Source organism: Scomber scombrus, chromosome 1 (genome assembly GCF_963691925.1).
Source record: "Scomber scombrus chromosome 1, fScoSco1.1, whole genome shotgun sequence".
Classification (NCBI taxonomy): Eukaryota; Metazoa; Chordata; class Actinopteri; order Scombriformes; family Scombridae; genus Scomber; species Scomber scombrus.
The window spans coordinates 29,146,135-29,287,318 of record NC_084970.1 but is presented as its reverse complement, the minus strand read 5'-3'; the positions used below and the strand labels follow the sequence as shown (position 1 = coordinate 29,287,318).

At 38.9% G+C, this 141,184-nt stretch overlaps 2 protein-coding genes across 4 annotated transcripts in view; both read right to left on the bottom strand.

Annotated features, from left to right (window-relative positions):
• Positions 1-53,052, bottom strand: part of LOC133985448 (zinc finger protein 609-like) — a 73,835-nt gene extending 20,783 nt beyond the window's left edge. For all 3 annotated transcript variants that reach the window (XM_062425066.1, XM_062425085.1, XM_062425075.1), the window contains exons 1-2: positions 52,650-53,052; positions 26,880-27,766 (exon numbers count right to left, since the gene is read on the bottom strand). In XM_062425066.1, the coding sequence (XP_062281050.1) occupies positions 26,880-27,638 (759 nt within the window). In that variant the 5' untranslated portion in view covers positions 27,639-27,766; positions 52,650-53,052. The remainder of the gene's footprint in view (positions 1-26,879; positions 27,767-52,649) is intronic.
• A 10,053-nt stretch (positions 53,053-63,105) lies between these two features.
• trip4 (thyroid hormone receptor interactor 4) lies at positions 63,106-140,547 on the bottom strand. Its single transcript, XM_062416945.1, has 13 exons — positions 140,397-140,547; positions 137,644-137,825; positions 137,371-137,501; positions 133,547-133,765; positions 133,387-133,465; positions 133,206-133,311; positions 132,830-133,045; positions 132,602-132,731; positions 132,050-132,243; positions 131,781-131,905; positions 131,564-131,655; positions 108,153-108,255; positions 63,106-63,678 (listed from the first exon to the last, which is right to left on the bottom strand). The coding sequence occupies exons 1-13, from the start codon at positions 140,474-140,476 to the stop codon at positions 63,614-63,616; spliced, it is 1,722 nt and encodes a 573-aa protein (XP_062272929.1). The 5' UTR covers positions 140,477-140,547; the 3' UTR covers positions 63,106-63,613.
• Between the last annotated feature and the right edge of the window lie 637 nt (positions 140,548-141,184).

Here is a 141,184-nt window from a genome sequence, read left to right as displayed (position 1 = left end):
GAGAGAGAGAGAGAGAGAGAGAGAGAGAGAGAGAGAAACACATGAGACACTTCAGAACCACTGTGTAAACACATACAGAGCAGATGTTACGATAAGCCACACAGAGCGGAAGTGAACAAAAGTGCTGAGCGCATGGGAGACATTGTGGTATGTCCGTGGCCCTTAAAGGCAATCTACATCAGTGAAAGGGTGATGCCGGTGTACTACTGTGTCTATTTTTCTTTTTCCAACCCCTCAGAGGTGATTAGCAGGAAGGGGAAGGCAGGGAGGGGACATGTGAACTGCTTTGACTGCCAGTGTGGAAGGACAGAATTAGTTATGCAGGGCTGGTCAAACAATCCCTCCCCCGGCTATCCTCCCTCGCACACACAGTGAGATCCGTGACACCAAATCATCTCACGGACTGATCACTCATTAATTCCCTCAATTAAAAGAGCTAGTTGCGGTAAGGGAGCGGGGCTGCTGAGGGTCAGTAATTGATTCCACCTGTTCTGACACACTGTGACAGCGATGAAGAGGCGGCTGGGCCCTGCGTGGAAAACGAAAATGAAAAGGGCAGGAAGGCAGGAAGACGATGGGAGCAAGTGACGGGAGGTGTGAGAGAGAAAGAGAGAACTGGCAGTAGAAAAGTGTGTAGGCGGAAAAAAGAGAGTGAGAGAGACAGAGGAAGACTGATGGTGATTTAAGGGCCACAGTGACACCAGGCTTAGTGCTCTTTATTCAAGGCAGTCAACATTAAAGCGCTCCAAATCATTAGCACTGAACTGCAGGAGGAATGCCACACTGGAGCCAACGCCACACCATTTATTAATTGGGCATAAACCACTCAGAGCTCGGGAATATGCTGCCAATGCTGGATCCAATTAGACTTAGAAGAAACTCAGACGAAACAACAATTGACACATTGGATTATAAAGGCTGTACACCCTGTAAATAATTGTTCTAATCTACTTACTGCTCCAAACTGAGAATGATGTGGAGAACTAAAACTATTTATCACTGCAGATGTCTAGCGCTAGGGATGTCTGCCTGTCGGTTGGTCGGTCAGTTTGTCCACCACTGCAGTTCAGACTGAAATATCTCAACAACTATTTGACAGACTGCCATGAAATGTTGTACCTCCGCAGTGCCAAAAGGATGAATCCTAGTCACTTTGTTGCTCCCTTGCTCTTTCCTCTAGCACCACCAGCAGTTCAACATGCTCACTTATCCTGACTAAGTCCAGACATTTATGGCTCCCAGATGATGAATCCTAATTTTAATATTGCCAATACTTTGTTTTTGACCACATATCTGCAGAACTAAAGATATTCCCACCATCACCGCTCTACCTCCTGTTTAGTGCTTATTAGCAATTGTTAGCATGCTAAAAATGCTAAACTAAGAAGGTGAACATGGTAAACATTACATCTGCATGTTAGCATTGAGCGTGCTGACATGCTTGTGTTAGCATTTAGCTCGAAACAGAGCTGCGAGCATGGCTGCAGGCTCTTAAAATATTCTTTATTAGATATGAGACAGTTGAGCTGACATGAATTGAGGGGAGATGGAGGGGTTGGTTGGCTTGCAAAAGATCACCAGATGTTCTGTCACAGCTAAATTTAGACAGCATGTATTTTTTATTTTCTTTTTTGTGTCAATCAATTGCTTTTATTTGTTCACCCTTCTAGGCATCCATCCAGTCTTTTTAGGGGTTCATGATGATGGAAATCTTGCCAGACAAAGTCATACTTTACCAGTCTTACATGTGCTGCACATACTTAGTGCTGCAATGGTTTGCTATACTCACCTACCAACTAAAATTTCACCAGGGAGATTAAACTTTAAAATATTACTTTTCTTATTCTGTGTTCTCTTCATTTACAATGCACTTTATAATGTTTTATTGCATATTCTGAATATCATTTTCTTAAGATAAACAGTATGTTTTCAAACATTATCTGAGATTAATAAAAAAAAATGTCATGATTGATTATGATTTATAAAACTAATCACTGGACAGCATTGCCACCATGAATTATGGTATATGAGCCATTTCAGAGAAAATCACTGAATGAGAAATCTGAATCCGTGATGACTTAACGCTTTGAAAACCAAACATTAGTCCCTGATGAAATTTAATATTAGCTCAAGACCTGTCATCACAGAGGCTTCATATTTCATGGTTTAGTGAAATGAGCATGTATAGCCAATTTCTGCTGGTGCTCAGAGGAATGGTAAATTAATGTGTGCAAAGAGCGACAGAGAGTCAGGCCTAACGACATCCTAATCACTGTGTGTCAGTTTCTGATGCATGATGTGGCCAAAGCTGCAGGCCGGCTGAGTGAATGAGACAGGACAGGTAATCACCCGAGCTGTCACCACACACTGTTCCTGGGCAACGAAGCCTCCTTCAGAGTGACAGCACATGGTGAAAGGTGCAAACAGGGTCACGGAGAGCCTCTTCTAAATTGACTCAACTCCTCAAACTGTGTCGACATTTTGGGAATTGACATTTTTTGGGTATATTAGTTACCAGGGTTAGGGAACATAACAATGGCCTGGATAGAGCCTCCTGTTCTTGATTAAATTGCTTTGTTGACTAGTGGCTTCATATTAGATTGACATGATCAATTTCCTTCTTTCTTTTTGGCTAGCTGGCAGTGGCTGACATTTATCAATTAATTAATGGTGTTGAGAGTCGACTCTGGAGAACATTTTAGCGACAACTACCTTCAGGTTTTGTTTTTCAGGCCACCCACAAAATCCCGAACATGAACAACAACATCATTGACGAACACTGTGTGGGTACTCATGAGGCGTGTGCTTGAGGAAAGCCCCGAACAAACCACTGCACAGCCAGCTTTAATTTATTTCCATTCAGTCATTATTTTCTTTTTCTCACACACACACACACACACACTTGATGTTAGAGAGTGACTGTAGCACAGACACATTTCAAGGGCTAATTTACAGTCGTTTTCATAAGAAAATGCATTTGTAATAACCAGATGAGTTATAAACCCCAATTTAAAATGACAAGAGGTCAATAATGTTAGGATGAATTCAGGAAAAGTTCAAGGAATCCAGTCTTTAAATGTGGCCTTTTCATCCAAATTTGTCACCAAGTCTTCTTTTAAAAACACTAAATACTAGTGATTCTCAGCTCAGCTTTTTTGTGGATATTTAGGTTAATCATTTCTATGAATCCAATTATCTTAATGAATTTCACAGTCCTATCTTACATTCTCAAATTGTGTATAACCTTGCCTTGGGTGAGCTTTGACTTCACCCCCCCCCCCCCCCCCCTCCCCCATTTAAATCCTGTTACCAAGCAAGCTAAAAAAAAAAAAATACAGGAGAATTATTTAGTTTTTATTGTCACAAATAAAAGCAACAAGCTAAGTGCCTCTACACAACCAAAGAACCACTCACTATGTAATGGTACAAAATAATTAGAATAGAATCACGGCGGAAATGGGACCGGTTTACCATGTGCACGAACAATGGCGCTCTATTTCCAATTTCTGTCAATGGATGAGTGAACAAAAGGACTTTCACTGTGGGGTTGCAGAATGTAAACCCACACAGTGAAATGCCTGACGTCTTGTCCGAGGTTTTTCAGGACCAAAAAACTAAACAAAAAACCAACCCACAACTACACAACTTGTCAGATTACACAAGGCTCTACCCAATGCTCAGCCGATGCCAAATTCCATGATTTCTTTCCCTCAATGTGAGACTTTACAGACGGATTTTTAAATCTCCCCCTCCAAACCACAATGCTTGAATGTCACGCAAACCTTTTCTTAACTTAAACCCCATGGCAGCTCCTTGAGAAACCCACACTGACAAGAATATTGTTCAACTGACTCACAAAAATCCTATGAATCTTGGACTGGTGTTGAGCATACCTCATAGTGCTGACAGAGGGGGAACTCTGCCTGGATTTCGAGTGATCGCACAATAACTTGCCTGTCGCAGACAGATGCACTTTTTACTGGACATATTAACTTCAGCTTTAACTTGTTTATTAGAGTTGGGATTAAGAAACTGAGTGCTGAGCTTGGGCGAGGATTACGAAGGGATTACACTGCAGTGTCATAGTGAGACACCTGTTTTGGCTGTACTGGTGTGGGCGGCGTGGGGCCATAATACAGTTGACAAAATTAGGTTTCAAATCTTTCATTACACACCAGACTTACTTCAATGTGTCATAGACTCACTAAAGTGTTTTAACAGCTACTTCTCAAATTGCTTAAACTGAGATAAATAAAGAAATCATCATTAATGTCACAAACAGAACCCTGAGTGTTTTTCTATTTAATTTGGGACAGATTGGGACTTCATTTGCTCTATTTCCTGTGACATCTGAAAACAAGCTTTCAAATCACACCTCACAAATACAGAGCAGTGAAAAATAATGAACAAAAGAAAATCTCAGGGGGGTGTAAGGCTAATTGATGTTATTACAGGTCACAAAACTGTGTTAAATTCAGAGTAAACCATTAGAGTAGTTATGTTTAACCAGTTCAAAAGGTGCCCAAACAAATTAAAATATATTATGCACCTGATTCAAGGCTGTGATTACTTGAACATTTAAGGCTACATGTAACAAAAACATTTTAATATCCTAAAATCCTTCTGCATAGACAGCTAACATTCAATTTTTACTATTGACCTGCTATAATCTATGATCCCTTTCATCCACAAACCTCATGTCTGACACTGAGTGCATACGCTGGTAATGATTTGTCCCCTCATACAAAGGCCACTGTCACAGGTCACAGAGAATAACATCTGCAACAATAGTTTCATACAACTATGTGTTCTATTTATTATCATAGGTTTTTAGGTTATTTAATTATTTATATAAGGGTCTATTTTTAATGTTATTTATTTAGTAGGCTGCTGGACCTGAGTAACAAATTTCAGTCCTTCATGGTGTTAACATGTATGAATGACAATAAAACTGAACTGAAATAAACCAACAGCGTTTTACCCCATCGCTACTTTTTCTGCTTTTGTAGGTACCAGCAATAAAATAAGCAACATAAGCAGTTTCTCTTCATCAAAAATTCGCTCTAGTTCATGTGCTGCGGTTACCGAAGTAACAAAATCACATCGCACCAACCGCAGAGTGAAGGTGATCACCGCTTTACCACTGAGTGAGCGACTCGAGTGATGGAACATTAAGTTATTCTCTTGGGCTTCACATAAAGAACGATGTGCCTGCCGATATACATCTAAACTATAATAGAAGATATAAAGAACTTGACTACGAGAGGGACAATGCATTTAAAAAGTTTACTGTAATAGTCTGAAAATGGGGTTTCTTTTTTCTAGGAAATGTGTCTGGAAAAAGTGGGATTGTCTTATATTCTTTTTGAATTGATGAAGCACAGATGTTAAACCAACTACTAGGCGTAGTGTTGCATTATGGATCATTTGTAGCATGTTGTTGGGCTAGCGAGTGTTTTAAAGTCGAAACTATCTTTAAGTCAAGTCAGATAAACACTAGGTCATTATATCAGCAAATGTAGGTTTATATCCTGGGTTTTTGTTCTGAAATAGTGTGGGAAAGTATTTTTTCCCTTCTGAACAGCATGTATGATACATAAGAGTAAGTATGTTAAATGTCAAATACTAAGTATCAAATGTAGAGTATTAAATGTCAAGAGAAAAAATATGTTAGTCAATTAATTCAGTGAGAGGCTGATAAATATTAAACCAGCAGGACTGTTGAATGTAAATAATGCACAACAATAACAAGCACGCCATATGTAACATTAAGCTAACACAAGTAAGCTACCTCAAGTGCACTGGAGCATGTTGTTAGCTCAACCTGCCTGTTAGCACAGCTCTGTTGTGTTAATAAGTGATAATGGAAGTAAATCCATCATATTTTATGACACTTTTCATGAATGGAAATGAAGTGCTGTGCTATTGTGAATCTTATCAAACAGAAAGGAAAAAGTTCAGCAACTGAATCATTGCAGCCTGAATGAAAATCTAATCAAATGGCATATCTAGAGATTGCCCGCCCTTGTCTGAAAGAGCTATAATTGATCTAAATTGGCCCCAGTTTATTGTTTAACCATTGAACAGTATAGATTTTCCAGTCCAGATAAAGCACGGGAAGTTCAGCACCATTTTTCAACATCAAAAGAAAGAAAACATCTGTCTTGAAAAGAGAAAATGTAATTCTTCTTGACAAAAAGGGGCCATTATTAAGTAAAAAAGGAGCCTCAGCTAAAGTGCAATTAGTTGGCCGAGTTCAGTGTTCTTGCTTCAATTATGTAATTCTTTTTGACTCCAGGGGCAAACCCTGTGAACATCTTTGGTGAGTTACTGGGGTCGAAGGCCACTGGAGATTACACTTCTTGCTTGCTCTGCTCGGAGCCTCTTTCAGCACCACTGACACCCAGTTAAGAAATGTTTATAAAAAAAGAAAAAGGGATCCAACGGCCTTTATTTGTCTGTCATACTAACAATGCAGAGACTAGTAATGTGTACTGCGTTGTTGAATTCACATAATGAATTTAAGAACAGCAGCTTTTAAATTCTAACTAGTCCACACAATCGCAATGCAATGAGTCTAATTATCAGCATATCATCACATCGCTGGAAAGCTTCTTAAAAGTGTGCTCTATTATGGAGGACATTAAAAGTAACATGGTTATTAGTATTAAGCCACAACTGAAAACAAATACATGATCCTCATCTAATTTCATTACCAAAATGTTTGCATCAGCCGGGGGGACGGAAGAGATATAAAATAACTGGATTCCCTTTCAAGTTGTGAAAGCCTACCCCATTGTTTTCAACACTGCACAATGTCCTAATTCCTTCACGTTCTCTTTGAAGCTCAGAGAGTAATCACAGAAACTGAACGACAAAACTCAAACAGGAACACCTGACATCGATTGTAGACCACCAGCTGGCAAAGGGTCTCAGTTTCTAGGCAACTCTTCTCAGTTTTAGCTGCTAATTGTGTTTTCAGGAAAGCATAACCACAAATCAATAGTACAGAAAGGAAACTAAGCTGTGATGAAGGCGGTCACCCGTGACCTGCAATCTCTTTGGAGCCATAATGAATAAGCCAGGATCTCACTCTAAACAGTTATTGTCTGACAAAGAAGCCGTTTGCCATATGACTCCTTCACATTACAGGCCTCTGCCACACATATAAATAGCACCTTTTTCACATAACGGACTCTTGGAGCTTAAATAATGTTAGAACCTTAAAGCCTGACAACTCAACTTTTACCTAAAATGTAATTTCTAAGTGTCTACAGAAACATACAGATTACAGTTATCTCAGCCAGAAGGCCCACATTTTGACACCTAACATTACAGCTGATGCAACACACACAGCAGTTCAGAAATGAAGCAGTGAAAGACGAGACATTAAGTGGAAAAATGTCTGCAAATGCAACAGCTTCACATGCTGCAAGGAGTAAACTTTCATCTCGCAGCCCTGAGCAGCAGCTGTGAATTACAGCTTAACTGTTACAAAGCCAAGTAATGCTTTCACAATTGCTATGAATTCCAGTAGTAATCAAATGTAATATCTTTTTAGTCTGACATCCTGTATCTGTAATATTGCAATGCAAATCAGAGCTGCTGCTGCACCGAGGCCCTTTTATACTGAAGCACAAAGCTTTGTCAAAGAGAAACCTCTTCAGAGAGCATGAGAGAGGTTTTACCTGTGGAGACATCTGCACTCACTGATGAAAGGACAACATACATTAGTCAAGAGACAGCTCCTACAGCTACCAGCATCATGATGGGAAGTAAAAGTGATATAAAAAGACAGAAGGCACAAGGGACCGCAGGGTAGAGGACTGAGCCAAGATAAGTGGAGCTTACCAATTTGCTCACTTGTGAAGCAGTGGCCTAATTTGCCCAGTAAAACAAAGCCACACAGAAAGAGAGAGAGAGAAAGAAAGAAAGAAAGAGAGAGAGAGAGAGAGAGAGAGAGAGAGAGAGAGAGAGAGAGAAAGAGAGGAAAAATAAAACTGTTTTTTTTCTCCATCCTTTTTTATTATCACTACTGTCAAACTGCAGAAGAAAACTTGACCAATACAAGAAACGTGGGGTTTGTTTACAACTTCTCCAAATACTTGCCAAGATCACAGCAATTAACCTTGACTAAAATGTTCAAATAAGCGAGAGAAAAAATACAATTAATTGAGTGTTAACAAGCACTGTAGCACTGATTTTAGATAAAACATGCCTCCTTCACATATTTATAAAATGCATTCAAAGCCAAAAAGCAACAAACACTATAGAAGTAAGAGAATGAACTGATAGTGTTAATGACTCTAAATTCAATTTACTGACTCAAAAAACTGTATTTGGTTACTACAATATTCAGCACGCTCTTAGATCACCTATTGGTCATGAAACCAACTTACAATGTCAAATAAGAAGGTGTCCTCTGAGTATTGTGTAAACTTACTTAATCTTTTCTGCTCATTATTATAATATCAAGTGAAGCTCTAAATACATAACAGGCATATGAGAGGGACACAGGGAATAAGTATTGCCCCTGGTAGTCAGTTTTGTCTCCATGGCAGTAACTAACGATATCTTTCATTATCTCAGTTAGTCGTTTGGTCAATTTACTGTCAGAAAATGTATTAAAATGTTGGTTTACCGTTTCCAAAAAGCCTCAAAATGTTGTCTTTTGTCTTCACCAGCAGTCCACAACCCAAAGATATCCAGTTTACTGTCATAGATAACTACATGAACAAAAAATATTCACATTTAAGAGGCTAGAATCTGTGAATTTGGACAAAAAAAGGGGAAGAAATCCCTCTAAACGATTAATCTATTATTAAAATAGTTGGTGATTAATTCTCTGTCAATTGACTGACTAATTGTTGCAGCTCTAATTATCTTTTCGCTTGATGGCTTTTTTTTCTTTTTTTTTCCTGAAACAAATGCGAATGGGAAAGATAACCTACATTTCTGACATAATTTTCACTGCATCATAGATCTGGCAGTCAAGCTGTCTGCCTGGCTGGTGGACTAGCTAACACTAAGCAGGTGGTTTGGGACACTTTTCTCTTGTCTTGGTTCAGTTTGACCTTGTCAACCTAATTCCTTTCTTTTCCTCTCCCAGACTCAGCTGGCTGCTTTGAGCCTACGCCTGGTATTGTTTATTAAATGACAGGGTGGGGGGTTGGGTTAGAAGTGCAATGGGTTAAGGCTTGTTAGGTATCATGAAGACTAAAAAGCTGTCCACAGAGAAGCAGACATCTCTTTATATTTACTGTGGATAAAACATTGAACGCCCATTTGGCAAACTGTCCACTTACACTGTATCTGCACTCCGTTAGCAGGAACAAAACTATTCCCTTTGCATGGTTGGTTCATAAGATTGTCTGCGGTTTCACTATTTGTGGTTAGCGGCTGGATTTTCTTAGTAACATACAATAATACGAATAGAGTAGTATTCTAGTGCAACACTGAATAACAGCAAGATTTTTTCTATTATAACTGTAAATGTAATGTAATATGTCAGCTGTAGCAGATTTGAACTTAATCCCATCTAGATACTGATTCTACTGAGTCCTCTTGGTGATTCTCTCTCTTTTCCCTTTCTCCCATTCCTCATCCTCCTACTCTGACCATAGGTCAGTCGACAACAACAGTATCTATTACAACAATAAGCCACATTCTTGTCAAGGTCACCCACTTGCGTCCGACAGGGAGAGAGGCAGTACTGGGAGCAGAAATCCAGATAAGCTAAGCTGAGCCTACAAGGATTTCTCTCTCGCCAGCCCTCTCCATAGTCATAAATCTTATCTCACAGCAAAGGGAAACTTGACAACAAACCGAGAGGCTGTCATCAACAGCTCAGCCACCTAGATTCCCACCCAAATACAGATGATTCACTCTTTGACTTCGTACAAAGTGTGAGGCTTCGACCAAATATGGGCTTGTGAGATCAGGCTGAGAGGAATTTCTAGCACACTGAGGCGTGTACCGAGTGTATGTACGTTCCACCGTCGTGTTGATAGCTGTAACCAAAACTCCAGTTGCAGATACCTACCTTCCTTGCATTCAAAAAAACAAAACAAAGAAGCAGCTTGTACTGAGTCGAGCAAAAATGAAAGCTCCCCCTACACCATCCAGAAACCTTATCAGCTAAGTAACAAAAGACATAATACTAGTCCCACATATTATACAAGGGAAAACAAGTTATTATTCAGGCTGTGAGATTTCCCCAGAGCCCTTAACCTCAAACTATTTATAGATGTTCTCTCTGTTACTCTGTTTCCCTCGAGTTGACGCTCTTCTGTGGGTGGTGCCTTCTCCAAACATTAGACAGACATTCCTAACATCCTACATCCTAAAAAAAAAAAAAAGTCATACCAAATTACTTTCTATTGTTTTGTGTTATTTGCACTGACACAGCACACATAAACACAACAGATGATCTTTCTTAGTGTGACATACGGGTAGCATTGTCACTTCCAATGTAGATGCCACACTGAGGGAACTTGTGTGACAATCGAAATAACAGTGTAAGATGATATATTAACTTGAATTTGGCAATATGGTGGACTATATACTGTTAAAGCTAATATTTGCTTTTAGATATTTGCTCCTAAAATCCATTCTGTGATTGTGAACTAAGAGGGAAAAAAAGCAATATAGAGGTTTGAGCTGTTTAGATAGAAAAGCAAACGATAATGGTTTGGACTGGGAGTAGAAATATGTGAAGGAGAGTGCGGTGCTCCCCTCTGCAGATAGTATAGTGCTTGAGCTGCACTCACCATGCTGTCCCTCATGCTGCTACTTTAACTAGGGTTTGCTACTCTGATTGACCTCTACTGCTGGCTGTCTCACAGAGCTCCTATTGAACCATGTCTATCTTAATGGACGGTGATGTGCACTATTACCGGGTGCCAGTAGTTCCTGGACTACAGCCTCAAAGCCCTGTAAGACTTTTACACCTTAATACACCTTGGGGGCAATGAATGCTGTTGCTAGCGTCACATGACATTTCAACACCCATATTGGTGAGGGAGAAATAGCTGAAATGGCAGGTCACAGGAAGAGCGCGGTGCGGTAAGTTACACCACTGTTTATTTTCAGATTCACACAGCGATTCTATGACTTGTTTTGATAATTATAGACTTGAACTGACTTGAGTATAATCCAGGGAGTTATGTGAGAAGGAGTGAAAAGCATGCCACGACAGGCTGACCTGGGAATAAATCTACTTTAGCAGGTATCAAATCAATGTAAGAGCTGCTGGAAACGGTTTCAAACTACTCAGTGGATGCACTTTGGCATAACAACAAAAGCAGATTGAGCCCTCAAATGTCCCTAAGACACTTGCTTAATCAAAGGACATGTGGCGACGTGTCAGCACAATACAGAGAGCCATCCCACTGCAGCCGCTGGTGGTGAATCTCTAAACAAATTATATCTCTGTGCCCTTCACATCATTGAAAGCACTAATAAGTCAGACTGCGGTGATGTCGGGGGAGCGCGAGTAAAGTGAAACCCACTGTAACACACCAAATCTCCCCGTCGCTCTGCCAGCCGCTTAGCAGAGGTCTGCTGCTCTCAGCCATCAGAGTTTGATGACCTTGTTAGTTTGAGTGCCTAATCTGCTAATGCCCTGATAAAAATAAACAGTCAGTGCAGTCATTGTATTCCCCCCCCCATCTCTCCTCCTCCTCTCCTCCTCCTCCCTCTCTCCCTCCCTCCCCGTCAGCAGCTGCTATCCATAAACACAGATGATACCTCCATGTTTATTTATCCTGGGGACTTACTGTCAAACTGACAGTCTTAAGCATGGAAGGAGGAGGGGCGGGGGTCAACTTCCTGTTACTGTTAGTTAAGGATAAATGTCTTCCCTTGATTATGTGTCTGATCACCTTTCAAATATCTACATATTTAATAATTATTTTTGGTGATGTAATTAGTTGAAAAAAAGGAAATGTGATAAAGAAATCACATTTTTATAATGACTTGAATACAACAGAGCTTTGTTTTTACCTTTTATTCTAAGGATTTTTATTCCCAACACTTAGCCTCTTAGGAGCTTAATAATTCATACCAAGCACTTGAGTTGGGATGAGATCGGAATAAATAATCTTACAGTATACATTAGAAATTCTTCAAAACCCAGAGCTGACACATCACTTATGGTTGTTCCCACTCTTGATCTTTGCAGGGAACAATCAAGCCCCGCAGCTAACAACAGCACATCTATCTACAATGCGTGTATGAATATGGTCAACTAGAATCCAATAAATACAGAGAGATTACACATCTGACATTCACCTTGACTACATCAGGAAAAACATCCACATCATGATGAAAAGGAATTGTGGTTTGACTGAAGGTCATGTAGTCTGTGGATTCATACCATTCAAAATACACTTTTTAGGTGTATTAAATGTCCCATTTTCAAGCAATAACCAAATTGCTTGGACCTGTAGACTAATATAACAGTAATGTATTCGGCTATAATATCAACAATAAGAAAATACTGTAATAATTGTGACATATGCCTTGAGTGAATGAATTTAACAGCAAAATGTCTCTCTTCAAGGGATACATAAACCTAATGGATATGATTAAATATAATTTAGTTTTCCAGATGGACAGAGAGGCCCGCACTTACGAAACATAATTTAATGTGCAAGCTCAGCTCATCGCCAAGGACTAAACAACTCCCCAGCCTCCACTACAAAGAGGAGCTCATTTCCATATTAACTTCACCTTTATTGATCCACTCACACATCCTCTCCCCTCTCGCTGCTACACACCAACACCCTACAGTCCTTGTGGGATATTTGGAAACGGTTTGGTGGAGCCAAGGACTCGGGACTGCACTCAGGACTATTTAACTATCAGAGAAAACAACAGTGTGTACTAAAGTAATTGTTCATTCTCCGGGTGGAAGGTGGAAAGTCAACTCAGCACAACAACAACTACATGCGCCACTAAGTCAGGAGGCTTGCCCTGCATATCAAGTTAGAGGGGAATAATATCCATTCTTAACATGCCAGGTCATCCACCCTGCAGCCCATCTGTGCACCAGTGAAGTACTTGGAGACAAAAACAGTAACCCGGCAGAACGCAGGCCTGTCTACTTGATTTATTTACATTCCACAATGATTTCACTGCTACAACAAGGAGATCTAAAGGCGCAGATATAATCCAAAGATGGCCTGCATCCACACGTGCAGTTCTGCTACAGACCCTGTCTAGCTAATAATAATAATAAGTAGAATAAGAGGGAGAAGCGTACAATGTTTCTAGATAATAGTCAAAGTATGTAATTTGCAAAATACAACCAGTAGCCATATAAAGCAACTACAATTGGTTCTTATAATAATGTATCAAATGATAATGTGCTAAGTCAGAGGCTTCATTCGTAGCGATGAACCTACAAAGAATTATCAGCAACTCTGCAGCTTCCCTCCGCTTCTCAGTGCACTCACAGAAACATTTTCGGACGCAGCAGGAGGCTGTTTTCAGAGAAAAACTTTAAAACCGACCATATATGACCTGCTCAGCACCAAAGAACAAATGGACATAGTTAGCGACTAGTAAAAATAGAGGAGCATTTATCAGCTAAAGAGTCAGATATATACCTCAAGGAATTAATTAATAGAGGTTCAAAACCAGCTAAAGGAGAGTGAATATTGGACTTACGTTCACCAGGTGGACAGAAACATGACTCCAAATTAACAATAATGTTGCTCCGTAAATAAGCTATTTGCTGACAAATTCCCTTTATCAAACAAGCGATTATACGACAGTGTTGTGTTTGCAATTTGCTTCTGCTGTGCCCAAGTGGCCAAAAAAATCACTTAATGCAGGTTTCAGAAAAATGACTCTTGTCCGGTTTGTATTGAACACTGTAAAAACGTTAGATGCAGACTGATCACTTTGGAAACACCAACAGGGTGTTGCAGTAGCTCATTGGTTAAGTGGGTGTAATGCCATCTGGAAGGCCAGTTTGATTGATACATGCAGATGTTTTGAAGATTGATAACAATAATTACAGGAAGCTGAATTTTACTTTCATCCTCCATTGCAACGACTGCGAGGTAAACAGCAGGATTAAGCTGCTCACAAAGTAGGAATGTGCACATGTACATATTTAATGGCTGAATCATGTTGTATTGTGTTCGGGCAAAAGTTGAGCTAGGTTCAACTGCTTTTGCCAAAGAATCCTGAATGTTTTCGTCTACATGGACATCCCACTGCAACAACACACTGGTCCCATTGAAACGAGTGAGAAGGCAGTGTTTTCAGTCTTCACATAGTCAAATACCAACGTTTTCAGTGTGGAGTTTGCATGTTTCCTCTGTGTTTGCATGTGTTTCTGGTTTCCTCCCAGTCCAAAGACATTAATTTTGGGTGGATTGGGGAAAATAAAACGCCTGTCGGTATGAATGTGAGCGTTAACCAGGGAATAATAATAGTTGCTAAAGTATCGGCCAATGGGGATTCTGACAAATAACATCCACCTGGATTCTTAAATGTTTTTCTTTGCCTGATTATGTTAACTTAATTATTTCCAGCGCTACTACGCACTTTTACCCAACATCATAGCCTCACCGGGAACTGACATAAATAACAACCGACTGACAGGAGTGCTGACCAAATGGGTCTGGAACAGGGATGGGAGAAAAAAACACAGCGGGATAGGATGAACACTGTTTTGACAGGTGACTCTTTCTCTGCTTACAACAGATAATGCAATGCTTCTGTATTCAAGGACACTGATGCAGTCTCCGTTGAGCATCAGCATTCAGAGGAGGACGCTGCCGTGGCAGAGGTGACTTTGATGCATGTGGTACTCTTGTTTAAGGAAAAGAAACAGCATGAGAAAATCAAACCTTCATACACAGGAGACTATAAAAACCGTTGGCACACAACCAATTTTTGAGGAGAGGTGTAAGTGGAGAACAACCTACATTTATCACTTATGGCGTTATGGCATTTAAGGCTTTTAAAGCAGTAAATCATGCAAATGTAAGCAATTTATGGGACACAAAGATCAAATGCCTGGATTGAAAGTCTGCAATATTAAGAAGACTTGATTTGCTGCACAAAGACGAGGAATAAAAGGGTAGAATTGCAGAAAATGAATCAGGTACAAGGTGTCAATTCTGATATTTATGAACCTTTAGTCCATTAAGAGCTTAGAAAATTTCATACAGACTATAGTCAGCTAAGTTGTGTCTATTATGATTCTTTTTTGGCATTAAATATTTCCCAGAGTTAATGTTAATGTTCGGCTGACTCATCTGCAGTCTGCTGCTGCTTTATATGGTCGTTCTGCTGACAATAACTTCATCATAACTCTATATTGTTATTGTAATGCTTTCGCCCCATCGTGGGCCAAGTCTGGCCTTGGTCAAAGAGCCTCTGCCAGCGGCATAGTTTAAAACGTTATGTAAACAGTGACAGACTCCTTGATGCCAAAGTCAAACACTTCCATGTCATCGAGTTTGAAAGGAGTTGGCAGCACAGCCGAGCTTCAGTTAAGGGAAGGGTAAATCGAACAATCGAACAGTGTTTGTGCCCTTAATGCATATATAACTTATCTATTTATTTCGTTTTAAAATGCATTAAATTGGAGTGAGGATTTTAAGGGATTCGGTGGTGATGGGGCATTAAGTCGTTGGACCGAGGCCCAGGTCAGTGAGCCACAAGATGTTTCACCTCATTCTTAAAACACTAGCCTCCCCCCAACATGCTCAACATGAAGACCTTCAGTGTAATACTCTCATGAGACTCATGCTTTGCTGAATAAGTCAATCTAAGGCAAATATAGCTGAACAAAGGGAATAAGCCTTGTATAAAAGCACTCTGCCTACATCCCCCCCCAATTTAAATGAAATAATGGTAATGTCTTGCTTTTATACCCTAATGATATCCTAATTTATGGTCATTTCAAATTATTTTCAAATTGACTACAACGTAGTTTCTCTTCATAATTGTCAACTGTAATAATATTCTTAAAGCAAGTCGATTAAAAGTCAGTTTCTGAATTGTAACAATGTTTAAAAAATACAATTTTCCTAACTTGAATAAAAGAACATCTAGTAATTAAGAAAAAACTATTATAGAGGACACTTTTTCATCAATGTGTCTGTATGTCATGGATCAACAAACTCTATATATTCATAATCTTTTTTTACACAAACTAACCATCATGTGTTTTTACAGCACAACAGTACTGCTATATGCAAACCTGTTCCGAATGAAAGCCTATATATTGTGCAAATATCCATCGTCTCATGAATGTTTGACATTGGTCCCAAAGGACAGACGTGTTCTCCCTTTAATTTCTATCAGTGGTATAATCCCCTTTTGAAACCCCTTTTAGGGTGAATTAGAAAGGCCCTGCATTCAAAGAGATGAGTGGAGAGAAGGGGCGGGAATAATCACAAGGGCCTAGCTGTCTGTGTGGATTAGAATGGGAAAGAAAATCCTTTCATCTCAGATCTGTACTTCCAAGCTTGGAAGCATGCATGCACACTTGCATGCACAGACACAACGCACCAAACCTCAAATGCATACTTCTCACAAAAAAGACACCCAAAGACCTCTATGTTGTTAAATTTCTTTTTAATATACCAAAGGCGGTTATTTGTGCTTAAACTGATATTCAATTATGTCTCAAATGGGCACGATAGTCGCTGGATTAGAGGAAAGCTCGTATAAAAGCTTTGCTCTCGAGGCTGACCTCAAATTTGGCTCTTGGGCAAGACGGAGCGCAGTGCGGGGCATGCACATAATCTAACTCGCTTCTCCAATTTCTCATGCTGAAATGTGGACTGATGCTCTATTTTTGGCAGACAGTCTTTTGACATCCAGCAAAATGTAACAAGAGGGATAAGCCCTGAAAACCTCCTCAACCATAAAACAGCAGAACTAACACCCCCCCCCCCCCCCCCCCTTTCAAACAACACCATCTGACAGATAAGAAAATGGATTAGCCATTATGTCTGTTTGTTCAGTTTTCTACTTCTGTGAGGGTTTAACTGGGTGTAAAATGACAAGAAGCCCAGTTGTGTGCTACAGGAGGAGACACTAGAACTGACTGCAATGACACATCTTATACACGCAGAGGACGCTCATTTTTATAGCACGTGTTTTATATTACATTAAAGCTCTTTTTCAATTAAGTTGATACCTAAAAAAGTTAAAGATAGTAAAAGCCTTGTGTCAACAATGCATTATTGTTTCTGTGATAAAATATTGCTTGCTTAGCAATAAAAAGATGATAACTCATCTCAAAGAAATCTCAGTGGACTTCAGGGTGTAGGATAGATTCAAAGTGAGGAAACATTATCAGCGCAGGATGTCACGTTCTTTAATTAAATGGATATCCAGTCGAGATTTTTCAGGTTTCATAGAAAACAAAAGAAAGAAATGATCATCCTCTTCTTTATTCAGAATACACTGGGGGCTCTTTACTTCACTTCAGTCTGTCATGTCCAGTATCTAAAAAGAGACACTTCAGCGAAATTGCATCACAAGCACTTAAAACTGCAACAGTCAAACATACCACACACACAGATGTGTATACTTGTTTTCCCTGAAGGCTACACAACCAGTCAAGTGGTATTTTTAGGCCAATTACAGATAATCACACGGTAGGAGCTGGTTCACAGCATCAAGTCAAGCGTCTGACTTGTTTGCTGTTTGCAGTGTGTCTTTTGGTCAGTAAAAAAACAAAAATTACTTGGACTGAGTATAATGATCCGTCTGGACGACTGCAGAAGCAGACTTTTAGCTTAAACCAGTGGCCCAGCGGGGGGAAAAAAACTACATTTCCTAATCGAACTGTTTCTGGACATCTGTGTGTGTAGAAAGAACATTTCATACAGTATCATTTTACAAGATGTCCTTTGTTGAATATCAGATGTCCTCTCATTATTAACTTCTAAAAACAAAACTAAAGTATTTGTCGATTTGCTACCTCATTCACACTCCAACACAGATGGTTATTTTATTTAAAGCTAATCCTAAAAAATAGCGTGAAAGACTATAATACAAAATGAGTGTGGGCGAACAAGTAAGCAAAAATATCCAAAACATACCTTTATTTTTACCATTATTTCTAAATTTGAAACAGATAAAACTGAACAAATAGCTTGATAGAGGGGGATGTACTGGTGCCAATACACTTTTAAAAATTCACTGGCCGGAGAGATACAAGTGGCTAGATGCTGCAACTCAAACATCAAGCACAAAAGCTCAAAGTTGCACAAGGTATTAGTAAGAATACAAACATGTATTCAGAAAATTCTTCAGTAACTTGTCTGAAACCTTAAATGTCATCAAGTTCTGTATGAAAACACAAAAAATGTGTAGCATTGAACTCAAAACAAGCGATAGTGCAATGAGGTGGAATTTCAGAAACAGCAGAAACATTAGTGATTTACTAAACCTGTTCCATCTAACAACAAACTGGCTGCAAACAATCCCCTTAGAAACGTATTAGGGGGGAGGGCAAGAAACGTAATCCTCTCTATAATCACGCTTGCTCAAACACTGCCTTGCTGTTAACTTCCTCTTTGTTAGACTAAAAAAAAAAACCTCTCATAAGCAGTTAAGCTCTTGTTAAGTGTTTGATGGTTAAAACTATTTTGATATTATTTTAACATGTGCACCAACAATTTTAAAAATGATTGGCTTAGTGTGAGTGAAAAAAAAAGAAAAACGTGGGAGGAAAAATCTTTTCACATGGCCAAAACAATGGAGACGGTGTAGCAACAAAGCCTGGAGAAACAAGAGAGAGAACTCCCCAAACATAGCCTGCAAACTCTTTTATAACCGTAGCAAGTCAGTACAAACTTCGAGCCACCTCTTCCCTGACTGGTAGAAAATTCCAGTTGAAGGGGGGTGCGGGGGAAAGCCACGTCTGCTCCTCCCCACTGTGTGGGTTTTGTTCTGCTAATCAGACCACATGCCTCAAGGATTCAGGAATCCAAGAGCTCTCAGCCAGCTCCTCTCATTCCACATACAGCCGCAGCAGCCTGTGACAAACTATTCAGTGTGTTGGGGGGTTAAAGACTCTATCCATTCATAACACTGTTCAACCCTCCCTCCCTCCTCTGCTAATCTCAGGCAGTTCTTTAGCCGCCACCCTCCTCCCCTCTTCCTCCCACTCCACCACCTCCTCCTCTTACCCCTCATATGCCCTCTCACCACAGCAGAGCCCTTTTTTATCTGTCTGCATACTGCACTCTGGGTCTGAATAGACTCATGGTTTATTATTAGACCACGGTCCGACCGTACACCCACCACGGTTTTAAATAGAAGAAGTAGGCCTACACAGAGTTAGTGCAATGAAAGTGTTGATATTTGCTTTCTCGCTCTCTCTTTTCCCGCTTTTATTCTTTTCATCTTATTTTGGTTTGTTTCCTCTCTGTTCTCCCCTCCCCGGCTTTCTTGCTACTCACGCATTGAGAGGCGAAATGAGGCACGCTGGAAATCTGCAGGCTGACAATGGAAGACAGCTGCTCTTGCTGCATAAGTCTTTCATGAGCTGAATTAGTTGTACAAGCCTTTGCTCCCTTCCCCCCACCATAGCAAGCTGATCCAGACACAGCAACACACCTCGTGGAAAGCTTAGGAGAGAAAAGATAGGGAGGCAAAGACAAAGCATGACAGGGGCTTTGTTTGACAGATCTCTGATTGCTTTTTGCAAAAGTGGCCCAACATGTTTTGTGTCCCTGAAGAAAACCTTCACATCAATTCTTAATGAAGTTTTTAAGCTTGTGTTTCACTCACAGTGTTGTGTTACGTCGGTTTCGTTTAAAACAGAAGGTGCAATTGGAAGTTTATAAAATGATCCTGATGTTAAAATAAACGATTTCCAACAGAGTCAAATGGGTTGAACACCACATGTTTTCACAGACTGCGGATGTGACCCCTTATATTATTCTAAAGATCTCATATTCTTTTATAACTGAAAAGAAACAAGCTCTTAAATCTCTATTTGTGTAACAAATAATTACATTATATTATAAAACAAAGGCCTCCAATCTCTCAACTTCACAAGCTAAACTGCAAACAGAACCATCAAAAAATGACGTTTTAAGAGATCAAAATCTATAAGAAAACAACACACACTGACAAAATAACAATGATGAGAACTGATCCAACATTTTCTGTTGGAAAAAACAAAAAGCTGTTAGCTTTCACGTATTATTATGAAAACCTAATGAAAGCCCTTGAAAGCTGGAGCCACAGACTGCTATTACTCTCTGAATAATCAAACTATTGTGATAAAGCAGCAACAATATGGCATTCACACTCCCAGCGTGGAGTCCCGGGCATTAAAGGCACCGTGATTAGCTTTGGGAAAATTGTCAGGTGTGAAAATGTTAAAAACAGCATCCTGTTATGGAAATATTTGTTGTAAGTTTGACATGAACATTTCTTTAGAAAATACAAAGATGATACGATAGGGAACTAAAACATGTTCAAAGGTCAATATTACAACACAATATTAGTGTTGGAAACTTGGAAACAAAAATAGAAACTGCCTGTTAGTGAGTCTTTAGGGGTGATAAACTGAAACACATCAAAAGATTTGATGAAAAATTGCCAATAAAGCTCTCATTGAGGAATTCGACCCTTTCATTACACCAACCACAGCTCTCATTATTCCAGATTGCATTGGTGGTAAAAGCACGCTTATACTCAATATCAAAAGTGATAATAAATCCCAAAAGCCTTCAGGAAGTGGAGCGAGGACACAAATCAAGCTAAACATTTAGTAAGTTCAAGGTGACTACAGGCAGTGTTTATGACTGGAAAGACCTGCTTCCACTATTAAATAATTCCACACAAAAGCCTGTGGTGACTCTCAACAAGGATTTCCTGTCCAACAAGACCATAAACTTTGCAGGTCGCAACATTTTCCTTTTGATTTGATATCTGAGTCTCTGATCTGCAATGAGGCTGAGGAAGCTGGTGTAAGGGCTGTCTATGCGATAAGGATGCTGAAAAATTCATTATGTGCATTTTTTCAACTTCAATTTTGTAAAGTTTTAGTGCACAAATGGTGGACTAAGTGCAATGTAATCATCACCTACTGTATGTACAGGTTAATAAAAAATAAATATATTGTGACCTGATCCTAATACTGTGTAAAAAGGCTGCAGGCTAACAACAACTGTGGCATTTTCCTTTCATTAACTGCGCCTCAGATTAAAAAGGGAAGAAAAGCAAACAAGTTGGACACTAAAAACACTGAAACTCTTTAAATCTGCCAACATTTTGGGTATGTACCAAGAGCAAATCTTGGAAGCTGTGTCTAAGTAAGGATGGAAATATTTAAAAATGTGTTCACATTTCAGGGTCAACCCTCCTACACAGCTAAATAATTATCAACTAGCATATTTTGGAAAACTGTAACATATAAAAGTTATAGTTATAAATGGTTTGAGGGTTAAAATATTGTAGAACAAACAACCCTACAACAAATGTTTTTTTTCCCTCTGCTATTTGCAATCATTTGATTATTGCATAATTGCTAATAAAAGTGGCAATTGAAGGTCTCAGTGTTTAGCTGTAGTTGAGTACATAAGCTATTGTGATTAACACTGATTCTACAAGCTGTTTAGATTTGCACCGGCATGTCAATGAGGGATAGGATGCTATAAACCTTGAAAATGTGTGGTATGCCTGGTATGCATCTGAAAAAAAACGCAGGACATGGATGTTAACATGTTAACATGTAATGTAATAAATATATCTGGCCCAACCCATGTTGATATTAGGGCGTTTCCAAACCTACGCTTCATTTGCTCTGGTCTGACTCAGTTGATGAGTTGGTGAATGTTTTCTTGGTATATATTTATGCAGAAAAAAAATCTAAGCAAGCCAAAATGCAGTGTTACAGGCCAGTTGAGAAAGTTCACTTTACTCATTGGTCAGATGTGTCTGTGGCAGGAGCAAGAATGTAAACACAGGAAGAAGGTCCTGAAGGAGGTCCACTAACCAAATATAACATACTACATTGCACTAGTCCAGGTCTGACCTCAATTCTTTCTCTGGCTAGTTTCTAGAAACTGTTAAATTCACTCATCTCACTACACAAAGCACAGCTAGCTACGGGAGCCATTTCACTTAAACTTGCAGAGTACACCTAATAGGTCAGATCACTTTCCAACTACAAACAAACTGCTCCAGAGTTTGTTTGAGACTGGAACAAGACCACCTCCTATAAAAAGGTCTTAGTGAAGTTGTTTTGGTCTGCACCCGAGTGCAGTTGCTATGTTCACACCACCCCAAATGAATTGCACCAAGGAGCAAAATGAACTTTGATTTAATCAGACTAAAAAGGTGTGAAAACACCCTTACTATAATCACATTTTATATCCACTAACAGCTGCTCACTCATTAAAAAGCAATAAATAGTCAACATGTCTTTTTTCCCCACTTTTTCTAGTTGGGTGTTTTTGTTTTGCCTACAAGCTCAAAGCATTTCACATTATTGTGAAGACAGAGGCTAATGGCAGATGTGGAAAACAATTAGTGTCAAATGTTTTCTTCCTGTAGTAGTGAGGGACTCCCTGAGGGTGAATGCTTCAAACAGGCAGAGGCAACAACACACCAGAATCACAACAGCTATGAATAAAGTCAGAATGGAAGATAAGTCAATATTTTAATTTATCAACTTTCTGCAGAATCACACTGGGATGATTTGATTGTGGTATCGTTTGACCAAATTCTGCGGTCCAAATTAATTATTCAAAGCAGGCTGTAATTATAAACTATCAAACTGAGTCCATTGTATTTAATTGGAATTTGATTATTCTATTGATATACTGCATAACGAAAAATCCAACATACAACACCAGCTAAAATGTAGGTAAAGATCTAAATGATAAAGATACAGATGTGTTCGATGTTAAGGGGCTTTGCATATTTGGAATATCTACACAAGCACTTCATTACACTTTTAGTAAGTGGGAGTATTTTCAGTCCTGCTGTGTTTAATTGTTTTGTTAATACAACAACAACTCTGTCCATTACTACTAAATTAGCTTTATTAGAAGATGGACAGGTAAGCTAAAAAACTCACTTTGTAGTGAGCTTCTTGATGTGATTTTCTCCCCTTCTTAAAATTAAGTCAGCCTCTTTTCTATTCCCGAGCCTTTAAAAGCCCTGGCACTACTTAAAAGGAACTTGCTGTAACACAATAACAGTCAGTTGGGCACAGGCAAAGAGAAACAAGTCAAGCTAGAGATCCCTCCACTCCCCGAGCCGGACATCAGCAGCAATGCAGAGCGGCTGCTGTGCTCTTTCATTAAAGTGCAGCCTTTCCTTTCTCTCCTCTGTTCAAAGTAACATTGCCAATGTAATTTTCCATGAGAGCCGCTCCATTTATCAAGGCCAGTGCCACATCGAGGCAGCTGATGAATGCCTTACTCCTCTAGATTTGTATAATGAGAGGTGGGAGAATGAGACACACTCAGAGGTGGTTAGCACTTGTACGAAGGAAGTAGAGATGATTTATTCAGCATCTGAGAGCCAATTCTTTGGGGAGCTTTAACTTAGGACACAGACAATGTAGCCATGCTATTACACCTCGACCATGGAGAACAAGATTGCAAGTGAGACACATACTGATTAATGTCAGGATTACGCTGGACTCAGGACAGCTAGATATTCTTAAATTAACAGTCATGTTGTAATGAGACTGACAGATTTCCAAATGCACTTTCCAACAGTAATTGTTTTCCTGAACTTATTAATCACATGAAAACAATCTCTTCTAATCAAAAACTAAGAACTGATATAGGATAGCTGTAAACAAGATCTATACTACCTGACATCATTATTGTTCGTCTTATACTTGGACAAAAGAAATTATTTACTGAATTCACCCTTCTAGGTTTGGGGTTTTACTAGAATTTAAAAGAAAATAAGTATATATATTTTCCAAAGCACAAGGACTAAGGGTGTTTACAGAGAACCGCAAGCTGAGACTGAGATTTCCTCATCCTGCCACAGCGCATTGTACAGTGAAAAAAAAAAAGGAGTAAGTTAGGACAGTAGTCATTTTTCACAAGTCTTTTCTCATTCGATTCAGTATCAATTTCACAGTTTGTCCAGGCTGCAGTAAATCTAGCCTGTGGACAATAAGTGCTAGCTACTGTAAGTGTGTTTTTGTTTGCTGAGCAGACAGGAGTTTACTGCTAAATCTATGTCAGAAAACATTATCATTCTTGGCAGGAGGATGATGTTTTTTGACTGGCTCAGGAGGAGATGCCGCAGACAGGACTGTATAAGACTGATACAGTACATTTTTGTCAATTCACAAGGTTTAAAACCTTATTTTTTGGTGCCAGTGGGAATATCTGTCATAGAGTGAGTAGCTGTAGTGAACACAGGGCATGTAAAAACAGTATGTAAGTACATTTAAAGAGGTAGATAGTGTTAGCCAATGGTTGTTACACAAAGTAAATTAGGTTTTATGCTCTCAAGAACAAAACCTAGCTTTTGTGTGGAACTGTACATCATGTGACCTGCAATTCAACGCGCAATATCTAAAATGACACTTTGTTTTATCACAATTTGAAACAATGGAACCATTTACATTTTTTGCAATGAAAAGCCCTATTCTTTAACAGTCAGATGGCTCGGCCAGACAAGGACTATACTGCACATGCTCCATGGGCTCAAAAAATGAAGAGAAAGCCCGAAGAGCAGTTTTGGTGAGTGATTTTCATTGGAATTAATGGCCTTCATCTTTGAATATATCTAGTTTTCTTAATTTAGGTTGTCCTTTCATCTCAACTCAGTTTCTTACCTGTCTCAACCTTGCCTTTACACGTTTTTTTTGGACAATTATCAGGCTCAAAATTATAAGGCTGAGGTCAGTCAAATATGTATGAGTTTGTATAATTAACATCAACGCTGGGTTGGATCACTCTCTAGCATTGGTGTACTTGAACATGCTTGGCACTTCTTTATTATGTGTCAGCAATCTGATGTACAAAATTAAGTCTAAATGACACAGTAACTGAATATATAGCTTATTTTTGCTTGTTGATAAAATGCACCTTTTACACACATTTTACCACATCTATTCACTTGAGTTACCAATCTAAAATAGGCCTTTAAGAATGAAGAAAAAAAATATGTGTGCAGTGTTGTAATCACAACCATTTTTCATCATGTTTTCAAGGACACATTTCACCAGCAAGCTGTTTGAAAGCTGTGACCCTTCTCCTTTATTCAGTGTTGTCAACCGATTTCATCTGCCTCTCCCTCGGAATCCTTTTCACTCTAAATACAACATGATTACAAAGACTTTCACTGAAATTTCCTTTTTCATAGCAGTCAGTCCGAGGAGAGACTGCCGTTTGTGTTTCATGACTGGGTGTCCTGGATTTAAGGAATCAAACAGGCTTCCTCGCAGCCCATCCCCCCATGCCACTTTCAGAGCAGCAGGAAAAACGACCAAGGCGTGCTTTGCACCAGCTCCCTCCCCCACACACACACTGCTCCACCAGGCATTGCTGGGGCTTGTGGGATTAAGAATGGAACACGATGACAGACAAAAACAGTCCTCAGCACCTCCCTGCTCTGCTGTCTTTTATACTGCGAGAGCATGAAAAGGCTGCTATGAGGCATACAATAGACACAGTGATAGATCAACTCCATGAGTGAACAAGATAAGTGTGGGTGAACAGCTACATGGATCTTTATATTGTTCTTGGTACGACAATGTCAGCGTTGAAATTATGTGAAGGGGGAAAAAAAAGTGGAACATGATGTGACATTTATTTAACTTTGCAGCCGTGATGAGACACATATGGCTGACATTATCTATTACACTCTTGTTTGACATTAGTTTTCCTGGCTCATGTGCACTACATGAAGCTTTTGTGGTTATATATTTTTTTTTTATGTTGGCGAGTATACTTTTCTAACATGGTTAAATACATTTTTAAAACACAAAAAGGACACATACGGATACTCTGAATAGGAATCAAGCCTCTACAGTCAAGAAGGGGAAAAAAAACAACACCACTGTGTGGGCCATTTCCTGTAGCTGGTCTCGGCATCATATTCGTCAAGGGTGCCCTTATTCACCACGTGGTAATAAAAGAGAAAACAGCAGTAGGTCTTTTTATGCATTACATGTCAGACAGTGTCAGACAGCCTCAGAAAATGGAGTGCATCTCCCAGCCTGCTGTAAGCTACAGGCCATCACAGAGCACAATTTCAAGTACCCTACAGGGCTGTGTCCCATTGTGTCCTATTGTATTCATTCATGCCACGATAATTAAATTGATGAAAGCCAGTATTGTTTCAAAGATACTTGTCACAGACAAATGTAACTCCGCAGTCGCTAACTGCTGCTGGCTTCCAGAAATGGATGTAAATACTACTATTGCATTTCAACAACTGGGTTTGTTCAAAACAAACATTTAAATTAGAGATGTCATATTCAAGTTTGTTTTTGCCCCGGGCTGTGTGAGCTAGCAAAACTTAATTTAGAGTTCAGCTTTGGAAACAGAAAAAGAAATGTTTGTACAGTGGGGTCCAAAAGTCTACACCACTGTAGGTAGGTTTGTTATTAGAGACTGTTAACTTTTTTGATATAAATGTGTGTTTAAAACTGAAAATTACTTCAAAAAAACATTTTGTTAAGCATCGATTGTCAATAGTAACCTTACAAAAGTAAACTGTATTTTTGGGGGGGTTTTAGCACAAAAGAATAAAAACATGTTGCTACATAAGCCTGCCAATTATTAGTTGCACATATCCCCACAAAACCTGGAATCAATAAGACTAATAACTGAAATAATAACGTGACAACATCAAACAGATCCATACACCATCAAAAGAAAGAAAAGAGAAAAACGTACCTTTTCAATCTTCACTTTCTTTAACGCCTTGCATTCATTATTACCATTTTCTACCTCCTCTGGTTCAGTTTTTGTGGTCAATGCTGGTACTATCCCAACAGGTTCAAGTGCAATATTCCCCATTTGATTGGCTTCTGCCAAGTCTGTTGATTGTGTGTTCTCAAAGGACGTATTACGACTATTCCCCAAAGCAACTTGGGCTTGAGACACAACATCCTTCTCCACAGCAGCTATTGCCACGGCTGGGGCTCCATCTGTTTTGTCCTTCTTACTTTTCCCACTAGCCCCTTCTTTATCTTTTTTACCACTCAGAACACCTCTGGAGGCTTTGCCTCCTTTTTCCATGTTCTTCCCAGAAGTGGAATTGTTTCCAGCAGCTCCTGCACTCACTGCTGTGCCTGTTGGCTCCCCTTGAGTCCGTCCCGCAGTTTCTTTTTTACCCCCATCTCCCGTTGAAGCTTTGCTACTATTGTCTTTAGAGTTCTTACTGCGCTTGTATTTGGATTTGCTTTCCTTGCCTTGAGAGCCAGACACTGGACTAACAAACCTGATGTTGTCAGGCAATGCTGCCACTGCACTGGGTGGTGCCGCCATGCCGTCCTTGGTGCCAGACATCTCAAGTTTGTCCTTCTCTAAGTCAGCGTCAAGGTCAATAATCAGATTTCCAACACCGATATCCCATTCATCCCCGCTGTCGTAAGTGTCCACCGCATTAGAGTCCACACCTTTCCCGCCTGCAGTGCCACCACTTAGGGACATTTTAGTGCCAACGGCCCAGGATTGCCTCAGTGAGGTCCGACACCCTCTCAGACGGTTGGGACTCAGGGGCAAGGGTTAGAGAATCCTCACGGTCTACACGTTCCTGTCCCATTTAACCACATTACGCTCTAGAAAGAAAAGAGACAAGAGTTATAAGAATCCAATAATTCAGACATAAAAATAATAGTATTACAGCTCTGCCATCACACAGAACACAACATTTCATTGGGTATAAAACCAAAAAAAAGCGTTTGATCATGAGCCAGTAATTCTCCGATGATCACTGTGCAAACCACTATGGTAATACCCACTGGTGTGACAGCACTGCTCTGAAACCCTCTCTTCATAATCACTTCCCACAGTCGTCATGGCAACCATGGGAAATGTAGCCTAAATCCTGCTTTGACAGCCAAGGTGGCCCCACTGTTCTGAATGACTGGCTCTCTTTTCACAAGGCACTGCTGATAGTGTCACTGCTGATAAATAAGGAGTAGCTGGCCTCACACACCCCCGCATGCTTTATGGAGCCGTGCCTTTTCAACTCAAGAGCACAATGGTAATCTAGCATTAACAGAGGGGCTTAAAAACATGAATGAAGCAGTGTATGTGTCAGGAGAACACAAGTTTGTTGTATTTGCTTTCACAATATAGCCTAAAGGTCACCATGTTTCATATCTTTCAGAAAATAAATACACTCCAGTGCAGATTCCAATTACAGCTATTTTTTTTCTTTTGACATACTGCAAGTCAACATGGATACAGAAAAATATTGTGCTTGTTAGTTTGGGCCCTTGAAAAAAAATCAATTTTCACAATTAAGATCAAACATGTTTTCAGGTTAGCGAGGGTTCAGAGGTCTTGTTTATAGGTTTTGTCCAAATATTTGCAAATCTTTAAAGTGCAAACAAAAATGTTTTGCAGAGAGGAACAGGAAAAATGTGACCACATCAACTGGAGTATTGTTTTTGTGTTATCTTTAAAATGATTTTAAGCTCCACTTCACACTGAAAGTAAACTAAGATTTTTAAAATGTGAAGTAAAGTGGGTTTCCTGTGACTCAAATATGGTTTGCATTGTAAGATGTATGACGATCATTACTGCTCTTAAATAATTGCTTTGTGTAACTTGCTAATTAGGGTTTTTTTTTTTTTTTTACATAAAACAATCAAAAACGAGACTTTGGAAAGGTAAACATCTTCTGAGGGAAAATGTTGGTAAAAATGTGTTGATGAATGCATCACAGTTTGCACCATAGGCTGATACTATCCTATGTTTTATGTAGCTTCTTGTACAAATTAACCTCATTGACTCTCATATTTCTGCAACGGTTTCATTTTACAATAAACGAAATACTAAGATGGTTTACTAATCATCAGCCAATCCACTAGATTAAGTCCTACTTGTTCTGGGAAAATGTCATAATTACACTGCTGGTCCTCTTAGACCAGTGGCTCAATTTAGATCTTCAGAAAGTGTAAATAAACTGCTGTTAAACATAGAGCTACAACTTAAAAATTAACATGCACCATAAAGAGTGAATTTTCTGAATATCCTGTGCTTGCAGTCCCCCCTGTGAGCTCACTGCATCTAAGTAAATAATTAACACTCACATCTGTAGCTCCCCTCTCCCCTTTTGATAAAGATTTTTGAAGGGTAAGGAAGCCTGAGCACACTGGAGAGACTCTGCAGTCGCGGTAAAGGTAAAATGAGATCAATATTGCCTCCAACAGGCATGAATTCTGATGATTCTCTTTGTGCTGCAGACACCCGACCGACAAAATATAGCCAAACAGTCCCCAGCGGAGCCGTAGAAAGATCTATGAATATATGGTCTTATTTCAGATTAGACACCATGGTGTGTTTGTTTTATGTTTTGCAGCCCAAGTAATATGAATCTGAAATGTTTTCTTGCTAGGCCTTCACATTTTTGCAGATAAATCAATATTTAGGCTGTTATCTTCAAGACAACTAGATAATACATTGATATTCAAAATGCATCCACAAGCTTGATATTTCTACTATCTTGCACCACTGAATTAAAAAGAAATGAATTGTTTTAAAATTAAGATATCCCTTTTTTACAGTAATCATAAGAAAATTTGCCAAATACACAAGCACCATGAAGAATTTCATAATTATTATAATAGAGCTCCTCTACATAGCATTTAAAACAACAAACTCCAACATTATTACACTCTAATTCAATCTACATCCTTAGACTATTAGCCTGTGTAAATACGGCTCATCCTGATGGGCTTATCAAGTCAAACCCTGAAGCTCCTCCAATAACAATGACAGCATCCGAAGAGATCGTACGAGGATATGAGCAACATTTTCTGCTTCATTACTGCTGACGTTACAATTAAATCTCAGCAGAATGAGAAATATTCAACATATTGATTTGTTCACTTATGGCACCGCTCACCAGGGTGGGTTTTAATATCCTTAAATAAAATAATATATTTTCATCAGACTGTTCATGAAGAGACACTTTTCTTCTTCGTCTTGGAGGCTGGATTGTTCCCACACTGACTGACAGACAAGCAGTCATTTTGCACTGTATCTGCCATTACTCTCATTTAAAACAACAGCACAAAATGGCAGCTGCATCATATAATGAAGAGCTCATGGAGATTCAGTTAAGGGACCATTCATATCACCCACAGCAGTGACAGAGGTAATACTGTTGAACAATCATTTCATCACCGAGCTTGCTTATTCCTCACAGATGGCTCCCCAAAGGAACAACAGTCAGTGGCAGGTTTTGGAGGGTGGAGAGATACAGCTGTCCCTGTTTGACTGGGTAAACAGTTGTGAGGTCTAATTTGTCCAACACCTCCACAAAAGAGAGGTTGTAACTCTATCGGCAGTTGACCTACTGTACTGCCCTTAGCTGGAACTGCAGCGCAAGCCCTTTTGAAAAAGCCCCACTGAGGAAATGTCCCAGTGAGTGCCCCGTTGAGCGAAAGGCATGCAGGCTGTGCAACTCCCAGAGTGCCTGTCCTTTTTTCACAGATCCAGTTTCATTCAGCTATCTATCACAGAGGCCACCATAAGGGTGAGTCTGCCTCTAAAGTGCAGGAGGAAGACAACGGAAAAGAAAATTCTAGGTCCATTTGCCATGGAGTACAAGTCAGTCAAGACCTGACATTATGTAGTTTTCGGCACTGTGAGCAACACCATCTGTGCATAAAACAATTAAGAGTATGAGGTTTGTCTATAAAACAAGGCTCTGACAATTATTGTGTTCAGGCACAAACCAGAAGGCAGGATTTGTTTTTCCATTTTTGCTTCCTCTGTATACATGAGATACATCAGAGGTGTTGATCCAGCAGGGGGGCAAAGGAAAAGCAGAAACATTTTTTAAAAATGGGCACAAAAGGAAATATAAGTGACTTCAACTGTGAGATCCTTGTAGTAAACGCCCAAATATAACTTCTGTACTGTCTAGGCACCAGAAATTCATGAGCATAGGAAACTGGCATTGGGTTTTCCACATGATACATTTGTATTTGTCTGTGCTTGCTATAATTGCAATAATAAAAAAATAAAACAAGTCCACTACACAATTTCTTTATTTTCTATTGAGTGTGCAGTTACAATAATCAATATCCTGCTATCATTGAAAAACATGCTCTAACGAGACAGTAAATTTTTCTGCAAAAATACAGTAGAGGGTTTGGTTTACTCACAGGGAAGATTTTAACACATCTAAAATCTTAACTATGAACTTGCCCTGCATAGTTGTGGCCCTGTGCATCAAACAGGCGCTGACTGGTGGAACAATCAGAAACATAGAGGAGCTGCCAACGCCCAGTACAAAACCAAAACAATACACCAGATAGCAAAGAGATGCTTTTGTTTATTTTTTTTATCCAGTTCTTTTTTTGTGAATTGAGAATGTTTGGGTTTGTTTACTTTGTCCAGGATTATATTTTTTATACACTGAAGGACTGATTGTATAATTGTTTTGTTTTCTGCTGTACAAAGTGTCCCATCAGACTCCATCTTCTCTTCCAATTAAAGCTAAACTGCTCCCTTGTAGCCAAGCATGAAAATATGAAAACATGTATTATAATTGTTTTTTAATGGCCTGTTTAGCTTCATATAACTACCCATGATCAGGTGGTTGACAGTATGAACAGAATGTGTACTAAAACAGTACAAGGCTCGCACTCACAAAGCCCATCTGATATCCCGTCTGTATCCCTCGGACACGATGCCGCCTTTGAGTTTGAGGTGTTAGCGGATTAAAAAGCCACTGTGGCAAAAATACAGGCTGAGAAAAACAAAACAAAAACTTGTATTAAATGTGCATAAGTCTGGCAAAGAGCATCCTTTTCTCTGCAGGTCATTTCAAGGCAAGTCCCTACCGAGAGAGCCCCACAGTAACCTCCATGTAATTGGATTGTAAGCTTGAGCTGATTACCAAAATAGAAATGCATCCAGCCAATCCAGGTGATGAGAATCAGGAGTCTAGGTCAGCCAGCATCCTTATCAGTAAATATGTCAACGACAGGAAGACTGGAGCTCATGTGAATGCTGTATCTACGCATTAATTACAAAAGATGATGTTGTTAGTGGTCCCCAAGTCTTATGAAATCATATTTTCATCTTTAGATTAAAAAAGATTCTTATACTCAACCTAAATTAGAAACTAAATGAGGTCACTTTTGGTTGATATGCTCTGAACACACAGTACGTTTAATTCGTAATATAGCCATCATTGCCAAAAGGTCTTTTATCCCAGATTGCAGCAGCTTTGTGCATCTTTGGAGTGGCAGCTGTATGACTCAAACTGACAGTAACCAAAGAAGTGTGAAATATGCAGATTGCTCTCTGGCTGATTAGGCGCCAACGTCCAGGCTCTGGTGTGATGCAGCAAAAAAAACAAAGCTCTCACGCAACACTGGCCACAAACTGTATCATTAACGAGGTTAGTTTTAAAAGGGTTGGGTGAAAAGTGGACAGAACTGAAACATGGTACATGTTACAATAACTTGTATCTGCACTACCTTTTATTTTTAAGTTATTAGATTTGATCACAGTCCATACATGTTATCTGTTAACACTATTCTATATCTGATAAGTCATTACATTACAACACCTGCACTGTGTGAACATCTACATTGTTATTTAAAATGAGCGATCACAGAAAACTGTATTACTAGACATTGCTGCCCGAGGGCACCTGACCACACATATTATAGTGACCAGCATTTTCAGATGTGTGCACACTAGAGAGCTTGTTTGAAAAGTCTGATGTCTGCTGTTAAAAGAACCAGCTCATTGTGGACTAAAGAGCAAAAGAGAGAGAAAGTGATGCATTTTCAAATTTAGCTGGCTTAATGTGGATAATGTCCAAATCCCTGCTGACGGATAAGTCCAACCCCGTCATCCTGTTTTGTTCTTTAACATGTCAAGCAACGGAACAAAATTGCTATTTCGATGAAATTACATGGCATGTTCTTCAGGCAACACTATTAAAGCACCTAATAACTCAAAACAATGTTCATTGTTGGCATCCTATCCAATCATTACTGGTGCAGTTATGCAAAAGATTTACAACACCACCAACGTGTTTTCGTGCAACCAACTCATCTACTGTTTTGGAGTGTGCGTGCACCGTGAGTCAACAAAGTTTCAGCAATGTTTTACTAAGAGCATTCAGCATGACTAACATTGGGTTTGTGTTAAAATGTCTTTATAAAGCACCAAAGACTTATGCTGCTAGGTATCTGAGTGCTTTATGTTAAGTGAAATAGTGGAAGTAAGAATGAAGTAAAGCTACATCAAATGTACTTACCTTCATGCGTGTGAAGATGCTTCCCATGTAAATAACCTTATTTTCATTCATGCAAACTACAAAGTACAAACCCAAAACAGCCTTTCACACAGTACTAAATAATTCCAGGTACACAAATGAGACCAAAGGTCAAAACCATGATAATCTTGTCAATAGCTTTCCTAAATAGTGGGCACAAGTCTAAACTAGACATTCAACCCACCAGTGAATACAAGTAATCAAACTGTGGCTTGTTTGCAGAGGATGAAAACAACACTCACACATTGGCCAGAGTGTAAGGAAGCACCAATCTTAAAAACCCTGACAAGGTGCCAGATTGATTTTTCCTCTGCTTAGAAGAAGACCCTGTAGAAGCAGAGTCTGGGTTTTTGGCACAACCTCGCGTACTTGTAACATGCATGGAGGAAAGAAAAAAAGGTCTAAAAGAGTTAAAAACTCCAGCAACACTTGTAGTATATAGAACAATTCAAAAAGGTAAAATATTAAAAAGACAACAAATCATATACATCCACAAACATTAGTTTTCACCCAATGGGAAACTTAAAAAAATGTGTTGGGTATATGGTCATGTGGCTTCAGTCCAATCGTGGTCCCCGACTGGCAGAGAGGAGTGTCCAATGAGGGACATGGCACCATATTTGCTCCATAAACTGGTGAAGTGCAACCGAGGCGTGGTATTTGAGTTTGTTAAGAAGAAGCCTCAACCCAAAAGTATGCTTATTTGATGTGGCATACTTTAAAAACACTTTAATTCAAAAAACTTGCCATATAGTGCTATATATAGAAAGAGTAGAAGAACAACAAGACACATCATAAAAACCACTACAAAACCCACATAAATGAGAGATATTTAAGAACCACTATAAAAACTCATTAACTGAGAAGTCATCATTCATGCCTCCTTTGGAAATAAACTCTTGAAATAGAAAATCCAAAATCCTTCTCTTTTTTTCCTAGAAATATTGACATTACCACCACCACTTTGGCTGGATTAAATCCCTCCTATGCCAATAATAAAAATAGAGATGAAATGTGATGTTGCTTTTTTATTGAAATGTCAACAGGACTGGTTACATCATTCCTCTTAATGGAGCTCCTATGTTAAGTGATACACTCTTTGAGGGAACAGGGTGTCTCAACTATATATATATTTTACCACATGGATACTGTATCATATTGACAATTTATATATTTTATTTACCTTTTTACTTTTTCTGCCTCACACCCACCCAATTTAATGTTTTTAATGTGAAAAACATCAGTCTAACAATGAAGTTGAATCTGTAAACTACAAGCGTTGCTGGAGTTTTGACCTCAAAGAAGACTTTGGCAGAAACAAAAAACAACTCAATTAACATGCTCAGACATCCCGCTCTGCCATGATTTCTGAATTACAAAAGCCAGTCACTAAGATTCTCGACACACTTCTCATTATCTCCGCTCACTTCATTCTATAATTGAGACACTCCGTCTCAATGCAAGTCGATATAGTAACACCAGCAGCAGCGTCTACTGTGGCACACTTGTTTGTATTGTATGTGGTCAATTGCAAAGTAGGCTCACTGAGCACATACTTAATCTCTTGCTACAGAGACTTTAAAAGGAATTCTATTATGACTTTTAATTAATATATCATTATAATATCCATTTATGTGGCACAATGTGGTTAACACTCATATAGCACATTACCCACGCACGGAGACATTTTCCATACACTGCTACTGAGCAATGTTTATTTCGTTTGTCTTCTGTCTGTGCCATCTAACCTCAACAGTTCAGTAAATCATATTTCCATCTGGACATTTTCACCGACTACCAACATCAAGGTGATTTTCACAAACACAAAACTATGTAGCTTGAATGTTTAGAAAGAAATAATCCTGGGACCATTTACATAGTCACAGTGCTAAGAATTGCTGTCAGTTCCATCTTTTTCTTTCCAAATAAAGACTCAGATACTCGAACTCTGTGTGTCTGTTGTCTGAGGGTAAATGAGTATTAATCTGATACTAGTACTCTCTGTTTCCTACATTTTTCCACAACCTCACTATGGGGAATTATTTCTCAGAAGGTAACATGAAGATTGCTGGTATTGCTATGACACATGAAAATGTCTAATATTAGATCTACACAAGGAAATCTAGCTTTATAGTATCTTTCTACAACTAATATCCAAATAACAAGGTGATATTTAAGTTTTTGTTACAAGTTAGAGGTGAGACCCAAAAAATGACTGGAACTATAAAAAAACAAAGAAAAACTGACCTTATAAATCTCTTAGAAGTACCTTTCTAATCCCCTTCAGAGTACTCTCCTTGACATTCGATACACTTGTCCCAGTGCTTCTCCCATTCCTGGAAACATTTCCTGTAGTAATCTTTTAACACCGTGTCCAGAGTTTCCTAGATTCCTTCCACAGTGGAGAAGCTTCTCCCTTACAGTCTCAATTTTAGTTTTGTTGTGCTGTAGGCATACACTACGTAGCAGCAAATCCCATAACTACAACCTACTCTCATGCAATCGAGGGCTTCCAGGAATTTTTGGTTCCCTGCTCCTCTTTTTAATTGACCAACATGAAATTTAAGATGTACTACTAGTTTTCTTCTGTAAAGACTGACATTTGCAAGTGAAAAACCACAGCTTGAACTGTAAATAGAAAAATTAAAAATTAGCACTAGGACTTGTTTTATCAGCTATAATGGCTCCACACAGACTTGGACAAGGGGGCGACATGCTGATCTTAGTATTGTTTCATAGATTTCTTGTTTCAAAGTAAGATTCCTTGAGATAGCATGGTCAAAAAAAGGCATAGATGTACTACTACTTAGCTGCAGACGGTCAACTGCTGCTGAGGTCATCAAACTGTTGATGAAGCTCTTTAAGTATAATATAGTGTCATCTGCATAACAATGCAAAGACAGATTCTTATATAAAATGAGAACGGGGGGACCAAGTAATGACTGCTGCAGTAAAGTCCGATGTCATGGTTGATATCTTTATAGACTTTGCTTTATCTGAGGGGTGTACGATGATCCAGCACTGAGCATGAAATTCCTGTACACAGCTCAAGTCTGGTTATCAAGATGAAACTAATTTGGTTACAGGCAGTGAATACAGCCAAATAACCAATTAAGAGGAGACAGAGTGACCCACTGTTGCATTACACAGAGCGCCTTAATGATCTGAAACGCAAAACTCCTTAAAAAGGAAAGACCAGAGAAAAATAGAGCATCACAAGCCGAGCAAGACAAAAAGACAAGTGAAATTTATAGAACTCAATTTTAAGGTTTTCAGGGTTTCAAAGTAAACAGTAGTGCTAGCACATAAAGCAAGGGAACCTCACCATTATTCAAGAAAGTGAATTATTCAAGTTGGGAAAAGTGCCAGTGAAAATATGGGAGTACTTGAAGTGCTTTGTAATGAAAACTACACCCTTTCCACAGCTAGATATTCAGAGTTTGATTATATCCTTGGGGTGTCATATAATCATGGTGTCTCCACATTGGGCATTGTCATGAGGGTGTTTCAAAATGACTGGTCTTGACAATCAGCCTCAATTTTCTATCATAATAGACTCCACACTTGAAGAACAGAATGCACACATTAAAACCCACAGGCCAGACCTGCACATCTGACACCCGTGATAAAAAGAACCTCCCAAAGATCTAACAACAACATAGCAAAACGGTTCAAAAGTGTAAGATTAATCCCTAACAACAGCAGCAATAAACAAACATGGAGTAGCAGCAACCTACTGAGCTACTGCTGCTGTTTCTAATGTATATATTGCTAATAAAGGTTACATTTACTGTGATTGGTTTTACTTATTAACTGAATTGCCTCTCAGTTTAATTGAAGAAATTAGTGATAGGTTTAAAGACTAGTACCTTTCCATTTTAGTTATTTACTTACTTTTTGGGATGGGGCAACTACCCCTGTCAGCTAATTTCTGTCCATAGGTCCATTAATAACATTTCGTGGTAAGCATCCATATATAGAAAACATAGTAATGTGACACTTTCACTGCTTTGCCGTCTCAAATCCAATGCTGGTATATTTTACACAACCACCTCCCTAGTTAGGCAAATAGCTCATTGTTATGAAGCTGTCTGTATGTTGCCTAACTCTTAATCTTAGTTTGTCATGTATCATAAAATTTGGCAAATTCTTTAAAATTAGCCTCTGGCTGACACAGCAGCCCCCTCCCGTCCACTTATAATGTTTAAGACCTTTGATTTGATCAGACTCAGGAATCAGCAGGGGCTCGATTGGGGGTTGGGGTTGTCAGTAAACCCTGCAAGCTCAAGCTCTTCCTCATTAGACGATAATCAGCGTGACCGTCATGGCTGGCGGCCTCCAGTTAGTCAGACTAAAGTCAGGCTTCAAATCAAGACTATTAACTAATGTGAAGACACCAATAAGATCAACACATGATGCATATTTCCCCTTTGACTTTTCTGACTCAGCAAAAAAAAAAAAAGAAAAGTCACATAGAAATCACAGCTAACAACCTCTCAATCAAAAGGCTTTTATGGGGTAATTTGTACTTACAGCTTCCAAACTCGAGCAGGAAGCTCACAAAGATGAAAGAAGTATGAGGCGCTGCTGCTCAAGTAATACGAGATGCAGCACATTTTTAAAAAATACAGCGAACACTTTCTCTAAAACTAAACATGGCACAGATTCCATATAAACAGCGACAGACTAAAGTGGTTGGGCTTTACAATCAAATGCTGAACCACAATTTACATAAACCAACAACAGAGCAGCTTAAACATGCAAGATGCATTGCCACAACATGCAAGTAGAGTAAAAATAATCTTTGGTTGCAGCCCTAGCCTGTTTAAAAATGTGTCTACATGAATTAATGTTATGGTGACTTTTTTTCTCCTCAATTGAGAATGTTACCAGGAAAGGAGTTAAATAAACGTGTTAGATAAAGTAAGCTCTTCTCCTTAAATACTGACTGACAAATGAGGGAGCAGAGAAGAGCTGGGAAAGGACACAGCCCGAGGCTAAAGAACAGACAGTTGCTCGTCACACTGCTGGGTGTGTGTGCTTGTGTGTTTTTATGGGGCTGTGTGAGACAGAATAAAATAGAGAAACTATTTTTTATTGCAGTGTTTTGTCTATTATTTATTACATTCATTCCTGCACGGGAAGTCTGCCAAGAGGGATTCCAACAAATTCTTACAGAAAACTGAAATATCCATCTGCACACACTGCATTCAATCAAGCTAATGGTATCTACAGTACACACAACTTCCTAATCTTCACTCCTCACCTTTCAAGCAGTTCAACTAGCTTATCACATATAGCACCCCACTGCTGAGCTACTTTATTGCGGATGACTGACCTGCAGAAACCTGTAATATAGCAGCAAAAGCGCTGCACACAACACTTGTCTAACAGCTCCTGTGGAGAGTCTAACAACGAGAACACGCCAGGCTGCTGCTGAGTGTCTAATATACTGCTCCACTGTTTGTGCCATAGACAGTTGATGTGTTGCCATGTGAATATCTAACTAGAGAGAGGGCACGGACAACCATTAACCTCAAATAACTGCTTGCCTCTTTCCCAGCAGCTGCTTAACAGAGGCAGAGTCAACAAGCTAAGCTTCAAATGGCATTGTCACTCTCACATGGTAAGTTTCCAGAATCAATGCGGCAGTGATCTGTTCCTGAGAGAACAAAGTGTCACATTTAAAGATTGATGGGTGTCAGGACTAAGCACCATTTAGACCCAATTCTTGATCGACCAGAACACTCCTGGTTTCGGACAGTGCCTCTATGTGTTACGGACTACTTCATTCTACTTTAGCCTATTTTTACGGTCATGTCAAACACACATTCCTCTTGCAACTGAGGTCCTAAAAATGCAAAAGTAGGCAGTAACATCTGACAGTGAGTGCTGACACTTGCACACTCAATCACTGCCAGCAGTTGATATACTGGAAAATGTGCATGTACTGTAAAGGGAGGGAAGGAGTAGCATGCTACATTTCACTGATGGTAACATATCACCATTCAATTTCACCCACTATCCTGATAAAACTACTTTCAGATTTTTTCTCTCCCACGCTACATTATCTTGTCAGTAGTGTTTTCATAACCTTTTCACAATGTTCACTCCTATTTTTCAATTTTTCAGACACAGCACAAACTGAGCTGAGTATTTTGCTTCACATGGTCCTGCAGCTACAATCCGGTTGTAAACAACCATAGTTTCCATACAAAAAAGCAATACAGGGGTCTTGGGAGCGCTAGATGAGTTTTCCTTACAGCATTTCCCATACTACTTGGGCGGCCCTCCCAGGTAGATTAAGACCCGCCCAGATAGGCAAAATCTGTCTGAGTTTTGTGCTGCAGAAACTGAGTGGATACTAAAGACAACCGCCTAGCTAGCATCTACCAATAGCCTGCATGTGAGGCCTTTAGGGGATATCTGTAAATTGTTGCTACTCGAGCCCCCTCTAAACTGCTCGAGTCTCTGCACGCACATCAGTCAACACACCAAGTAACACACTGCCTTATATCCTATTTTGGAAAGTAGTCTGCTGATATGTAAAAAAAAAAAAAAAAAAAACCCACAAAAAAACGTTTTCATTTTAGTTTGCCTCATTCAGTAGTCTGACAACAGACTGATTTTCTGCCACCATAAGCACTGGGTCATCCATTAAAGGAAAGGACAAGGTTACATGTGCATCCACCAACAAAAAAGTGAGTCAACCAGGCTAGCATTACGTAAAGAACATCTTAACATGTGCTCAGACGGTCTGTCACCTCAAACACTTGAAGAGCAAAGGTTTGTTCCCCTTTCCGTGTTCTAAATGTCTGCTTGTCTTTTTATACAGTGGCCTGCCTAATTTAAATGTGAAGCAAACATGTAGATTGTCTGACATTATATGCTCTCTAAAGCCTGGACCTGGACAATGCTCACATTGCTCTTTTCAGGAGTGCCACGCTACATACGGGGGTGTACTTGACCATTTGGCACGGTAGCCAACTGCCTGGGGTTCCCTGCTAATGGGGTCACCAAACAGCTGCAAATGTATTATGATGTTTAAGTATTAAACATATAAAAATGTATCTATTCTAATTCATTATATCCCCAAAATAATGTAGAGCAGTTTTTAGCGATGCACCAATTTCATTTTACTTAGTTGATTCTGACTGCTGATTTTTTTTTTTTTTTAAATAACCTGCCAATACTGACTTTCTTTAGTTTGACATTATGAACAACCTGTCTTTTTGCTACCTGCCTACCACCCCAACTTTAAACAAAAAAACATTGTCAATGTGTAACCCCCTCATGAACTATGGATTAATGGACTATTCTATCCTTGGATGACGAGCTGAGACCCCTGCGCACAATTCGACTCATATGTTACTAAGGACGCAGAGACTTCTGGAGGCAACATGCAATTCAACACAACGTCAAACATCAAACAGTGAAGCAGAGCACATTTCAAAAGAAAAACCGAAGAGAAGTAAAGCAATCATTGTGAAACTCCTGAGGGTCGTCTGCTTTTCTGTTGCTCCCCCTGAAACAACTAGCAGAGCCACAGTTACTAACGAGTTCCTGTCACAATGACTCACTTGTTAGAAGATGGGAACACCAACCCTCTTTCCCCCCCCCCCAAACTCTCTTGAAAACAGACAAAGAGAATGATGATAATATAAGAAAAAAAACTGCATTAAAGGAAGAAAGAGAGTTAACTAGTAGCCTTTAAGAAAAGAAAACTGCTTTAAGGACACAAAGGGAGAGAGGAGTGTACCAACACTTTACAATATAGAAATACTGCATTACAAGTTAAACTCTAGCATTTGAAGTATGACGTTTGTTATTTTATGTTACAATCATTAACATAACAGATGTATTGCCTTTAAAAAACATTTAAATGAAAATTCTACCTTATTTACTGCTGGGTAGCTTATAATGATATTTTATCATTTCATATATTTTCTATCAACATGTTTTATCTGCTAATGTAGTGAGACATAACTAAAGTAGCAGAAAAATTAAAGTAAAAGTACCTCACTTGAATAACTAAATGTCTTTTTTTTTTAATCATTGGCTGGTTCAGTGAGCAGTTCAGGTCAGAGAAGCAGAGGAAAAACCTGGTTAATGACTGAAGTTATAGAAACCATCAACTTCCTTAACACCATGTTTTGAAAAATAACCAAGTACATTAAATCAAATTTAACGCTTTCAGTTACTTTGATTTGTCCATTTTATGAATCTGTGTACTTCTACTGAGAAGGATTTACAAAGAAAATATATGATCAACAGATAAAATATGATGCCTTGTTATAGATTCAACTATCCAGCAATCTATAAAGCAGCTACAATTCATTGAGCTCTTGAACAGACCTGAGTAAATAAAAGTAATGTAAAATTTGGAATGTACGACTATTAACAATACTGGTGGTATAAGAAGTGCTCAAAATAGCATTAATATCTTACTAACAATGCCTCCTTAGTGCCTTATTTTGGCGTGAAGGAGGACCCATGACTGAGCCCCCATATCATCAAATCCGCCCCTGGCTACATATTCACATTTAATCCGATAAATTAATAGCATGGAAGATCCCAATATTTAACTTTACTACTAATAACACTAAAGCTGAATTTATGCCCCTCTGTCGAGTTGTTTCAGTGCTTCTGCTGTAGATGCCTACAGCGTGGGAAATGATTTATAGTTATGGGATTTAACCCACTGATAGTCGTAGCACCGCTACCTCACTAGATGGATGTGTTATACATTATCAGGCAATGTCATACATTTATTATACAACCAAAGTAATTGAGTTTACCTTCATTTATTCGCTTAATTTTAGACAGTGCTGACTGTGGTAAGAAGAAGGCTTTCAGTAAAAGTAGTTTTGCAAGATCACAAAATACAAATTTGCTTAACAAACTTTGTGTCCTTTTCCCTATCAAGAGATAAAACCAGCAATGAAAAAATGGAGGAGAAAGCACAATGCAGAGAAAACTGTCCAATTACAATACTTGTGATCTCCATACAGCGGTGGAAAGAAGTATCCAACACATCTTTTTTTTTTAATTAAACACATTTCCAGTGCAATAACGCATATGAAAAATGAGTGCAGATCTCCACCAGGTGTGAAGTTTTCTTATATAAATGTTTGCAAAGCTGTTTTTATGAAGTGTTATTGTATAATATAGTCTCAGTTTTCTTTACGATGCGAATTGTGTAAATAGCATTGTAACTGAGCGACCTCAGTGTACACTTAATAAGGAAACAATAAACGATGAGAAGTTCAAACTTCAATTCAAACGTAATAAATTTAGAACATTTTGTTGTAACACATCATACAAAATGAAACCCCTCCCTACATCCTTCTCCCTTCCCAGACAAAGAAGAGTTGAATCATGCTCAATTGTCCCTCTGTGCTCCCTTAAAACCAAGATGGAGGCAAATACAAAAACAGGGTTTTTTGGGCCTAAATCTCTTATCGTGCCTAACTTTAGTGGATCATAACATAACGGGTATGGACTTAATCTGCAGATGCTCCAGTTCAAATTTGGCCTGCAGCAGGAATGGTAAGTCATGTTTTCAGCCTTGTTGATTGCCAGAAATGCCTTTTGCTATGCCGTAATGCATATCGTAAAATGGCAATAATAGATGAAGAGATGAAAGTCTAAACTTTACAATCTGCTCATAATGAATCGTGTTACAAAACAGGTTCTTCAAAAACTGTGAATCACTACAACCATGACAAGTCCTTGTCCTTGAACATACAGTCATAAATATGCAACAAAAAAAATTGGCTGATAGGTCCAGTAGTATGGAAGACTTGCTGCGGACAGATACACACACACGACTAAACACATGATCTCCTCATGCAATTATCTACGCCTGGCATAGATAATTGAGACCAGACATTGGTTTTAACTCAAGAAAGCAACACTGCTAAAGAAATAACATTCTCATTAATGAAAATAGTATTGAACACAAGAAAAGGGTGCTGAACCACGTGATTCCACTAATTAGTCATTTAACCTGTGCTGATAAGACTCAACTGGGTTAGTGCTTGTGGCTATTAGCACTTTTTTTAAAAAGGGTTAGCCATCTGTGAATGCATCATTTGTTACCAAGCTGTCAAGCAAGAACCACCTCATGATGAGTTGAGGCAAAGAGCTCTCCAAAGATCTTCAAAACAAGATTGTTGAGCAACATAGGAATGCCACAGGTTTTCTCAACTCCTAAATGTTCCCAGAAGCACCCGTGGGGCCATTAATTGCAAGTGAAAGAAGCCTCACTCCACCATCAACCGGTCACGCAAAGGAGCTTCTCACAAGATTGCTGACCGAGGAGTAAGAACATTGTTCAGAAGAGTAGCCCGAGATCCAAGAACCACTCAAAATGTGCTCAAGAAAGACCTGGAAGAAGTATGTACCACTGTCACAGAGGAAACAATAGGTGATACACTGCACCGCTCACCATGTAAGTCTCGTTTTATGTAAGGCTCGCTTTATGTTTGCTACAAACATTTGGAGAAGCCTGTAGATTACTGGAGGAATGTGTCAGACAAGACAAAAATTGGAACTTTCACCAATAACATTACGCACCATGTTTGGAGGAGAATGGCTCTGCACATGACCCTAAAAATGCCATACCTACAGTGAAGTTCAACAGTGGAATATTTTGGTATGGGGATGTTTCCCTTTTCAGGGTACCAGCAGAATCCAAATTGTTGAAGGGATAATGAAAGGAACTATGTATCGGGATAGCCTTGAGAAGAATGTTTGTCATCCACCAGGACAAAGAGGATGAGTCGTGGGTTGACCTTCAAACAAGACAAGGATCCAAGACATATTGCAAAGGATTCAACTGTTCCTGGAGAAAAAAAATAAAGGCGTTGGTCACACAACTGTAGCCTAATCAAACATTTATGGAAGGAACTGAAGATAAAGATTCACCACTGGTCCCCTCGTAATCGTCAACATTTGAAGAATGTCTGCTTGGAAGTATGGACCAAAATCCAAAAATGGACAAAAAATAGTTTCTTTGTACAGGAAGCGACTATTTGCTGTCATTGCAAACAAAGGCTTGTCCAACAAGTATTGAACACATTCAGTTAACATGTTCAATATTTTTGTCCTGTGTCATACCAATTTAATGCACATTACTTTTTTATTGATTGGCATGTTAGTATTTCTTGAGCTGTGTTGCCTTATTGATTTAATACCAATGTCTGCATGTGAATAGCTGCACTGGAAATATGTTTACTGAAAAAAAAGAAATTTGACATTGAATACTTATTTCCCCCACTGTATAGCCTCCGTTGCCCAGCACGCAGATGCCACAACATCTCAACACAGAGACATAAATCTGCCTTAAGCTGTTGAGTGAAACGTTACTCACCCCATATTTTCCAAGCCAGTCAGGACAGTCCAATCCACTTATGTTAAAGCCACAAGATTGCTTCTCTGACTGTTTAGACAAATGTCGACGATGCAACCGTTTTATCATGAGCAGTAAGCATTATGGCAACGGCACTGAAGCCAGAAGAAACCAACGTGTGCTACCTGCAGCTGCTGTATAAAGCTGTCCGGCCATTACTTATTTCCTTCTGTATGGGTGAGAGAACAGTGTATGATTACAGCAAATGTTGATTTATTTGCTTGTTTCTGACTGATTATGTTCTCAATCCATATTCTCTAGTTTTCTATCAGTTTTATTTTTCTGTCAAGTGCAGTTGTGAAAATGCCATGACACTATTTATCAGGGCATGATGCACTATTTCAGTCCAAATAAAGGAATCTGGCTCCATCACCTTGTCAGACTAATGGGAAAATAGGGACAGATAATAATTACTTCCTGCAGAGTCGTCGGATCTCTGGTTTGTCACTTGCGTTTAATTTGATCCGGAGAACCAACAACTGAAATTATTTCTGAGAATGTATCTGTACAACTGACTAACAACTGTAAGTTTTTCCAGATAAGCCTGATTTGCTGCTCCTTTCTTAGTGCTCTCTGCCCTTGTGTCTTTTGTTGCAACTTCCTCTTAATCAGACCAAATACTGACAGATTTTACTTTTTAGTGGGAACAGGGTTTAAACTTCTCCTTTGTTTGGGTTTGACTGTCTTTGAGAGTGTCTCAGCTACAGCCTTTTAGCTTTGATGACATGCAGTTTTTTGACATGCAGTTAACTTACTTTTCCATTTCCAACAAAACACAACAACTACCCCCTAATTTGCTAAGGTGTAAGACTATATACCACAGGCAGGGGAACATGTTTCTTCCTCTTAGACAAAAAGAAAAAGACAAAAGGAATGGCAACCAGACTACACAAAATAGTTGACAATGGTCCAAAATGTGGTTGCTGGGGGAAACTGGTCAAACTTAACTGCCGTACCCTGAGGGCTCTAACATGACTGCCTTTAAACACATGCCGACCATGACTACTTTGCTAAAGATTGCCAACTATTTTGATAATCGAGTAATTGTTTTAGTGCTTTTTTGACCAAAAATGCCCCCAAATTTGCAGGTTTTCAGCTACTCAAATGTGAAAATTGTATACATTTCTTTCTAACATGATAGCGAATGGATTATCTTTGAGTTTGGACTCTTAGTTGGACAAACAAGATGGTTGTAGGCAATTATTGCAAGATCACTGCGTTTGAACTATAACTATTTCCTTACATTATATAAACAAAACTATTAACTCGATTAATTGGGGAAATAACTGGTCAATTAATTGATAATGAAAATAATAGTTAGCTGCAGCCCTACTAACCAATTTTGAATTGGTTAGTTTTTTGTTTGGTTCACCAATTGTTTTTCACAATAAAATGGAAAGCAGAAGAAAAACAGAGATGGCATTAGCACCTGGCCCTGGTATCTTTAGCAAAATATTCACCATTTACCAGCTTAAAACACATATTGCCAAATAAAGTAGCCCCATGATATTCTTTTTTATGTCATTGAGAATCAAAAGACTAAAGCCTGTAATCCCACTTAATTCTTTATCCACGCACAGTAGAAACTGGTCATGATCACTGCGAGCCTGAAACGACAACACTTCAGTGGTCTATAAACTGACGCCGCTTTGATGTGAACATGTTTTAAACTAAAAAGGATGTGAAAAGTCTATACATCTGCTTCCATTCGTGCTCAGACAGTGAGATGAAACAGGGTAGTAGAATCCAAACATTATCACAGTTTTGGATGGATTGAGAATTACCACCATTTCAAAAAAAAAAAAAAAGTGTTGGCATTTGTATTGACATTACACTTGATCATCTGTTCTCACTTTAGAACGCAACAATTTGTGTCATCTGGGGATGTGCTTTCATTTTACTCGTCAATATCACAAATGAGGGACGTGTCATCCAAGAGGGACGACGGTTTCTCTTTGATTCTACAGATGACAGTGGATACTGCAGTATGATTGGGGCAAAGGGGACAGTGCCTCAGAAACACCCACTCACTCAGTGCCACCACACTGAAGTATTGATGTGCTCTGAGGAATCCCCACACATCACATTATGACAGACTTTTCTGGCTCTGTACTCAGCTCAACTCAAAAAATGTATATTTAGAAAGGACCGTGACATTTCTGTGGCTAAACTCCAGCTTGCAACGTCTGGAAAGACACTAGGGACTTGACTGCTTTCTGTCCACAAATTGGGTTATTTGTGGGGGTATATCAACTGTAGAGCAGCTCAAAGAAAATCACATCATCTTATTTTTACACTGGTATATTAATCGGTCATTTGTAGATGAAAAATTGTTGTGTGTAACTTGCAGTGAAAAGATCACCAGTGTCAGGAACAAGTGAGGCGAGAGTGATTAACGAGGTCATGTTGCTTATGAGTGGATGAGTGAAGACTGCACTGAAAGCAATAGTGTGTTAAACGTACGGATGCAATTTGACTGTGCTTCTTTATTACAACAAAGAACAACAAAAACATCCAAGATCAGGTAGAATTGACTCATAATTTCCAATGCTTTTCTTTCTAAGAACACACAGGAGGATATTTCAAACCAAAGGCAAATGAGACAGCATTTCTGCAGCACCCAAGACTGTGCTGCGCCACAAAAGCTGACAATATCTTTATAGCTTGTGTGGGAGTTGAGTGTAACCTGGGCTCGCATCCCAGGAAAAGATGGATCACCAGTCTCTGGCAAAGCAGCAACTGTGCAACAAGCATTCAAACTGTGCTCCTTTCTGCTGTAATTGGCAATTCCCTAGTGAGAAATCCAATCAGCGCGATAAAAACTACAGCAGAATTGCATATTTCTCAACCAATAATGTGACTTTACAGTTCAAATGACACTAGTCTAGTCAATTTTTCAACAAAAAAATTACTGGGGAGTCCTTGAAGAGCTTATTGTTAAAAAGGGTTCATGTCTGGTCTAACAAAACAAATAAATGAAGGAAATAAATGGATAATGTGATATTATTTACTACTAATACTACTACTGTCATACAAGTAGTGGTGTAAAGCAGGTAATGCTCAAACATAACACAACATTTCATTTATATAACATTTGTTTTGGTGACCAACCCAGAGGTATTTACTTCAACAAGGTTTGTCCCAAGCTGATTCACAGGATGGATGGATAGGTGGATCAGTATTGACTATAGAAGGGCGTCCTTTCTTTTGCCAGAAAAAAAACACTGTACCATGCTCTGACCTGTTTGAACAAGCAAACAAACAGCAACCGGCAGTTTCCTTCAATGATATTTACTGTGAGGGTAAATGTCTCTGAATGATTGTGATTAACTGAAAACTGCATTTTTTTTGTTCCTGCTGAAAAACGGAGAGGCGATCTAAATCTTGTCCAAACCTTCCACCCACAACAGTTTCAGATGACACTTCTCTCCCCACAGATATTATACAAAACACTATACACCATCCAACACTTAACCCATCACAGGAAAGCTTTGCTGCAGGCTTTCATATTAATTCTATAATATTTTTATTCCGCTATTATAATACTTATCTAAGCTACTTTACTAATGCCAATGATTACTCTAAGCCAAGTGTGCATGTTCAGCTGTAGGAAGCAGAAAAATAAAACCACTGCATCAGACTAAATATTGGCATATACCCTATATATTTAAAAAAAAAAAAAAAAAAGGGCTCAGATTAGGAGGAGGGGGAAATGTCACATCATATATGAATTGCTGTTTCTCAGGAGATTCAAGTGTCGGATGTTGGAGATTTCCACCAGCAGATAAACAAGCCCAACCCCCAGCACTTACATTGGACCACTTCAAATCAATCTAACCTTGGGGAAACACTGTGATGTTTTAAACCACGGCGATGCTCCTTTTCATCTCACTCTGCCAGATGATACTAGCTATATTATGGAGGATTAATATGAACTGTGTACTCTTCCCATTTCCAATGTGTCCTTTTCTATCTCCCTAAGTAAAAATAATTGATTGCACATATTAATATACATTAATCCAAATTAAATGGCTTTATTCATGCAATTTTAAAAAGGCACCTGAGAGCCTTCAATTTACCAGCTACCTTTAAGGACGTAGGCTAAATCCTTTCTTAGTTTGTCATCAGCTGGTGTGTGGCCATGAGATGACGGGAGCCTTACAAAGCCAACATAATCCCCTTGTCCTGGACTAATCTGATGCTCTGGACCTCTAAACAAACACTGTTGAATACTCTCCTTCCACATTGTTTCTTTAATATCCAGCCTGGTGTTAAACTGACTTTTTTTAAAAAGGTGAATGGCTGTCAAAAATGTACACAAAATACAGAATAACACACAAAGAAATGGGTCGTTTTTGTGCATGTTTTACAGACTGAGACTTCAGACTTATATTCTACAATGATTCACAGGAACATGTGCACAGATTTGTATAAAAGTCAGTGTCATCACATAATTTGTCACTTTACCATCAGTTGTTTACATGCTCACCCAGTCGAAAAAGGTCACATCTCAGCAGCTAAACTATCACAAAAATCAAAGTGGTGAATAAGCAAATGCGCTTTTCCTTAAGTGGTAATGCTCTCATGTTCACCGTAGGCCCTCATCCAAAGGGTTGGGCAAATTTACACATCTCTGACTACTATAAAGTGTCATTTTATTGTGAGGTGAGTTTAAAGTCTTAAATTCCACTTCTGCAATTGATGGCTGTCAGATTGTATAAAATGTGTCTGACATGCTACTACAAGGCTCCTAACATCCATATAATGATAAGAACAAATTACCTCTAAAAAGGTAATCAGATGGAGAGGAACTGCCTTTGAAAAAGTAGTCATCTGGAAAAAGAAGCAAGTGCCTGCTCTCTGGCTCACACAGTAAAAAGCTGAATTTCCTTTGCAAGAAAAGAACAAATAACCATGTTTGCTCTGAAGAAGTAATACTATTATTAACAGGAACACCACTGCTCTGCCTTTTATGTTGCCAGCTACTGCTACATAATTTCAATTTTATGACAAATTCTTGGCAACATCAAATCCTCTGGGCTCGACACCGTTATATTACAATCTTTTATACTGATTTCAGAATGATGAACGTGTGAGGAATAAGTAACTACTAAATAAAAACACTTAAATCTCTCAAATCAAACACACACACAAAAAAAGGTCGCCAATTAATCAATACTGACCTGAAGTGAAAAGCATGAATCATTTATAGGTACAGCTGACAAATCACAGTAGCGCTAGTAATCTTCTCATGGCCCCCACTGGACTACAATAGCTCTTGCTGGCTGGCTGAGTAAAGTGTACAGGAGTTGATATGCACAACAGTTTATTGGTGAGAGACCCTGCACATCCTGACTAATATATTTTTGCTCCTGAGGGATGTGTGTAAACCTTTTGTCTACTGTGATGACATTACTTCCTATATGACATTTGAAATCATTTCCAAGCACCCGGCCCTGGCTACGAAGGCAGCTACAAGCATACCAAAGCTACACATAGAGCAAACCGACTGCTGTTGCCTACTGACCTCTGGGACAAAGTGTTAAGTACTAACCAAACCACAGGTCTGCTGCTCCGCTGCTAACTTGAACGGTCAAGTAGGAATTTACTGCCCGTTTCCAAATACCGGATAGAAAGCTGTGTTTATTTCATGACGTTCAAAATGGATTAACAGCACCGTGGAAGTATTGCTTGTTACAATTGTGAATAGGAGGATTGCACTGTAATGTTTTGAATGAAATACTTTACAAGTGTGTTGAGGTTTTTTCTTTTTCTTTATCAGTGTCACCCGTTCAGAGTCACTGCCACACCCGCACAATGGAGCTGCCAAACTGATAATTAAAAGTAACTGTGGCGGGAACGCTTAAGGCTTTTTTCTTTTTTTTTAAAGGAAGAAGTAAAAATGTTTCACTACCAAATACTCCCAAACTTCCCTTTCTCACTTGGTGACTGTTGCATATATGTGAACACATGGCATTGGCGATGGATGACTGAGCATTAAAAGCAAATAAAACAAAAACCACCCATTCCAGCTGAATCACTCTCAGTGAAAACAAATCTAATGGTAACTCAACTTCATTTATGGACAACATGAACCAAGCTTTGGGTGGGGAGGGTACAACTCCAAGCACCATTGAATTTGGTGTGTTCACAGACACTGTTGACTTCCCCTTAAATATGGCTCTCTGAGATAATGCCAAACACTCGCTGAGACTAGATGTCCGTTCACTTAGTCACGCCAGATGGAGGACCTTTAAGAGTTGCATTGTAAGCAATAATCAGTTGTACTTGGAAAACACAGATATGCACTGCTCAAATGACATATGTGTATTTGATAAACTGTTGGCAGACGCACATTGGGGACAGCGGAAATGGCAATGCAAAAAAAACCCAAAAAACCTAAGACAAGTTAATCTTGCTAGCATGAATGCATAATGGCAACCAAAGCCAAATCTGGTGCTTTTTTCCTCTTTTTGGTCGTTTCTGCCTTTGCAAAGAGCCAAATTCAACTTTGGATAACTCTGCTGGGTTTAAAAGCCAGCTAAATAGCTAGTAACAGTAAGGAAAACATCTTTTTTGTAGTACAATAAAAAACAAAAACCACACCATTCTGCTGGATTTATAATATCAAATGCAGAATTGCAATGTGAGATCTTGACTAATTAGCTAATGTGATGTTAAATCGTAACTATTGGACGATAGACTGCTTAGCCAGTGTTTAATGTGGTACTGTTATAGTCTATGGGGCATCAAAACAACACAGTGTGGAGCACAGGGTAGCCCTTATAGCACATAGTGGTGTGGTAAAAAAGTGTTTTAATTGAATGACTCAATCCTTTGAGATGGGACAGTCCCAACATTATAAGCCAAGAAAAATAATCTGACTAATATTGCAAAGACAGTCCCAAAAACTTTCATGTAAAAAAAAAACAACAACACGAGGATTTATTAGTCTCTAGTGCACCATTTCATAAAGATGTTAACCCAAAGGAGCTTCATCCAGATTTTTTTTTTTTTAACGTAAGTGTAACACTGTATGTGTGTGTGTGAAAGTGAAACAAGGGTTCAAACAGTCAGTCTCACACATTGTCATATTCTGGTGAAACCTCGAGAGTGACACATTAGTGGAACATATTTCGTAGTCTGTTTTTCCTTGACATCTTTGAACACCCCTCCTCCTCCTCCTCCTCAAACGGACCTCCTGGGGTCCCCGGTACCCAGTTTGGTAAACACACTCACACAGAGACATAGTATAGGAACTTCACTGGTGGAATCTACTGTGTTAACTCAGTCTAACTCTGTATTTTTTAACATTTAAAATTATTTTAAAATAAAAACACAAATATAACTGCTAAAAAAGTCAAGTTGTTTTCTCTCTTTCATTGGCTTCAGTGTCCTCGAGGTGCTCTCAACTTAAATTGTATTAGTTAGCTATTGGGGTGCTTTTAATGTCACTCAGGGTGAAGGACAACAGTTTTTACATGTATTAAACATTACTTTAACTTCAGGGAAAGCTAACCCAGCTAACTTAGCTTGAGTGTAATGAGCTAATGTGAGTAGCACGCTAGCTGGCAGAGTGAAACAATGAGCTCAGAGTGCAGTCAGGCTTGGCTAGCTCGCTGCATGCTGTGTTGGCTATATGCTAGCCAGCTTGCCTTTGCACGCAAGGGTTAGGGTTAAATGGATAACGCTTCGTAGCACTATCAATAGTAAGAATAAGGAAAAGAAATGAGGGAGAGAAAAGAAAAAGAAGAGAATAATTGTACTAACTTACCGACTTAGCTAGCCACTCCTATTCCTAACCCTGGTCTGTCCATGGTGGCGAGCACTCCGTTAAAAATATTACAATAAAAAGGGCAAAATTGAGCAAGAGTGATGAATTACAAATAAAAAACCTCCTAAAATAAAAAATGTAAAAGCACCAGAAAAGCAGTGCACTCCCCAAGACATCCAACACAAGAGAGGAGGAGGAGAGGAGGAGGAGGAGGAGGAGGGGGGAGGCCAGCGATTCACTGGACTTCTGCCATCGCACTTCGAGACACCGTCCACATCGAAAACAACCCGAGTCCAGAGGGCATTTTTTTGTGTGTTTTAATTTATCATTGCCGTCTCAATACAAGTCCAGTCCAACTCCTCCGACCTTTTAGGACGATAAATCCCACCGCGGAGCAGCTTCCCATCCAGGTTAAGTCCTCCGTGTTCACCGTGGTGGCTCTCCGTGTGGGAACTGATACAATGTAGCCGAGCAGCAGCAGCGGGAGGCGGCGGGAAACCCCGGAGAAGGATCCCTCCAACACCGAACTGAACTATCACTGTCTCTCCACACACAAACAGAGAGCCAGGGTTAAAGATGTGGAAACTGGATTACCCACAATGAATGGACTGTGATTTATTTTTGGCTCATCTAGAAATTGAAGAGGAGTACACTACACATGAAACCAAGGGTGTAACTTTGGTTTGAGAAGTGTGGGGGAGTGGAGGGTAGGGGGGGCAAAAAAATAAGGGGTCTGGGGGTCTCCTCTGCCAAATAAAGATGTTTTTGATTTTAATCCCATTTCCTGTAGTTTATACATAAATTTAGGGACTATCGTGGCCCCCCCAAAAGGAAGAGTCTGCATTTATAATAATATGACTTACTTGATTTATTGCGATGATTTTGTACTGAGGTTGTATGTGCCCCTCTAACAAAAAAGCTGGCCCCAACCTGGCCCCTCCATTAAAACTGGTCTAGGACCGCCACTACACGTACATATGATTGAATACATACATTTATATTGTCTACAGCCACAAACCACCAAGAACAATCAACAATCCCCACGACCAACCCATAGTTCATCACCAATATACATCACCACTCCCCTACAAAAAAAAAACTTACCTACTACTACTACTACCACTATAACTTCTATAATAAGCACAAAGTTAAAATGATCACCTTTCAGACAATGTCAACAAAAACTGAAAATGTATAAGCTTTATAAAAATGTAAATGTAGAATTTATGCCAGGCTGTTGTAGGTGTACCTAATAAAGTGGCTGATGAGCGTACCTGGCATCCTATCTCAGCTAATAATAAAGATAATAAACATTATTTATAGAGTTCCTTTCATACAATGGATGTAGCTCAAAGTGCTTTACAGAGAAAAATAAAAATACAATACAATTAAAAACAGCATATAAAAAATAAAAAATAAAAATCTGCCAGCTGACCTAAAATATGATATGATGAAAATATAAGATATAACCAGTAATGTGGCTGCTGGCGAATACAATCATTAGGGAACTATGAAGGCTCCTAGTAACAGCTATTGTAGTTATCAAATAATCCGTTTTTGATTAATCAGTTCATCTTTCAATCAGAAGAATATCAGGAAATATACAGCACAATTCCTGGAGCCCATGATGACATTATCAAAGTGTTTGTCTAATGAGAAATCCTAAATCATAGCACATTACAGGAAAACAGGCTTGAACCAGTGAATGCTTGTTCACTTGTTTGTGGTGGTGTTGTTGGTGTATCAACTGATTAATAAACTAATTGTTAAAGAGCTGCAACTAAGAATTTTTTTCATTATCATCAATATCAATTAATCTGTTGATCATTTTCTCTATTAATCATTTAATTGTTTGGACTACAGAATATCAGACAATGGTAAAAAGTTTATTATGATAAAGGACTAAAGAAACCAAAACATTCACATTTAAGAAACTGAAAAGAAAAATGTTTTAAAATTCTTTCAAAACAACTTAAAATGATTAATCAATCATCAAAATAGGTAGCAAAATCAGTTAATCAACTAATCGTTGCTGCTCTGGAGGACACAGTGATTTTCAGACGTAATATCTGGTACTACATTATGTGCCCTGTAAAAAGAACATAACAATAGTCAATAGACCATCCTTGAAAAATGATCTTTATTACACTAATATGTATTGTAATAAGTAAAAAGCTAATCACAAGTGAACTGCAAATGTTACTTCAAGGCACACTTTAGGGTTTATAAACTGTAGCTAATGGCTTTGTTGATGTTAATAAATCATTCACCAATGCTTTTTATATACTTATAATCCATTAATAAGACACGTTTGGGTTGCTGTGTCTTCTACAGCAATAATGGCTCATTGATTTTTGACTTTCTAATAATCCATCAAGTCTCCAGTTGTCAATAGGATGCTAATAAATGGCCTGTGGTCCAGATTGTATGCAGCTCTCTTTCAAAAGGAAAGTGGTTGAATGCATGATTGGTCATTTGGTCAAACTAAAGAGCTTATCTGAAAAGATAAAGTGTCAAGCTGGAGGAGGATAAACACCAGCCAAAGAGATTTTTTACAACCTGACAACCAAAACAATTGTTCAAATTTATGGATTACAACTGATCAGTAAAGCATTAGTAAACATTAATAATGCCATTAGTTACAAATCATTTATAAAAAGGCTTTCAAAAGACATAATCTGTAAACATTCAGTTGAAAATGCTATGTGAATGTAACCATGTACACGCTGGAGGAAATACTCTTTTAAAGGTAGTAATTCATATCATCTGTAAACATTTTGTTGGATTACTTTTTTCCAACCGTATCAAATGCATTGTTGAATGTCAATAGTTTTAAATCTGTTAATACTCCGATTACACAAAAGAAAACAATTTAATGCTCTGGTCAAAACTTGATCTTCACGCTTGCAACTACCTACGCCATGTTCTAATTTCAGTGAACCGAATCTATTAACAAACAACCGAGGGGGAATTTCTCGGAAAACAGTGAGCTGAAAGAAAAAAAGAAAAAGAAAAATGATTCAAACAATAAGAACCTTCCAGATATGTCAGGATTCAAATTCTCATAGCGCCACGGATAACCTTTCATGTTTACCAGCTTCAAACACCATGAAGGCTTTAAGTCGTTGTCTCTCTCAGCGCTGGTTTCCCAGGCAACAAGAATATGATAATGTTGCCTTTGACATGACAGAAGGAATCATCTCGCTAACAAACAGAGACAACAGGCACAGGGAGGGCTGGGGGAAAGGCAGGGGAGGGGGCTGAATTAATGGACTCATTTTCACACAGAGGAAAAAGCAGCAGCAGCAGCAGCTCACCATCCTCCATCCTCCATCTTCCTCTATTGCCTCCAATGCATTCCTGCTGGCAGGCACACTCATGGCTTCCCAAGGGAACAGCAACCTCCATTGGAGAGCTAAATAACAGTCAGTGGCCAGTGGGGACCGGAGGGGACAGATTTCTGATGATGACTGCCCTTCAAGGCTGAGGCTCCGAACCACTCTCGCTTAGCGTCACACCAACTAAAAAACTGAAATGAACAAGCTGTGTGGACGGCATGTGTTTTCCATCAGTGAAAAAGGGCTAATCAGCCAGCCATGTGGAATCTTAGAGGGACTGGCTTGATTCATGTGTGATCATCTTTCCATTACTCTGTGAAAGAAAACTGTAAAGCCTGATCTACAAGAAACTAGTGCTTTAACACATATTTAAATAAAAGATCTGTATCAAGTGATACAGCCTTGTAGCACATTCATTAACTGCACAGATGCAGTAGAACAAAGAAGTACTTAGAACACAATTATTAATACAATACAGAAACATATTACTATTGTAGCATAATTGATACATTTCAACGATTCAAACAATTGTTTTTTACTGTGACCTAATTCAATTCCCATTTTCCAGATTGATCTGCTTCTAAATTTTTGGCTTTGAGTGACATGTTTCAACAAATGTTTGATTGATTGGCATGAAATTTGGTACAGATGTCCATGAGTCCCTCAGGATATAATAACTCTGGTGATCTTCTGATTTGTCAGATCAGGTCAAAATTTCAGTTTGTCCAATTCTTAGGTTTACAGGTAGCTAGGTACTTTATGAATCCCCAGGGATTAATTTCTTACCTACAGCAGCAAAGGCAATAATGGCATAGATCAAGCAACACAACCAAAATAAGAATAAAATAATTATAGGAATAAATAAGATCAAAAATAGACATTTGCAATAAAATACTCTCAAGAGCTGGTTAACAGTGCAGATGTCCCATTTGTGGTGGATGTCTGACTGCTAATATTAGCATGATAACATGCTACACTAAGATGTTGAACATGGTAAACATACTTACTAAACATCAGCACAAAATAATTGAGAGCATGTAAGTATGGCGATGTTAGCATTTAGCTCAAAGCACCACCATCCAGCCTCAGAGAGTCTCCATCACAGCTGTAGACTCTAATACATTATTCAGATAGATATGGAGTTCTATATTTGGGGGGTTTTTTTGGCCGGTGGTTTGCCACGCAATCAGCTGTGAAACGTTGTCCACCATTAGTGCTTAATGGATAGGAGTCATACATACAACAGCATGCATTACATTTAGGAGAAATAATAGTTGGTTCTGAGATAAATTCCAAACCAATAATTAATAATCAAAAAACAGTGACGTCAATAATGTGACAATGGATATATTTTGATGATGAGATTTTAGAGCAAAATCAAACAAACTGATCTGTACCTTCGGGTTAAATGTGTGACTTGAATATCGCACAAAAAGGTGAAATCAAACGAAGCAGACCGTTTGAGATTATTTACACAGATTGTTAAACATTTATGTGTCTACTCACCACATAAACCCACGTGACTCCACCTACGAGATTTGGTTTTTGCTTTATGTCCTAAATTAGTTTGAAACAGCTTATTTGGGACAAGCTTGACCCAATTAGTCGAAGAGAAATCACAGTCATGAGATATCTTTGAATGAAATTGATCTAGAAGGGACGCTCCAGTATCAGTATGGTGATTATAAGTTTTCTCTCCAGGCATTTTTCTTTGTTTCCTCTACAAACTGCAACTGTTTTGTAAATATCTGTCATATGATTACATTTTACATACAGTCATAAGGATAAGACCACATTTCTAAAGCCTGTGGCAAAAGCGTGTTTGCATTTATTGTCAATCATATTGCAATATGCTAATAGTTAATCCAGAGTAATCATGTTATGTATCTGTTACAGTTCCTGCTCCTAAGAAAACAGTTGCCTGGAAGGGAGTATTTTACATATTCAAGAGACTAAAGCTCAACAAATCACTATGTTCAGATTTACCCCTCCTGACAGAAGAGACCTTGAAGACAAACCATCGTCTGAAATGTCTTCTGCATGGTGTTATTCGTGTTAGAAAGCTCTAAGAAGCTGTGAAGGCGTCCTAGTGGGGGGTCTTTCTGTGGACAGACATTATACCCTGATGTGAGCACAGAGGAGTTTTTCTATCATTTCACTGATTGTTTCTGTGGTATTTCTTCTGCAAAATTGATGTTGGCAATCATTTTTTATACTCCTGTCTACATTTGTGTTGTTACAGGTCCCATCTCATTCAGCAAGGTCAAAAAGGTCATGGACCACATTGATCACTTATCAGTGGGTCTTTAAAATACCTCAGAAAGAAAGCCATTAGTAATGGGAAATCCATTTTTAATTGAATTTATGCATCTGCTCTCCTTTTGAGACCTCAGGATCATTCTGGTGCACAGAGCACAGAGCAGATTTACTGATGTTTATGCGACACAGATTTCCTCTGATCATTTGTGGAAAAGATCATTTATAGATATCAGATATTACCATTTACTGTGGGGCCTGTGCAGCCTTCGAGGTAAAAACAGGTCATGAAAAGAGAACAAAAACAGACATCCACATCCTAGATCTCCCTGTGTTTCTAACTTGCCTTGAGGGACAAAAGCATTCAAAAGTTCATGTGCTTCACCTCCTCAGATGGGGCCCACCTTGGACCTCGGGACTAACCAAAGCGACGAGCCATGACACACACTGGAGACGGTACAAAGGCAGGCGGGGAAGGAATTCTGCTCCACTTAGTGAGTCTATAAAGCCAAGTTCCTATCAGGCAATCACAAGTGTGATCAGGAAATGTGTTTTTGGCAATATAGCTCCCAGTACTGTGAGTGGACTGAATGAGCTTTTAATTGATCTACTGCTCCACAAAGTGCTGAGATTACTTCCCGTTGGCTTGGTAAAAAATGATTAAGTATGGTTTGAGGAAGTCCTGAGATGTTGAGGAAATATTAGGATAAATTGAATACAGGGAATTATGCTGTGAGTTTGTCATCATTGAGCTGATACTGACAATCCTTTTCTAAATATTTCCTTTGTACATCCAGCCTGGCTCGACAGGCAGCGTTCTGTCACATATTATGAGATGGATGAGCCACAAGCCGTTCCCAGGTTGTATTGTTCCCCAGCCTGCCGCCACCTCTTCTAAAGTGCTCCAAAGACTAATTCCTCTTCCCAGCCTGCGGGGATGGGGGGATGGGACCCTGCGCCCTCAGTCCAATCAGTCTCTCAGCAAGCACACAAAGGTCCTGCTGCTCCTACAACTGGAAACTTGGCTTGATGGTGAGGAGGAGGGCATACTGTTGGACCGGACTCAACTGCATTTCATTTCAATCAGGAAATTCAGCTGGGCATCTTTTTTCAGCCCAAATGATGAATAAATACATTACTTTTTAAGTGTCTCATTAAATTAAAAACTCAAGCTAATTGGATGAAAGTAGGTGGGTGAGAGAAATTTTAGTTGGAGTTTCTACCCCTGAAACAGGTGGTGCTTAAAATTGGATGATACCCTGCTTGTTCCATTGCTTCATCTACTCTATGTCCCTCTCCCCTATCCGCTGGCATCATTAGTAGCGAGGTGGTTGTTGTGTGATCAAGTATCTGAAGAAGTCTCAGGCACAGTGGTCAAGCACTACAAAACCCCACAGATGGTAAATTGGTTTGATTTAAAAACAGGATAATTTGCTCCAAACATTTAATTTTTTGGAATAGTGCAAAATGTATTTATTTGTAAGGAACCATATTTTAAAAATAAGTGTTGCTATTTAATGTACTCCAGAGTAAGTGTCAACCTAAATTTTGTTTGTTAGATAAAGAAAAGTTAGATAAGAACATTCAAGCTAGGGAAGATAATGTATTTTAGAAGCATTGTTGTAACATTTGTTGAAAATCTCTGTATATCCCAAAAGACAGAAATATCAACAGAATGCATGTCACATGGGAGAAACTCAACAGTACATAATCTTATCAGTACACAATCTTATCTCCCACTGAAAGGAAGAGGCTTTCAATTGAAGTTAACTCGGCTTCCAGAAGTGAAATGCGATATAACTCCAATTCAAGCAAGGAAAGGGGACACTCATTCTTTTGTGGCGTGACTTCACACAGGTGAGAGGCTTCCTGTTTACTGTTTACTAAAAGGCAGTTGCGCCTTGAGAGGAAGTTGTGTGTGTGAGAATGTGAATGAGTACACTAGTAAACAATGTTGTGTTAAATGTGTGTGAATTGTGTGCATATGTCTGTGTTCGATTGGTGGGAGGGGCTTAGGCCAGAGAGGGGGAGAGGAGCTGCAGGGGGGGAGGAGGAAGTGGGGCCTTTTCTAGAACACCACCTACCCCAGCTTTAATACCACTCTTGTTCAATGTGAGGCCACAGCCAGCAGCCAGTTGCCCAACCAAAAAAAAAAAAACACCTACCAGCCCCACCTAAAGCTAACTTTTATCATGTTTGTTTCCAATGTACAAAAATATGAATATCTGCGGTTTTCACGGGGCTTATGTGCTGAGCCGTTGTTTTTACACTTTTGTTGCATATATGGAAAGCAAACAAGATAAAACCTGTTAAATAACGAACGTTAGGTGTATTTTGTCAAAGGAAAGAGACTAGTGGCTAGTGGATTCTCCTTTTTAGAGACGCCAACAGCCAGGTGACTGTATGACAGCAAATATTTCCTTAAAATGTTGAACTATTCCTTCAGTGTTTAAATGGATCGCCTACAGCATGTTTTTCCACTTAAGCTCATCACATTATCTTTTGTGCATGAAAAACCAACAGCACATGATCTCATGGTGTTTATCTAAAGAGGCTTAGTAAAAACTGCATGTGCTTAATTGTTCAGCATAACAACACAGAGCTCTTGTTTACGTGAACTTGGATGTCTGTTCTCATCCAGAGAAATGCCCCTGATCTGGGAGACAGAAGAAGAGGCCACCCACAGGGCAAGTAGCTGTCATCGTTGATTCACTGGGGGGTGAATTTAGTAAATTCTTAAGCAGCCTCTCCGAGAGAAAAAAAATTCCACCTTCTGTGGGGAAACTTTACAAAAGAGACCTCTTACATTCACTGGGTGGGAGATTACTGGGAGGGCTGGTGCAATTATGCGTTCTCATGCTGAATGGAGTGGAGCAGAGAGTTGTAGCTAATCTGCAACTCAAACAAGAGTAAATCTAAGCTAATCAACAGCGAATTACAATGCTAGGAACAGGCAAAAACATAACAACTCTGGATGTGTGTTTGTGTGTGTGTGTGTGTGTGTGCTGGTGATTCATGCTATGCTTTTCAGACCGTGGTGAAATACGCCCTCAGGCAAAAAACAGCTTAAACCAGGCTCAGACTAGAGGAGTTTTAAAAACCTAACCGATTTTGAAATTGGGTTGCATCACACACATAAGTAGAAACTTCACTGATGTTCTTCTCTCTAATCTCAAACATGCACACACTACAAGATTTGAAAATAATAGTGCATCACACACTACAGGATACTATTAAGATCGTGCCAGAGGGAGGAGCAATGCACCATCTCACGTGATCTCATGGGGAAGTCGATGTAAACATGGATGTAAAGAGCTCTTATTATATGGTTTGTATGGTTATGATGTCTTGGAAAACACATTAGGTAGGCATTTCTGCTCCTGCCACATATAGACTTCTGCCTCCTTCTAGATTTGTCTCTCTCATTGGCTATTGTGGTCCCACTCAGAAAGTAGTGACATAAACATCCAGATCTTAAATCCTAAAAGTCAATACTATTATCTTGGGCGGCCCCAATGAGTCTGTAGGCAATTCTGGAGGTTCAACATTGGATCTGTAAACCTCTCACAGTACCAGATAATGTGGACCAAACATCGGTACCGACCAAGGTTCCAGACAACTCCAACTGTGGGTGAGGTGATTACCCCTGTAGTCTGAGCCCGGCTTTAGTTGAAGAGCAACTCAACACTTTTGGAAGGAAATAAACACAGCAATAAAAGAGCGGGTAAAAATATTGAGACACAGAATTACATTGCACTGGCAGAATAGCAACAAGAACCTGTCACAACAACTCTCAAACCAGAGGAAAGACTTAATGAAGTCAGAAACCTTGGGTGTGCTTGAATGTAAATCTACATAAATTATTTCAGGGCTTCTAGTTTATGCATGTTACATTTCTAAAGAGGTTGAAGTCCTACTGACAATTTGACATCTGTTTATTTTTAAAGGAGGTGCAGATGCTGGCATAGTAAACGATGAATCTTATAATTTTCAAAACGCAGGCTTGACCCACATCTTAAGATTCATACCAAACAATTGTTCATGATTAAATACCTGGTCATAACACATCAGTGTGTGAATGTAGCTTTCCAGATGGCATTGTTTAGTTACAGATCAAAAAGTGGATGCTGCAATGCTTTTTTACGCTGGAGATTCAAAACAAGCAAACAGTGAGAAAAATCTTGAGTAATCCTGCAGGATTTCTTATGTTTATAAGATAACTTAAGTTAATACGACACATTTTGTACAATCATAACGAGATATCCTTTGATTAACAAGAGTGGAATTGATGGCTGAGGGGGCAAACAGTTACCACCAGTACTATCTATGGAGAAATGAAGAGTACAACCACCCCTACAGTGAGTCACACCATCATAATCCATTTAAAGAAAAGTTTTCGCCCTTTTAATATAAAAATTGTGCAGCTTTGGAGCTGTTTGAAACGCTTATAATGATGAGCAGGAAGCACAGACACAGGTCGGATAACTCATGACGCCTACACTGTGTTTAGATTAAAAATATCCATTATTCAATAAATCCTCAAGGGGTTTTCTTTTATGTGGGCATGTTGCTTCAGGTACAGGAGAGCAGATGAAATACCATCCAAGAAGTCCAGGTTAAATAATGAGTCTGAAGGCTTATAAGAAGGAGGTTTATTCTTCTTTGAGGAATTTTCCCCTCCCTCTCAATGTGTGTGAGGTTAAAAACAGAATTATCACAGTTTTACATTTTATACAACACAAGCTACTGTACAAGGAATATGTACATGATTGTATTTGATTAGATGCTGGTCTACACTATGGGAAATTTTGAGCTAGGTTCAACTTATTTCATTGGCTGACCCTGCTTTTTTCCCCCAAAGCCCTTTATGTCATTACTCCTGCTGCGGCAATGCAATTGTCTCATTGAATTTAATGAGACGGCTGAATTTTTACCCAGTTCTATGGCTGGTTTAAATGTGGCCTTATGTGTGGGATTGGTAATGACAGGCCTGCCTCTTGCGGGGAGGGGAGAGGGTCAGCTGCTGTGACTGTGGTCAATAGGTTTTTGATTAGAAATGAAGCTAAAATATTTGCTTCCTTTGCTGTTGCGTAAGATGTTTCTAGGAATTTCTAATTTATCTTTTCTGCTTTGAGAAACCAGGCAATGAAAGATGACATCCTCATTAAAACATACTTTTATTATTTTCATTTTGACAAAATTTTATTTGGAATTAGAGAAGAGCAAAAGCAAATGCAACCATGTTTTATTTTCAGTACTGATTCTTGATAGGAGCCCAGCAGAGAGGGCGGCCAACTTTTACAGAAAGAAAACATGATTTGCTATTTCCTCTTGAACTGTGGTCAATCAGACAGTTTTCCTCCTCTGATGTCATTCTGCAGCTGATGGGACCAGCCCCTTCTTGGCACCCTGGTGGTAGTGACTCTCCAGCTTCCCTGTGAGAGAAAGGGGGTGAAAGGGAAGGGTGGGAGGAGAGAGAAGAGGAAGGGATGAATCAAAACACCATCAAAGGGACAGAGTGACCTTTCTGAGAGCTCAAGGCCTGCTGATTAGAGGCGGCCTCGGGTAGACAGGGGAGAGAAAGAGAACCGCACAGAGAGACAAGCCAGGAGAGAGAGAGAGACAGAAAGATGGTGAGCTAAAAGGCCAATGAGACCTTTTATTCCATAGCTAAGAGAGATTAGACTACAGCCTTTGTTGCTGGCAAAATAAGGTGTCCTTTAACCTGATTATATACATCAGTATGATCCAGCGGTAACAAAGACCATACATACAGCACAAAGAATTACTTCCTGTGATAAACACGACATATGCTGTTGGTTAGAAAATACAGAAAAATACTAAGCTACTAGTGAACGAGCGAAGTCTTACATACAGCCCTACACACTGAAAAAGTCACACACATTATTAAAAATATCCGTAAGTAGAACTTTAAAGTCTCTCAGATAAATTTGTGTCTCTAACTTGAGTTCATTGTGCAGTTTCAAATCAATAAAAGAGATCAACAAAAGCAGACTAATCTGGAGAAGTCCTTGTTTGTGACATAAAGATGGTGTCATCAGCGTAAAACAGACGTAGCAATGTTCAGTTGGGAAAGGAATATGATTTATGTACAGTAAATAGTAAGGGGACTAATATTGTTCCTAGTGCGACACCATCTGGGGATTACTCACCTGTGTAGAGTAGGAAATGTCAAAGTGCTGTCAGTAGTAACTAATACAGGTAGACTATTAAGCATGGGATGATATTAAAATGTTATGTAACTAGGGAATATCGGCCAATATTTATTTAAAAATGTAATATCGGGAAGTATCGGTATCGGGTTTTTATAACCGATGTTTGTTCTGTAGGCTTCAGCAAAAAATGTTATCGGTATATGAAATTAAGAGTTGGACAATATCGAAATATCGGATATCGGCAGAAAAGTCAATATCGAGCATCCCTACATGTAACATACCTGGCCAAAATAATTGCAATTCACGAAGTTATCCTGATCACAGATAGACACCCAGTTTGTTTTTAATGAAAAAAAAAATCAATCAAACAAACAATGACTGGAACAATGTGGGCTCCTCCTTGTGCCAATCCAAAATAAATCAGGGAATCAATGTAGGACTGTAGCTTAGCTAACTAAACACCTTTTAAAGTCCCCCGTAAAGGATATTCATAATTATCCCAATTTATGACTATCCTGATATGGAAAACACTACAATGAACTTTTATCCCAATACGCAATAAAATCGTTCATCCTCCCATCCCATTAAACTATACGGGCGTTTGTCAGTGTAGTCCATTGATGTCTAAGTGAGGTGTATCTAAGGAATGTTATTGCCTGTGCATGTTTTTATTTATCTGCCAAGAATGTATCAGTCTAGAGTCTTAAGTTTATCTTTATTTATATTGTAGCTGAGCAAGTTAACAGCACCTGCACAAACTTGCTGATTTGCAGCCTGCCGTTAACAACCCACAAAACAGTAGCCTCCAATGGATTGCTGTGGTTATAATTTGTCACTCGCTAACACATGAACCTCAGATGAGGAATCTTTGGAGAGATGAAAACAGCTGAGAATTACAAAGAGGCATTTTATCAAGTTGCTAGTTGCTATTTATAGAAATCCTTGTGCAGTAACCATGGTGTGTAAATAAAACCCTTGCAGCCACTGACTAGAGTTGACCTCCTAATCTACTGCAATTACCTCCTTTCTCACCCAGTACAACTTTCCCATTATCAATCACGTTTCAAATTCCTCCTTTAGATGTCATTTACACAAGCTATGGTCTGTTTCATTGTCCTTTTTTGTGCAGAACCACCTCTGCTGTGTTTTGATAACCTGTACTGACCCTATCCTTAACTGCAAGGCAAATAATAAGCCAGTGTCTCTCTCTGCCTAACAGGCCTCCTGCTTGTCAAACTTTGGCATTAGCTGGCTTTTTCCCCCACGGCTGAGGCAGGGGAAAAAATGATACAAGTGTGACAGGCAGGGGTGGTGGTTGTCACTTGTGCTTTCTTTTCATGTTGTCACGCTATGGCTGAACTCAGTGGGTAGTAGCAGCATAAACAAGGTGTTTAGGAGAAGTGTTGTTTGCTCACCATTTCCAAGCCTGTCTGAATGGCTGTCAGTGTCTGTCTGTTCTGCCAGGAGCAAGTGCTGCTTAGGTGTGGAAACACCTCTGGAATTTTTGGGTGAATGCTGCCAAAAGGTGATCCAAGATTACTTCAGTGAGAAATCTTCCATAACAGAAATGCATCATAGGTTAAAAAAGACTTCAGCAGACACGTTCTAAGAGTAGCTACACTGTGGCGTGTATGTTAGGGGCAAATAAATATTAGATGTTACGAGCCCGATAACTATATCATAAAATACAGAGATGGCAGCTGAACTCCAGAGAGCCACACAGTATGTTGTCTCAGCATAAGTAGACCCTTTTTTTCTGGAAAGCGTGCTAATGCTTCAACTCCACTAAAGCCGGCTCGGACTACATGAGTTTTGGGACGATTCATCCCTGAATCACCATCTGGAGACAAACGAAGGAGAAATATGGTTTAAGACCTTGGTTTGTACCAATTTTCGGCCCAGATGATCTGGTAATGTAAGGGGTTTACAGATCCAAGGTTAGACCTCCAGAACTGTACACAGACTCATCGGAGCTGCCCTGATAATTTCAAACATGTTTAATATGTAGGAGTAAAAATCTAGATGATTACATTACTACTTTCCAAGCGGGACAACAATAGCCAATGAGAGAGACATGTCTACATGGAGACGATGTTGCCAGGCAACGGTAAACATTCCTGCCCTTAAGGCTAGCCCTGTCCTTGTCCCTTAACCCTGTCTCCCCAACCATTTTTTATCCAGGCTCGTTTAGCCTCCTGCTTTTGTTTTTTTCTAACTGGAAAGGATTACTAAATCAAGTTGTTGCACCATGTTAGTCTCCATTTTGTTTACATCTGGTTCCCAGTGAGATCACATGAGGTGGTGCATTGCTCCCTCTGGCACGATAATCTTAATAATATCCTGCAGTGTGTGATGTGAAATTATTTTCAAATCTTGTAGTGTGGGCATGTTTGAGATTAGAGAGAAGAACATCTGTGAAGTTTCTTTTTATGTGCGTGATGGAACCTGATTTCAAAATTGGTTAGGATTTTAAAACTCTTGTAGTCTGAGCCCGCTTTAACTCGTTCAGCCCCTTCTTGCTTCATTATGGGTGTTGTACGAATGAGAGCTGGAGTCAATATTCCGGAAAATCTGCCGTGGCAGTTTTCCTCGTCAACACACAGTGACATTTCAGTCAAATGTTGTGAATCAGCATAAATGAAAAACTGATTGCATAAGTCAAAACAAGCACTCATGCAACGAGCATTTAACTGTGTACTAGGTGCTTATTTGCCAAAGGTCAAGGTCAGTCGAGGATGCTGATATAAAAATGCAAAGTGAACAAAGGCAGTTTCTAAAAATACATGTGGCTAGTTGGATGAGGCATTGATCAGCTTACTTCACAGAATATAGTGTGAATTTCTCACAGGTAGTGAAATTGTGCATGTAAATTTGTTGATGCTACAAGATTGGCAATAAGAAGACTTCCCAGTTAGCCGGTGTCTTATGAGGCAAACATGAACAAGAGCAAAGACATTTTAAGCCACAATCTATTTGCAATTCTTGATTTGATTTACGATCTCACTAAAACCTGGAAAAGTTGCAATTCATACAGTATTAATTACCATATTGTTGTAATGTGATATTGTAATTCATTGATATTAGTACCAATGAGTATCTCATGCGATTTCAAAAATCTGCACTGCCCAGATTTATTGAAAGTTACAGTTTTCCTTACATGGCGCATAAATTGATGAACTGACCTCAAGTATATTGATTATCTACTGAATGATTTTTTTGGTCACCTGGGTAAAGTGCAGTGCAACAAGCTGTAAACATAACACTGACATACTATCACTTTTTCAAGTTGACATGGCTCATATGTTCTCAAATTACACTTCCAGCAGACGTGGAGCCACATTATCCTCTATTAAAAGTCAATGCCACTTGGTGCACTGTATGCAAAATATCCACTCTTCCTTTTGCTCTGGTTTGGTCTCCACCAACTCCTGATGGAAATATTTAGCTTTTTAGCTGCTAAATGTTCCACATTTTCCCCAGCTAGTCGCTAAGTGTTTTTTTTGTTTATTTTGGCTCTGGGTGGTTAGTGTGCAGTGGTTTTATCAGTGCTTTTTGCTGAAAGCAGCTGCCTGCTGCAGCTGAAAATAACCGTGATGAGAGGGGTGAGGGTGAACCAAAACAATAAAGTTGTGGGCTGTAAAACCAACACAATGAGGTGAAGGTCTCTGAAAAGCTCTGCACATAGCATCAAGGAAACTGCAGAGTTGGGTGATCATTTTCTGTTTGTTTGTCACTACAATCAACAGCTTTCACGTTTGATAGAGTTCAAACATTGCTACTGAAAAATATTGATTGCAGTTGCTTTAAATGTCGTTGATCTTATCTTCTTTGTTTATCTTATGAGAAATATCTTAAAAGTAGTGCACAAACCATATTTATCAACACCATATAACTTATCATTACATATCATATTATGTATTTATGGCACCAAAATGGTATATGACACAAAGTAAACTGTAGTGATTATGCTCACTGTCGTAAAGAAACATGTCACCCAGCATGATGTGGCTCAGTCATGTGTTTTTGGACAACAATGGAGCACTATGGCACATAGAATTAATATTATTCAGGGTACACAGGCAGTACTTGTTAGTAAGATTAAATGTTTGTTGGGTTTTGGTCTATTCAAGAGATCTGTTCAATCTTATCTTCTTTCTTTATATTATTTTAAACGCGTTGAAATGAATAAAAAAACCACATTTATCAACATCATATAAAAATGATCAGGTCAAATTTAATTGTTTCCTTTTCCAAAAACCATTCAAATTTCAGTCTCCTTTTTCGTTGATATTGAGTCATCATTTAATCACTGTAACTACTTTATTCCCTATGTGCTTGTTTGTGAGTGTAGCCGAAGTAGAGTTAACTTGAATAATTGACGGTCATGTCAGTTCTGTCATCATAGCAACATGTACGCAGCTTATTTACGTTTTCATGCAAGACTGTATTTAGAAAGCACTTAGTGTCTTTACTTATGCTGGGGAACTGTTGGAGACGTGTCCTTTAGGCGAACTTATTGAAATACATCCTTAAGTGAATCATGGAGAAATAAGGAGGATTTGTCCAACTGGCCTCTGTCGATCAAGGACAAATGCAACAACAACATGCAGTACAGTGAGTGGGCCTTGTTGTCACAACTGTCAAAGTGAGTATTCTCTGGTTGTATGAGCAAGGCAGAGTCATTATATTCTCCAGCAAAGTCATTCCAGCAATGTTACATATTACATATGTGAAAGCGACTTTTGTTAATGGCTCTGGAGCTGCTGAGCTGTTGCATTTCAGAGTAGGTGCTGAGGAGCTGAGAAAGCTGGAGGGAACGCAAGTAAAAAGAGGGGGGGAGAGAGAGAGAGAGAGAGAGGGGGGGGGGGGGGTGATTGAGGGAGTGGGTGGAAAAAACAGAGACAGCAAAAATGAGACAGAAGGGATGAGGAGGAGAGGGAGGGGGGTGCAGGGAGAAAGGGTTACAGATAGCGGGAGAGGCAGACAGAGGGAGAAATAGAAAGGCTGGCCCATTGGTTGGCTGAGATAATTTCCCATTGATTGCTGCACTGTTTGGAGATTGCTGGAGAAAGGTTTATTGCCCACACGCTACAGCTGGGGAGGAGGCAATAAAATAAGCACAGGTTGTCTGCAGAGGGCTAGCTCTCCATCATCAACACTGTAAAACACACTCCTGAACACATACACTCAGCCACACATATGCACTCCACTTGAATACTCTTCTTCCATATTCACAAATATGACTGCATGCATACTATTCCTATTACACATAATGGGAGAATACATCTCATTGCTGATGGAAAGTGCACTCACATAATCCCTTGAAAATCCAGGGGCAGCAGTGCAAAGAGTATTTATTAGACTGAAATAGAGGTCCATTGACATCCTCCCTGACATCAATAACATGCAGGGCCATCAGCTTTCTTGAAATAATAATCACAGGAATAATTGGCTGGTTGCTGTTTCTCTTTCTGTGAGAGTAACAGCCTACGCACTAAAGAATGAAAAGGCTGGATTTTGTATTCTGTCCTTTTATTACACACCAGTCCCAATGCACCAAGATAATAAACCTAGAACAGCCATGCATATACACTTTAACCACATGTTTATACACCTTCTGATGACACACTTTGACATGAGGAAATTATTTTATGCCTACAAATGATGACACAGAAAGGGAAAGTTAGAAGTGGAGCACCACTCGCTCTGATTGAATAGAACACCTTCAACAGTATCTGTTACATAGATTCCCACTGGGATCCCACAATAACTAATTCAGAGTCTATCACAAGTATACTGCCTGGAGAGTAAAAAGAATTTCAGAGTGAAAAAGGCTTCAACAGTCTAAACCTAAACTGCAGGATTTAATGGTTTGAATTCAAACTGTGTCCAAGAATAGACGGGGAGGAGAGGCAGAAAGCATGGAAATGAATTCCACAAGTGCATTTGACACATCTGCATTTCATAGGAAAGCTCAAATGAACTGATCAATCTTTTGTCCTTGTTTTTGGGTTCCAGTTGTTGAGGCTGAGACATGAATAACAGGGTTATTTTATGTTTGTGTTCCTGTCAACAAATTCCATGAAAAGACCAAAACCAACAATGTGCTAGTCTGTCAACACTTTCTGACTTCCCTGCTCTGTCTGTGCTGCTCAGCCCCGAGCCTTTTTGTTCTTTTAAGAAATAAAAATCTTTAAAAACACTGATCACAACAATTGTATAGTTGCATTTTTAAACAACACAAGAGTCTATAGCCACACTGACAGTGCTTTGAAGGATGTAGCATAGCACAAAAACAATGTCACATGTTGAGCAGGTATCATTTTTAGCATGTTTACTACCTATATTTAATGTATTAGCATGCTAACCTTGTTAATTAGCAAAAAATGTAGTGTACAACTGAGGCTTATGACAATGTCATTACGGTGCGTTCCAGTTGTACTCGGAGGTCAGAATTTTTGAGTTCCCAGTCGGAAATTTCAACTGGAACGCCCCCTGAAGTTGGATCCCCAACTTGGAGAGTCGGATGTACCCCACAAGCCCCGACCTCAAGATCAAAGATGGTAGCCCTGTGTATCAACAGTGTGAAAGTTGTAGTAATATCCTGTTTATTAGCAGTTTTTTCTTATTTGTGTTTCCTTAAATCAATTGCACACACAGCACTGTCCAGCTTCTATCTGTGGACATGTTGCTACACTGTTTGCAAGAGCAAAATACAGCAAAAGGTGTTTTTATCAACTGTTATTGACTATCAATGGCTAACGGGGCTAAAACTGGTTTTCTGACTTCCAAACTGGAACAATTCAAACTTGGGTGTGACGTCATTCCCAACTCCGATTTCCAACTTCCGAGTTAAATGGATCGCAGCATTAGTTTGGCAGATATTTGGTCATAAAGCTAAGTGTTGGAAAAATTCAAAATATGGCCTGATGTTGGATCTATATGACATTTCAGGTGATAATTATTATAATTCATCCTGAGGTGGACATGAAGGTGTGTACCAAATTTTATGGAAATCCATCAATTTGTTATGATATTTTATTCAAAACCACACACGTCAGCCTCCTGGTGATGCTAGAGAAAAATTCAAGGGTCACCAAATTCATTAGGATTTATTCTCTGGGGTCCATGAATATGTGTATAAAAAGTCATGCCAGTTCCTCCAATAGTTGATATTTTAGTGTAGACCAAAGTGGTGGACCGCCTAACCGACTTCCACATATTTGGTCAGCTAGTGAGTATTTATGGTACCAAGATGGTTTATGGCACAAATTAAACAGCAGTGCCTATGTTCATTGTCGTGAGGACACATGCCACCCAATACAACGTGGTTCAATCATGTGTTTTTCATAGTTTTTGGACAACAATAGGTCTCTGAGGCAAAAAGGAGTAATACGGATCAGGCTCCACAGGCAGTACTTGTTAGCAAGATCAATTCATTGTTGGTTTTGGTCTATTCATGGAATTTGTTGACAGTAAGAAAAAATATCAGCGGGACGTTAAAAGAATTTAGTGTACACATGTTCACAAAGCTTGCACCAGTCGATACAGATCAAATGTTTCTGAGAAATCACATATAACAGTTGTAGTTCCCATATTTCAGTAAGCACAATACTGCTCCAATGGTTTTTTAAGATGAAGTGAAAGGCCTCCCAATTCATGATAAATCTAATAGGTTTTTAAAAAAGGTTTCATTCTGACTCCAGCTCAGCACACTGCCCTCCTATATTCTTTTTCTTATCTGTCCTCAGCTTAGTATACCTCCAGCTGAAGTCATTCTGCACGTGAAACCAAGCTGACAGCCTGGAGCACTGCAGGAAAGTGGATGTGTACAAAACCCTCGGTAGCCAGGGGAGAGCAGCAAGAGAGGAGGGGGAAAAACTGCCTGGATTCCCATCTTGCTGTTAGTCACACCTAATTTACATTCCCTTCCTGTGCTGCCGAGCTGGTGAATTTACAAGTGGATAGAGAAGGTGCTGTTTGAGACTTGTGTTGGCATGCTGTTTGCAAGGGGTTAGGGAGAAGCATCAACCATGCTTCCCACTGCAGAGAAAACAGTCTCTCCCATCTCTTGGTCTGTCCAAACCTCCCTGCCTGAAGCTGTTTTCACAGACACTGAGGGGCTGTAATGGCTGAGTGATTTCTCCGACCAACAGCGCACAGTTGAGACGGTTTAGTCACGCACATGACAGTTCGTCACAACTCGCTAGAGAACCAGTGTCTGACAAGTCGAGGACAGCAAAGGTGCTGCTGGTTAGTGGGTGGATGTGTAACAGTGAGGACGTCGTGATAGCTGGTTTATATTAGTGCCCAAAAAATCCCAAACCAGAGCATAGATTGTACCTGCTACTGGATCATAATAGACTTTTTTGACAGATTTCTTTTAAAAAAAAAATCTGGTTTGGTTTAATGTAATATATTCTGGCAATACACCAACAGTTCATATACGTATGTGAGCACATGATATGATTTTGAATTTATAAGATTTTCAATAATCAGTCACAATTTAATTATTTCTTCTGGAAAAAAACATGCTGGCTATATTTCTCAAATGTATTTTACCAGTGACATTCACTAAGTGCTGCATTATATGCTTAAAATCCACCCACATCTCCCCAAGAAATGCAAATGGTTAGACATATTTTATTCCTCTCAAGCATGTAATATTGAACATTAAGTTCATTTAATGACTTGCTAATAGCTTTATAGCAACCTTGGTCCTCTACAGTCAGCATCATTAGCATATCAAGGTTTTTGGTTATGGCAGACTAAATGTTAACTCCAGTGTGGTGGCAACAACTTTAAACAAGATTAACCGTAGCTGCTAAATTCAAAGGTTGGGATACAGGTTGGTTGTTATGGTGAGGGTAGCTGTTGGTACAAGACTTTAATAACCACAAACTGTATTATGTATCATTCAAAAACACAGTGAAGGTGAAGGGAGAGAGAGAGTGTATACAGACGCATGGGTCCTCGCTCTTGTTTGGAATTTGTTTCTTGATTTCAGCCTCACTCCTCCTGTATTTTCTCTGAAAGTACAGTGACTGAATCGCTGCCAGCACAGAGGCAATTGGTGCAGCTCAGCAATGGTGGTGAGAGTAAAAATGGGAAGAATTTGGAGAAAAACAAATTGTGTTTGGAGCAGAGCCCATTTTCAGTCAAACACGCGCCTGGCTAGTTGCTGCAGAAAAGCAAGCGTTACTGTCAAGATTGTCTGTTTCAGAAAGTTACAAAATTGGGTGATTAAGAACTTTTCGCTGCCTCCAGACTGTCGGACGGGGACTTTGGTGTATAGATAAACCGTACAGATTACAAAGTGACGCTTCTATTTGGAGGGTCAGGACGTCGAACGCCATGAAGAACAGGAAAAACTTGAGCGGGCAGATCCCCAACAACGTTCATTGACGTCTGGAGTGAGATAAAAACTTCACCTGCTCTGATGGCGCTGCTGATTGTCCAATAAAACAAGACTTTAGTTGTTCTGGTCTACTCTCATATAAATATACAACTGATAAGCAGGTTTTGCTCTAAACAAACTATAACTGTACGCTCAGCAAATCCGAGCCACACCAAAATGCAAATTCAGACAGAAAGAAGTGGAGCCAAGGCGAAATGCTTAGTGTATAAAGCTGAGTATACTGTATAATGAACACATCCAGCTTAGTAAACCACAGAGCAAAGCAATACACAGATAGTGATTATTTGAAGGGAAAAATGCCTTTGGGCAGTAATCAATCTAATTGTGTGAGTATGGACTGAGAGTAAGACAATAGTGTCACATACTATACATATTGATTATATGCCCAGAGGCCATTCCGTGTGTAAAAATAAATACATCAACCTACATTTAATAAAACTGCGCTCAATCTGCCAAAACATGGCCATTACTGAGGCTACTGCGGAGCCTATGACAGCTGCAAATAAAATTTAAACATTTCTACTGGTCATATTATTTCTACAATACACAACACAAACTCAGTGCTGATTTAATGGCTCCCATCCATTGTCACTTGGATCTAATGTCTGTCCCTCCCTCTTTATTCACATTTACACTAAACTTAGATGATAAATAACTTCCCCAAAAACTTGCTTTATTTCCTGTAGGGCCGAACAACCAGGAAAGCTCAGCCGACGTGTGAACAGTTTCGAGTCTGTCAGCCAAAGAAATGTTGGACATGAATGAACTTCTTGCAGTCACTGACTCTTAACAGCAGATCAGATATCCTGGTGAGTGTGAAATAAAAGTTTATTGCATCTATTCAAGCCTCAGGAAAGGAAATACTGTCTTCAAATAGTGAGGGAATATGTGTTTCGAAATTTGCTGGGAGCTCAGTTGCATCACCTTCAAAAGTAATATTCTTTTTTTTTCTTTTTCTATTCATTGGCTCTCCAACCTGCCCGAAAGGCAAATGGCTAAGTAGTAAAAATATATTATCTAAATGTTTAAAACTTAGTAGCTGCTTGAGAATACTACACAGTCAAAATGGGGCTTCTCTCAGCCATAATAAACAAAGCCGCTCACAGTCTCGATGTGGAGTTAAATAGAGCTAGTTAACACTGGCTGTAAACTGTTTGGTGGCACTAAGTGATTGTAAGTTTGTGATTTTCTAGGTTTATTATTAAAGTGGTGTGTTATATTCCCTCTGTTTTTCATTTCAGCAACTCCTTGAGGTTAAGTAAGGGAAACATCAAATAGTCAGAAGAGCAGATTCTGACATGCTCACAGATTTTACAATTTTTGCTAAATTGTTGCTCACAAACTATTTCCTGTTGAATACAAATGAATGAGCAGATGGGTCTTCCTTCTGGATGCCATGTGTTACACGTCCTACTCTGTCACTGCACCATTGATGCCTGACCCTTCTTTTTGAGGAGTGCTGTTAGTTAAACATCACCAATTTAAAAGAAACACTGGACGAAGGCTTTTCAAGCAGGGCGACTGGAAAATCTGCACCGACTGAGCAAAAAAGGTCCATCAGTTACCGGGAGCTGCCTGTGCTAATGTTCCCCAACAGAGAGAGCAGCTTCTTCTTGCAGCCCTGGGCAATTCTTGAAAAGGAGGCTGGTCCCTCACAGCTCATCAATCACTCCTCTTCCAGGCTCTCACAATAAGCTGGTGGCTACTGCAGAACAGTGTGTTATTGAGAGGACTGGAGGTCAGCAGTGACGATCAGACATCACTGGGAAAAACATCACATTTTGATACTACATTTCTTATAATCATCAACATATTATTTGCAGAGAAAGCTTCAGATTTCGCAATAGTTTTGGAACATCGCAGGCCAATTTAATTTAGATTTTTCATCGCTTCATGTTGCATTTTTGAGTGACTTATATTGAGGCTTTATGTGGTGCGAAATAAAGCAGATGTCTCTATTGTTTGTTCCTTTCAAGTCGATTGTATTGTCAGTGCCACCAGGTTCTGATTTTAATTCACAACCTAATTGGAAAACCTGGGAAGTCAGCTGGAGACAACATGAGTGCCACAGAAATCTGAAATGTGTCACTTCTTGTTTAAAAGTATAAATATAATGTGAGATAATGTGTAAGAAGTCTCTGTAGTTTACGTATCTATTTAGCATTCCCCTACTGAACTGTCTATGCATTAATGTTTTCTTTTGTGCTGACTAACATTCCAGAGAATACAAAGATCAACTCTGCTTACATAAAACAAATTGAATTTCTAAATCACTTAGTGGATCCAACTTCAAACTATTCTCACAACACCACTATTGTGGGAGTTTTGCGGCACTAGAGATAAACACGGAGAGGATTTTATCTGGACCGTCCTGATGCTAATTTACGTTCATGTTTCCATGACTCCGAGCTTGTCAGTTGCTGTAATACAACAAAAAGCTTACAACACTTGATACAACTCTACTGATACACAAAAAGTAGTATAATATCTATATTTTTGTTTTATTTTTCTACACATCTGTTGTTAATCATCTTATATTGAAAATATGGTTAAACTTAACCAGGAATACAACATTGATTAAAACAAGTCATCTTTGTATGTGGCCATGTGTAATAATGAACTCACTCAAAAAATATTGCCTTATTTGAAGATAACAGCATTAAGAGCAGTTTTGCGTTTCCATTTTCCATTCTGTCTTCCACTTCTCTATAAGACTACACCCCACTTTGAATTATCCATAGAGATTCACAGTTCATAAACCACACAGGCTAATTCAGAAATCATATTGGATTCCCAAAAAGACAGTTTTAACTACCCTGAACATAATAAGAAATAAACATTGGTTTTCAGTGCTCACTATTCTTAAGTGTTCAAGCTCTCAGTTCATTAAAGTATCAAAAGATGATAATATGGTTGAATTCTGGCTACAATTTATTAGAGGATGATGAATAAAGAAATGTGTTTTGTGTACATCTGTTTGACAAAATGTAAAGCACTGTACAAACTAGTTAAATATTTATTTATGGTATGTGTTGAATGCATTTTGTGATTAAAATAAAAATCTTCCCTCTCCGTTACCGCCTCAGCTGGTTCAATCACGTATTGCCAGTCTGAAAAGAAAACGCTGATGATAAGAAAATCGACGATCCCAATCAGACTTCTCACCACCCCTGAGGGAACATTCACATGAGTGAAAATGAGGGCAGCCATCCATGTTTGATGATGTTTTATTCTTTTCAGATCACATCATCTTGTTAGAGCAATATGTTGTAACCAAAACCTCAATACAGGCAGCTTCTCCAAACACTATAACTGCATCTTGTTTAAACACCTGTCAACTCGCAGCAAATTAGAGAAGGAAAATCTTCATATAACAGAATTATAAAAAAGGAACTGCTAACACTGAGATAACATTGTTAATCCACCAGGGTGAAACCAGGACTGTCTGTCTGGAAATACGACATCAACAACCACTGGATTCACTGTTAAGGTCTTGAATATATTTCAGAAACTGTCTTGTAGATTTTTCTTTATATTAGAAGTGCATTACAACTTGAACATTTTATATTAATAACATGAATATATTTGGGGTTTTGACTGTTTGCCAGACATCTTAACATATTTACTTGGGCTTTGGGTATATTCTAATTATTTTTTTAAACAATTTTCTGCATTTTATGGATTAAAAAACATAATTGACAGAACAAACAGCAGATTAACTGATAGTGAAAATAATTTTTAGATGCAGCTTAAAACAAAATGCAAACAATCCCACAAAGACAGCAATCAAATGCTCTTTATGTTTAATTGTGGCCAAATTGGGTTTGATGTATATACATTGTCACCGTGGGCTTTGACACCACATCTCCATTTCTTACAATTTCATTTATAATTCATCCTCTAGAGACAAGGAAACCTCTTGCCAGGCTACACACTCGGGTGCAGTGGGCTTTAAAAAGCTACTTAAATCCTCAGTAGCCACAATGTCAAAGGGACAAAATATAAAGTGTAGCCCACTTTTTTTTTATAGCCGCAATGGGACTCTGAAAAGGTGAATACAGCCGTGTTATTAAAAAGGGTCCTTATAAAGCAGCCTTGGCCACATCTAATTAGAATGTAAATGTAGTGTGGGCTGGGGATGGATCACAGAGGATAGACATTGGCATTTAGATTATGCTGAGACTAGATTACTGATGACACTGTGTGTTGGTGAGATAGCCTTTTTGAGAGAGGCTTGGCAACTGGCTAATTGTGTTTTACCACTAGCAATGTAGGCCGTTACTGTTCTACCGCTGGTAATTAACAAGAGAGAAGTGCACACGTTGTTGCGTGTGCACAATACAAACAACTCTCAAAAATATCAAGGAGAGAACACACACACAGGACTAAAACACACACACACACACACACACACACACACACACACACACACACACACACACACACACACACACACACACACACACACACACACACACACACACACACACACACACACACACACACACACACGATAAAGAGTATATGTGCTCAAATGCACACACTCAGGCAATCTTGTACCTCTTGTACCTTATACCAGATTGAAAGAATGAACCGCTTCTTTGCACTAAGCCCTGACTTGAAGCTGCTCAGTAGAAATCCTCTCACCTCTCTACAATTCCTCATTGGGGGCATATGCCATGAACAGAGCAGCTAAGACCAAACAGAAAACCAAAGAGAGAAGGGAGACAGCAGAGAGAGAGAGAGAGAGAGAAAGAGAGAGAGAGAGAGAGAGAGAGAGGAGGAGAGATGCAGAGAAACAGAGCAAGAGAGAACAGAGAGGGAGGGTGAGCGCGGAGAGAGAGAGAGTGAGCAGAATGGAATAAATTGAAGCTGATCTGGTGCTCTGCATTCTGAGGAGGCTGGATTTGCATATCTGTGCAGCGGTGCAGAGGGAGAAATGTGTCGGTGCTGACAGCAAGCTGAATATCTTAAACCTCCGCTGACACCCCTGCAGGCACTCTCTCCTCACATACACTGATACACGGTAGAAGGAACACACTCACTGAATTGTGTGCACACACATACACAGGGAGGCACCCACTACACACACACACACACACACACACACACACACACACACACACACACACACACACACACACACACACACACACACACACACACACACACACACACACACACACACAAACACACACACACACACACACACACACACACACACGACATAAGGTCAGGATGGGGAGCTTTGTGCATTGCTTTGTTTCTGCACAGTGATGTACAGTAGTGCTTGTTGTTTAACAGTCATCTCAAGTACAGGACTCATCTCTGGGGAAAGGACCCAGTGAGGCGGACCATTCTCTGCTGCCACTCAGAGACATAGCTATTCATATGTGCATATGTGCATACAGGGTACCATTTGTGTGTGTGGGGGGTGGGTCCCTGCATCTGTTGAGTTATTTACAACTGTATCCCATACACCATATAGGATATCTATAATACAAATCTGCTATTTCTAAATAGCAATGTGAGAACAGTCTATAGTGCAAACAACTATAATGCAGCAAATGGACCAGTGCCTCCTTCCATGCTCAGAGAATTGAAGAGATGTGGGTAAAAGAGGGGCAACATGCCGTGGATGACCCCAAAGAATACAGAAATACAGAAAATGTTTTCTTAGTCTGATAATTAATTTTTATGATACAGTATGTTGTGTTTTTTTCTGTTCAGTATTGAAGTTTGCGGAGAGCTGTGCATAGAGTTGAGTTAAACAGTGACTTTGCAAGAATGCCTTGTATTGGCACGTCTGGCTGAGTACTGAATACTGAGTACTGAGTTAAATTAGCATTTAACGTTTTTTTGTTTTGTTGTATATGTTCACACATCTCCTATGTGTCCGGATGTGGAAATTACAAGATGTGATCTAGTCATCATATCACTGAGATATGACGACTAGATATGATATGACACTTAATACATAAAAAAATAAATAATGAATAATTAAGTTCTTAATTATTTTATACCATAATATTAGTGCAACAGCTGTTAGAAAAACGCCTAATAGCCACTGTGGTTCTGATTTATTTTCATGAATACAATTTTAAAAAACATTCTCACCCTTCTGATTTTTTCACACATTGCACACTGTGTGCATAAATGCATATATATACACATATATGCTGTAGTGCATGAGATATTAAGAAAGCAAACTACACAAACATGCACACATTATCCACATTTGCTGCTTATTGCATGCAGCAGCTTGGTTCATAAATACTGCAGAGCATAACTTTTGAACTCAACAGCTACATGAACATTTGCGATTCAAATACTGGGCAATAAGCCATTTGAAAATCAGACTGTGCTCTATTTCTGGGAGGTAAATCTACGAATACCATTTAGAAACTTTGCAGTCCATGAATTTGAAGTGTTCTTGTGTTAAGAGGGTACACTGATGGTGGACCACGGTGAATCCATTAAAGTATGGCTTCATTTACAGTATGGATCTCCAATTTCTGTCCTGACCGACTGTGATTTATTGGACCGGCTGCAGCACATGTACAACAGAGAGGCAATCACACAGAGAGAATATCACGATTAGAGTCTCATTATTGATTGTGCAGGCTTCTCAGAGAAATAACAGATATGTTAATGCACCTTGCTAAATAATTTACAACATTTATACAAGACTAGATTTCTGGAACACACGCTCAGGCAGTATGGCTGTTTCAGTCTACAAGGTCCTTTCATATGATTATATGACATGTACACAAAGCTAGCATGAGGTTCTTTGCATTGTGCCTCATGTCTCTCAAATATTTAAGATCCTCAGTGCGTGAGTAGAACAAAACCTCTGCCTCACATTTCTTAGAGAAGACACGTGATGGGGATGAATTCTTCTTTTTGACAGTCAAATCAAAAGATGTCACACTTTGCCAGACTATATTCATGCTGTTTATCACAAAAGCCTGGAGGGGGATTTAATTTGGCAAGTTGTGTTCTCGCATTGCCATCAACAAGAATTGGTGGAACGCTTTTTATTTGCCTGACATTGTCTAATAGCCACCATCATTTCTGATTAATCTTACACTGCTTGAGGATTTATCTATCTGTGCGCTCCATGTGGTGTTGTACAGCTCAATAGGAGAGAGGAGCACATAGACTGCCAGGGTTAGTGCTTTCACTCCCACTGCACATAATTCTTACTACTTTGGATAAAAGCATCTGCCAAATGGTGTGTCTGTGTGTCTGTGTGCGTGTGCGTGTGTGGGTGAGAGTAGCAGTGCTGACAACAATAATAACAGCTGGGGTTTTAAAAGTGACCAACCGTGTTTGCCGTGTTTTTCTTATGACTGCTTCAGTGCACAGTTTCTTTTCATTTTCGGGTTCTCGCTAAAGCGCATGAGCGCCCATGGCTAACATTATGACCAGCAAATATCAGAGGAATCCCATGGGTCTGGTTAAGTAGCTCATTTAGCTCAAGGTTAAGTTAGCTCAAGGTTATGTTTGGGTCTCTGTAGGCTGGCTGTCTGTAAAAGTGAGAGGAGGAAAAATGCTGATGGGCTTGTCAAATGTCAGAATGCATCCTGTCTACTGTTAGCTGAGAAATAGTGGGGGAAGAAGGTGAATTGATGAGAAACTGGGCTTGTATGACAAGGTGAATGTACTTGGGCTTGTTTCTGTGAGTATGCGGTGCACTGGGGAGGGGATGAGTGGAAACCAGAGGAACAAGTAACACAGTGGACAAGCTCCTTGGCATGCCAGAGGCATGATGACATTGATCCAGCAGACCTCTCTCCATCAGTCTCCCTGACAGAGGTAACTGGATTGTTCATAAAAATGGAAATTGAGCCATGTTATTCTCATGCGCACAGGCAGACACTTGGCACAGAGATTAATTCATCCAAAAATAAATGTACCTGCACATGGATTTGCACGCTAAGGTGTGCAGCTCGACATATAACCTCGCACATATATAGGATTCATCAATATTATAGCCATGATGACTCCCAACAATTCAGGGAAACCTATAGTGTTATTTGAACATGAACGCACATATACAAACATTTCCTCCACCAGTGCAAACCTATGTTATTCAGCCAAAGAAACACTTCAAACAGATGCAGAGCAAATAAACAGAGGCAGCTGGGGGAAGGGGACGCAGGGTGAAGGAAGCAAAGCCCTTTCCTGATTAACAGTTTGTTGTCACATGTATTATGATAATACTTAAAGAGGCTAACATTTCAATAGAGCATGGGTGGCTATGGAGGTGGGTGGGGTTGATAATTACGGCAAATATGCCACAACATGCAATTAGCTCTCTTATATGCATCGTTTGTTAGCTTAGCAGCGTTCTGTGTCACACGCTAATTACCCACAACCACTGTAGGCATGTGACAAATGGCTGCTGCGCAAACACCAATTGTGCCAAAGCACTTTCATCATTATTTCAAAAGCTGTGGCAGGCATGGCTTTACAAGATCATGTTTGTTTTATCTAAAAGTTACAAGGAGATGAGGTGCTAGAACATTTTTGCTCTTATTGGGCGCACTGCTCCTATTTTACAGTTTCATCAATGTGGACAAACTTAGAAAATCATCATCTCTAAAAATAGCTTGATGCTTAATCAATTTAGCTCACCCACTGTTTGTCTCCTTCAGCGATGAAGCAGGCTTAGCTGTATGGCAGCAGATGCTATTGATTTTTTTTTTAAAGAGTGGGGGCGGGGAGACACAGAGGAGGTAACGGCTAATGATGGAAATTTTCAGTATGGCTCCATGCTTTTACAGGGAGCCGTGTTAATGGTAGCTTGAGTCTGATGAATTATATAGTTATGTTAGACATGGTGTAACCTTCAGAAAAGAGGAGGCATTGAGACGAGCACATCGGGCAGCATTGGTAGTGATGACTTAGATATACAGGCAGGTTTATAATTGGTGCTGGTTATTCCAGTCGCTCCCAATCTAGGCTGACAGGAGCACATGTATTTACTTCACACTGCTAATAAGATGCACTGTTGTCTCTGTTTGGTTTAATGTGTAAATATTGATGTAGTTTGTGACAAGAGAAGGGAATACAAGATACAAAAACATCAGCCCAAATTTAATAGGGCGTCATGTGGTTTACCACAAAATATATTTTCTACCTTTAGAAATGTCAATTTTTAATACTGTTTTTAATTTTTAATTCATACTAAGCTTGATAAAGAACAGTGAGAATCAATATTTTAAAAATCCACTCCAAAGACACTTCAACTGGTGATTATAAATTATCATAAAAACAAAGAGATTAAGTGTGGCACAGCTAAACTTGTTTTCAGAAATCTGTGTCATTGACAGTAAATACACAGAGAACAAAAATATCATTTCTAGTCTCTCCATTTGATCTCGAAGCTCAGCAATTAAATGGGAAGAAACCGTTTCCCTAAACAGACGTCAAGGCAATGCAGTGCCGCCGCAAGTGTGTTTTGGTTGCGAAACAGATGTGTGTTTGGGTTTTGATTGTGGTTATAATCATAAAAATGTCAAATTTGTTATATATTTAGTAGAATTGTAATGCCTGTGTGCCCAGAGAATTTGAATGCCTATGTAAATACAATTTAAGTTCATGTCTGTCATGAAGATTTTTACCCACATTAGTGTCGGGACTCTAATCCAATGTTATGACAGCTATTGGATGACCATGGTATGAATTGTCATGAATTGTGGTGCAGACATTCATGCTCCTCAGTGGATTAATTATATTATATCATGATATCCCAGCTTCATCTAACTGGATAAAAGATTCCACTTGTCCAACACATCTGTTTTTCATAAGATACCACTAAACTAACATATACATATGCTAACTGCATTAATGGATGTTAGGGTTACTGTTAACATTAAGATCAAATCACAGCCGAGCCCAAAAACAGCATATATCCCGCTTTGCTATTATAGACAGTACCAGAGCATAGCTACCTCCAAGTTTGCCCACTGGAAATAAATCACATTTTAGAAATATAGTTACATGATTGAATGGGTTATGACTGAATGCAAACCATACCAAAGGGATTGTATGAAATAGTATCAATTTTGTGTATCTAGTAAAGTGAAATTAAGACCAACTTTTTGTCAATAATGCCCAAGTCTTTTAAATTGTACACTGAATCACTTTCCAAATATCAATTATGAAAAAAGTAACATATTATTAAGAAAATGCTGAATATTATGCTGTAATTGTTTTAAACCTTAAATTGTGTCATTTACTTTAAACTTTAAAATGAACACTTACAAAACAATACCCCTTCCTATTGTTCCCAGACATTTGGTCAAAAGCAGGGCTGGGTGATATGGACAAAACCAAATATCACTATATTTTTGAACACCTTGATACTGATATTGAGACAATATTGTAACAATGACTATTAGCGCTTTCACGAAATATTATGATATATTTACAAAATTAAATTTTTGATAAATAGCCATTTGGTAATGTGCATATAATGACTAATGGGGCTTTCTCATTATACAGTTCTAGCACTACTCGGCTCGGCTCGACTCAACCGGGTTTTTTAGCTTTTCCATTAGGGACAGGATAGGATAGGATACCTGGTACTTTTTTAGTACCTGGTCTGGCGAGGTTCCAAGCGAGCCGAGCCGATACTAAAATGTGACGTCAACAGACTGCCAGCCACTGATTGGTCAGAGAGTGTCGTCACTGGAAGAGTCATGAGCGCGATGTTCCACACAAGAATCAAACCCGCTATTTTTAAATACCAGCAACAATAGTTACAGCAAGTTTACATGGCTCCTATTCGTTTGTGTTTGTGTTGTGTATAAAACAAAGTCACAGCAGTTTCGCACCGCTGTGCTATGATGACCCAGCCCATGTTGAGGGGAGTCGAGTAAAGTCGAGTCGAGTAGTGCTAGAACTATATAATGGAAAAGCGCCATAAGTGGGTAAAGACAAATAATAGAACAGCGAGAATAGTCTGGTACATTCAGAAAATTACATCATTTTACTTCAACTGAGCCTTTAAACCCAGAAAAGGACAACACTTATGCCATATCACAATAGTATGATATGTAGTCTCATAAAAATATATAGTCTCATAATCGATACATTGCCACAGCCCTTTCATAAGTGTAGATGAAGCAATGAAACAAGTGTGAATGAAACAATCACCTATTCTAAAGCAAAATGCTAATATTTGCTTCTCTGTTTTATATATCTGTAAACTGAATATCTTTGGGTTTTGGATTATTGATCGAACAAAACAAGAAATCTGAGGACTTCATCTTTGGTTAAACTGTGATAGGCTACTTTTTACTATTCTCTGTCTGTTAATAGACCAAATGATTAACTGATGAATTGACAAAACAACTGTCAAAACAAGCCACAATGAAAATAATAATAATAATTACATTAATCATCACGTTGTGTTGTAAATAATATGGCAGGATCAATGTTAAACATTTTTGAGTTACCAATCACTGCAGTTTTTCTAAGTTACTATATCCCTGATGCAGGTTTATGTCTTTAATATATAGTGATGAGGCTCACTAAAAAGAGAAAAAGGAGCCATCAGCAGGGTTTAGCCTACAGATCTGCATGTAAAGTGGGTCAACTTGCTCCTGGAGAGCTTAACAAGCTGCTAGAGGAATAAGGCAGCACACTTGATAATTAGCAAGAGGAGTAAGGCATATTTGAGGGGGAGGATGTGCAGGAAGAGGTGGCGTACAGATGAGAGAACGTGTGGATGTGAGGCTGGACTGAACTCACACTTTCGACGTTTCTCCGCAGATTGTTGTGGTTGCATATGCGGTGATGCGGTATTGTTTCCCATTTGTTTTGAAATAATTAGGCCATAACATAAAAGGTGGACGATTTTACAGAGGTAAAGCGATGCAAAGTGTTTTCTAGATGATTCTGACCTTTTGAAGCAGCACTGCTGTTTGATCTATGTGCAGCAGAGGGGGAAATGGTTTGAGAGGCAATCTATGTTTCATGTTTGCTATGGTGATGCTTCTTTTATTCTCCAAACTGAGGTCTATTCCTTCATCTAAATTGGCAGGATTTCCCCTCATTTCTGGCTCGCTGTCAAAGAACGCCAACAGCAGAGGACATAACTCTGGTTTGAAAACAAGATGCAAGACCTTAATTAAGATGAATGATTATAAATAGAGTTTATTCCAAATGATTCAATGATGCTAACGGCAAATTAAATCATGATAAAAAGAAAACCCCAATATAAAGTCAGCTGTAGTTTTGCTGATAACCTGTGCAACCCTACAGAACATTTGTGCTAATACAATTATTATTTATTGCCACTGTCAGAATAGAGAATAATAAATCAAATCCTAGTTTACAAACAGCACATGAGCAGTTTTTATTTTCCTTGTTGGAAATCTCATGGTGTTGGACTATATCCGTTCCCAGCCATCAGTAATCAGGCTATTTCCACAGCTGAGGGAGAAAGATGTAGTCCTAACACCACTGTAAGCATGGGGGCTCAGCTGGAGTTGATGCATGTGTGTGTCTTTTGTGTGTGTATATATACAGTATGTGTCCTTTCCTGAAAGCTCAGGTGCTCTCAGGCAAAGTGTGAAGAGGGTTATGTGAGGCAGAGAGAGAAAAAAATAGCGAGATAAAGACTTAAAAGCTCAGACAGAGAATAGCTGCAGAGCGAGCTGAAGTGAGAGGAAGAAGTCACTTCCATCCTTACTCATATAAGCTTATGAGAGTACACTGTCTCTGCTTCATCTGAGAATCAATTCAAGAGTCACATACTTCATCTTTCCTTTTCTGAGAGGCGTATATACAAGAAATATACAGTTAATTTGCTCGCTACTGATACGACATCCATACATTAGATAGCACAATAATGTCGGGTTAATTAGATGCTGCTAACAATTAAATATCCTCTCCAAACATATTATAAGATATATAAAGATACTCTGCTGGGAACAATCATTTGTGTCTGATATGGATTTTGCAAAAAAAAGTATAATTACCACTTTAAAATCCTTAAAATGACCTCTACTCCTTCTCCCTCATTAAAAATTCCACAATCTATGAATATGTAAATATATTCATGGCAGCGTGCAGCGGTGCAGCGGCTCCTCTGGCTCCTGGTTATGGTGTAAAGAGTGTTAGGGACTATTCTCTTAACATGAGTAAATGTGCAGATAACACGACCAGTGGAACTAGGCCAAACAGGTACAGTCAACTGAACCTCTGAGCATTATCAACAACTTGCCCGCCTCACTTCTACTGAAGCTTAAAGTGGCGCTCAGCAGACTGCAGCTCCCAAGGACACAATGCCCTGTGGCAGCTGATTGGCGTAGCAGGAGAGGGGTTAGTGGGATGGTCTGTTAGCCAAGCTAAAAGCTAACGTGACCATTCAAAACATTCCATCGGAAACTTGGCTAACTAATCTATTATCCCAGACTCGGCTTTTCAATTTGACAAGTTGCTATTCTTCCATGCAGCTTGGAATCAGCTGTCAGGTAAAACCCCAGGAGGTAGATTGCATATAATTATCTTTAATTATAAATGACTGGTTCCTTAGACTTGTGACGTAGGAAATCCTGCTTCACTGAATCAGATTTTTCTTTAGACTGTCCTTGATACACTGCAGTTTCAAAGCAGGAATGCTAAGCCACGGCGTAGACCTGTTACCAAGGTTAAAAACTTGATTTTCATTGGAGCCGGTTTTTAACACATAAAGCTTGTAATACTGCATTGCTATTCCACCTGTCTTTGTTTAATTTCCTCACATTGGAGGTATCTTTTCTATACACAAGAACTGATGATGTTCTATCTTTTCATTTTAGTCTGCTGAGGCTCCATACTAACCCCATGGGGAGCAGGCAATCTAGTGTGAAAAGCCTTTTCAAGTGGTATGGTACTCAAACACACTGATTTTGCAATCAAATCTGTGCTGAAAAAAAGACTAATACTAAGTGGCCAGTGGCTGCTATTAAGAACTTGATAAATATAGTAAAAAAAAAAGAAGAAAAAAAGGCTACCGTTCTTATTTTTGAATTATTGCTTCTGTTTTGTGTATTTGTTGCTTAGTGTCACAAAAATAGTTAAAAGAGGAGAATATGTTTGGAAATCTATCTGACCCTCATGTCAGATTCATTATGCAGGCTTACTGAGTTAACCAGCTGTCGTAGCATGATCAGCTGTTTAGGACTGGTTATGACCCAAAGTGCCTTTGACCTTTGCACCAGTTGTCTGATGTGCTTTTTGTAGTGTTTGAAATATAACTTTGTTGTCATGCTATTGGCAAACAGAGCAGGTAGTTAGAATCTAATATAAAATGAATGCCATCTGTTTGAACACGCTTTACATAAAATGCTGAATACAAAATGAATAACTAGACTACAGCAGTGCATTGTGTATTTGTAAATGCTCTGAACCAGTTTTGAAAAATTAAAGTAACACCTTAAAAAGTGACAGAAAGTAACAATTAAAAATCTGAGATAACACATTTGACAAAAAGGATGTGTGTATGAGAGGCAACAGCATATGTTTAAAGGTTTGCTGAAGACACTATACACACAAAAACAATACAGCATTCATTTCATGTAACCCTATAAGATACATACAAAAAAGAAAGGCTGTAATATAAAGAACGAACTGAATTAATACCAAAACCACTACATGACAGACACTTGTACCGCTGCCAATAAAAAAAAAAAGTACAACCATTTTTTCAGTAAATAAACTAATTCCAAGCATTGCCCTGCGTTCATAAGGCAGAAAGTCAAATCATTGTAGTGGTTTTCTTGTGGGGCTCCTCTAGTCCCTTTACAATTTGCTGCCTTCTACAATTTTCAGAGCTTTTTTCATCCATCATAATATTCTTGAGCACCAGCCAGGAAGAATTATGTCTTGGACTGTGAAACTGAAAAATATTCTCTGCACATAGTGTTATGCATTCTTTGTAGTTTATCTAGCAACCGCACATAGTAAAGCGTACTCCCATAATCTATATTTCACATCTGACAGGTTAGTATGTTGTTTATTTAGACAGTGCAAATAACAAACCTCAGCAGGGTAACCTCAGCAGTTACATCTTGCAACATTCATGAACACACCATCCCTGGTGCACAATGATGACAGCTACCATCTCTTCTTTAAGAGTAACTAAACTCCATACCATATTTATCTATTAGCTGTAAATTTATATGTATGTTCCCTTCCAAATAACTGAAAAGTACTCTATATGCATGTGTCTGTTAAAAAATCACTCTGTAAAAGAACTAAGGCTACTCCACAGTATTTTCCAAGGTGCACATTGGAGCAAAACTGATGTAATTCAAGCTGAGCAAATTCTAGAGAGGCTTAAAGGCTTTCATTGACAGTAAGTATAATCATACGCCGGTTGAACCAATATGGTTATTTTTGTTGTTCTTTCAAAAAAGGGTAAGCTAAATCCCTCTCATCCACACAGTGCATGTACATAGACAGAAAATCCACACACAAACCTACTGACTACCACTAAAACAAACACATGAACCCCCTCTTCCCTTTCCCCCCTCTTTCTGTTCCCCTTCCCCTCCATAAATGTTCTAGTTCGTCCAACTCAAACAAGCCTTCCACTCCATCCACTTTACTCCTTCTTTCCCTTTTACTGCAGGACAACAAACAAAGGAAAAGAAACTAAGTGGGATTAGACAAGCGGTTTGGTCAGATCAACAGCTTTACCGTCTGCCAAGAGGGAGCCCTTACACTGTGTAAGACTGGCTCGCCACGAATTTATGAACATCAATTAGCAGAAATCAAAACGGACATTACAAAATACAAAAGAAAATCTACACATTACTTTGAATAAATTAAGAAATAATAAAACACCAGGGGATGGTCTACCAGCTGGGTGCGATAAGGTCTTCAGAGATGATCTGATACTGGTACACTTCCATTTAATTAGACACTTGAGAAAACATCTATCCCACTTTCATGGAGAGTGATAATTACTGCTTTTAATAAAAAGAACAAAAGTTTCATGTTATGCAGCTCATAAAGATTCATTTATGTTCAAAAACAGGACAAATAGTATGCATCTATTATGCTTTAAGACCTCATTCCTTTGTTCCAGATACATTTAATCCAGAATTCATACTAATACAAAAAGCTATTAGAGGGAGATACCAAACATGATAGCAAATGTGCTCTTTATGTTTAGGAACAATAAACTGAACAATTGTTTATCCTGTGTGAATATGCTTTGGTATTAGAGCAATATGAATTCACTGAAAACTCAATTGTTGGCATCAATTATACTCAGCTCCTACTGAAGAATGCCAGAATGAATTAATGTTTCAGAGACAATACAGATGCACTCTGTCACCAGCCCTTTTTGCTCTTTATGTAGAACCTTTGGCAAAACAAATGAAAATGCAGGAAATTACAGTCAATATCATAAATCACAAGCTTGCATTATATGCTGATGATGTAACACTTTATGTTTGCGACCAAATATCAGAAACAACTTTTACTGCTGATAATAAAAATTATTGTAATTTTTCTTACTTTACATACCTGGTTTGAGAAAATAAATCTGCGAAATTTGGGGGATGAGACATGAAAACATGAATGGGATTTTAAAGCAAATTCTATGGATTACATATTCAAAAGAAGTAGGTGAAGACTTTTTACACAATAACAGCATCTTTCAAAGTATTCTGATGGCATGAATTTCTGTTTGCAGACAATCCTGGTGAAAACTGTCAACAGTGAAAACATCTTAGTATCCCTGGGTTGAATGCATTTAGAATCACTAATTGACAGATTGTATATCAATTAAGTAAAACCAACGTCACGTACTAACCTGGTGAGGTCATAAACCTTTGGAAAATAAAGCCTGGTATTTTGTGTGAGTTGTTTGATTTTGATAGACCTTAGTTGATGCTCAAACTGGTCTTGACATGTGCACATCCTTAAAATGAGAAACTAATCACTACTGTAACATTTGTTAACATCAGCAGGACTAAAGCCTCTTGTATATTTTATCTTAAAATGTTAATTCATAGACGGTATGAGCGAATGATTTTACAGAGAGTGTGTTGTTTTAGTAATTCATTTAGTTGGCAGGGTTTTTTTCTAATGATTTGTAATCAGCTATTTGGAACCTGTTAGGGGGCAGAATACAAAAAGGGAGCAGAAGAGGGAAGGGACTGAGAAATTCTACTGAGCTGGCAACATTTTTTGGCAAACCATGATTTCAAGTGAGGACAATGATTCAGAGAGTATAGTTAAGCCCTATTGAATAACATGTATTTACCTTTTAAATAGATGTGGCTGGAATAAAACCAACTGTAAACAGGGTTTGAAATCCTTCCCACTAAGAAATAAATTTGTAAAACGATAAAGGAAATACTCATTGTAGTCCTCTGAGAGCTGGAACATGCAGTGTAGTGCTATTGTTAGATTTTTTTTTGTATCTGGCCAGAGAGCACACAGAGCCAGCTCTGTAGAGCGAGCCACTTACAGTTGCTCAATAATCCATTTACTTGCCTTTGCTATTGGCGTGACTGTAATTTCAATCACATGAGCAGAAGGGAGATGCAGTAAGTGGGGAGCTGCCTACTGAAAACTGCCTGCTGGTGACTAATAGTTCCTTGCATGTTGGCTTACTAAAGAATAATCAGGTCCCTACAGTGATGAGAGAAGGCAAGGTTAAAGCTTCTCATACTTTACATCTGTTCCTACAGATGTCAGGAGGAAAATACAAGGTTCCTAAACTCAATTATGGAATGTGCAAACATTGTAAGCATTGCATTTTTCTCTCCAAAAATTTGGACTAGAGACAAAAGGGGCAGTTCAGGTTCCTTCACTATAGACGATACACTTCTGTCTTCCAGAAAATGTTAATTTTTCAAACAGTTATTGGTTTAAAGTTAGTCTCTGTTTATAATTGACTTATTTTTGACTCATGTTGTGTCTGGCAAATACATTATCTTCTTTTAAAATTACATTTCTGCATAGTTTTTGATCACAATACTGCTACTGACAATAAATTCATGTGTTGCAAAAGTAAAACTTCTGTGTACACTGTATACTACTAATTAATTAATAAAACGTCAGGCTTTTTATTAAGACATAGCATTTTAAAAGCATAACTGCTCGAAGCAGATTTTAAGCCTAAATTATTTCTTCTTTTTGTTTTTGCTCATTTGACAGAGCTCATGAGATCTAGTCAAATTTAAACAATGACACTGCATGTGCAACTATGAAACCACCCTCTAAGAGAATTGTCCATGTGCCACGGCAAGCCATATTACCATATCAGCATCTTTCCAGGCAGCTTATTTTCCCTACAAACCATTACTTGCTGCCTCGCCTCATTAGCATTGCAAATAACACCTAGAGCAAGAACAGTGATGGCAGCAGCAGAGGAAATAGGACAGAATTAACAAATTATGTGAGAAGCATGGAAAAAAAAACCCTGAAAGAGCAGAGTGTAGCAACAGGGAGGTGGATGATAAAGAGGAGGAGGTGGCAAGAGCATATTACAAATCTGATTATACCTTAAATCTGACATTCTTCGATGACATCCATTTCCAGTGGTGCCATACCTCACTCTTGTAGAGATAACATACAATTTATGTACAATGCCCTCCTTCTGACGTGTGAGCTTTCAGTGTTTACAGTTAGATAATACAGACTGCACAAAGGGGCTCGAGTTTTCTATCCATCCGTGTAGATATATTATCAACTGTATCACGTTCAACTCCCAAACAATCATTATTGTTGGAGAATTTTATCTACCTAGATCCTTAGAAAAATACTCAGTTACGAAAACCACAGTATGTTTTCAAATATAAACAGTTTTAACACATTTTCATTGTTAATATTTTGACCATAAAAGAACCAGAATATTGTTATATGCTACAGTATAATGCCACAACATAATATAATGCTACAAATGTTAGAAGCCCCTTGTTTTGAAAACCTATAGTACAAAGAGCAACTGATTAAAAAAATGGCAGAGAAAACATTAAAGAGCAATAAACTAAATAAAATCTAAAATAATTTCTAAGAATCTGTGACAATTTGATGCTTGATTTAGGAAGATAATGCACTCAACCTTACAGAGCTACAATCAGACCAATCCACAAATTATTTGATTACTAATACTCATATCCACCTACATTTAAAGTAAATTTAATGAGAGGTTTTCAATGAAAAACTGTCATTAAGATGTGTTACTGCAAACACTTCTAAACTAAATCTGCCTGTGCAGTCATGTCATTCCTTTTCCGCGGTCGACCCTAAACCCTCAAAAATGTTCAGCTTCATATGTTCGGCTTCATTAAAGTGGAATTTTGTTTAATAGCTAAGAGCATTTTAACTACTGTAAACGGTTTTCTTCAGACTAGCCTATTTCCATCTTCTCTTAAGACAGCTGTGGTTAAAACACATCCAAGTTTTGTCAACCGCAACGTTCTTTTGGGAAGGCTGCAGAAATGGCTTGATATCAAAGAAACAGCAAGACGATAGTCTGAAATGTGAAAGGAAAAACACATGCACAATCAGACACATTTTATTTGGGAATTGTGAATATTAGACGTTTTTCGCCAGGCTGTCTGTTACATCTTGTTACGCGGTTGCAACTTTGACCTCGTACCACAGTTGTATGCACACACAATTTTTTTGGTGCAATTAAAAAGGACATTTGTGGTGTGTTTACTTTCAGCTTTCAGCATAATCTGCCATCCATAAAGCTTTACAGGACTCAGTTTCATTACTTAGTAAAATGCTACCATAGCCTTTTTTAAATTTTTTTTTAAAGTGTTATTCTATGTTTTACACTGTTTAATTGTCTTTGGAATCAATCCACTTGAGCTGCAATCTTGAGCTATATACCACAGGAAAACCATTTTGGCAGGACTGAAATAAGTGCACATATCACCGGGTAATGGACTTTGAGAAACACTGTAATGAAATGGTACAGAGAAAGAGGCCAGAAGGAAGAAAAGGGCAGGCTGTGATGTAAGTGCCAGTACTCATCATCTGGTGAAGTCAAGGTCAGGACCTTGTGTGGCCCCATGGTATTTCTGTTTAGCTTTTAAAGAAATGGCCAGAGAATCACATGGATGCACCAAATTGGCTGGGCAAGACTCAAACTGATCAGGAAGATTTGAGTTATTGAACAGCTAAAATGTATTAAAATACAATGTACAACCACTGTGGCCTTGAATGTTTGTATTGATGAAAACCATCACTGTCCTTTTTTCCCCTCCAGTAACTGGAAATCATTTCATAACAAAGCTGGAAAGTCTTTTAAGGAAAGCTCTTAACAGCTCCAGCAGAGATCACAAGCCAAAAAAACCAGATACAATGATTATAAATGGCAGCACACCATTTCATTGTTTGTGGCTGCGTTTACAATCTAGCTGGAGACATGTAATGTAAACAAGGGTCCTTTTTTCAGTCCGACAGTTATGTGCTGCTAAAGCTGGTCTAGTTTGTATGGCGTGGACACCTCGATGTGGATGCCCCTCTCAGTGGGAGTGGGCTTCACGTGGACACTTCAGGACTGTTGCTGCAGCTCTGCTTAACACTCAGTGGGGGTAACACAAGGAGCCCTATAGTGCAGTAATGCAATATTCATGGTGGGGTTCTGAGCAGAGTAGTTAAACACAGCAGAGTTGTGGGAAGACCTTCCAACCCTCTATCAGGGAGCAGCTGCTGCTTGGGCTTGCTCCCCTCTCCAAAGCCTAGCCTCTTGCTCAAGCATTGTCTGTTTCTTTCTCTGCCCTCCCCTGTTCCCTCTCCGCTGCCTCTCACTCAACCATTAATTTTTAATCACAACTTAAATGGCTGCCTTGGCTGCGGCTGTGGGGGCAGCAAGTCAAGGGCTCTTGCCTCTGGTTACAAAGTAGGAAATAAATTTGAAGAGATCAAGCTAAACATACAGGGAGGGAGAGGGCTGACTAGGGAGAAATGTGCAGGAAGGAGGAAAAAAAAAAACTTGCTGCTGCCATTACAACTTAATTAGAATTTCAACTCTTTCATCTTGGACTTTCCATTGCGACTGCTAGAGGAAATTGAGATCAAATTAAGATAAAGAATTGGATTTTTCAAGGGTTTTTGGGAGCCATGAGAAAGTAAGAAAGGAGGGAATTGGTGGATTAAGATCATATGAGGTAGATACTTAGATCAGTCAAATGGCAGGCATACACTGAAGCTAGCCAAAATAATTAATTGATTTTCTCATTTTGATAATTGATTCATCTTTAAATTGCAAAAATGCATAAATCCACTCGAGGTTCTAGTTTTTCATTGTGAGGATTTGCTGCTTTTTAACAGTAAACTATGTATTTTGGGGTTTTATTTATTGTTAGTTAGTCAAAACAAGCAATTTGTAAATGTCACCTTGGGCTTTAGGAAACTGTATTCTTCATTATTTTGTGACATTTTACAGACCAGTCAATTCATTAAAAAGAGAAAATAAAAACTCATTATCAAAATAATGCTCAGTTGCAGCCCTAACTGACAATAAGACTATCAGAAAAAAAACAGCTGACATTAAGACTACTAAAAAAAATAAAAACAGCTTACAGTCGGAGTACATAAAAGGTTGAACCACTTACTCATGAAGGACATGGTTGTATGGATGTTGTCAGTGAGGTGGCAGCACTCAGGTTTTCCCCTGCATTATTTATTTTCCGTATTGGGGTGGTCTGACCTACTCTTGTAATGAGAACTAGAGTCATGGTCTGTTTGGAGTCCCGGGGCAACGCCGTGCGACCGTGTCGCTGGATCACTGCTCAACCACACAGGGCTCTACACAGCCACTGTTTGCTCAGACTTCACTCGGACTGTAAAAGTCAAGCCTTGTTGACACATCTGTGCTGTCTCTCCCTGAGGCTAATGGCTATTACATCTGTCTGCTTCTTTTCAGAGGGAGAGGAAAACTGCAAGAATCAAATGCTCTTTTGAAAACAGGCAAAGTGAAAACACTGACAGCTGATGGAAAGCTGACAGCCTCCTCTAAGGGAAATTACTACTGTTGATCTTTCTCACAAGTGCAATAAGGTGATTACATTGGTTGCGGTGAGTTTTTAAAAGAACCGTTGATGGCCTTATGGCAGCAGTGTGTCAATGTTTATACTTATACAACAGTGTTTTTTCTCAGGTCACTCTTTACATTATTAGGTAATGCTATATATTTCTTAAAGTGTGCCCAACGTAAGTGTCAATTTCAATACAAATGACTTTTCAAAGCTACATTGTGGTCCGTAAGTATTTGGATGGTGGCACATTTCTTTAGTAACATACACATTCAGTTTGCAGTATGCTAGATTAAAAAAAATTATAAAATGACTGCGTGTTTAGGTTTATCTGTATTTTTATTTTATTTTTACATTGCAGCCTTTTGACTTATCGGTACAACAAAGATTTAACTTACTACCATTTCACTTACAATTACAATTTTACTTTGAATAGTTTGCATAACTGAAATATTGATAACAACATAAAGATGATAATTATTGAATCTTTAATTTTTTGTCACCCAGCGGACACAAAAAATTATAACGAATCCAAATATATTCCTTGAATTAATTTTAGTCAAATAGCTGATGTAGTTGTAGTATGGAAATACAAGGATCAAGAGCCCGATCAATAAAATATCTAGGCCACTATCATGGCATTACAGATATATTATATTGGTGTATATGTCAGCAAATAAGTAACAAGAAACTGCAAAGATACAGTACATTTGAGGTTATTTTAAAACACTGTTGCCATTATGAAGTTTATCCATGAGAGAGCACTGACAGGTTTATGTCACAACTGTACAGTTTCTCGCTTGTGTGGTTGCATTTGAAAGGGGCAGTTTGTACTGTGACTGATGTAGTGACTGCAGTTCCTCTCAGCTCCACAGAGCTTTATAGTGTCTTTCAATTTACCGTTTTGGTTTTACGGCCCGCAATTTTTCTGTTTTGATTTTTTCTCATCACTCTCATAGCTCTGACTTCAGTTGCAGCAGGCAGCTATTTCAGAAAAAAAAGCTTGTATATGCAGAAAATGTGCATTACAAACACCAGAGAGCCAAAGTTGGTGACTAGTTGGTGAATATCACAAAGTGGAGCATTCAGCAGCTAAAGAGATATTTCCCTCAACAGATGGTGGATAACAAAACAGAGCTAAAAAGGAAAGTGAAAATTGGACTTACTTTCATTAGGTGTCTCCATATATGCTGGATGTGTAAACGGGCAACTGTTATAACAACTAGTTCATCATATGAACTTAAAGGAACAGTCTGTAGGATTTACTGGTGTCTAGCGGTGAGGTTGCAGATGTATCTGTTCAGGGCTACTGTAGAAAGATAACGGTACAACATGGTGGGCTCCGTGGAAGAGAAACTGATCCCTATGTGGATAAAAAGGGCACATTCTGGAGAAAGAAAAACACGTTTCTAGTTTTCAGGTGATTATACACTCATTGAAACATACTTAAGAAATACTATATTCCATTTGTTGCATGTCTGATCTGCTAAGTGCCACTAAATTCTGCACACTTTTCAAAAGGTGATAATTTGTCAGTGCAGCTTGTTTTGTCTGCTTAAAATCACCGAAACTCTATTGTAGCAGGTTAAAAAAAACCATTACGGATTCTTATTCATTATGTTTGTCAATATTACATTATTTCAAAAAAAAAAAAGAAAATTATTTGCTGTTATAATGTTAACAGATTCTAAGCTTTTTATATCACATCAGTAAACATCACTATAAAAATAACCCGCTTTTTGCAATGTTTTTGACTTTGGTATAAAAATCTCTTCACAGCTGTGAGGAAACAGTTACTGATGCTTTTTTAACCACCTTAAATGACTCATTGACCATGACTGGTTCAACTGAAAATGCCTAGTTTAACATCCCCACCTCTTTCAGATACTAGTGCAAATAATCCACCTATTGATCCTCAACTCCTCTCCAGACAAATTAACAAAATGAAGGCAGCAGGCCAACTGCATTCATGCTAACTAACAGGCCTCTCCCAATCACACACAAACACACATGCACACACACAGGAGTAATCTCTCACTAATCAAGGACATCGATCACACTGCAAACCACATGTGTCTGCATCCCCCTTCTCAGTGGTGACCCAGATTGATCACTGGCTCAGACAGAGACAAAGAGGTAGGGAGAGAGAAAAGATGGACAAAACAGAGAGAGAGTGTAAACTGGAAAATATGGTGTATAATTAAAAAAGGGGTGTTAAAATCAGTTTTGGTATCACACATTTTCTTTAAAACGGAAATGTGTATCTTTTTGCTTAAACTGTATATATTCCATGTTAGAAGACAGTAGCTACAAGGCAACTCGACAGAAAAACTAACACACATTTTATCTGCACTAGCTCAGTGTTGAATTAAAGCCAATAGAGTGTCTCTCCATTCACCCACTCTGGTATGTATCGACAACCACTGTTCAAACCCTGGATCATATGACTGAGAATGAATGTCTAGCTGTATACTTTACAAGCCTCAGATAAATATGAAAACAACAAAAGATGATAGCCCAAACCTGAATGTGCAAAGGCTTTTACTATTTTTCTCTCAGGAAAAGTATGGACGATCAATTGTAGCGTGGAAATAATTGGGTTACAAGGCAGACACTGTGCTGAGTGCATGAAACAGACATTGCTCTCCTTGCTACACTTGCATCCATGTTATATTCCTGAAGACTAAATTAATTTTAACCTCAGCTGTATTAGCCCTTGGGGCATCACCAGGAAATCTGGTTTGTGCAACAATACAGTAGCAGCAATATCTCACCACAGGACGATGTAAGCATCTCTCATGCCTGTAAAACCAAATGCTGTATGTTTAACCCAGGGGCCCTGTTTAAACAAATTTGCAACATGGAAGCTGCTATTTTCAACTTGTGATGATTTCCCATTTCTCTTATTTGCACCTTTATCTGATCAAAACAAACATCATTTTTGCGACCCATTTATCTGCAATTCAAATTTATCTGCAATTTACAACCGACATCCATTTGTGAAATTTGAGACTGCTAGTGGTTGTGAACTGTGTGTAAGCACTGCTTGGAAATAGCCTCTGTGAATCGGGTCACAAATATAATGACGTGTGAGCACGAAGCACACAAATGCTTTAATAGACTACAGTAATTATTACATTAGTTGAAATAATGACTGATTAAAATGCTTACTGCAAGAAGCATGTTATTCATGCAGAGAACGTGACAAAAGAAAGCACTGACACGTCAAACGCTGATTGATATGGATTTTGTAATGGTGACTGATAAAGACAACAATGCTTGGTTAAGATAAGAAAAGACAAATCTATTCCTACAACAAAGAGCAATTTCCTTACACAGCCTTTTCACCCTTTACTGAGATGGAAAACCAAGAGGTTTCATTAGCAAGGGCTGCTGATAAAAAGTCTTAGCTCAAGTGCAATCAAATACTACAGAGCTCTCAGAAAGAACATATTTCAAAGTCAAGGCTATTTGAGTAATAGTAGAGCAGAGTAGCAGAGTAGAAATCTGAATTTGTACCCAGCTCTGCATAAAAAATACAAAGTGATAATCATGGAATACAGAAGAAATCATGCCAGACTTTTCTTTTTCCAGTAAGTGCAGTGACAGTAAAACATGGATATGGCAAAAATGTTCAATGTACTGTATTTTGCAATTTAAGAAATACTTTTTGCTCTTGCTCTTTCACCAAATAACATTTTCTGTTTTTAATATATAAACTCCATGGTAACCAATAATGGTAGCCAATATGCAAGTTATTTTCTCCCAAAGGTGCAGCTGAGATTGAAGTGGGGGGACAGATCTTGACAGATAACATCTTTATACAAGGCAGGTATGTGAGCATTAGCAGCATATTATATCTGTTAATGTTTGTTAATTGAAAAATACAGATTTCAAAAGAGCACAGCAAAATACTCTGTTGCCAGTGGAGGCAGTTCAGCATGCAGGAATGTTGTCACTGAATCTGTAAGGACAAGGAGGATCTAGTATGGCAACGTTTATTGCTTGGGGCTCCCATGCCTGTGTGCTCTGGTCTCTGCTCAACAGCTCAGCTCTCTCCACTCTTCTCTTCTCCTCTCCCCATTAACCGGCTGACAGATCAGTAATAAACACAGCCTGTCACCTTCAAGGCCTGCCTCTCATTTACTAGAGAACACATGAAACCCAGCTCTCTCGTTCCCTCTCTATCTATCTCTCTCTCTCTTCCCTTCATCCGCTGGGCTCATTGGAGCTGAAACCTGATTTTTGGCCCCGGCAGCCTCCGAGGCAGCAAATTCTCCTCTGCACCCAGATAGTCCTGAAAAAGGCATGAATATTAAATGGAAAATCCATGAATAAATAACCAAAAAAGGACTTCCGTCGCTCTAACCTCTTTCTGTCTCCTAGCAGTGGCTGACAGAAGAAGAGCGTAGGGGAGGAATAGAGGAGAAAAGAAAAAAAACACGACCACCTCGGGAGAGAAGGTGGACATTTGTTAGGTAATTGGCTTTCTCTATTTGCAATCCCATGGTGCTATGATTTCACACGTAAAACAAAGAGGTAATCACAAGGTAACAGTGCAGCTGATGGTTAGTGGAGCAACATTCAACTGCAATATTTTCACTGGGAATATATTGTGTTATTGCCATATGTGGTTCAACTGGAGGAGTAAAAGCCATGCATATTGCAACAGCCAGATAATGTATGCGTGGAAAATGCAAATGACTTCGAAAACAGACAAGAAGTGCAATGTGTACAAGGGATATGATGTTAAATGCATAAACAAACAAATAAAGAGAATACTCTTTTTGTGATATACACTTACTAGTCCCTTGGCATATGGCTGTTACAGGAACAAGTAAATATAGATTACTTTGATTCAAGCAATTCTCACAAGAGTGCTTCATATGTACTGTACTGGTTTCAGTGGTCTGCATTTTAAAAGTAATGGAGTAATGGAGATTAGTCATAGGGCAAGCATTCACTGGTGCAACACAAATAGGTATTCATTCACCAGTGAATGAATACCTATTTGTGTTGCTGCTGTATGTGTATATGTGCATGTGCAGGTTGGTCTTACATATAAATTATACTCTCCATGTGATCCAGCAACCATCAGAGAACAGAGGGTTGAGTCATTGCAACAAACTGAGTACGAGATGTAGAATATTAATTCAAGTTTAAATATTTAATATTTTTATGAAATCAAACCCTATTTTTGTTACTATTGATGATGTTGGTTTCTGCATTAACTATTCAATGTATTTACATTCAGTGATTCGATTTGTTTACATTCAGTGATTATCACTCTATATTGTTAGTCTGCCATTTCTGCGTAAACCTAAATTTTCTCACCTACGCTCCGGGGATGCACAAGGAACAATACATGCATGTAATCCAGTGTTACTGTACTGTAATTTTATGTCATTGATATCAGTGTCATTGTTCTCTACTCCGCTACAAACAAGTCAGAGCTGTATTTAGTTACTGATAATGCACACTGAGCATTTGCTACAGCTGCTGTTTCACATTAAAAGCTTTAGTTGGGAAACAGATCAGCAAGATTAGTTTGTGTTGATGACATTTGTTCGTCAAAAATGCTTCAAAACAACATGGTCATTTCAGACACCTTTTGGCAGCGGATCAGTTTTAAATATTGCAGGGACTAATGAAACACTTCCAACTCCTCTGCAAGGTAAGCAACTCCTGTGCACTGCTGTTGGTGTGGAAAAATACTTGTTCTGTGCAAAGCATGAAATCAGATTACAGTTGGCATGATGGATAAAGGCCAATTATTGACTGACTTCTTTATTTAAACAGTATACATTTGTTTGGCTGCACTATAAACAGATACACCAGTTGCTCTTATCTTGTATTTCTGACAGTGCAGCTGCTCAAACAGTGTGTGCTGCTCTCAAGTCTGAGCCTGAGGTATTAAACTGCACTTCCTGTTGCCAACAGTAACCATGGGCAATGCCAAATCAACTAGAAGATTGTGACTATATGGTAACAAGAGATTATAGATTAAGGCTTCACAATTGGTTCATAATTACCCAGCTCAGTTTTATTCATTCATATGACAATAAGAAACCTTAAGTACTCAGTTACCACCCATGACAGCCACATCCAACTGGTCAAAAAATATGTTTCCCTTTAATTGGAGGATCAAGCACCGCCTCTTTATTTTAATTACTTTTTCTCACTGGAGGATAATCAAATATAACATTTAAAGGGCTAGATATTACTAATGAGTTAAATTACCCTTTGTGATATATATCATTATACCATTTTCATCAATATTTAAATACATCAATATTATGGTCGCCAAGAATATGATACCGAAAGAGCAAAATCATTTGGATAATAAAACAATGTTACAGTAAGATATGTGGTAATATTTCAAAAAGCTACTTGCCATTGGTAATTGTTTGAATGGTTATTGAAACATGGGTGTTCAGGTCCCGGAGAATCCTGTTATACATCAAATAGATAATCTGAAAAGGATTATGCTGGCACCTTAAGCTTAAAGCAGGAGAACTACTTTGTCGACCTCGAGGTCCTTCAAAATGACTCCAGTCTCCAGTGATTTTGAGATTATATATGTCAATGACTAACACGACCAGTGATAAAATGATCTCATCATGACCTGCTGCTGGAGCTGAATTTCTCATCTTAGCAATTATATACATCACTTCCTACCCCATAGTTGGATCAAACCTCAGCAAAAAGAGACCTCTTTTGTATCTGCTGGAGAGCCATCAGTGTGACTAATCTTTATAGAAAAAGATAAGCCAATGTTCACAAAGCACTCCCTGAATTCATATGCAATATCACAAGGGTTATATGTTGAGAACCAAGCTGAGTGGAGATCTGGGAATGACCTTTTCTTCTTTAAAAGCTATTAGAGGACGTTCCCTCTTTGTTTCTAAAATGGGTAAAAATGACTTCTTTTCCCTCTACACTTGAGGAGCACTGTATGTGATAACAGAGATTCATTTAAATGTTAAATTCATGTGAGAATGTCCTTTTTGGAGTTAAAGCACATTGGATAAACCTCTGTGAATCTTTATAGAACAAATACACCACCAAACTGATTTGATAAATTATTCCAAGATTGAACAAAAGGCTGTAGATGTCTTGAGTTTGTCATACATTTTTTAAATATTTCGATGCTCCTGAACTGTTGCGCTTCCTTGACTAATGCCACGGGCACACTAAATGACTTTCAAAGTCATCAGATCGCCGTACTGTTCACACCACACAACTTCATGTCTTGTAAATCGTGAGTCTTGAAGTCGCCTTGGTTTGCACACTACATGATTGATTGACAACAGGAGGTCACACATTACAAGATGTTTCACCAGAAGGAATTCCCAACGAGTCTGTCTGGTATCCAAACTACACTTTGTCACGAAAACACATGCAGGATGTGACACAAGAAATGGTATAAATAAATATTTTGGCTGTGAAAACATAGCAGCCTGCTGGTACTGTGGTTCAGCAAGGACAACAAGGTTACAAATACTGAAAGCTTATGTGTATGCCAAAGACTACAAATAGACATTAAACCAATAAACTATAGTATAAGCTCTCTGAAAGCTCTAAGATTGCATCCTTAAACAGTTCACACATAGCAATCAAGCACTGATTTGTGAGCCCCAACCAAATGCCGATTTGCCTCTGATCTGCAGATTTAGTCTGCGATCTCGAAAAACTGTTGGCGAGTAGAAAGTCAGGGCTAAAACTGTGCAGTGTGAACTCGGAATAATGCAGTGCAGTCCTTACAAGAGATCTGTGCTTTTTTTCTTGCTGGTCGAACAGTCTTTAAACAAGGCTTAAAGCCATTTGATTCTCTCATGGAACATTACACTGGGTATGCACTCTTCATGCCTAAGCAATTGGATTTTGATTCTTCGTAGGCATCAGAATAGGAAGGTCAAATATAATACACAGGTTACCTAATGCTTTGCAAAACAACAAGAAACAGCTTCTGGCTCATTTAGTAATAACAGTCCCAGCATGGCGTCCTTCCAATTTAAGTTGAGATGGATGGAGCACGTGATCAAATATTTGAAAGACTAAAGATAAACCAAAATACTATGGGAGACCCAAAATGTCCTTGTAGCCATTGACAGTGCATGAGTATGGTGTAGTTATAGGATTTGCCGTTAGGTAATGTATGCCTCCAGCTTGGTGAAACTAAATTGGGACTGAAAGGAAGAAGATTTGCCACCGTGGAAGAAAACCACAAAGAAACGCATGAGGCTCTGAACACGGCGATAAAAGATGACTATAGGCAATGTGTCCAAGAATGTGAGAAGTGCTGGGATGAGTGTATCACATTCAATTTTTTGGTTCCCCCTCTTGTGTATAGAAACGTGTATAGAAATGTACAGTCTCTTATCATAAGGAGCAGACATAATTCTAGCTTTGTGCAGTTGAAGGGCGATGAAGGGAAAGGATTAAAGGAATGGGACAGAAATGGTTTAACCCAGGAACAAAACCTACCTGACTGTGAAAAGAGTCAGAATCACACATTGAATTGATTACAGCAGTCAAACTCAGTTAGACTACAGGATATTGTTCAGATTTGTTTGAAATGTAGTTATAAAATCAAACATAGTTGGTCGGTCATTGTAATGCCTCCAATTGGTTTGAGGTTCAGTAGTGAGGTGAAAGACTTCAGTCCGTCATCTTGAGGGCAACAAGATAATGACCAGTGCACTGTGACATGCTGCTTTTCACAGACCAAGCAAAGCTCTCCATTATGTTGAAAATAAGTTGTTATGACCAGATTAGGGTTGTAATTAACTTTTAAATTATGTAGTGTGTCTACAGCTTTAAGATCAGCTGATTTACAGGCTTAAAGGTCATTCAGCATATTAAATGTACGTTTATGGAGAGCTCCAAAATGGACTGTCAGGTAAATGATGCAGTCAGTTTGGCACTTTTACAAGAAATAGAGCTTAAAAGTATATTTGTTGATTTAAAAAAAAAAAATGTTATAAAGGGTGAAGAGCAGGTTTGATATCTTAGTGGTATATGGTTTACTATTCTAGCGATGTGTACACAGCCACACCATACAGAGGACGTCAGGCTAATTAAAAAAACATTAAAAACATCAGGGAAGTGAAGGATAGCTAGAAGGAACCGCTAAAGGAAATGTGGGTTCATGACAGAGAGCCAAATAGCTTTCAACACCCATACTGACCTTCAGCTTACACAGAGGCCCGTGTGCACACACACGCACGCACGCACGCACGCACACGCGCACACGCACACGCACACGCACACGCACACGAACACGCACACGCACACGCACACGCACACGCACACGCACACGCACACGCACACGCACACGCACACGCACACGCACACGCACACGCACACACACACACACACACACACACACACAGATACAAATGTTCACAGGATGTGACCATAAAGCATAATGCAGATCTCTTATTACAGCGAGTGTGCCTTGGCTGTATGCCATTTTAAATGTCACACACTCTTCCACAGGGTAACGACTGATCAACCTGAGTTTGCATCTAGCATAACCTAGCATATAATCTAAAAAACCAAGTGTAAAACTGGCTGGAGAGAGAGAGAGAGAGAGGCAGCAACACATTATTTGATAATTGCCAAATGCATCCAATAATGTTCAGTCTTACGTGAATGTGCTGGCTTTACAGTCCTTCCAAACCTCCAAGCTGTTGTATGCAATTTTATTATAGCGACAGTAATGAAAAAGGTTTGCTAGTAATGATGATCCAACCAATAACAACAACAACCTTTGCTGCAACTTTGAGCTCATTTGGTTGGTTTGCTAGTCTCACAAACCAAAACATTCATATAAAAACTCAAGCAGCTGATGATTTCTAAGCTGAAGGAAAGAAGTGATTGTCTTAGCGGGTGATGTCTAAGAAGAGTAGTTCCTACCACAGTAACAGCAAATGGGGGACTAAAATGACAATGACCATTTAAAAGGGGGTGATAAAGAGGACATTAATGGGATGCCCATGCTGCTTAGTTAAATTTAAGCAGTGAATACTTGATAATCTGATACTATAATATCAATGCTGGTTGTGTTGAGTTAGCTGCCTACCACATAAATGTTTAATGCTTTCATGATAAAAAAAAAACATCAATAGTGAACATTATGTAATAAAGTGAGTCTGCTGAAAAGAAAGGAAGATCAGAGCACTGTACACTGTGTTTCTTGCTCATTCTGATGAGACATGAGATGGTAGGCAATGCCGGTGACAAGCAGATCTTGTCAATATAAGCTGCTGGGGGAGCAAGAAAAATACTTGTGTTAAGCCCCCGCGAATAAGACAAGCGGCAATGCCTTGACCCGTGAGATGCACTGGGAATTGAGGTGGAAGATGGGGCAAGAGAGCAAAAGAGTGAGATAGTGAAAGCTATGGCCGGCGACACAGGAATACGACTGTGTAGGTCCAGTGGGTCAGCGTAACCAATCCATATAACCAGGTAAATTATACAGCAGGAAGCATGTTGTGACTAATGCACATTAGCATGGAAAATGCAAAACTGTAGACATGCACAGAATGAAGACATAATGGTGAACCTTTTCACATATCATTGCTATTACATGTGAGATAGTTAAAGTTATGTCCTGTATGTTATGTGGGCATTTTGTGTGTTATTTGTGTTATCTCATCATACTGAATGCAATTTAAACTAAAAAACAAAAACAGCAGTCTTCAGATTAATTAACTTAACCGTCTTCAGAAAATACAAGACCAGTAAAAATGTTGTCATTCACTTGCATGAGAAAGCATGTTCAAACCTTTGACTAGTACTATACATGGTGTGGTGGTGGTAGTGGTGGTGATTGTGTGTGCATTTGGCTGAGAATAGGTATATCTAATTACACATGTGAGAGCCAGAGCCAGGACAAAGCTGTAAGGCAATTGGATAAGACTAAAGACAAAGCATTGTACAATACCAAAGGATCTCAGCAGGTAATGACATGCAAAATGTCACTGGTTCAGGATAAAGGCAACCTACTAAAATTACTGCCGTTAAGAATTCTTTATGAATGATGTGTCACGTCATCAAAACAAAACAATAGCACAAAGCCCTTCTTTAAGCATATCTCTTTTGTCTTAGGCAGTCAGATCCTTTTTGAAGCAGAAAAAAACTGCACAGTTCAGTAACATCACTAATTTGTTCTCTTTGGAGAAATCTTTGAGTTATAACAACTGAAATGGAAAAATCTGGCAGCAGGTTGTAATTAATTGCGACATATATTACTGTTTAACCATTTACTATGGCTATAAATTCAACAAAGTCATATTTGTTTTCATTTGGCAAAACAAACTAAGCTGCTGATTCATAAAACCACAAGCTACTGTTGCATTAAGTCTAAAGAAAACCTGTAAGAATGTGTCAGAATGTTTAATCAAATCCAGCCTTTTATTAGACTGTTTTAATGTCAGAATTTACGTGTGAACAATTTAAGACTACTAAAATGCAAATCTAGTGCAACATTTACACACTTTAAATGTAACTAAATATATATTCACAGAAATTATCAAATAATACATTTTTCGAGACCTGCCGACATCTAGTTAAATACTTTATTTCATTTTTCACTGTCCAACTCTGTGCCAAACCTTTAAAAACTTCTGTTCCTCATTTTCACAAAAATGTAGACAAGGTCATCATATCCGTTTTAGTGAAAAAAGGGCACACCTCCTGCTACATTTTACCTTGAGCCTCTCAAAAAAGCCTCCATCGATCTGGAAAAGATCTGAAAGAGGCACAGCTGCATAAACAATCCTCTCAAGTCTTTAGAGGGTTTTGAAATATTAACAAAAGAGCTTGCAGGTACATCATTTTGCAGCAGCAGCAATGGCAGCGGAGGGAAAATGTGTTTGAGTCCTATTATAAATCACACAATACAGCAACAACACTGCACATCCAGGCCCGGCTTGTCCCCCAGGCAACCTGACAGCAAAATCCCGTCTTTACAGATGGCTCTTGGAGAAGATCTATACATGTGAATGAGGGAGTATGCTTTGTGTGTTTATGTGCATGTGTGTGCATGTGTGTGTGTGTGTGTTTGTGTGTGTGTATGCATGTGCAATCTTGTTGAATTAATGAAAATATATTAAATCAGGTACTCCACCTTGCATTATGATTATTTTACTCAGCTATTTATGAATGCATGTGGGCATACAAACACAGAAGAGAAAGCTCATGAAAAATAAAGATATTTAAAAAAAAAAATGTCTTAGTCTGCTCAGGCTAATTTCATCCACTCCACTTCCCCCTGACATGAAAGAAGTAGGACTTACAGATCTTGTGCTTCCCTTTCATGGGGAATTTCACCAGCAGCTCCTGGGGGTTGTTGCAGATGAAGACGAATGGGGAAGCGGACTCCTCACAGGTATCAGAGAACTGCAGGAGTGAGGGGGAGGAATGAGGGGGAAAAAAAATGTTAAGAAAAGAACATCTTACGCAAAACTGACATAAACATATTGTTCACAGAATATGTTAAAGCTTCATAATGCCCAGTATCACTGTGATGAATCATTCAGTGAGTGTCTCTGTTTATACGCCTACATCATGTAAGATGTCCTCCATGCCTGATGTAATACTACATGCCTGACAGCAACTGATAGTTATGAGTCTCTCAGGGTCTTATGCACAATGATTGCACAACTAATGATGCAGTTGCTAATGAGAGCAGTTGCACTTCTTACGAGCAGTACAACATTTATTATAACCACCACCAAAATCCAACAGATCCAAAGACATTTTCACATACTATCTTGTATGCATACATACTGTAGAATAGACAGTCTTGGCTATGCAATAATAAGACTGTCAACACCAAGTGAACTGTATTTATGTGTGCATCTATTAAACATAGAATCATAATTTCACTTCCAAAACATCCTAATATATCAAAGCCATGTTTCTAAATCTGCAGAAATACATCATATTTAACCCCATCCATGACATATTTATGTTCAACATATAACATGCCATACAACATTCCTATGAAGGAGAGGGTGTTTTACAGCATATAATTGACAGCAGCCCACAGCATACAGAAGCCTAGAGACAAGAGAAAAGCACTCTCTCCCTGTGTTATTGATTGGTCTCTCAGGTGAGAGTATGGAATTGACTGACACAGTGACAAAGGAGTCATCTTTCCCATCACTGGCAGCCAACAGCTCTCAGCTCATCCAATTTCCTCCGGCGCTATCAGATAGTGCTCATGATTGCATCTAGCCAGCCAGGAAGCGGCTCTTTTCATGACAGCATGCTTTTTCCTCTCTCCTCACCTCTCTTATTCAGAGCCTCTCTATCTCTCTCAAAGGAGCACTGAAGGTTGTGACAAATTTGGGGCTTTTAAGGGAAATCAACAGAGTCGGCAACCCATCTGTATGGTCCCTGACAAATTAGGGCAAGATAATGGAGATGTTTATTTCAGATTACAGGCAATGTCGACTTGAGTGTAATACACCGATGAGAGATAAAATATGTAAACACTCAGAGTCATTAAAGATTGGTGTGGACTCAAAAAGAGCCCCATGAGTCCTGCTTCCTATGGCAAATTCCCAAAATTGGGTCTCCAAGTCAAGTATGCAGTCTCCAAATTAAAATTTCTCCTAACAGTCCCTGAACCAAATTATCTGTGATTAAGTAGGGGTTAAAAAGGTGAAGGTTGTGTGTCCATAATGGGGTGTTAGAGAATAAGAATGGAAACATTCTACATTGTTCTTATTGTCAATAAATCCTATGAAAAGATCAAAACCAATTATGAATTGATTGACAAGTGCTGCCTCTACAGCTAAAACCTAATATATCTTGTCTGTGCCATATACCTCCATTGTTTCCAAAAGCTATTATAAACACACCAGTGTCCCGCCCTGTTAAATGTGGTGACATGTTCTTTTATGATGAACATGTGTCATTTATTTGTTCATTCGTAGTTTATTCTGTGACAGGAAATAGTCCCAAACAAACGCATTAGTTACTCCAATTTGAGTAAACTAAAAACTACAGTGTTCAGCTGTTTGGAAAATTAATTTCTACTTTAAAAAAGAAACTACATATGTGAGTGCAGTTTTTAAACATGTATGTCCTCAATAGGATGAAAGATTAGGGACTAACATTACAGGTTTTGGTCTTTTCCTGAGATTTGTTGACAACAGTAACAATATAGAACACACCCATTATGTCCTTTAAGGACACTACATAAAACAATCATAAAACTGTAACATACCCAATATAAATCCTTGTTCAGTTTATATTAACTGAGAAACAAGTGTCCCAGTGTAGCAATTAACACCTCATCAGATTAGAGAGAAGAATACCTCCTCTATCAACTAGCCAGAGGGGACACGGACATCTAAGTACAATGTAAAGATCGATCTTGTGAACTGCGAAGACCATGCACTGTTTCTTAAATAGCTTCCTAAAGTAAGCAGCCTGAATCTTGTTTGAAATGTATATGTTTTGGCACTTAGCAGGGATTCAGACTGCAAATAGCCCTGCTGTCTTTGGTTGTAGGGGCATGTTGCTTCAGGTAGACATGTGAGACACGATTCAGTGAATTTAAAGGCGTAGCAGATGCCAAAACGAGTTTGTAACAGTCTGACACTGGATTTTACAACAGGAAAGTTACATTGGCAATTATTATATCTTTTTTTTAATCTTTCTGGTGCAACGATAATGAGATGAACAGTAGAAATATGGCTCTCTTTGCAAAGTAATCTACCAGAAATGTGCACTTGCACTAGGAGTCCAGCTGCAGTGCTGGATCAGTCTCATTTAAATGAATAAAATGTCTAAAATGTTTTTTCATGCAAGGCTAATGTCGGTCTGACAAGGCCATGTGACGACACTTTAATTCAGAGTGATTACTTTTAAGGAACTATGAGTCAGTGTATTTCATAACAAGATTTTTGACAAATTCTGATATAATAATAAGATCTAGTGGGGTTTTAAATAGAACTACACTTAGAGACCCAAGTCTTTTGTAATTGGCACGTACATTATCTAGACTTTGTATGCAAATTGGGCCCCTACAGGCTGAGAAAATGCACAAAAAGCACATTAAAACAATACAGAACAATACAAAATTTTACATGCAATGAGAATATTTCTGTGAACTCAGAATTATCAAATAAGAAGTGCTGAAAAGAAAATGTATCATAGCTTAAGAGGAAAGAAAAAAAAGGGGGGGAAAAAGCAAAGATACGGAAGGACCCAAAAGGAAGAAGTAACATGAGGCACGCCTTGAAAAGATGGGTTCAGCCTCATTTGAGATCATTACCAAAAAAAAAAAAATCACGCTACACAAGATGGCTGTATTGTCTGAGGTACTCAAGGAAACAAAATGGTGGTGGTCTTGCTAAATTCAGATGAAACAAGCGTAGCTGCAGCCGGAGCTTGAGTGTGCTCATGTGAAACCCCGCCAGTTGCCTGCTCTTTCATCCTCCATTAGCTAATTAGCATTTAAAGCTGTTGAATGTGCTGCTTTGCCTCACCACCTCCCCCACCTAATTGTTTCCATTCCATGTTAATCAAAAGGGCACGAAACATTGTGGTTGAGTGACAAGGAGGTTTGCTAAAGCCCTCCATATTCATCAGGAAGTATCTAATGTAGTCAGAGTAGACTTGCTTACAAATGCAATTAAAGTTGAGCTTGCTGGGAAACACAGGTATTGAATTAAGATATTGTTAAGTGGATTTACACGAAAACACTCTGGGTAACAATGACATTCACACTAAATACAGTTAAGGTTGATACAAGTTATTAGTGTCAGATTCTTTGTAAGTAAGGTCAGGATTACAGCCTTAGGGCATTCTGGGTAGTGGGACAAAAGCGTTTGACATGGGAGAGATCTGATGGCGCACATGTAGTTCTTATGACAGGTGCATTAAAATGCCTCAGTGTGAATAGAGTATCACTACACGGTTGCTTCAGGCCAATTTACTTGGTGTTAGAAGTCAGACAACTGTGAGACAAGACCTCTGCATCTTCTGCTTGCTCATAAATATCACTGACAACTGGCTCATGTACAACACAGGAGTGAATGTGTCTGCTGTGTGGCCGGCTTCCGGACCGCTTTTTTTTTCTCCCTTCTTTTTTTAAAGAAAATAAATGCACCTAAATAAATGCGTGCCATCATAGTATAAATGTATTCATCAGTCATGTGTGTTGAAAAGTGCTTTTTCCATATTAAAAAAGATACCGTGTGGAATGTTTGACCATTAGTAGCTCTATTAAGCAATGTTTTAACAGATGGGTGACCATTTTGTTTGTATCATACAGACACACATGGACATTCATGCATGCATTTACATCCCACTGCTGGTTTCAATTCTGCTGATTGACAGTTGTTGGTGGTAAACATTCAATAAATTAAGCAACACACCAACCGAGGCAATGCAGAAAACTATACACAATTTGATATATTTTAGAATTCGGCTTTGCAAATGTTTTAAGAGGAAGGAAATGCAATCAACACGTGTATTAGCCCTCAAGGATATACAGCGTGCTTTAAAATAAATTTGTTTACACGAAAACTCCACAGGGTGCTTGTCAGTATCAGTTTGTGTTGCCATAATTCAGTCACCTAGTCAATTCAATTAAAACACAGCTACTGGCCAGAGAATGGAAAATCAGTATGTGTATTAAAAATTCAAATTTGAGCATTGTTTTATTTACAAGCTACATGTTATGGCAACACTTTCATAATAAGTGCTGATGCAGGATGAATGGGAACATGCTGCAAACATGGATTCCACACATTTTAAGGAGAGGTGAGCTGAATGGAAACCTACATGTAAAATACAAAATTGGCAAAAAGGGGAAAGAGGTGAAACATTCATACAGCTCCACAGCTTCTTCGGAGACTGCCAATTCAATAAGCTGCCCGCTATTTAATTTGTTGGGATCATGCCAGAGGGGATTCAACAATAACCAACTGTAATAATATGAAATTCACAAGTTCATTGGAAAAAGTGAAAGAGGGACGGCGGGGCACAGGCTGCTGGAAGGAAGCCTTTGGCTATGAAGAATAACAGTGGCTTAAAGGGCAAGAAGAGGGCATAGTGGCCCTACTGCTCTTACAATACATCCTTATAATGAAGTCATGTGTACAGAGGTTTATACTTTGTGTAATGAGTCTTTCATCAGCTTTCCTACCTTAACACTTCATATGTGTCTCATATACTGTACTAGTCATCTTTAGCACAGTCCAAAATACCGTGAGTTACAACCAGCTTTTGATGCAAACAACATCCATCTTAATAAAACCAACTAATACAGTGCCAGGATTTGACAGCAGGAACACAAACCTTTGAGTCCAAGCTTGTCAAGTAACAGCTCAACAAGCCAACACTGTTCCCTCTCCTCTCTCTATAATGTCTCTCTCTCTGGCTCTTTTCAGCTGCTGTCGGCAATTAAGGGCAGCAGAGACAAGTAATCTCCTTCTGGGCAACAGGGCCAGACCAGAACAGGCATGTGGAGGGGGAGGGGGGAGGGTGTTGGGTTGGGGGACTGCGAGGTTGGCCCCAGCCTCAGCCCTAGCCAGGCCCTGCTTGGCTGCACTCAATCTCAGCCCAATAAAAACCCCTTCATTGGCAGGGTGCAACTGAGCCAGACGGGCTGGGAGCATGTGGCTTTTAAAAATGAGGAGGGTGGAATAAGGGGGGAGGGAGGCACAGAATGAAGAGAAAGGGAGAGAGAGTGGGGGGAGAACAGGAGAGTAAAAATGAAGAATATGATTTGGTAAGAAAGAGGGATAGTAAGACTACTAGAGAAGGTGAGGGTGAAGCACAGAGGCAGAGAATTTGATAGATAGGGAACTACGAAAAGCCAACTGTGTCTTCCTGGAGAGGACAATTCTGAAATACTGCTAAGCCAGAGCTGTCAAGGCTGATTTCACCCTGGGAATGGAGAAACAGATGGGTTGTCTATGAGCTGTGGGCTACATGTGGGAGGTGAAAGGGTGTTGTTGGGAACTGTATGCAAAAGCGATCGTTCGCCCAGTCGTTCTTTAATCTATCGTGTTCACTAAACAACACATGCCTGTTTCTGGCATTCATTAACCCCCCAACAAATGCAGCTGCCCTCGGGAAACTTTACTGTAACTGCCTTTCAGCTTTTTGCACGCACAATATATTATTTGTTTTTCCATCGCTACACAACACAGGGTGAGAGCACACACGGACAAGCCAAAACACACATACTGTACATGTAGACACCTCTTCCCATTCCCTTGAATGAGATAGTGTTTCCAAACCTTTGATTGGTACTACAAAACCAGAAATGCTATCAATGAATGCTTGAGTGTAAATGTAAAGGGTTTAAAAAAGATTTCACTACCAAAAGTTGGCACTGAATGGTCAGATTTTTTGTTTTTTTTGACACTAGATTCTTTATCTTAATGTTTCTTGGTTTTGAAAGTTTTTGTAGTGTTTGCACATTTCTTGTGGGACATTGTTAAGGCAAATTTGTTTAGGTTGCAGCTTAAGAGACTGTTGTGACTCAACAGATGTAATTAGCTCTCATCTTTGTTACTTTTTGACTGTGAAGTATGGCTAGGCAATATGGCTTATAAATAATATTGCGATATTCTTAGGCTATATTGTGATACAGGATGTATATCTCAATATTAACTACTACAACAATAACAACAACTGTAAACTAATAATATACTAAACAACTAAATAAACTGCAGTTACAATAGTTATATTAAGTACTGTTCTGCTAATAAAGTTAAATAGTGTTATACTTCAATAAATGTACTGTTAGTAAAATAATAAAGTATGGTTGAAGGCAGTATTGCTTAAGTTAAGTTAAATACAGTACTGTTATAATTTAGTTAAATAAAGTACTTTTGTAATGACATTAATCAAAGCAGAACCACTGGTTCTTCTATGCTGAAGCGCCCGGCTCATCTTGGCAGGAAGTGTAGTTGCTGTGAACCTGAAGCTTCGAGTCAAAAAAACAACCGTTAGCAGTTAGCTGTTAGCAGTGAGCGGAAAGTTAAACACACGCCTCATCTCACTTATATACATCGCACACACTCGCCCAGGAGAAAGGTCTGGATGCACAGACAAGTGTGTGCAACATATGTAGGTGAGTTTTTTTTTTTCTTTTTCTTTTTGTGTCTGTGAGGAGAGAGCGAGAGAAGCTAAATCACCAGAATCTCATGCTGGTGGTTTAAAAAAATGATGTGGAAGTTCACAAACTAGTAATTTACTACATCCCACTGAACGATACAAGTATATTCGATATTTCGCCCACCCTCACTGCGAAGAACCCATTTGTACACATTGTAAGACTCACAAGGCTTTTATTCACTTCAATTGAAAAGAACCAGGTCTTCATCTGAGGCGGATTTTTATGATAGATACCCATTTATTGCTAATTTCCTTGTTTCATGAAAAGAATTGAATATATTTCTGTAAGAATTGTCCCTGTTTTGTGATTTACTTCCATCTGCCGTTTGCTGTCAATGCCAACTCATTCCTCCATCTGTTTCACATTAAAACCCTTCCAGCAGTTCAGAGAGAATAATCTTTTCACGTCACATTTACTGTGAAACATCTGCAGGAAGTGTTGAGTTTCATTAAGAGCAGCTTAACATCATGAAAGCGCAGCAAAGTACGGCCGATCAGGATGAAATGAATGAAACAGTGAGTGACAACAGCATCCGGTTAAAAGCAACAACAGTTTAAGTAAATATAGATTGACTGTGTTATTGTACTTAATGGCAGTCATGGTGTGAAAATATAAATTGGGCTTCATTTACCAACCATTACTGAACATAAGTAATTTGTTGTTTTAGTTACCCCTTTTCCACTGTTATTTAAGTTTTTGATGTTTGGATACTGGCTTTGTCGTAAGGCATATTAGGACTAAGAAACCTCTTGAGTTTTTGGGTTGGTTTTCTCTTGTAGTAAAAGTGATCTGCTCTTGCTGAGACCGATATGGAGGGCGTAACTAGAAGCTTCATTGGCTGATATCTGAATTAAAGTTGGTGGTTATATCTGTGGGCGGAAGACGCTTAGGTGAATGGGAATATTTGTTGACTGGTTTATTCATGGTTACAAAGGAACCAAAATGCAGTTCATGTAAACAGCTTAACTCAAACAGGATCTCTACTGGAGCATGGCAAACAGCCAAATTACACCCTTCATGTAAATGTAGCCGGTGGCCTCCTGAGTAGTATAATTGATCCGAGTTGTTTCTCAGGCACACACATTCCCTTTTCTGGGAAACAATGAAGAATTATTGCATGCATGCATACATTATTTTCTATCAAGAGGCATCTTTTTGCATTTGAGGAAATGTATAGTTTTTCTATAACGCAAACGTAATTTTAAAATCCTAACCATAATTACTTTTTCATATAAATAATAACAATAGCTACCTGAAATACCGGTAGTGTAGTGGAGCAGACTTACTGAACATGGCAAGTCAATAATTCAATTGGGAATTATCTGGATTTATACATATCCTTAGCCTAAAAAGTACCATTTTATTCACCGTTATCTGCAAGAATTTAATTCCAAATAAAACAACATACACCAAGTATAGCTACAGGGAACATCACATGCCCAATGAATTCTCAGACACTTTTTTCAACCACTTTAAAATGGAAGCAAACAATGCACACATAGTTAAGCTCAACTAATATGGACATAGCATTTGGATCATACTGGTGCCATGTGACTAAAGTCTTTCCATCTAAACAGGCAGCTATTTGCAACTCACTTTGTCCCTTTCATTGAGCTCAGGCACACCGAGCTGCCTGGTGATGATTAAAAATTTAACAGTCCTTCACCTACAGAATCAACTGGTGTCAAGTTGGAGAGTGAACATTAATTATCTAGGAGTGTCCAACACTGGCTCCTGAATTTTTACATTATTAATATCCTCAACACAACGAGAGACATGTCTCATTATTAGAAGCTCAGCACCAGGGCCACGATTTTCCAATTACTGCCACTGTGTCAGTCTGCTCAACTAGAGAAATACGTTTCCTTTTCCTTAAAAATGCTCTCTGTCTCAGTATAACTATCAACTGACACACTTTGCACAGATAAAAAGCTGCAACACATGTTAGTTTGTACTTTGAAATAAGTGACAGTAAAAAACTATGACTTCTTGAATTAAAACATTACTGTCATGCAAATTAATTAAAGATAACAAGTGAGCAATCTAGACAAGATTTACTGATATTAACAATTACTCCTGGGTGTATTTGTATTGTGGTGTTTAGTTGAAGAACCAACTCTGCATGTCAGCAATTGAGGCTTTATTATTGTCTTGATGTAAATGACTTCAAGCTGTCAACAGCTCACCATCCCACTATTAAAATTCGCTGGAAGACTGCAGTGCAAGGAGGTATTAAAATGTATTTTCTACTCCCTTGTTTGCATAAAAATCCAGCTCTGCAAAAAGCCAGTTAAGAGCAAGCCACACATTAGCTTTCTTTTTCTGTAAAACTAGAACTAGTGCTGACAGGTGTAGTGAAGTAATGTGTTTTTGCAGGGAGATTCACACAGACTTCCTCACTCAGCTAAGTTCCACTTTCCCAGCCATGTTTATGACTTCACCTCCTGTGGTGGCCCTCAGGCAAGAAGAAAACAAGACTGCCTCACAACAGTCAAAGCTCTTTAGACTCAACACGCTAAGAAAGGCTTCACTCTTGTACTCACAGTTAAGCTTCTGTTTGACAAGTGCAGGACTCTCACAAAATGGGAAAAAAAAGTATAGATTTACAATGTGCACTGGAAAGTAGCATTTTAAAAAAACAGGTGAGATAGCAAGAAAATATAATGCAATGAAGTTAATAAAAAAGAGATTCAGAAGTTACCAATGACAAACATGTTGAAATAAGTAGATGTTATTATTATATTTGAGCTGAAGTATCAGACACTGCACTACATTTACAGAAAATCACACAGGAAAACCCTTCTACTTAGTAGTTTCCTTTACAACACACACACACACACACACACACACACACACACACACACACACACACACACACACACACACACACACACACACACACACACACACACACACACACACACACACACACACACACACACACACACACACACACACACACACACACACACACACACAGCAAGAACCCCTGGAGACAATTACCATGTCTGCTTTCAAACCTGGACTTCAAAGAAAAATTCCAGGGAATCTGAGGCATTAAAACTTCTTATTTTCCACCACAATCTCTTTTTATCGGTGCCACAAATCCAGCTCTCCTCAACACAGGTGCTGTCAGCAAAAAGGCTTGTATTTTAAGTAAGGTAACAAACCATTTCACAGTGGGCATTTGATTTCATAATGTGGAAATTGAGAAGGACCAGGGAGTTTATGAACATGTCTGTCTCTTAAGGTGAATATTTGCTTTGATATTCTAACGCTGGGGTACAGCCCTCCCATCTGTGTTCACTCAGCCTCTGTAGAAAATAACTGTCTCTTCCCTCCTCTCTCTCTCTCCCTCTCGGCTGGCAGTGAGCTTGGTTTGAGAACGGTGCAGAGAAGGAAGGCTGTCCCTCCGTTCTTATCAAAGGGAAGTTTTAGGTTTCCCTAAGCCCATGGGTTAGTACTACAGCTTACAACAGATAAGGTGATCCTGCTGATATGTTCCCAGGGAGAACACAGTGAACTGTTAAATAGAGCTCTTTGAGAGTCCATTTCAATTTTCAGTTTCAGCAAGTGGGCTAAAATATTTTGGTGTAAGGTTCACAATGTTTCAAGTATGTCTTAAAATTATAGTCAAGTGCCCAAATAAACACTTGTAATCATTCCTCCTCTTCATACTGTCCATTAGAAGATCCCTCATATCAAGGCCAAAATTTACATCTTAAATATCTATAAAGATCAGGTTTGAATACCAATAATTGGCATCCTGATATTTCTTGGAAGTTCTGGCCAAATTCTGCTCCCATTTTCAAAGGAGAAAAAAAAGCACCCTTGTGTTTCAACACAACTATCATATAAATGATGTTTGACCTTAATTGCTGCTATTACAATACCTGCAGTGAATGCAATGTATGGGATATTTACTAAAAAACATCAGACGCTACCTAATTAATACTCTGATGTAAAACTAATAAAAAAGGACAATGCTGAAAAAAAAGGTTTTTCTACCTCAAATATTAAAAAATGTTTGTTTTAGTACAAATGTTAACACATAAGCTAAAGAATATTCAGAATAAATGACTAAAATATATATGTTATTTCATGACGAATTATTACCAGTGTTAAAAGTAAAAACCATGTTGAGAAATCAGAGGAATCCCGGGAGAAAGAAGTAATACATTTCAAGGAGGTAATCATTTTAAAGTCATGGGAAAACCTTACACCCTAATCAATATCCTCTCTCTACACAAACCAGTAAAAGCACATGTTTGGATTGTGGTTGTGTGTATAACAACCTTTCATCATCTCCCTCCTACATTAAATTATATCCTTTTACAAAAAACTGAGCAAACAGCTGCAAGGTGAGAAACTGAAAAGACATGGTGAAGTGCCAGTCGTATTATCCAAATTTCTATTAAATGCTACGTAGCTTCTTCCAAGGTTTATTTGAACTTGAGGAGGTCAGACAGAGTCGATGATTCACTTTCTTTTGGGCAATTCAAATATTATTACAGTGACATCTGGACTCAAAATGACTCACAGAAAAAGCTCTCAATTCAAATGGGAAAAAATGTGTATTCCCCTGACATGACCAAAGATACTGTTCATCTGCAATTAAATGATTTTAAACACCCGGCACTAGCAACTGCAGTTTAAAGTGAAGTGCCATCATTATTCAAGCACTTATGCTGAATCTTACTTTTGCTGCACTGACCACCAGAAATTTGAGAGGAAAGAGAATGATGTTGCATGTAAATCAATACTCCACTTCACATACTGAGCCTGCAAAAGCATTTGATGGGTTTTCAGCCCAGTGGACCGTGGCGAAGGAGCTTGTGCACTATATGCTTCATGAAATTTCACAAAATATGGCACAGGCATGTCAGGAAATAGCTGAAGCTGGTAGTGAAAGGAGTAACACTGCGAATTCCTTATTATTTCACAATAATACCCATTTTAATAACACTCATTTGTAATTACTCATTAGCATTACATCATGCCTTTGCATTTAAACACCTTCATTATTTATATTGAAATCTATCTAAAAATAAGTCTCATCTATGGATTTAGACCAAATTCACAAAAGCATGATGTATGTATAACATCTTCCTAGCCAGGAAAACAGTGTTATGTACCTCAAAGGGTGCATAAAGGTGAACAATAACACTTAGTGCTGCTCAGTTAGGAAAGTATTTGCTAATAAAGAGCATTTTTTGTTCTTAATTGATCTGTAAAAAACAGAAAAAGTGTTATGTATACCAAAGGATATCAACAATTCTCTTGGATGCTGAATCACTGTTGACTCCTTTAGCAGGAATCATACATGAAAACGTGTTTTTTTTCCTATTAAACTGAGACATGTGGAACAATCAGGGTACAAATGAACATTTTACCTATTGGCCAAATGGCTAATGAATGTTCAAATCTGAACAGCCATTCAATAGATTAACATTGTTTTCTTGGCTAGTGAGCAAAGCATAACTACCGACCACTGTTCCCATGTAAATGCCCTGGGAACAATGCTCATCATATTTACTTGTACTGTAATGTGACTGCTGGTTTGATTAAAGCACAGCATAACAATACTTGATTAGGCTTAAAAGTTTCATTGTGACATTTAAGGGAGTTGCATATAACACGTACTTGAGTTGTAGTCTTTGGTGAGAATACGCTGATTTTTAAGATCTCTAGAGGTTTTTTTTTTTTACAGGAGGTGTCTCTGTGTCTCAGAGGTGTCTCTGTAGACGTTGAGAACAAATACACTCTCTGTAATTTCACCTTGCCACACTTCAGCTTCACAGGTGAAAGCTGGTCCAAACGAGTTGAGCATAAAGACAAAGACACTTCAGAGAGCCAACACTACACAAAGGAAAAGCATATTGCTTTTGATGTAAATCCTGCTTAATCGCAAACAGGTACCTGGTGTATATGGGGCAGACTGCGAACTCCCTCCCTCCCCAAGCACACATCACTGGTGCCTTGTAGTAAGTAATGATCACACTCCTCCTGCCATTTAAACAGTCAGCAGCTCATACCAAGGCACATTTCCCTGTATTGTGGTATTAAGATATCCAGAGAGTGAGCAAATGGAGCCAATTCACTGAAGACAAAAAGGAGCGCTTAGATGAACGTTAAATATGACATTGGACCTAACACACAGTATAAACACCTCTGATCTGTTACAGACACTAAACATTTCTCACTCCTGCTTTTTATGACCAATCAGATTACACACTCCCTTAAATGTACTTATGAGTACAGCAGGTGTTATGGTGCGGTATAATGAACACATGAACTGGTTACACTGAAATCTAAATATTGTAAACTTGGAAAAATTGTAAAACTGAAAGGTGATTCAGTCTAGCTCTCTCTCCCAGTGTTCGCCATTGATTTTCCTTGGCACTGACAATAATTGCAAAAACAAACACTGGATGCCCGTGACAACAGCTGGCAGCACCTAACCGGTTTATTACCAAAACAGCTTGTGGACACAACCTCTTAACAGATTCCATCGATGTATTAGAAAGACAGCCGAATGGAAGAAACATTTGCCAGTCTCTTGAGTTCTGAATTGTATTATTTGACCACTCAAGCTGTTCCGTGATCATTTATAATTACTAAAATATTTTGGAGAAGTGAGTCCAAAATAAAATGAATAACAGACATATAAGACAACTACTATACAGGATATATCATATGGGAGGATTGTGTAAAATGTCTCAAATAAGGAACTTAATGATGAATGTTATTGGATTGGCCAATTTGCATAATATTACATTTTCATCATTGTGCGTCTAAATAAGCCTGATTAGAGCTTTGTTATTAAAAAAGGGCCCTGTGGAGTTTTCTTGTAAATAAATTAAAGTTATGATTACATTCAGTGTTGTGTGGATCCTTCAGGTCTAACAAACATCTAACAATGCTTACTTTTCTATAAAACACTTGTAAAGCTAATTTTTACAATCCTGCATTGTTTACATCCACGTCTTGTTTCCAGCCTTTTATTTGGTGCATTGCACTACTAGAGGACAAAAACTCCAGAGGGTACATTTAACAAAATAAATATCAATGAGGCCCAACTTGTACACTTTTTTCTGTACCTGACTTGTTTAAACCTGCATTAACTGTTTTTCTGGCCCCTTGGGAGCAGAGGTAACAAGTTGTTAGCAGAGAGTTTCTTATTTCGTCCAGCAGTTACGAAGTCATGGATGATTCATCTGGAGTCTTGTTTCTGTCCACCTGGTGAATGTAAGTCCAATATTCACTCTTGTTTAGCTCTGTTTTTGATCTCTATCAGCTCCTGAGGGAAATGGCTCTTTAGCTGCTAAACAGATAGTCCCCAAATGTGTCTGTTTGCTGTTTGGTGCTGACAGGTAGCGTGCAGTGGGTTTTTGGAGCTTTTTCTCTGAACAACTGCTTGCTGCAGCCAAAAAAAAACCCTATGAGAATGGGAGAATTAACAAAAACAATAAAGTTCAGGGCTGAAACTTGCTATAAAGCTCTATAAAGCTGATGTCAGCAGCAGATTGGTTCATAATTATCAGTATGAGCACCATCTCTGACATTACACATTGTCATTTGATACATTGTTATTATGAAAAATACAGCTCATAGTCTCTTCAAGTTATTTATTTCAAACTATCATCAGTGATTTATTTTATTTGTTTTTCATTTTTCTTTATTGATAGTTATGACAGTTGGACCAGTGAATATATACTAGGGACAAATCCAACTTACTGGCCTGATGGCCAAGTGAAAGCTTAAACGTTTTTGTAGTTTGCTGCACAAAAGGAGAGGAAGATTAATAGCTCTGGAAGCATGAACAGCCTCCCTCGCCTCCCCCTCTTTCTCCATATTTTCCTCCCTCTGATGTCCCTAGCAGGAAGTTGCTGAGCAGACATGTCACCCAACAAAGTACAATTGAGTTTGTAATCTCTGACCCTGCAGTGGCAGAGAGTCTCTTACTGTCTCTCTGGCTCTCCCTTGTGCAAGATATTTGTGGTTGTATTGCTGCTGGGCTAGGGCTTGGCTAGATTAAAATCTCTTCTCAAATGAGCACACACACAGGCATGTGTGACATAAAGAAATTGCATAGGCATGCCTGGGGAATGTTGGCAAAAACAGTCAAAATCAGCTCGACGTAATGACTCGGAGCTCGGAGTAATGCCCGCTCGCACTCATTTGGAAGGGAACAAGCATAAAAATAATGATTAAATTGAGATCTCTTCCAATTCCTGGTAACATCATAACAGGGCAAACACGGTCGCCCACTGACTTTGTGCAAAATACTTACTGACTACACCACACAACATTCATTCATTTCCTCATTCCAAAACAGAAAACTGGCACAGATTCTGGCCTCATGAGGAGCCATTTTGGGGCATCAACAACAAACACCAGATGTGGAGATGGGAGATAAATGTCAAACATATTGATGTTATGCTTCATTAAAGTTTATTGTGGGGGGTAAGAGTTTGCCTGTGGCAAGGCATTGAATAGATCATAACATTTAAATCTACAGAGGTCTTGTTTTACGCAAACATTGTTTAACACAGTCGAGGCTATTATTTCAAAGAGAACACAAACTGAGCACCCAAAGATTGTTCCATAAACTGAGTGCAAACAGGCTGTTTCAGACTAGTTACATGTGCTGGGACCCAAAACTTCTCTTCAAAACCATACTGACAGAATTGCAAACATACCTATTCAAAAACAGCAACTGCTAAACATACTTTAACCACACAATTGCAGGCTTTTAAAGCTTGGGGTATAAAGATTCCAGTCTATTTACTTAATTTGATTTAATTCCTTTGATTTGTTTAACTACCTAACCTCAGTATGTGTATATTTAGTATTATTTAGAGGCTATCATTCTCCTCTTTCATATACTCTATATTCAACATTCAGACAACTATAATAGTGTGCTAGGAATGTATGAATGAGGTCTAAGAAGTAAAGATAAGTGAAAGAAAAAGAAATCACAATTCTATAACAAACAAAACCAACAGAGCACACATCAGAGAAGAAATCATGGTGGCACTTTTTTCTCTTCTCTAAAACATTGATTTGTGGTCTATGGTAGAGTAAAGAAAGCCATTCATATTCTCCAAATACATTATTGCAAGTAACAATTTTACTGCAATTTTATCCACCTAACAGGTAAGATTTGGTGATTGCTACACTGAATCATAAATCCACTGTCATAAAAACAGCTAAAATTTACAACATGAATTTGCCCTAATCACTAAAAGTCAAATATATTTTCTTTTTTTTCTTATTTCATATTTTATGATCTTATTTCCAGTGTACCAATAAGAAAGCAAGAACTGGTTATGTCAGAATTTAACTGAGCGTTTTATGTTCTCATCTCTATTCTGTTACAGTCAATAGCATTAGTCAACATTGCAATATTATGAGTACCCTGCAGGCTTTCCTGTTCCTACTCTAAAGGACTGTACTGAAGTAATGACTATATAATGACTGACTGACATCTTTTTCCCCCGTTCTGAAAAGAGGAAAAAAAAAAAAAAACCTTACAGTTACAGCTTAGAAATAAATCATAAGTTGAAGAGGTCTGACTCCAAAGAGCAATAATGCATCATATCATTTTTATAGAGAAAACGAGGATTTGAACCTGTTTAGTATTCAGTCTAACACATCACTCAGCTTGGTATTCAGTTACCTCTCTTTGATTCCGACATATTTTCGTCAACACGGCTGCCTTTCAAACCATCAAAAGGAAGCTGCCTGAAATTACTCTCATATTGCCTATATCATTGTTCCAGTGATCAGCACACATAGAGAGGAAACAAGCCCTATTAAATGAGCAGAACAAAATGCAGGAGAAGTGGAGATAATAAAGGGGGCTTAGCTGTCAGTTACTCCCCCAACAGCACAAACCGTGCGACATTCAATGAAGTGGTTTAAGGACAGCAGAGAAATTCTAAACAGTGTAGCAAACCATTTCCGTCTGGCAGATGGTTTTATGTATTTTTCATGCTGTTGAAAACCTGTGACTGAGGTTTGGTTGGTTGTCATCCAGTGCCTGGGGACCCTGAGCTTGAATGCATTCTACACACAACTGCAGAATCACATGATGTCTGACCTCTCTGCCATGGCAAACTGCCCAGCAAGGAAAAGGGAGGAATGTGAGTGAGTGAGCGAGCGAGTGCGTTAGTGTGTTACTGAGGTCGTGCAGCAGACGATGAGAGAAAGAGAGAGAGTGGAAGATTTGCAGAGTCGCAATGTGCAATGCCTGTTCACTGAGCATAAACTGAATACTCCGTGACCACATACAACTTCATAGTCCTAACCTGTAAAACATACTGTTGGAGAGAAATTGGGAAAATATGACAATGGAATGATGGAGGGGGAGGGGGAGCAGGAAGAGAAGGGAGCAGCCACTGCTAACGATTCACACAATGTTACAGAGAAAGAGGGGGAAGAAAAAAAAAAATATCATTGCCTGACTTCCCTTCCTTTGGAATGCATCCAATATATCCTATGAGAGTCTGTATGTGTGTGTATGTGTGTGTGTATGTGTGTATGTGTGTGTGTGTGTGTGTGTGTGTGTGTGTGTGTGTGTGTGTGTGTGTGTGTGTGTGTGTGTGTGTGTGTGTGTGTGTGCGTGTGTGGCATGCTGGCAGGAAGGCTTTCAGCATATAAATATCACATTACCACACAAGGAAACGCAGGCATCAGTCCGAGCTTCCAGCCGGCCTAACAAGCACGGGAGCTCCACTCTGGAGGTCAGAGGGGGAGCATGCACAAATGGAATTCCACAGAAACCCGCACTTCTTTTAACAGATAAGTGGCCTGGCTTGCAGCTATGTGATGTGGTATGTAAGCCTATGGTTTCAGTTATCTGACATGTTCTGGTTTGCATACAAGATCTACGGAGCTGGAGTCTATATACAGTATGTTGTGCTGGAATGGGATTAACTTTACACTTATAAAAAGAGGCTTACAGCTACAATGTAGGACAAATTAATGGATTGTTTCATTAACTGATTTTTAAAAAGATACAATATGGGACACTGATGTAATGCCACCAAGACTGAGATAACAGAAAAGGGAGATACAAAGAAAGACTGAGTAGTAATATAAATGAAAACAACTCTCCAATCAGTGCGATGTAAATTAGGGAGAAACATGTAGCTGACTCAACAACCATTTATTTTATCAGTGATATCAATCCAGATAAAAATTAATAGCGCAGCCCCAATAGATCTATGTTAAGTTTTGAGATTGTTATGTGATTTTAAAATAATCATCATACATTTTGTATGCCTTATTGCCATTATTGTTTAGTGCTACAATTAAATTAAAAAACACATTATAGAATATATTTCTACAGCTGCAACAGTTAGTTGATAAAAATCAATCTGCACCTATTTTGATAATTGCGTAAATGTCCGTAATCTTTTAAGCAAATATGCAAAAAAATTACTGCTTTCAGCTGCTAAAATGAGATGATCTAATGCCTTTTTTCTTTTATATTCATTACACTAAATTGATCATCTTTGTGTTTTAGACTGTTGGTAGGACAAAATAAGATATTAAAAAACTTCATCTTTGACTGTGAGAAATAACAACAGTAATGTTTCACAATTTTCTGACATTTTATGGACAAAACGATTAATCAAATCATCTATTTAAAAACTGACAGATTCATCACAAATTAAAATGAGCGTTAGTTGCAGAACTATTTACTGTATACGTCCCTTCTGCTGTTCTTCTATCGTCAATTCTGGGATCACCCCATGACCAAATTTTTATATATTTCCATTTTCATTACATGTTCAAATGCAGGCGTGAAAATGTATGCAGATGATACTGTTACATACAAACACTACCAGTCAAAAGTTTGGACACACGTTGTCATTCAAATGAATGGGAAAGTGTGTCCAAACCTTTGACTGGTACTGTATATGCAGACAATATTCTTACATACAGTCAATATCAAGCTGTTACCTACAGTAGGTATGCCAAAACAAGATAGAAGATGAAAAAAAATAAAAAAATTTAATTATGTATTTTGCCTTCACTGTAAAAAAAAAAAGAAGGCAGGTGACATTAGTGGAACATTCTACAAGAGAAATGTGGTCCGGCCACATTTTATGTATTTTCACTTAGTACTTTAGTTATTTTCCGTTTGTTCTCTTTACCAAAAGCAGCTGCTATGTTGCACTGTTTTAGGTCTATTAATCTGTTATGTTGTAAATAAGCCTGATTAGTTCTAAGTGCTGTTTTGGTGCTGCTGAAGTCAATATTTTTAAGCACCAACAGGCCTTTTTTCACAGCAGGCAGTTTGACTTGTCATAGTGGGAAAAACACAGGTGTGACTAATAAGATTAACGGATCTACTCAAGTGTCCCAGTAAGCCATGACAGTGAGACAGCATATATAATACCAGGACCCAGAAACTGAAGCCGCTAAATGGAATTCAGCCATCATAAATTTGATTTACATCTGTGATTTTTTTACATTGACATGTTAAAACGTCTGCCATGAAAAATGCCTATTGCTCATGTCTTAATGTTGCTTTCATGTTGAGAAGTAAATTGAATTGGTCTTCAGTTAGGCTATGTGTGGACTATGACTTTTAATGACTAAGGAGAAATGTGAAACCCAAGTCTTGATCAGTAGGGAACCACTGCTATAAACCATCCAGTAAAAGCCATGTCTAAAATATGTGCCTATCTGATGGGAAAAAGTGCCAGGGAACCTGCTAAACATCAGTCTTCAACAGACCTGAGGTTAATAAAATACAGTTATCTGTAAAACATGAGGCACTATAGACGGTATTATTGTTGATAAACCTATGTGAATGTTGAAACTTCCAGATTCCATCACTGTGTCAACATTTCATCATCAGGGGATTCACATGTCTCTTTGATAATGATATAATGTATGTACAGATCACACACAAAGCCCACTTTGCCTTCTTGCCCTCTTTAGAGATTCAGTATAATCAATGCGGCACTGAACAGTCACTGGTTTTGCTCTGGGCATGCCTGTCCAAGAGATTAGACCTCTCTGGCTTGTATTCACTAAGACATGTAGCTCTGCAGCTGGTGATATAGTCTTTGGAACAGAGTAAGAAATCAGATCCTTATTAAGAGTGTGGATTGATCCAATCAATTTTTTCACCGCAGGAGTAAGTTGATGGTGCAATTCAATCTCTTTGTGGAGCGTGATGTGCCTTTGCCTGTTCTGTGAATCAGTCTGTGCATGTGTAGGTAATTGTACTGAAAATATAGTAATGTTGTTTGACTTCATTTTATGTGCAATTTTTAAACATTACACAGTTAAATGTCATTTGTATGTGTGAAGTAAACCATCTGCAGCATATTCGCTACCCATAAACCTGCTTAGTTTGGCTGGAGTTCCTTGCTTGTCCTTTTTAATTATCTCACACTGCCTTTTCCAGAAAAACATTTCAATTTTCAATGTGTAATATACCTATCTTTTTTTCCCCCACCCTGCCCTCTGCAGTAGGCAGGTCAGGCGTACATCTCCACTCATTGCTCAGTGAGCACTGGGGGGTAGGGGTGGAGAGATAGAGCACAGATGATAATGGCTGGCCAATTATCAGTAGCAAGGGGGGCTGGGGAGTTAGGAGGAGTGAGAGATTATGGGCAGAATGGATCAATACACCAGTCAGATTCTAATGAAGGAAAGAATTGGTCCAAGTCAAGCAGATGGAAATCCTACTCTGCCTGGGGTGGTCTTTCTGTGCTGTCTGTCAGCAGGGTATCAGGTTTATGGTGCTGCTTTGTACAACAGCGCCCCAACAGGGGGATGACTGCTATCGCACTGGATCTGCGACACTCAAGTATTTAAAATATTTAGTAACTGTATTTTCTGCGTTCGTATTGTTTTTCTCGTGCTATCCTGATCTCCCCACATTCCACTTTCTCTAAATATTTTATACATCACTAGGGGCAGATTTAGAAGAGCCTGAAGAATAATGGTTGTCTGTCCTTCACCACCCCCCTTTTAACCACCCACAGCTGCCAGCACAGGACAGTAAATCCTACACCTCACCCACTCGCCCAGCCCAGCAGCTCAGCTATGCGCTACTATGCATTAGCACAACACGCACACTTCTACTCATATGAAATGAAGCCAGGTTAAACTGCTACATGCTGACCAGCTAATATTCTCAGCCTTTTCCAAAATGGCAAAAGGAATAAGTACCAGCCAACTGTTCAAGCACCATCATTAGCCCTTTGGTACTGTTGTTCTTCTCTGGTTGCTTCACTATTTTCTACATCTGCCTTCCTTTCTTTTTTTCTGAGGGGCCTTGTGTGGGGTGGGGGTGTTATTTATGGCTGTTCTGTGCAAGTGGACACACACACACACACACACACACACACACACACACACACACACACACACACACACACACACACACACACACACACACACACACACACACACACACACACACCCTTTCACAGGATGAAAGGGCAGTCACACTGCCTGCAAACATGATTTTACAGCCCTGGGTGGAATGAGTGGTGGAGGAGAGAATGAGGACAGAGTACAAAAGGGGAAAGCCCTTAGATTTACAGGTCCCAGCAGCCAGAATGCAAACCATGTCACAGCACACATTTTTTTAAGTTGATTCTTTTCTTTTTAAAAATCTAACCACAGAGCTCTTCTGAAATAAGACGACTGTCCTTGTTCGGGAAGACACATATGTTAACACAAATGCACGGAAAAACAAGCACAACAACACACTAAAAAGAGACCATTGCTTTTTTCCATTGCTTGGTTTTCTAAAACAGATCCATGGAAAACATTGCAATTCCCAAATGTGATCCGTTTCAGCATCTCATTAAAGCTTGCTTACAAGTGGGTACATGTGTTTGAGGGCTTTGCACGGGTAGGGCATGTTTGTGCAGTGTGCTGCATTTTACACATTTTCCCCCCTTAAGTGGTTTCACTGCACACTATCCCAAATTCTTGTACACAAATAAATTAGATAAATGATAAATGATGTGGGAAATGGAGAGTAAACATTCTTAATAATCACTAAGCTTAAACTTGTAGGCCAAATCAGCCTTATCATAATAACATTACAATGCCTACAAAATAACTTGCGTGTTCAGTTGACAGATCATACCAGCCTCCTGTTTTGTTCTTTTAGCTTGACATCACTTATGTAATAATAATATACATATAGAGTGGACGTCAGAGGGAGCAGTCTCTTCTAAAGCCAGAGGCAAAACAGCCACGACAAAGATGGCAATGTAATTATGTTTAAGGGTGTTCCTTTGGCAACAAACCAGAGACTGACCTTGTATGCACATGATGACTTAATGGGGAGTGCGGTGTATTTTCCAGTTTATACTTGGTAGCACTGCAATTCATTTAACTAATTTGGGTGTAAAAGCTCAAGTAAACAGTTTATGAGTCCAAAAAGGCAGCTCTGACCATACTGCCAATGGAGCAGCTCCATGCTTTCCCACATCACATATTCAGAGTCTTAACCAGAGTCCTCGTAACAGTCTGTTTAAGAGTGGATTTCAATTTAAGTCTTCATGAAAGAAATGAACTGAAAAGCACCAGCACACCCTATTGTTTTATTACTAATTAGAGAGTGCTCTTTGCTATTGATATCTTCTGTAGGTCTGAGACAAAACCAGCAATTTACTCTATTAATATATTCTGCACACAATAGGCTGTTACCAATGTAATGTGTATATGGCACCATTTTGGAGGGAGGCAACTGGTATAATAAGGGCCTGGATTTGTGTTGCAGTGGCTGATGGTGCATTACTGCCTCTAGTGGGAAATACTGTGAGCTGATAGGGAGTTGTGGGTGAAAAGGTGCAGGCTGACATCTGCTGGTGAAAGGTGATATTGCATCAATTTTATAAACATTCACACAGGACACAAAATGCAATGACAATTCAGTCAAACAGAGAATCACTATTTCCAAGAAGTAGATGAGACTTATAACACTTAAACCACAAAAAAAGACCAATCAGCCACTGAAGATTTTCACCTTCTCTAGGCAACTATAAAACATTGATTCACAATGACTAGCATCCACAGGAGTTTTTTTCTCTGGAGAACAATTAAGCTGCTCAAATAACTGTGGAATTGTGTATTCTTTGACCCTCACTGTGTGGTCTTGGATGAAGTAAGCCTCTGGATGCCTATAAATGCCAAAAAGTGTGTGTTAAAATTTCCATGATGAGGTTTTACTGCCCCTAGTGAAAGTGAAACTGAACTGCATTTCCAACACATGACACGATTGGACCAAATGAGAGTTAAGTGCTCTTGTGTTGTCTAGTGCTAACTGAAATTTCATTTCAGCATTGCCTCAGTGGGCACATGGAGAGGAAAAGTGAAGAGCAAGTTGGGATAGGTTTTTGTAAGGCTTCATTGCACACTTTAATTCAAGTCTGTCCTCCCATCGCTCCCCCCTAAGAACACGGAAATAGAACACTGTAGTTGGTGTCTTTGCTTGAATGGTTTTGTCATTTGCTGTGGTGCTTTAGTAGCATGTTCTTTTTAGGTGAAAATCAGTGTTTCACTAACCTGTTGTTTGAACTGCTCCTGAGAGAGGCAGTCAGTCACGTTAACACAGCCCAGCAGGCAGCCAGTGGGGTAGTCTTTAGGAAACCTGGGCTCTACAAATAAAACAAAAGCAATAAAAGATTCACAGACATGTAAAACATGCATCATATCAGAATTTGTGACTGTGCTTTCCAAGATGCTTGCACTCCAAAGCGCTGTATGTGTGCAGTATGTGTACCTTTTCTGCTGATGTGGCGGTACATGCCCTCCACCTCAGCAATCTCCTGAGGGGTGGGATTCTTGGCTGCAGCAGCAATCCAAAGACGACCTCTGTGGGACGTGTACCAGGTCCTCCCCTCAACTCTACACACAAAAACACATAAACAACAATGCTACACCTGCTTTCATTTACCTGACAGAAATCAAGAATCTTTAATATTTGTATTTGTGAATTCTCACTAGTTTAATCTATTTAAAAGCTCATTACTGAGACTATTTACTCCTTACTTCTTGATGCCTTTGACCAGCAGTGAGGCCCATGGCTGATGCATGCTGAGGCACCAACCCCCATCAGCCATCTCCTGCAGCTCTTTGTCTTGTAGCCGCAACCTAGAACGATCTTCTCCTCCTTTGTCCTTTGCCAAACTCTGTCCCTTGTCCAAGTTCCTCTTGTAGTTTTCACTGCCTCCAACATTCACCCACTAGAAATATGTGGAGTAATCAGCACACTTACTTAAACCGCACAGTGCATTCAATGTCATCATTATCATTAGCATAATCTGTGTGACTAACATCTTTGCAATTTGCATGATGGAGAAAAGGTCAGTGCAAACTCAGTTTACGTGTGGGAGAAATAACTGTAATTTCAACTAATTTTACTGATGTCACAGTTTGTTTTCTAATGGTACAAATGACTCGTCTAATGAAGAAATATACATAAATATTTTCATGTAGTGTTGAAAATATACCAAAAGGTGACACTAATGCAGAGCATAGAATCAGTGGAAAATTAAGTAAATCTTTACACGGTTAGATGTTACTGTGGAAAAGGTGACCTACTTCTGGCGCGCTCTGCATGATGTTGGGGTTGACTAGGTCTCCAAGGCTCTGCCGTCCACCTTGTCTTGCAGAGTACATTGTTGATTTCGATGTAGAGCCAGTGTTCATAGCCTTGAGGGTCTCATCCAATCTACATATTTTATATAAAAGGCAAGGTCTTCAGCATGTCTGTACAGCATAAAAAACCTTGCAGACTTGATTCAAATGGTGTCAGACCATCTTACTCACTTGGTGTAGTAATCGTTGAGGTTGTTTCCCTCATCAATCACTTGTCTACCAGCAAAGTCCAATGTGATCTTCCTGTCTTTGCGAGATGCATGGCGAAGTTCTCTTAGCTCCTCTTCCTTTTTCCTGAGCTTATCTCGCTCACCGGGTGACAACCACTGATTGGATTCAGTGGCAAAGTAGTCTGACTCATCATCCAGAACCTGGGTTCTCCTGACACTAGAGATGTAATAAAAGCAAACAAGTTTCATTATAACTTTCCCATCAAATTTTTCAGTGGAAGTGTTGAAGCTGCACATCAAGCAGTAAATCCTGCTGTTCTTGTAGTATTCTTTATTCTGTCAAACGTTTTAATATTGAACTGTGTGATTTAAGGTACCTATTTCTGTCAAATTCCAACAGTTTTTCTTTGTGCTGGACAGCTTTCTCCAAGCCAGCCTTCATCCTGGCCTCTTGATGTGGCAGATAATCTCTTTCTCCACAGTCTGTCACCAAGATAAAAAGAAAGATTTAAATCATCTTAATTTTTTCAATAAATTCTGACTAGTTTAGACTCTCACCTCCCATAAGCTTCTTTCTTAGTTTCTGGCTTTTGTTGGAGTCTCGTTGCAGGATCTCCTGCTCCTCTTTGGTGCAGACCTGATTCAGAAAAAAATACTACTAAAGAATATTCAACATAAAAGATGATGTGATTTTTAAGGACTTAAAACACTCCCATACCAGGCTACCACAGAAGAGGCATGGTCCAGAGCCCTCTTGCTCACAGACAATGCGACCACAGCTGATGCAGTTGTTGATGAGTTTGTGCCTTTGAGCAAGGCAATCACAGCCATGTCGACCAGGGAGTAAGACAGCCAGCTTGTCCTGTCCCTCTTGTGCATAGAGATTGACAAACTTAGTTTTCTTCTTTGTTGAAGAAGTACTGCTGCTTTCTTGAGCCTGGGAGGGTAGTAAATGAAGAGAGAAGACAAGATGAATGTATAGAAATCGATAAGACTAGCAAATTAACACATAATGTGTTATGTGTGTTCATAATGTACAGTGGGGACCAGCATGCACTCAAGCAGGCATGGACTCGACAAGTTTGTGCAAAACCTGCCAAAGCCATGTTATCCCAGCATAATTTGACCAGTTCTTAAGAGCTTCTTGTGATGTCACAGGACACTTGGTTTTCTGAGTCTCAGTCGGTCAAGTGCCCCCATAAATGTTTAAAAGGGGTTGAGGTCAGGTGACTGCGGAGTAAAGCCCTTGAGACTCAGGACTCCTTGGTCCTCTTTGATCTTCAAGTAGTTCTTGCAAACCAGAGGGTACAGCACCTCTCTGAAGAATGGAGTGATACTTTTCCTTGGTCAAGATGTTGTCAATTTGGTACAGGTGAAAGAAAAAACCCTAGACTTGAATTTTCACACCACCCTGTTTCATGGCTGGTTTGATGCACTACAGTATCATTTTCTCCAATGTTTATCTCCTCACATACACCCTTCTGATACTGCAATACATCTCAAACTTGGAAAACTTTTTCCAGTCATCCACTGTGAAATTCTGGTATTTCTTAATGCACCTCAAGCGTTTGGCTTTCTTTACCCTCCTGAGATGTCAATTAGAAACTGCTACTCCTTCTCGTAGAAGACAGACTTCTCTTGACAGATCTTTAGCTGATTGGAGTCTTGTGTTCTTTATTTAGCAAACACTGTATCAGTGATGAAGTTGCTTTTCTATCTCTCAGGGAACTAAGCTTGATGTATTGATCTTCTGATGGTGTGGTCGCTATTGGTCTGCCTGATCGTGCTTTGGATGCAACTGATCTAGTTTCTGCAAAGTGTGTAAGAGCTCCATGCACTGCCCACTTAGAAACCTTTAGGCCATGATTTAAAGCTGTTTCGAGTAACAATTTTTACTTCTGACACCCCACTTAGATCTGATGCCATGTTTCCCACTGCACGTATCAATGGTCTGCTGGAAATTTGAGGCACACATATACAGGTGCATCTCAATAAATTAGAATATCGTGGAAAATTTGATTTATTTATTTCCGTAATTCAATTTAAAAACTCATATATTATATGGATTCATTACACACAACGTGAAATATTTCGAGCCTTTATTTGTTTAAGTCTTGATGATTATGGCTTACAGCTAATGAAAACCCCAAATTCAGTATCTCAAAAAATTTGAATATTACATAAGACCAATAAAAAACAAGGATTTTTAATACAGAAATGTCACCCTTCTGAAAAGTATGTTCATGTATATGCATTCAGTACTTCGTTGGGGCTCCTTTTGCATGAATTACTGCATCAATGCGGCGTGGCATGGAGGCTATCAGCCTGTGGCACTGCTGAGGTGTTATGGAAGCCCAAGTTGCTTCGATAGTGGCCTTCAGCTCATCTGCATTGTTGGGTCTTGTGTCTCTCATCTTCCTCTTGACAATACTCCATAGATTTTCTATGGGGTTCAGGTCAGTCGAGTTTGCTGGCCAATCAAGCATAGTAATTCCATGTTCATTAAACCAGGTATTGGTACTTTTGGCAGTGTGGGCAGGTGCCAAATCCTGCTGGAAAATTAAATCAGCATCCCCATAAAGCTTGTCAGCAGAAGGAACCATGAAGTGCTCTAAAATGTCCTGGTAGACAGCTGCGTTGACTCTGGACTTGATAAAACACAGTGGAACAACACCAGCAGATGACATGGCTCCCCAAATTTTTGAATGGCCTTTGCTTGACAATCCTCTCAAGTTATCTCTGTTGCTTGTGCACCTTATCCTACCACACTTTTTCCTTCCACTCAACTTTCTATGAATATTCTTGGATACAGCACTCTGTGAACATCCAGCTTCTTTAGCAATGACTTTTTGAGGCTTACCCTCCTTGTGGACTATATCAATGACTGTCTTCCGGACAACTGTCAAGTCAGCAGTCTTCCCCATGATTGTGAAGCCCACTGAACCAGACTGAGAGATCATCTAAAGGCTCAGGAAACCTTTGCAGGTGTTTTGAGCTAATAAGCTGATTAGCATGTGACACTGTGAGTCTACATTATTGAACCTTTTCACAATATTCTAATTTTCTGAGACACTGAATTTGGGGTTTGATTTAGCTGTAAGGTATAATCATCAAGATTCAAACAAATAAATGCTTGAAATATTTCACTTTGTGTGTGATGAATCTATATAATATATGAGTTTCACTTTTTAAACTGAATTACTGAAATTAATTAACCTTTCCACAATATTCTAATTTATTGAGATGCACCTGTATATAACAGGTGAACCTTTTGTAAAAAGTTGGTTAATGCTACAAATTTGCGTATATTTGATTGCCGACCTAGAATTAGTGCAGATATTTCTTCATTTAACATGTCATAACTTCTTGTGAAATTTTAAAATGTTTCTGTATCCTCATACATTCAGATTATTTCCAGGTTTATGTGAAAATATTAGATTTTCAATGTGTCTCAGACTTTTAGACTGAAAAATGAGAGGAAAAACTTGAATAAATGAGGAGAAAAATAACGAATACCAATGCTTCCACACAGGTGCAATGCATGGTACAATTAAGCAGTCCAATCATGCTCTGTAGCATGTATTCAAATGCTGTGCAGGCTCAGTTGATTCTGATTTTATATCAGCGAGAAGAAAAGATGTAAATGACTCTGACAGAGGGTTGATGGTTGGGACACAGATGGAAGGAGTTTCAGCCACAAATACTGCTCACCTGACTGCTGTTTCAATAGGAACAGTGACTAAAGTGACATCAGTAAACAGGGTCAGAAATTGTGGTCTACGGCCATATTTGATGCTGTGATGCTCGAGCATGAGTAAGGAAAAACAGAAGAGCAACTCCTCCTCAGCTGACTGAGAATGTCAATGCAGGACGTGATCAGACTGTGTCAGCAGGAACAGTCCATCGACAATTACATAGAGAGGGATATTACAATAGGGCTGCAGTACATAAACCCCTCATTAAAAAGATGAATGCACATTTGAGAGTTCAGTGGTGTAAAAACCATAGGCACTGGTCTGCAGAGATGAGTCATCACCCCTACAGTGAGGGGATCTGGTGGTTCTGTAATGGTGTGGGGGGCATTTTGCTGGCATGGTTTGGGTCCATTTGTCCCCTTTAGAGGGAAGGGGACAAATCAATACAAAGTTGTTGTGAGTGATCAGCTTTATCCAATGATGAAATATTTCTATCCTGATGGGAGTGGTCTCTTCTTGGATGACAATACCCTGATCCAAGGCACATCCAAGCTGTTCTGAGAACATTAAAGTGTGGCTCGGATGCATATTTGTGACTCAGTTAAAATAAGAAGAAGCACAGAGTTTCTGTTACCCTGTTGTGCAATTGTTGTTATCACGGTTACAGTTTGCCTGTTTACCCTGATTACACATGTGGGAATGGGTATATATATATAAAATCACATTATGAAATGAGTCATCTACAAATCAACATCACGCATTGTGTCATTGTTGCAACCAAACCATGAGAATTCACTTTTTAAAGTAAGTGGTAAGAGAACAAATGTTTGAGCCTATGTGTACTCACCCTCATGAGATCAATGGGGGTCTTAACTGTCTCCGGCTCAGGTTCTGTTTGGCTCACAGTCATCACCTCTTGTTTGTTCCGACCCTTGCGTTTGGACTTTTTCTGGGAATCTTTGGTCATGTCCTGTGAATCTAGGAAATAAAGCAAATGACCTCCAACAAATATTGTGAACGGCACATTTGAGAGAAGTTTGTGAATGGTTGAGAGGCAATGTAATGTACAAACCAAATCAAAATACAATCAATGGCAGGCATCAGGCATCAATTGGCCTACCTATTGGTGACACTGATTCTTTAAAAAGAAAAAGACCAGCGTTATCTGGGGACTGTCGTTGGGTCTTCTTCCACCTGCTGAGGAGTTCATCTATAAAGTGCCTTTTTCTCCCATCTGTGCCCTGAAGGAGGTCTCCCACATACTCCTCAATCTCTTCAGCTTTTTCGATGGACAGAATGTATCTAAAAACAGCAGCACAACACAATTACCATTTCATTTAGTAACATATCAAAGCCAACTATTATTTGTATTATCAATTAATCTATTTTCTCAATTAATCAATTTGTCATTTGGTCTATAAAATGTCATAAAATGGTGAAAAATGTTCACTTTTTCCCAAAATGCAACCTAAAATGGAACTATGTGATCTACTTTTGAGCATCAAAGACTAGACTACCCTCAAAGTTTAGAAGTTATTAATGCCTAGAAGCTCATGAACAGTTTTACAGTGGCTGGGTGTAAGATCTGCTGATTCACGAGCTGGTAAATTACGAGGGCACAGTCATACTCGCAAAGGTAAGGTGGCATTCTTTTTTTTTGGCCTAATAATTTAATCAAAGAAAATATTAAATATTCAAAAATATTCAGCTATGTGCTTATTTGATAACACTTTCTATGACGCCAATGTCTATAATGCATTATAAACATACTTATAATGCCTTATAATCTGCTTACAGCACTGTATAATTATAGGTATATAAGCACTCACAAATATTCATCATGCTTTATGGCAATAATCATAACACATTATAAAGTTTTTTTTATTATAATGACTTAAAAGGTAAATTACCATAATACATGATAATTGCTGGTCACTCACTGATATTTATTTGCAAGATCATACTGTATTATCATTCTCAATTTGAATAGATTCTAATTTATGAGAAGAACTGAACAGGATAATGAGGACTATCATAGACTCTTACTAGATCCTAGCAAGTAATGTGAGCAAAGTGTATGTTGAACTGGAACTGGTGGGACTGATTACACCTCTGCTGGTGCCGTGCAAAAATCACTGAATCATCTTCTGGATGTTGAGACTGACAACAGGCCCAGCTTTAGGACTTGTGCCAGGAAGTTCACTGCACCATCACCTACACATTTAACAAGATTTTACGCTAATCTTCATAAAGCAGTTGGAAAAACTGCTATACTTAGTGTAGCCAAATTACCGCGAAGAGTTCAGAGATCCTGTAGCCTCTCACAAATCTAAAATCCCCTTCTCTGCCTACGTGACACCAGGCTTGATGGGTATGATTTCTCAATTCTAGAAAAGCACTGCCAGGCACCAAAAAAAAAACAAGCTGAGGTTTCAGAGGATCAGGCTGAACTGATTGAAAAGAGGACAGAGAAACAGCAGAAATTGTCATTTTGGTTTTCTGCCGAATCACAGCCTTCATAATGCGCTGTTTATTTTACTGTTATCAAGTCACCAGCTCTGTCAAATGGCAAAAATGGTTACTATCTTAAGGACAGAAAATGTCACTTGGAGCATAATACATGAAGAAGAGTCAAGAAAGACCTAGAAAAAAAGGGACAGCCGTGGCAAAATGTGGATTTTTCCTTCAAGTGGGAGCATCACTAGAGAGAGGGCAAAGTGAGGTGCACTTGCTGATGGAAAAGTTGCAATGAAGTGTCCTTCCAAGAGGAATGTTTGGCCAAAGACAGAAACTTTTGGCCAGTACCTCCCACTCCCACTAAAAAAGGAACATTACACACATATAATCTCAGGAACTTCTGCATATTGCACATTTATATAATGCAGATGTATTTAGACAGAGATTTGTTTACTGTATATAGTATTTTATTTTATGTTATTTATTTTTTATCACTTTCACCATTACACTGCTACTTTTTTCCCCCACTGTACAGCTGTGTCAATTTGAATTATCTTATCTTAGAAACAAGGTCACACAAATATCTGTGACATCAGTAATTTCTGCTACTTTGTGGTTTGGACACTAAGTTTTGGAGGACGGTGTCCATCCCAGAGCATCAGTGACAGAGAGATGGCGTCCTTCCTCCAAGTACAGAAACGACTGCATCCAAGAGGCTTGTTTGTTCAAAGACAGCAACTTTTGTCTTCAGCTTGTTAATGGAGAGGTCCAATTTAAACAAGGTAACCGATATTACACACAAGTCCAAACACAAATATTTGTCACAGACAGTTATTACTGCAATTTTGTTGAGAGAAATACAACAAAACCATGTAAGAAATGCCAGCAGCAGAGGTGAAAATCAGTGTGCAAAGAAACAGGAAACACCAGAAAACACCTGGCTGTCAGTGTCATGGACCTGAAGAGAAAGGTGACGTGGTGGCATGTCACTTTGGATGACTTGTCTGGTTTAGTCCCTCTTGTTCAAAATCAATGTGCTATTAAAAGTGACATTACATTGGTTGTTATTTGAGTTATTTTACGTGTTGTTAACTTGCATGTCAAACTGTCAACAAGGTGGCATGTGAAAATAAAAACTGTTGGATCCAGGGGTTTCACTTTGACTTGTCTGGTAAAAGTGACATTACATTGGTTGACTACTGTTAGATTGTATAGCTGTATCAAAGCTTAATACCTCCATAATGGATGACATTTTGATACGCAGACGGAACACATTATATTTAGTCTCTCAGAAATAATTAAACATGTTTTAATCCTATGCATTTTCCACATTACTACCAGCTAGTTAGCTTTTTAACGCTAGCTTGTTGGCAGACCTGTTCAGACTTACTGAGCAGCATTAATAATGTCACTTACTGGACGATGTCTTCAGATGCCTCCAGTCCAAACTTGTGGTGTAACTGGTCCACACACCACTGCAGCAAAGCGTCCGACATTTCACCAGCTGTTTTAAGACTTTAACAAGTTAACAGTCAAACCTAAAAGGAGCTGATGTGTCAATCCACACTGGTTGGTAGCATGCATGTGTTTCTAGTCGGGGAAATAACAAAGGTGCACACACTATGTAGACGGTAACCCCTGACAACGCTATGGTTAGGGTTTGGTTAGATTTAGGCACTAAAAACACTGGTTATTATTAGGGAAATATCATATATTGGATTAAAATGATTATTAGAAACGTTGTGTTTAGTTAAAGTTGCTACTTCATTAAAAAATCTCATGAGAGCGCACTGAATATCATCCTGACAAAACCAGTGGTGTTGGATTATGGTTCCGCCCAATTTATACGACTTCAAACTCAGCTCCTAATCAAACTTTTTATGTATTTATTTATTTATTCATTTATTTATTTAAATTAATAGGACAATCATTTTAAAAAACAGTTTATATGTATACATTCTGGGTACATAGTTTAGTTTATTTGCACATAAAGAGACAAAAACATAATACAAGAACAGTAATAAGTAGATTTTTTTTATTAATAGAACAATCATACAAAAAAAAAAGTTTATATTTACACAACTTGCAGAACATGTAGCAGGTGATCAAAAGTAAAGTAAGCCCTGTGATGAAGCTTGGACGTGACTTTTAATGCTGATCACCCAACATCCAATCGTGACAATGTCAAATTATAGTTAATGTCC

Excerpts from the sequence above, each read along its gene's own strand:
- trip4 (XM_062416945.1), bottom strand. The coding sequence starts at position 140,476 with ATGTCGGACGCTTTGCTGCAGTGGTGTGTGGACCAGTTACACCACAAG. Across the intron at positions 137,826-140,396 it reads GCATCTGAAGACATCGTCCA|ATACATTCTGTCCATCGAAA; the intron begins GTAAGTGACATT and ends TGCTGTTTTTAG. Across the intron at positions 133,766-137,370 it reads CCCCCATTGATCTCATGAGG|GCTCAAGAAAGCAGCAGTAC; the intron begins GTGAGTACACAT and ends CTACCCTCCCAG.